General features: G+C 43.1%; 2 protein-coding genes across 4 annotated transcripts in view; both read right to left on the bottom strand.

Moving 5' to 3' along the window:
* Positions 1-821: 821 nt before the first annotated feature.
* Positions 822-54,592, bottom strand: MYOZ2 (myozenin 2). Of its 3 annotated transcripts, none has more exons than XM_036762461.1 (6): positions 54,400-54,592; positions 53,534-53,626; positions 32,798-32,967; positions 16,326-16,455; positions 8,851-9,034; positions 822-1,234 (listed from the first exon to the last, which is right to left on the bottom strand). In XM_036762461.1, exons 1-6 carry the CDS (start codon positions 54,575-54,577, stop codon positions 1,000-1,002), a joined length of 990 nt encoding a protein of 329 aa, XP_036618356.1. In that variant the 5' UTR covers positions 54,578-54,592; the 3' UTR covers positions 822-999. The 3 variants fall into 3 exon arrangements, with proteins under 3 accessions (XP_036618356.1, XP_036618357.1, XP_036618358.1); XM_036762462.1 differs by having other exon boundaries at positions 53,534-53,623; XM_036762463.1 differs by having other exon boundaries at positions 54,387-54,470.
* A 56,789-nt stretch (positions 54,593-111,381) lies between these two features.
* SYNPO2 (synaptopodin 2) overlaps positions 111,382-121,896 on the bottom strand; it is a 206,278-nt gene continuing 195,763 nt past the window's right edge. The window contains exon 5 of the mRNA XM_036763192.1: positions 111,382-116,829. Coding sequence (XP_036619087.1) covers positions 116,275-116,829 — 555 coding nt within the window. The 3' untranslated portion in view covers positions 111,382-116,274. The remainder of the gene's footprint in view (positions 116,830-121,896) is intronic.

Below are 121,896 nucleotides of genomic sequence, written 5' to 3'. Positions count from 1 at the left end.
GAAATCATTACATGGTTTCTTCTATTCACCATAATGACAGAGATTTTTAGCCTTTTTTAAAAAGTAAAAAACAAAACAAATCTATTTGAGGGAGTTTGCAGCTTGACCCTAAGCATTTAGCTAAAATTTTTACAGCCTACTATCACCTCTTAATAACTTGACAACTCTATTCAACCTCCCTTCCTTAGTCTCAAGGACAATTCCACATTCTCTCTCACTTCCCCTTCAGTCTGGCGCCAACCCCCCATCTATTTCACCAGTTTGTCCCACCCTCCAATTCATTCCAGAAATTTGCTTATTCCTTTAATTGCTCCTTTTATCTTGTCTTAATTTGCTTCATCTTGCCAACATCTTCTCCTGGACCTGCTTCAGTCTGCTCCTTAAGCATCTACTCCTCAATGCCTCCTCGATCCTCCTTAATCCTTTTATTAACTCCTTCAATAGCCTGGGATCCTACTCAGTCTCTTTCCACCCAGAAGTAGAATTTAGACAACTGTTTGGATTGTCTTCAAATGGTCTTCAATGTCTTCCAGATTTCTTCTCCCCCAGATCAATATCTGCCCTACTTCACTGGTCCAAACTCCTCCAAGTCACCTACATGAACTTCTCTTTATTTCTTTTCTCACTGCTTCCACAGAAGTGGGAAGCCAAAATGTATATGTGTATATATACATATATATGTGTGTGTGTGTGTGTGTATATATATATATATATATATATATATATATATATACGTAGTTATTGTTCTAATTAAATATTTAATTCTGTTTATATCCAGTCCAGATACAAGAAGTGTGAATGAAAACATACAAGATGAGCAATTTTGCTGATCAGGGTCTAATGATTTTATTAATATTCTATGTGTAAAGGAAACAAAATTTGGAGTATTGCAGTTTAAATGGTTATCAGATTCTAAGACAAACAAGGAGCATCTGTTGTTAAGCATCCTGGTAAGACAGTGAGTTGGGGGGGATGGTGCATTAGAGCTTTTGCTTCTTCTCACAGGTCATCTGTTTCTGGCACCATATTCTCCTCTGTTGGCACTGGAGTGATTGCTATGGGAACATTCTCTGATATCCATCCTTTCGGAGTTCTATTGAAGGACCGCCGGCTGGAGAGAGGATTGGCAAAAGCCATGAATCTGGGATCTGTTAACAGGAGCAGGTCAAAATCAGGAACTTTGAATTTGACCATTTTGGATGCTTTCTCAAACCCTCCAAATGGTGTGGCAACTCTGTGCAGAGAGTGAAAAGAAATACAGAAAAGTTTAATTACTTCCAATATCGAAAGGACCTGAACTGAAAAGAACCTCAGAGACTATGATCAACCTCTTCACTTTACAGATGAAGAAACTGAGGCCTGAGGTGATTTGGCCAAGGTCACAGAGAGCCATAATTCAAAGGAAACTTGAATGTGGTGCCATTTTCAAAGGCCAACAGACCCAGGATCTTTGCTGCTCTCAGAAGCCTCCAGGAAAAGTCCTAGTCTTAAATTGCATATGAGACAAATATTCTCATGTTATATGTGGGTGAAATACATGTATTTGTCCAGATTTTTTTTTTTGCTTCATTTAATGGTTATTAGCTTGTCTCAGATTCCCATTGAGCACTGGCTCCCCTGCCTCTGACACTTGCTCCCTGTGAAACTTTGGCCAAATTACTTTCCCTCCCTGGATCTCAGTTTCTCCATCTGAAAAGGAGACTGGTCTCATTGGCCTCTGGGATCTCTACCAGGTCCAGGTCAACCATGTTTATTCATGGGTTTGGTTTTGTTTCCAAATGCCATTGTGGATTGTGAGCCTTCATTCTTAAGCAAAGCTGATTATTTAAGCCCTGTCCCGGACTCACCAGAATCAGCCCAAGATAAAAAGTTGGGAAGAGCATGCTAGTTTGTTCAGTGGGGTGCAGAATCCCCAAGACCAGTTTGAAAGCTAAATAGCAAATGTCTGCCCATTTCCTTGTTTTATCGTAGCCCCTGACCCCACAATGGAAGTTCAAGCTTTGGAGCATCCCCTTTAAAGTAGTCTAGAGGTCTACAACCATAAAGGTATATAACCATAAAAATTCACCTCCTGATAATGTGCCTTAAGACTCTTATGGGATTCCATATCTCACAGGATTGTGGATCCAAACTTGGAAAGGATCACAGGGGCATCTTGTCTAGCCTTCTCATTTTACAGATTAAGAAACTGAGTCCCAAGGATGTTAAGTGACTTACCTAAAGTCACACAGATAGTAACCAGCAAAGGTGATATTTGAACCCAGGTCCTCTGACTTCCTTGTACCATATGCCACACACATATTTAGGTCAACAGATTTTAAGTTCCTACTCTGTGCAAAGTTCTGTGCTGGAGATCTAAAGATCCTGCTGCCCTCAGAGAGTTTCCATTTTAACTTGTTTTACTCCATGGCCCAAGTCAAGCCACCTTGCTCCAGATGAGGAACTCAGGTTATGGATTCAAGCTGACTGACTTCAGTCCTGAAGGAACCTCACCCCAAGTACTGATGCTTACTTGCTAGGTGACCTTGGGTAAGTCATTAGGGCTTTTGGAGAGTGTTCTGTACTCTGTAAAATTAGGATAATTGTTACAGTATCTGCTTCACAGGGCTTTTGAGAAGAAAGCACTTCGTAAACTTGAAAGCACTTCAGAAATGTGGGAGCTAATTGCCTGAGTGGGATTTAGGTAAGTGATGGGGAAGAGGGAGGGAATTCTAGGTAGATGAACCAGCAGGGGCAAAGGAAAGGAGGAAGGAATGATAGTGATGAGTTCATAACAAGACAGGAGGATTGCTAGCCTTCATATTAGACCATGTGTAAGCAGTGAAAAGGGTGCCCTTTCTTGGTCAAAAGGGGATCTTAAGATGCAGAATGCAGGCAGAAGCCCAACTCTCTCATCTCCCAGGTGGGAATTTCCACATTAGTCTTTCTGCAACCCTTTTTCAAGCCATCTTCTATGTAGAAGCCAAAGTGGATTTCTTAAAGCACAGGCCTGACCACAACACACTGTGCCACTCATAGACTACAGAAGCTACCACACCCAACTGCTTCCCTTAACAGAGGAAGAAGCTGAGGTCCAGAAGGGAAGTGACTCGCCCAAGGCCACACAGCTAGGATGTGGCACAGATGGGACCCCAGACGTTCCTGGTTCTGAGCTCAGAAATCTTTCCAGGTCCCACTTCCAGCCATCATGTTTATCACTCATTATTCTCGTGGTGGTAGAGGATAGGAGCAGAGAAGGAAATGGCAAACCCATCGTCTTTGCCAAGAAAATCCCAAAATGGCATCCAAAGAATTGGACATGAGGGGAACAACTCAACCACAACAACAGAGTATGGGAGAAGACAGTCACTGACTACAACCAGCTCCTTGTCTCCATTAAAAAAAAGTGTTCATGCATGACGTTCCTCTAGGCCAAAGCTGTTTCACCTGGATTCTCATGGGAACCCTAATCCTTAAGGGGTCTGAGACTAGACTTCAGGGAGTCTGTGGACTTGGATGGGAAGAAAATGACATTTTTCTTTTCACTAATTTAAGTGGGATTTAACATTTTCTGCAGTTATAAATATAGTCAAGAAACAAGATTCTGGAAAAGGTCTCACCAGACTGCCAAAGGGATCTGGGACATAAAAAAGGTTGAGAAATCTTGCTCTAGATAGATTGTTGTTGTGGTTGATGGACATGGAGCCTCAGATCTGGACTGGGACTGGATTTCTCAGTATAGGGGACACCAAGTGAGGAGGCTCCCTCCATCAATATGGCATCACCTTTTCTGTAATTTCTAGTCTTAGAGATTTGCCCAGAGCATGGAGAGGTTAAAGTGATTCAACCAGGATCAGGCAGCCAGTATATGTCAAAAGTAGGACCTTCAGGGCCTCCCAAGTATAGGTCAGACTTAAAATGTATTAAAGAAAGAACTTACATAAACACTCACATGTATGTATATGATTCTCTTGACCCATTAGTCCTCAGGTATACCAACACTAAAGAATTTTGATAGAAAGCATTTCTCTTAATCTGCAGAGCACTCAAATTGGCTCAAGTGCCATCTTCCCCATGGAGACTTCCCTGACCACTGAGCAATCCAGAAGTGAGTTCTGACATCAGCTCTGAGCTCTTAGGGCTGAAAATCTCTCAGGGCTTGCACACCCAGTCTCAGATCACAGTTACATCCAGGTCTTATCTCTGCACGACAGCAGAGACCATGCTGTCTTCTGCTCTATTTTGTTCACTTAAATACAGTATAACAATGAGAGAGAATGCGGCTCTTAGAGATGATGGTGGAGTACTTTAAAGTGATGATACTTGAAGCATAGTCTTTTGTCACCCAATGGGGCAAGCTAAGGCTGGGTGAGCACTTGCTTAGAAATGACCTAGGAGGGACTCCAGCTTAAGGTGAGAATTTAACTCAGTGACTTCTGCAACCTTTGTCCCCAAAGGCGTCTCTCCCAGAGCCCACAGATACTGTGACTGTGCCTTTAACCTTGCTAACGCCTCTGAAGCTGCAATCCTGAACGCCTGCTTCTGTGGTCCATGGGAAACATTCAATACAGAGAGTCCCCACCTCCAGAGGCCATGTTTTTATGATGTCAAGCAGCTGGTCAGTGCAGGGATTAAAACCAGCCCAACCAGTTCCATGCCACAGAAATAAAACACCTAGTAGAGCATTCATTTCTCACCTTTCATCCGGTAATGTTTAACGAGTAATATGGACCAGTCTCTTTACTACTGAAAATGCATTGTAGACTTTGACTGGGAGCTCTCTCTTTAGGAACTTGAGGTGGAAGGGACCAGAGAGATCATCTGGTACAACCTTGTCATTTTGAGGATGAAGAAATGGAGGGCTGGTGACATGTCCAAGGCCATACAGTGATGGAATAGCAGAGTTCAAATTCGAACTCTGATCTACTAAAATAGAATCCACATCTAGGGTTCTTTCTATTATATTTACTGGTGTCAAACTTTTGTCCCAGCACCCCTTGATACTCTTTTTTTTTTTGAGGCAGTGACTTGCCCAGGTTCACATAGCTAGTAAGTGTCTGAGGCTGGATTTGAACTCAGGTCCTTCAGAGTGGATAGAGCTATTGTTCTCCACTGTGCCACCTAGTTGCCCTGACCTCTTTATACTTTTAAAAATTATTGAAGCCCCTCCAATGAGCTTTTGCTTGTGTGGATTATGTCCATCCATATTTGCTATTTTAGAAATGAACACTGGTACATTTTAGAAGATATTTATTAATTTCCTTGAAGTAATAATAAACCCATTACATGTTAATATAAATGACATATTTTTATGAAAAATAGCTAATTTCCAAAACAAAAAACAGTGAGAAAAGTGGCATTGTTTTCCATATTTTTTTGGCCAATATCTCTTATGTCTGGCCTGATAGAAGACAGCTGGGCTCTCAGAGCTGCTTCTGCACTCAATTTGTTGTGATGTTGTTTTGGTTGAGACACAAGGTGGCCCAAAAGTCTTAGTGTGGTTTTGAGCTGCCAAATTAAGTGGAGGGTGGGGTGGGGATACCTATGACATACAAGAAAAGGTGTGTACCCTGCATATGAAGAAAATCTGGCCTCACACAGATACGTGGTTGGAAAGGGAGGAGACTTTTAAAAGGTAAATGACATCTTAGTAGTAGTATGAAAAATCATTCTGACCTCTTAGAACCCCCCCAAAGGGTTTTAGGGACCCCCAGGACTTCACAAACTATATTTTGAGAACAATCGCTCTATGCCATGACTATTCTTTAAGAAATTTGCCAAGTTTCTATTGTAATTGCCTTTTGTAATGGTGGGAATTGAGCATTTCTGTCTTTTAGCAGAATTCAATCCATTGATCTAATTGCTTTCTCTCCTCTCTCTCTCTTCCCCCCATATATATGTATTTATATACATACACATATATGTATACACATAAACAAATATACATACTACACATGCACACATCCACATTTTTTTCATCTTTGTCTTACTGGATTCACTCCCTTGAAATCAGACCTGTGGGTTTATTTTTTTCATTTAGCAATCCTTGCCTCATCATTCCCATCACCTTCCTAGGGCAGCTATTTTCCTGTCTCTCAAATGAGAGAATATTCCCTGCCCCAACTGAATCAATGAGATTGCTATGGGATGGCGGGGGTTGGGTTGGTGCCCACTGTCATGGTCTCCACTGCCAGACTTCTTTGCTTGCTATTTCATAACAAGGCATTTTGATGTGCTGGAACTGGCTGGCCCTTTGTTGGAAGTCTTCATTTTTTACTACCCAGAACTGGGCAGATGCTTAGCAGCAAACACATGTGTGATATACACTGTGACGGGGGGAGATTGGGACAGCTTGTGGGCTCAGTTAAGGTCTCACCAGAGTCCAGTTACATCTGAAGTTCATATGACTGAAATTTCCTCCAGAGGCCTTGGTTGCAAGCACTTTTTGCTCCTTCATTTAACAACTCTAGCCCTGACTTCTTGGAGTGAACATTCTTGGAATTGACTTCATTAGACTGAGTTTTAGACTCTGGTACATTTTGAGGTGGGTCGTGGATGGGATAGTGAGCGCATGCCCAGAGAGACCTTTATGAGGACTCGACAAGGGGAAAAAGGACTAGTCTGACATCAGCTCTATGGCAACCCTGGCTCTGTTGTTCACTCCCTGTGTGAACCTGGGACCGAGACATCCCCCCTCTTGGCTTCCATTTCCTGATCCATAAAATGCGAGCCTTGGATTTGATCAGGGTTTCTTAACCTTTTTTGTATCATGGACAGTTGGGAAGTCTATGAAGACCCCTTCTCAGAATCATGGTTTGAAAATGCATAAAATGAAATACGTAGGATTATGAAGAAAGCCAATTCTATTGGAATCTAGTTATCAAAACATATTTTTTTTTTAAATGGTCCAGGACCGCAAGTTAAGAATTCCTGAACTACGTGATGTCTAAGTTTCCTCTTCAAGCCCGAAGCCCTCTGAGATAAGAAACTTCAGTTTCACTCAGATAAGCACGTACAAGAAATCATTTCTTGTTAAATGTGTTTAATTGACATTTGAGCATTGTAATCTGTAAGGATTAGGAGAGCTGGAGATTCCATTTGGGTCCACATTGTACACTTTATATCAAGATAAGTGCCAAATGGGTGCATGACCTAGATATGAAAGGTCAGAACACCAACAAATTAAGAAAACATGGGAAAAAAAACCCTACCTCTCAGGTCTATGGAGAAGAGACAAGTTCATGACCAAGTAAGAGATCGTGGAAAGGCTAACAGAAGATAAAAGATATAATTTTGTGATATGAAATTAACAAGTTCTGACGCATACAAATCAAAGGAGATGATACACATGAAGGGCTTTGTAAACCTTGAAGCACTATTTCAGTATTAGCTATCATTATTATTATGTCTTATTTTTGCCAGCATTCTCTTATCTTTGTTAGTCTGTCCATTAATTGGATATCTGTCTCCTCTTTAAAAAAAAAAGATGGTCCATTTTTCCTATAATAGTTAGTAATGTCAGATCCTGAATTCAAATCTAGGTCTTCTGAATCCAAGTTAAGTGGGGATGCATGACCGTGACCTCAGAAGGCCTCTGGCTTTTCCACACACCCATTGGCTACTCCTTCTTATATATGCTGTCTCCCCCCAAGGCTTCTTGGGATCAGGGTCTGTCTTACTTTTCTATTTGCTTCCCCAGCTATTGGCACATAGTAAATGTTTAGTAAATGACCAGAGCATTCCCTTCAGAGCTGAAGCCAGACTAGGCACCCATAGGAGGGGCGGTTTGAGGACTCTTCAAGCGGCCCTTCAGAAATCTAGCCCATGCTGGGTGAGAACTTTATGAGGATTCAACAAAGGGAAATAGGACCTATAGAAACCAGGAGCTGTGAGCTGCCCATTTACCACCTGGGCCCTAAGCAGGGGTTCACTCTCCCTTGGATTCTGTAGCTACTTGTGGGAGAATATGTCCCAGATTCTTGGAGCAAATTTTCATGCCAACTGTTCTTATTATACCACCTTTGTAAAGACTAAAAGCTAATTGTCTGGTTGACTAATCGATAGCAACTCATAACCAGTGGTTAAGGCTCATCAGCTGTAGTATGCCTGCCACACACATACAACTGATACAACCTCTCAGAATTAGCCCTAGAACATTGAAGGGTCAAATAGCCATCTGCCTTCTGGGGACCCAGCCTGCCAACAAGAATTGGGGTTCAGAGAGAGAGAGAGAGAAAAAAAGCCCAAAGCCTGTGCTGCATTGCCATTTTATTCCACTTTATACAAAAGAAAATCCATCAGTCACCAAATGTCTGTTATCATTAACGTAAAATCAGGAGCTATTAAGGGAGAGGCTTGGCTCTCTGTAGAAGGATGGGAGACATATCTGAGATCCACTGAGGCATCAGAGAAGGAAGAACAGACACACATTCCACTTGGGAGTTGCAAATGCAATGAAAGCAAATTGAATTCCCTTCTCAGCTGCAAGTTTCCATAACTTGATACAGGAAGAATGAATGCACAACATACCTCTGGAGTCTGTGAGGCACAAGTAAGCCTTGCCTAGACTGGGAGAGGCTGTGCTACTTATGGGTCTCTGCCCACTAAGCTTCCTGCTATAAGGGAAATATTCCTTACCTACAGTACCATCCAGTCAAGCAGGGATTGAGTCAGGCTGCCAGAATCTGAACTCCCTCCTGCCTGTCACCTTTCTTGTCCAGATTACCAGTGGGGGTACCCCAAAAAGGCAAATGCTCCCCCATTCAATGCAATGTTCAAAAATATGTTCTAATTGAATGTTCTGTTCTCTGCGCTTTGATGTAAAAAATGCACATTCCACATAACTGCTCTTAACTGGGAGAGGTATATTACCTGTTAAAGCTTCGGAAGTCTGGAAGTTCTGCCTTTTCTTCAGGCTTAAAGAGTTTGGGGTAGAAGGCCTCCAATAGCTCTGGCTCATTGCTAATGGCCTGCTCCCAAGGAGACTGGTAGTACTTAGGGACAGCTGTGGTGTTGAATCTCTCAGGAGGAATTTCCTTCAGTGGTCCAGAGTATCCTTCGGAAAAATATGATGAGAATAAGTAAACACAGAATATCTGGGGGTTGCTAAGCAACAACTAACATTTTATTGTGTTATTTTTAAGGTGCTAGAATAAACTTGTGAGATACACATTCTGTTGGTGGTCCCCCATGAAAACTATAATCCAAAGTGTTATAATTTAAAAAAAATTAGACTCCTGGATTTTGTTTAAAAGAATGATTAATTTTCTTAACAGACAAGCTTGAAAAATTATCATTTGAAGCCAAAAAATTCCTTACACATTGGTTATAATAATGTACTATGCAAGAGGAGAAATTCTATTAATTTCAATTTTATTTTGATTAGGTACCAGAAATTGAGGGATTTTTCTAACTTGGATTATTTCTGATTTTTTAAATTGGAAAAGCTCCTTTAAAGATTGGCCTCTTTTATTGCCCCTTGACCGGAGAGATAGTACAGTATATTGGAATGAGGGCCAACCATGGGATCAGGACCATCTAGAGCAGGGGTGGGGAACCCTCAGCTTTGAGGACACATGTGGCCCTCTAGGTCCTCAAGGGTGGCCCTTTGACTGAAGCCCTCCCTCACTTAAGTCCAATTCACTTGCATGTCATAGCATCATCTCCCTGAGGTCATGATCCTCTTCAAGAACAAGACAAACAGCAAAATAAGGGACTTGGCCTTGGTAGATGGTCTTACTGATCCCTCCCAGCTCCAACATTCTATGGCTATAGACTAGGCCTTTGAAGATGGAATGGCATTCTGGGATTTGTTCTTCAAAGGGACAAGAATTCTCTGGTAGCCCTAAGAGTGTTTTGGAGCATCATAATCTTTAAGCCAGAAAGGGGGACCTGAGTCATGCCTGGAAGTTTAAAAAAAGAGACCCATGGCCTGACTGAGAACAGATGGAGAGGAAGGCGCAGTAGTAACAACAGCTGTGGGGAGCCACCCTGATGGAAAGAATGCATGACATAGAGACAAGCCAAAGGAGAAACTGAGCCTGAAAGAGGAGGGAAGGATCCAGGTGGGCCCTTGCAGACATCTCCAAACAGCACTTGGACCAAAGCTGCATGTACTTCTTCAAGGAGTGAGCGAAGATCCAAAAGGAAGAGTACTTTCCCCAATTTCCCCTCCCTTGTCTAGCAGCAGGCGCAGGACTATATACTCTGCTTGCTTTTTTTCCCCAAGAGTGTACCATATCCTGATTTCTTCCAAAATGTGTATAGAAGTCAGAGAGCTATTGCACTTGTGTTGATAACTTTGTATCTGATATAAATGTTGTGAGATAGAAAAGAAGTTCTATTGCCTGTCCCAGACTAAAAGCAAGCCAATTGTTGTAACTGGGTGTGTCCAGTTAAATCTCAGGCCCCTTCTCGTTCCATGATAAGGACAGGGAAGAGGGTAGATTTGGAGAAGCTTGGGTAAGATTCAGTTCTGCCCCTTCCAGAAGGGAAGGAGGAATAGAAAATACTTTCAAGAACTTTCCACAGCTCCACCCAGCAGTATTCCAGCAATATGATCCAAGGAGGTCTGACTAATCTATCTTTCACAAAATAACCTTTCCTTTTCCACAAAAGTCATTGGTCCCCTGCTCAGAAACTTTAAGATGTTCCCAGCTGCTTCTAACTTCAAGTCCCAACTCTTTGGCATGTGGCTGTACCAAATGGAATTGTCCCTTTAGGAGTTTGTGGCTGGCATTCAGGAATCAATTGTAAAGGAAGTTCAAATGTGTTCACTAGTAGAGTGAATTGTTAGTCTGTGAAATAGTTCTGGATTGTTGGTTGTGAGAGGGACAGTATGGCGGGAAAGTAGTGGTGCTGGCTTTGCAATTACAGGGCGCAAGTTCAAATCTTGCTTTGGATCCAGGTTCTCTGACTTGCACCTGTGAGATCTCTGGCAAAGCACTTCCCTTTGTTGGCCTTTGGTTCAGTGTGTGTTAAGTTCAACACATAATCATAAAGTCAGGGATTGGATTTGATGGCCATTCAAGGTCTAAAGCTATGACAACCTGATTCTAGGACTTCTGGCTTGTTTTTAGATTAGCACTTAATCAAAGCCACAAAAGAACATGGGAAGGAGGAAAGGGAAAGCGATATTAAGTACCTACTAAATGCTACTTTAAAAATATTATTTCTTGCAAAGTGAAGTGAGCAGAACCAGGAGAACATTGTACACAGTAACAGTGATATTCTGTGATGATCGACTGTGAATGACTTAGCTCGTCTCAGCAATATAATGATCCAAGACAATTCCAAAGGACTCATGATGAAAAATGTTGTCCATCTCCAAACAAAGAGCTGGTGGAGTCTGAATGAAGATTGAACCATATTTTTTTAACTTTCTTTTTCTTTTTTTTTAATTTATTTTTTATTTTTAGTTTACAACACTCATTTCCACAAGTTTTTGAGTTCCAAATTTTCTCTCCCTCCCCCCCTTCCCCTCCCCCCCAATACTGCATGGAATCTGATATAGGTTCTACATATACCTTCATGTTAAACTTATTTACACAATAGTCAAGTTGTAAAGAATTATAACCAATGGAATGAACCATGAGAAAGAAGAAACAAAACCAAAAAAGAAGAAAAAAAAGAGAACAAATAGTTTGCCTCAATCTGCATTCAGACTCTGTAATTCTTTCTCTGGATGTGCATAGCTTTTTCCATCATGGGTATTTTGGAGCTATCTTTTGAACCTTGCATTGCTGAGAAGAGCCAAGTCTACCAAAGTTAGTCCTCACAGATACCGTGTGTCTGGAATCATGTATAATGTTCTTCTGGTTCTGCTCCCCTCACTCAGCATCAGTTGATATAAATCTTTCCAGGTTATTATGAAGTCTGCTCCTCATTTCTTATAGTACAGTGGTATACTATTACATTCATATACCACAAATTGTTTAGCCATTCACAATTCATGGGCATCCCCTTGATTTCCAATTCTTTGCCATGACAAAAAGAGCTGCTATGCATATTTTGTACATACAGGTCCTTTCCCCACTTGTATGATCTTTTTGGGGTACAGCCCTAGAAATGGTATTGCTGGGTCAAAGGGTATGCACATTTTTATAGCCCTTTGGGCATAGTTCCAAATTGCTCTCCAGAATGGTTCGATCAGTTCACAACTCCACCAACAATGCAATAGTGTTCCAATTTTCCCACATCGTCTCCAGCATTTAGAATTTTCCTGTTTTGAGCTTTATTTTTCTTAGGGTCTTTTTTTGGTGTGTATGCATTTTCTTTTACAACATGACTAATATAGAAATCTGTTTTGCATAACTGCACATATATTTGTTATTGTTCAGTTGTTTTCAATCATGTCTGACCTCATGACTTTATTTGGGGTTTTCTTGGCAGAGATACTAGAGGGATTTGACATGTCCTTCTCCAGCTCATTTGACAGATGAAGAAACTGAGGCAAACAGGGTCAAGTGACTTGCCCAAGGTCACATAGCTAGTAGGTGTCTGAGGCCAGATTTTAATTCGGAAGATGAGTCTTCCTGACCCCAGGACCAGCACTTTATCCACTGTACCCCTTAGCTCCACATGTATAACCTATATCAAATTGCTTGCCTTTTCAGTGAGGGGGGAGGGGAGAGAGGAAGATTAGTTGGAACTTAAAATTTAAAAATAAATGGATAGTAAAAATTTTACAAGTAATTAAAAAAATAAAATATTTAAGATTTTTTTAAAAACTAGAATAAAAAAAACTCAAGCAAAATAATATCTCATTTGATTCTCACAACAAGCATGGAAAGTAGGTGTTGTTATTATCCCCATTTTATGGTTGAAGAAACTGAGGCAGACAATGATTGACTCACCCACAGCCACATAGCTGGTAAGAGTTGAGGCTGGATTTGAACTCAGGCCTTCCTGACTCCAGGCTCAGGACTCTTTAGACTGTATCACTTCACTTCCTTGGAGGGCCAGAGGACTGGGGTTCAAATCCTGCTTCTGAGGTTCACTTCTTGTGGACAAGCCACTTAATTCCCTGGGTCTGAGGTTCCTTAGTAAAAGGAGGGCATTGACCAGTCCCTTTCAGTTCTAGATCTTTGAGCCCATGATCTGAATCATTCCCCTCCCCCCACCTCAGTCTGCGTTTGAACTTGGACTCCACGAATTGTTGATCCCTTGATGAGGTTACTTCTTTCTCTCTCTGACTGCTGGCCTGGAAATTTTTATGTCATCCTAGTGGCAAGGATGTCCTGGAGTTGGCTCTGACCGGCTTGGGTGGATTGTTCAGTTTCTGGTGTAAGCATTTACACCTCAGAAATCAGCAAATTCTATAAACTGAGGCTTGACTTAAAGTGATGGAGCCAATATTAATAATCCACATTAAACTGAAGTGTGTCACACATACATCCCTTCTCCCCCCTCTCTTCCCCAAGCCTGTTGTTTAAACACTTACCACATACACCCTGGGTTACTAGTAACTGGGTGTTTGTTCCCTCGTCTTCCCAGGGCCTTGTACAGCCAATTCTGCCCATGTCATACCAGCTCCTGCACCTATTGGCCTGCATTCCATAGAATTGCTATCATTTCTTAGGGCTTTCATTGTTCTCTGTTCAGCTTTGTAAAGTTACTAACTATTCTTTATACATGATTTGTCTCAAAATTCAAATAAGTACAATACTTTCCTGCCTACACACCTTTGCTCACGTGTTTCCCTCTACCTGGAATGCCTTCCTAATGAATCTTTATGCCTGTCAAAAGACTGCTCATGCATAAAGGCCAACTCAATGCTCACCTCCTCCTTGAGGCCTTCTTTCACCCTCCCAATCAGAACTACCTTAACATTCTGTTTCTCCTTTTCTAGCTCATACCAATTGTCTTGAACCTCCTCCCTGATGATGACTTCCATGTTTTATGTTGTACTCATGTATGCATATTCCACCCAGTACCAAGTTGAGAACTTGACATATAGTGCTCTGGTTTGACTCTCAGGCATAGGCTCTGCCTCTAGGACAAGATCTGGAAAGAATAAATTCATATGGACCAACATGGAAAATCAATTACATAAAATTACGCATGATAAAGCTGTTTTTAATTCACAGAGTACTCTCCCCTAATCAAAGTCCAGCTCCTTTTTCAAAACTCCTGAATTACAAGGTCTCAGACTCCAGGCTGGAATGGATCTTAGAGGTCATAGGGCTCAGTGTTTCCTCTTTGGAGGTCTGTGAACTCCTTGGGGGTTGGTTATGATGGCCTTCACGCTAAAAATTCTTTAAGGATGCTTTAAGTAGTGAATAATTAATTATAAAGCATCTTATGGGGCAGGTAGGTGGTGTGATAGATAGAATGCTGGCCCTGGAGTCAGGAGGACCTGAGTTCAAATCTGGCCTCAGACATTGACTAGCTGTATGACCTTGGGTGAGACACTTAACCCCATCTGCCTCAGTTTCCTCATCTGTAAAATGAGCTGGAGAAGGAAATGGCAAAGCACTCCAGTATCTCTGCCAAGAAAACCTCAGACAGGGTTGCAAAGAGCCAGAAATGACTAAACAACAACCCCAATATCTTACCTGGAAAGGCCAAATCTGGTGGTCTTTTCCAGGCATCATCCTCTGCTGCGCTTGATGTGATTGATTACCCTCTGCTCCCAAACACTCATTTTTTATGTTGTTTTGCCTAATAATAAGGCTTGGGATCCCCCGCTGCCTGTCACTGGATTCCCCACTCCACCCTTGGTTCAGTGTGTAGGGGCATATATTGACACCTAATGTCTGTGTGACCCTGAGCATGTTACTTCACCTAGAAGCATCCTGGGCCATGCTAAGACCAAAAACTTGCAGAGGAGGTACAGAACTCCATTGGTAGAGGGAATTTCCCCAAGTGGGGATTCCCTGTACCTCCAAAATCCCAGGTCCAATCCCTGTCCCCATCCCTAGACATAGGTAGGCTATATATACGCAGTCTAGCTGTATAGACATTCTAGCTGATGTGTTTGCCTTTCTCTTATATCAGACTGTAAGCTCCTTGAGGGAAGGGTCAGTTGGCTTTTAGGCCTCTTGGAATAGCCCTGTGTCTGGGGCTACGTGCACATATAGTGACTTTTCTTTACTGGTTGCTTATAGCTGACGTTTCCAGGTTTGAAAACTGTTTTATGTACATTATCTCACTGTCAATTCACGATGACTCTTTGATGTAGGTGGCCTAGGTAGAATGAGCCTTACTTTAGACAGACAGGTGGGTATAAATAGACATAAAGCATTTATTATTGTTGTTTGTTGTTTGTCCTGTCTCAAAGGGGACCATGACATCAGGGAGGTGATGCCATGACTTGCAAATGAATTTGATTTAAGTGAGGAAGGGCTGTGCAAAGTCACCAGCCTCACTCTCTCCTCTGGAGCCATCTGGGTCCAGTGGCCAGATATAGATCAGGATGACTGGAGATTGCCCTGGATGCTGTGGAAGACCTTGGCCTTTAATAAAATGTCTTCTGAATAAGACTGGGATTTCAACATGGTGAAAGTCTTCATATTTCAGATTTCACTAACATTTCCAATTAATTTACATTCATAGAGCATAGGTTTGCTTTTCATTTTATTTCATATGCAAGCATGGATTCCCATGGGACAGTGCATTTGTATTTGTGAGTCTTCCACAGGTTGAGAATGTGTGAAACAAATTAGGTACACAGGTATTAGAGCAGATGAAGTACTGAACTTGGAGTCAGGAAGACCTGAGTTCAAATGCAGCTTCAGACACTTAGGAGTTGTGTGACCCAAGGCATGTTACTTAATTCTTACCCTCAGTTGTAAAACTGTTGTTGTTGTATCATGTCTGACTCTGTGGCTCCATTTGGGGTTATCTTGGCAAAGACAGTGGAGTGGTTTGCCATTTCCTTCTCCAGCTCATTTTACAGATGAGGAAACTAAGGCAAACAGGATGAAGTGACTTGCCCAGGGTCACACAGCGAGGAAGCGTCTGAGGCCAGATTTGAACTTAGGATGACAAATCCTCCTGACTCCAGGCCTGAGGCTCTACCCACTGCTCCACCTAGCCTCCCCAGATCAAATGAGATGATGCTTGAAAAGTGCTTTAGAACACAATGTAAAAGCTATCTCTTATTATGTAAAGGACGTATCAATGTGAACGTTGCTTGAATTTTTGTAAAAGTGTGATACCAACATCTAGAGAGAATTGGCCCCAATGGGCACCACCTATAGAGAACTGGCCCCAATAACCCGTGTCTGGATCTTGGCTTACTTTTTAAAATACTAATAAAAGGGCGAGCTGTGGTGAGAAAGGCTTCACAAGTTAGGGAGCGGAATGAAGCTCCCCACACCGTCCTTGCTGGTGACGGCTTTTACCTGGTGCGATGTTTTCTGGGTTGGGTGGACTCCGGGGATCCGGTGTGTTGGGAGGGGTCAGTGGGCCACGCTGGGAGCCTCCTTCCACGCTGCCACCGTCCAAGGTTCCATTCTGCATGGCGATCCTGTACTGCGTGGGAGCAAAAGGAAACTGCTCAACTCTTATCAACATCGAGCCCACCAGCAGCAGGCATCGTCACTGAAGCAGGGCGCGCACTCCGTCTGTCTCCACCTTCTGCGCTTTAGCTCTTCTTCTGAATTTCGTGTGATGCTGACAACTCACCGTAACAATCCTAGCCGCCATTGACATATCGCCTTCAAGTTTTGCAAAGCGCTTCACAAATATTATCGCATTCGGTCCTCACAATAACCCTAGGAGGTAGGATCATCCCCATTTTACAGGCAAGGAAGCTGAGGCAGACAGAGGTTAAGTGACTTGTCCAGGGTCACATGGGTGACCAGTGTCTGAGGCTCGATTTGAACTCAGTTCTTCCTTACTCTAGGCCCAGTGCTATAGCCACTGCCCCACCTGGCTGTGGTCAATGAGTATAATGGAAGGTTTTCATTATACATCCATGGCTTATCCCTCACTCCCACTTTGTAACTAGTCTATGTCCTTTTGTGCTCATATATGTTCTGGGTTAATGTTTTTTATGCCTTTTTTTGTGGGCAGGTTATCATCGGTTATATGTTTCAGTCTATTCATGCCCAGACAGCTAGGTGGATAAATCACTGGGCCTGGAATTGGGAAGTCTCATCTTCCTGAGATCAAATCTGGCCTCAGACACTTACTAGTTGTGTGACCCTGGGCAAGTCACTTCACCCTGTTTGCCTCAGTTTCCTCATCTGCCAAATGATCTGGAGAAGGAAATGGCAAATTGCTCCAGTGTCTTCACCAAGAAAACCCCAGATGGCATCAAGAGTAGTCAACAATTACCAATTAGGACTGCACAGCCCCAGGGCAGGAGCTCTAAAGCTGATCAGCTCAGCTCCTCCAGGACATGGTCTCTGGACTCCAGTTTGTAGAGGGCAGTTGCAGCAGCCCCAAGTATGCCATGAAGATGGGGGTGGGGTGGGAAGGTATATGGGGCAGGTTAAACATGAGGCTGACTAAATGCATTTTGAACGCTAGCATTCCATAGATCTTAATAACTGATTTGTTCACCTTCCAAAAAAGACCTTCTAAACCCATTTTCATTCCACATAAGGCAGACTATTTGCCCAATGCCGAGGGATTCATTTACTCTTCCTTCTGGCCAGGCAATGCTGAAACCAGCGTCACCTGAGGCTTCAATCAAGCTGCCAACCTTGATGCTTTAAAATAGTCACACCAACCTACTCAAGGGTGGGCCATTTCCTGGGGATTAATGACAGGCTGGAGAATCTACTCTTTCCAGTTAGTCATTAGTTGGCAGGAAACACCAAGTACCCCAGTGGTTATTGTTAAAATACCCAGTGACGCTTTCTGGTGGCCAAGCAGTGACTTATTTTAGTTATGAGATGCCACCTAAATTATAGCCTTCTTTCTATTCTTCAGTGACTCCCTATGAGGAAGGTAAGAAAGGCAAACAAAAACAAGGACCTTTGTGATTTCAGCTGAACTGGATCTAAACAAAGCATCTTTATGGATAGCTTAGGAGTATATATGTATACTTGTATTTTTTGTTGTTCAGTTGTTTTAGCCATGCCCAACTCTTCATGAACCCATCTGAGGTTTTCTTGGCAAAGATACTGGAGTGGTTTGCCATTCCCTTCTCCAGCTCCCGTTACCAATGAGGCAACTGAGGCAAGCAGGGTTAAGTGACTTGCCCCAAGGTCACCCAGCTAATAAGTGTCTAAGGTCAGATGTGAACTATATGTATACATGTACACTTAATAAAGTAATTGGGGGAATCCACCTAATCTTCTAGACTAGGGCCTGGGGGAAGGGTGACATCCCATGGGACACATGTGGGGATGAGCCCATGCTTTGGACCCCTTTGTAAAGGAAATGATAGGCCAGTAAATTATGTTTATTTCCTTGGGGGGGTGGGGGGGGTGTCAAAGAGGATTGACCATTGAGCCAGGAAGAATGGCCCACTCAACATGCAACTAAAAAAAACTAGAAAGAGAAATTAAAAATCCCCAATTAAACACCATATTAGAAATCCTGAAATTCAAAAGAGAGATTAATAAAATTGAAAGTAAGAAAACCATTTCACTAATAACTAAAGCTAGAAGCTGGTTGTAAATAAATAGATAAAATAAAATAGATAAACCATTGGTTAATTTGATTTTAAAAAAAGGAAAGAAAACCAAATTGCTAGTATCAAAAATGAAAGGGATGAATTCACCACCAATGAAGAGGAAATTGAGAAAACTGTTAGGAGCTATTTTGCCCAATTATATGCCAATAAATTTATGATCTAAATGAAATGGATGAATATTTACAAAAATGTAAATTACCCAGATTAACAGAAGAAATATAATACTCAAATAACCCAGTCTTAGAAAAAGAAATTGAACAAGCCATCAATGAACTTCCTAAGAAAAAATCCCCAGGCCCAGATAGATTCATACGTGAATTCTACCAAACATTTAAAGAACGATTAACCCCAATACTATATAAACTATTTGGAGAAATAGGCGGAGGAGTCCTACCAAATTCCTCTTATGACACAAATATGGTGCTGATACCTATACCAGGAAGAGCCAACACAGACAAAGAAAATTATACAACAATCAAACTATCAAAAAATCATTTTATAGAGCTAGAAAAAATAATATTTATCCGGAAGAACAAAAGCTCAGGGATATCAAGAGAAACAGTGGGAAAAATGCAAAAGATGGTGGTTTAGACAGTTCAGATCTCAAACTGTGTTACAAAGCATTAAGTAGCAAAACAGTCTGGTGCTGGCTAAGAAATAGCATGGTGGATCAGTGGAATAGATTAGGTACAAATTACATTATAGTAAATGACCATGGTAATCTAGTGTATGATAAACCCAAACATCCAAGCTTTTGGAACAAAAACTCATTATTTGACAAAAACTGCTGGGAAAACTGAAAAGCAGTATGGCAAAAACTAGGTATAGACCAACATATCACACCATATGCTAAGATAAGATCAAAATGGATGTATGATTTTCACATAAAGGGTGATACCATAAGCAAATTAAGAGAGTGTAGAATAGTTTATCTGTCAGATTTATGGATAAGGGGAAAAAAATTAGGACCAAAGATGATGTAAAGGGCATTATAAAATGTAAAATAGATAATTTTGATCATATAAAATTAAATAGTTTTAGCACAAACAAAACCAATGCAACCAAAATTATAGGGAAAGTAGAAAACTAGGAGGAAAATTTGTAACAAGTATCTTTGATAAAGGCCTCATTTCTTGAATATATAGAAAACTGAGTCAAATTTATAAAAATACAAGTCATTCCTCTATTGATAAATGGTCAAATGACATGAACAGGCGGTTTTCAGATAAATAAATCAAAGCAATCTATAAAAATGCAAATTAAATCAGAGCAATGCAAATGAAAACAACTCTGAGGTACCACCTCACACCTATCAAAGTGGTTAATGTGACAGAAAAGGAAAATGTTGGATGTTGGAAAACTGTGACACTAATGCATTGTTGATGGAATTGTAAACTGATCCTGCCATTCCAGAGAGCAATTTGGAACTATGTCCAAAGGGCTATAAAGCTGTACATACCCTTTGATCCAGTATTACCATTGCTACCTGTATCCCAAAGACATCCAAAAAAGGGAAAGGACCTATTTCAAAATGACCAATATGGAAATGTTTCATGTAATTGCAAAAACAGCAACAACAAAAGAATGTCCCACTAAACAGGCTTCTAGAAGAATTATTGTGCTCTGATTGTCACTTTCTGTCTTTCTCTTCCTCTTACATTACATAAGAATTCTCTTCTTTCTTTACTTTAATAATCTAAGGATTGCTTCCTTTATCAGTACAGGTGCTTCTTCCTGTCATGCCCATGTTAACTCTTTCTTGACTTAGTAGATGGTCTTGGAGAGTGGGGGGGTGGGGGGGGTTGGGTTGCAAGGGGGAGATGGGGGAATGTCTAAAAACATGCCACCTTGTGGCCAACCTGGGTATGAGCCTCTTTGACCTTGCAAGGCTGGACCTTAGCCCACCCTGGTATCAGGTTGGCAGGGTCTGCTAGAGCTTGAACTTCATTGGCGTCGCTCTGAGAGCCTAGCATCTCCTCTGTGCTTAAATGAGTCATGGATTGCATGCTAGTAGAGATTTGGGTTTTATTATCATTGGGAAATTCTGTCAGTTACATTTTTAATACCCCCCATAGGGTCAAGGGAGAAAATTCAATAAAGGGGGATGGGTTGGGAAGGAGCAAAATATAGTTAGTCTTTCACAACATGAGTATTGTGGAAGGGTTATACATAATGATACACATGTGGCCTATGTTGAATTGCTTGACTTCTTAGGGAGGGGGGGTGGGAAGGGAAGAGGGGAGAGAATTTGGAACTCAAAGTTTTAAAAACAGATGTTCAAAAACAAAAAAAAAGTTTTTGCATGCAACTAGAAAATAAGATACACAGGCAATGGGGCATAGAAATTTATCTTGCCCTACAAGAAAGGAAGGGAAAATGGGATGGGAGGGGAGTAGGGTGACAGAAGGGAGGGCTGACTGAGGAACACGGCAACCAGAATATACACCATCTTGGAGTGGGCGGGGGAGGGTAGAAATGGGGAGAAAATTTGTAATTCAAACTCTTGTGAAAATCAAAAATAAATAAATAAAAATAAAATAAAAAATAATAAATAAATAAGTATCCCCCATATAGAGAAGGCAAATTTTTTTGGCAGGAAAAATATATGTTCATATATCCTGGTATATTTATCCTGGAATTACGGCCAGATGATTTCTAAAGTCCTTTCTAATTCTATAATTGTTCATGATTTTGCATCAGTGTTTCTACCTTCTTTTCATCTACTTTTCCTTCCCCCATCAGGTGGTTGCTAAAACTGCCCATTATTTCATGACAATTGTAATACATTTCACATCGTGGAACATAGTTTGTAAAAAAACGGATTAACTCAAATACCTTGTTTCTTTTCCCCAAAGGCAGGTGGTTAAAATATAGGCTAGTTCTGACTCTCCAATTAACTCATCTGTGAACCTGTGAACTTCATTTAACATCTCTGAGTCAAGAAAGAACTGATAGAATCTGAATACAAATTAAAGCATACTCTTTTATTTTTCATTTTAATTTTCTTGGGTTTTTTGTCTGTTTTCCTTCATGACACAACTAATATGGAAATACATTTTGCATGACTGCACACATATAACCTTTATCAAATTTCTTGCCTTCTCAATTAGGGAGACAGGGAGGGAAGGTGAAAGAAAGTTTGGAACTCAAAATTGTAAGGAGAAAAAAAACCAAAGGTGAGAAATTGTGTTTATCTGTGATTGAAAAAATGAACTGTTAAAATTTTAAAAATAATATTTCATAGTCACAATTTCTTGATTTTTAAAATCAGGATAATAGTTCTAGTCACCTGGAAGTGTTATTATAGAAATGAATGGAATCATGCTTTTCAAACTCTTTTGGATTTCCACAGATTAGAGGATAATTTTCTTCCCTCCACTCCTAAAATGATGTCTGTAAAAAAATTCACTTGCATTTTCTGAGGAGTTAGAGGAAAAAATCACTATGCTAGGAATTTATTTTTAAAATCTAGGAAATTGAACCACGAATTTGAGACTAGAAAACCAACATTAATGGCCTTGCTAAATCCCCTAGCTCCTGGCCAGGCAAGGATAGTTCATTACTATAGGCTTTTCATTTGTCCCAGTTAATGTAAGACCTCAAGGGAAATATCTACCTTCTCTACTGAAATTAAACCAAATTATTATTACTATTACAGCATCTCAGAGTTAGAAGGGGCTTCTGAACCGTCAAGTCCAATTTGTACTTGACCAAGAATTTCTTTTAAAAGTAATCCCAACCATCTTTTCTTTAAAGAAGTCTAGTGAGGGGGAACCTTGTGAGATGGCTCATTATATTTTGGAATGTCTCTAATTCTTAGGACTTTTCTTTCCTTACTCTGAGCCATAATCAGCTCTTGTGAAATTTCCACCATCCAATCCTCATTTTTTTTTGTTTTTTGGCAGGGCAATTGGGGTTAAGTGACTTGCCCAAGGTCACACAGCTAGTACATGTGTCAAGTGTCTGAGGCCGGATTTGAACTCAGGTCCTCCCGACTCCAGGGCTGGTGCTCTACTCACTGAGCCACCTAGCTGCCCCCAATCCACTCCTCATTTTGCCCTCCAAGGAAACATGAAACAAATAGAATCTCTCTTCTGTGTCCCATACTTAGTGAGCAATCCTGTTTTTCCCAAAGACATCTCTTCTTAAGATTGAACATTTCCAGTTTCTTCAACCAATTCTTACATGGCAAATTCTCAAGGCATCTTAGCACTTTGGTTGCTCTTCTCCACGGCTCTTCTTAAAATGTGGCCCTATAACTAGATATTGTGCTGCAGAGATATGGGCTGGCCAGGAAGATTATTGTCTCCCTCACTCTGGACATGTCCCATTTAATTCAAGTCAAGCTTGCTGTTGACTTGCAGTTTGCTAAACTCCCCATACCTTTCCCAGATGATCTGGCTTCCAACCATGCCTCTCTCATCTTATGCTTGTGAAAATGATTTCTCGAACCCAAATGCAAGACTTCACATTGATTCCTATGAAATTATATTGTCTTACACTCAGCCTTTTGAGTTATTTTCAGTTCTTTATTCTGTAATCCAACATGTTCTATCTTTCCCACACACCCCACCCCATCCTGCTCCAGATTTGTGTCATCCCCAAATCTGGTAAGCATCCAAGCCCTTGATTAAAACATCGAGTAGCAATAGAACAAAGTACAAATCTATAGAGGGCTTCCCTTAAATTGACATTGACCTATTATTGACTATTCTTTGGGGCTAGTCCTTCAAGCACTTACTGTCCATTCATCTAACCCACTTGCCCCCATTTTTTCCACAAGATTAAAATGAAAAGCTGTTAAGTGCTTTGTTTTACCCTGGGTAAACAGTGTCTATATATCCAATAACCCTATTAAAAAAGAGAAATAGGATAATGTAGCATGACCTGTTTTTAATGAAGCCATCCTGGCTCTTTGTGATCACTACTTTCCTTTCCAAATCTTCACTAACCATCCCTTTCCTATTATGTGCTAGAATTTCGCCAGGATTGAAGTAAGCCCATTAACAGATTTCATTCTCTTCCATTTCTTGTATGTTGGGACATTAGCTCTTCTCCAATCTTGTGATACTCTTTCATATTCTTTGTAATTTTTTTGGTAGATCACTAAAAGTGATTAAAAACTCCCAGTTCTTGGAACTTCCAGTACCTTGGAAAGTAATTCCTCTGGCCTCGGTGACCTGACTTCATCACAGACATCTATCTAAGTTCTCTCTTAATATGCTCTTACTTATCTTGAGATTTATTTCCCTATAAGCAATTCTTCTATTTCCCACCCCCACCCCACCCCCAAGTTTGGCAGTTTGCTTAAAGTCATACGCAAACATTGAAGGTAGAATGGAGACAACTGGACTCAAGGGCAGAAATTCTGGACATGGACAGATAACAGATCACAGGCCTGTCTATCTGAAACTAGAAAGGAGCTCAGAAGTTATTTAATTTAACCCGGGTCCTCTGACTTCCAGCCCAGGATTCTCTCCCCCTCATCACACTGTCTAGTCTAGTGCTAAGTGCCAGGAATTCTAGGAATCAGTCAGCTGGGTTCCGTCCCAACTTTTGCTATTGTTGTGTAACTCAAACCTACAAGCAATCAGCACTGGGTAGTGTGGTCTCTTCTATGTAAGAGGGATGGAAAAAGAGCCCTCAGTAGGATCATATAATTTTAATTAGTGAGATGGATGCTTTTCTATCTCATACAAGAAGAACCTATTGACATCCGGTTTCCAGAGCAAGACGTTATTGACACCACTCATATTCTTTGAGTCTTTTACGGGAAATTCTTTCAGTTGTTATTCTGCCTCTTTTTTTTTCATTTGAAATCCAGTCCCAAAGGATGATTGAACAAGGAATGAATTAATATATTATGGGAGTATTGCCTTGCAGTTTGCTGAAATGTACAATGAGGAGCATTGGAGTTTTGGAAAGGGAGATCTGGTCTGGATTTTAAGGAAGATCTTCTGGGCAGTTAGAGCTTTTCAAAGAACAGTGGACAGAATCCAGAACCCCGAATTTGGGGTCAAGGTTAGGTGTCAGAGGAGCTGGGTTCAAATTTTGCCTTTGATGCTTGCTACCTGAGTGACCATAAACAGTCACTGGCCTCTCTGGACATTTGTTTCCTCATCTGAAAAATGAGGGAATTGGACTCAATGACCTCTGAGGTTTTTTCCAGCTCTGAATCTAGGGTCCTCTGATGTTCTGTCATTTGTACTTTACTTGGGAAGCATTAGGGAGCCATGGAAGGTTCTGGAAGAAAAATCTGGCATGGCCATATACATTATCCTTTGAAAAATAGAATGAATTGTCATAGGAGGTAATGAGATCCCCATCAGTAGAGGCCTTGAGTCTAGGACCAGATAACGAGGCATCAAAAGCATAGAATAGCAGACCCACAGAATGAGAAGAGGGCCTCAAAAGCTTACTAGCTCTTGGCCTTACTTTCCTCATATGTCAAATGAGGAATGTGCACTAGATGGCCCCTGAAATCTTTTCTAGCAAAACATCTATGGTTCCATAGCATAATAATAGGTAGAGCAGTGGCTAGAACATTTGGGCTCAGAATCAGAAATATTCCTGGCCCAAGACATGTAGTAGTTGTGTGACCCTGGGCAAGTCACTTAACCCTGTTTGCCTTAGTTGATTTATCTGTAAAATGAGCTGGAGAAGGAAGTGGCAAACCACTCTAGTATCTTTGCCAAGAAAACCCAAAATGGGGTCATGAGAGTTGGACATGACTGAAGGGACTGAACAACAACAAAGCATGATAAGAAGCCAATCTAATCTAGTCCAACTTGAAAATCCCTTCTTCAGCATCTCCCCCAAAGTGATCATCTGACCTCTGCTTGAAGGGAGAGATACATCACCACTAGCTGAGGCAGCCCATCCCCCTCTTGGACAATTTAAATTACTAGGAAGTTTCTCTTTATATTGACCAAAAATCTATGTCTTGGAACCCAAACTGAGACCCAGAGAGGTTAGGAACTTGCCCAGGGTCACACTACTTCTTGTTCTACCACTGGGGCCAAGCAGAAATCTAATGCCTCTTCTATGTGATGGCCCTTCAAAGACTTGAAGACAGCTAATTTTACCCCTGGCCCAGTCTTTTCTTTCAATGAAACATCTCTAGATTCTTCTTCCAGAACATTGTAGGAAGAATTCTTGTTAGGGTCTGGGCTGGACCAGCTGATGACTTCTGAGGTCTCTTTTCAACTCTGAGACTCTGGAATTCCATGTATGAAATTGATGGGGTGCTTGTGCTTGGACCCTAATTCTACCAGCCTCTGCTTGGGTGCCTGTGCCTGAACCCCAATTCCAAAACCACATCCAGTTCTAAAATCACATCTCTCCCTAGCTTCAAAATACTGTTTCTCTAGCTCAAGGGCAGCATGCCCCAGCAGAACACATCTCTACTCCTTTCATAGTAGACTGTGTTCTGATAATTGGCTATGTATTGGGTCATGACCATATTTACTACTTACTGACCTCATTGATACGAATCCCAGATATAGTCAAATGTATACTCTCTTACATTTATTTTGTCTTACACTTTATGAAAGCCACCTAGATCTTCCCCGTCAGCCCTGACCGATAGTTAACTTAGTGACATTTCATAGTCAAAACCACACCTCCTCCTATCCCCGCCTTGGGCTATTTCCCAGTGAACTCTGGGTAATACACCTGTGCACTAGATACAAAAAGTACATGTTCCTTTAAGAACTGACCACCCCTTAAACTTAACCACTCCTTAATCCCACCCCAAGACATCTACTTGACATGTTTCACCCCTAAATCTCTTATAAAAGCTTTCCCTGCACCCCTCTAAGGTTGCAGGTTCCCTAAGAACTCTTGCCCACTGTAAAGCATAATAAATCTTTGCCACCTTGACTTAAAGAATGCTTGAGATTGTGAATTCATTCCAGATGGCCCCAACTCTCTCTAGTACTCAGTTACTTGAGGGGTACTCCCCCTCAACCAGGAACTCCAGCCCTGGAAACTTTAGTTTTGGCATTCCCAAATCCCTGGGTTTTTTTTACCCTCAACAAAATTATGGAGCATCATTTGGGACACAGCTGCTCAGACTATAATAGCAGAAGTTCCCAAGAACACGCTGTCATAGTGATTTGTTGTATGTTTTTTCCAAACTATAATTACAATTCTGTCTATGGATTAGCAGAATAAACAGAAGAGATTAATAACTGGTGTCATTCCTGAGTTTACAAGATCTCTGTGCATATTCAACTATTTGAGGAACTTCTCTTGTCCCCTCCCTTTCTTTTATTCCAAGACAGACCTGTTGGATAACTTCCTTTCTCTTGGTGCTGAAAGAGGATGATTATCTAACCTGGGACAGTCATATGAGGTTGGAATGGTTTTAGGCAGCTTCTCCAGGGACCACAGATGTATTTTGCTAAAAGCACACTAGACATAATTATAGGGTCACATAATTTCACATTTATCCACACTGCAAAGTCTCAAGCCACCCTTTGCAATGTCAGGAGGTGACTGGGGCATGCTGTCTGACTGGCTTCATCATTGGGTCTGGACCTGACATTGAGGATGTTCATTAACGTGGAAAAAAGTTAACAATCAAACTATAATAATAGTTTGCATTTCTAGAGAGCTTTGGGTTTATTAATCGCTGTCCTCATGAGAGCTGTCTGTGATAAGTAGTCAAGGCTGATTACCTCAATACATAAATCAGAATACCTCAAAGACCTCTAACGTGATCTGCTAGAAAATACCAGCAGCAAGATTTGAATTTAGATTGCAGCACAATAAAGGGGAAGGACCTCAGAGATCATGGAGTCCAATTCCTTCATTTTATAGATAATGATAATAATGATTACTAATAGCTAACATTTATGTAGTGCTTACTATATGCCAGGCACTGTGCTGATACAATTATTATCTCATCTGATCCTCAGAAGAACCCTGAGAAATGGGTACTATTTCCCATTTTACAGATGAGGAAACTGAGGCAAACAGGGGTTAAGTGTCTTTTCCAGGGTTACACAGCAATAAGTATCTGAGGTGGGATTTGAACCCACATATTCCTGATTCTAAGTCCAGCACTCCACTTCATTTATGATTAGTATCAGGGCCATGTCTATGTGCATACAGGGAAGAAGATGCATGAGAAAATCAGGTAGGTAGAATGGACTTGCCTTGGCAACTAAAAGGCTAACTTGACATAGTTGTGATGATTTTTCCTTGTCTTAAAATGCTTTTAATAGCCGGTGAAAATGATGAAGCTACTTTCCTCACCAGAATGCTTTATGGCAGGCAGTACTAAGTTAGGATCCCCAGTTTGCTGGAACTCAGAGAGGTTAAGCGGCTTGCCCAGGGTCATACAGCTAATAAGTGAAAAAGCCAGTTCTGAATTCTGGCTTGAGGCTGGGACCAGTGGCCTCTTTCCACTAGATCACAGTGAAATGGGCATTTTTACTCCTGTCAAACCAACCAGTTCCCATTTACAATATAAAAAAAATATTATGGGGAATATTGATTGGTCTGTTTGTAAGCCTTTCCTGACTCTATCCTTCACAGAGCCTCCAGAGGGATGGGGTAGTTGTAGTTTCAGTCACATTCCCTCCAGCCCCCAATAAACTCCAGACTTTCCCTATTGGCTCTAGAATAAAATATAAAGACCTAGCCATTTTTCTAAAAATGACTTTGCTAAAAAAAATATTCAAGAAACATCAATTCATACTTCATTTCAAGCTTGGAAGAAAATATTTGATTTATTGACTTTTTATTGAAAAGTGTTTATTGGCCCATTTGTGTGTGTGTATGTGCATGTATGTGAATAAATGTGAGTATGTGCATGTACACATTTGTATACTTTGGAGTTGGCATGGGGGGGGGATCATTACATTTAAATAACACAGAGATATAGCTTTGTATTATAAGGAGAACATTGCTCTGGGAGTCATTGCCCTGGCTTCAGTCAGGTTGGCTACATGCTACCATTTTCCCTCTTGGCCCCAACTTCCTCAACTGCAAATGATATGGTTGAATGAGATGATCCTTGAGGTCTTTTTTATTCAGTGTGATAAACCCTATCCCTGGAATCAGAGGACCTGGGTTCAAATCCTACTTAACCTTTCTGAGCCTCAGTTTCCCCATCTGTAAAGTGAGGGAGTTGAACTAGACAGCCTCTCAGGTTCTTAGCATCTCTGAATTGAGGATCCTTCTGGTCCCTGCTTCCTAGAAGGTGATCTTCACCTGCATTCCAAAGTTTCTAAAGCATGAAATAGATGTCCTCTCATTTCTAGTTCTCTGTTGATACCAAAGGAGACAGAAAATCAGCTAGCTATCCATGCCCACAATAGGATGGACTGCAGTGGCTTTCTGGAGTTCTCCCAGAGCATTGATGGTGAGGTCAGAAATAGAACATGACATCCTGACTCCAGGCTCGATGCCATGCCCAGGAGGACATACTGTTCCCATTAAGATGGAAAGATATCGACATCGTACATCAGAAACCCTTTGATCATCTACCCTAGGGATTCACAGTTGCCAGAAACATCCTTGCAGAGACAAGTGATATAAAAGTGACAGACCCTGGACAACTGGTTTCAAAAAGAACTCAAGACAGTCACGGACATCTTAAGCTTCTCCGTGGTCATCAGGCAAACGGTGCCAGGTTCTGCTTTACTGCTGTCTGTTGAGAAGGGGTGAAACCAATAGGAATGGTGTTTGTAAATTGTAGTGTTGTACTTGATTTCATCACTGGTTTTGCTTTCTTTGGATCCCCGGTGCTTAGCAAAGTGTCTGGTACGTAATAAGGGCTTGAGAAATGTTTGTTTGTTGGCTGACTGATTGATTCCATGAGTTTATTTTCTTAGGGATGTGGAAAGGAGGAAAAAAAATCGATATAGAACTTGCTTAAGTACTATAGGGAAAAGATTCCAAATAACCCAAACCATTATTACTATTAAGCTCTGCTGGTGGAGGCTGGTCATACACACAATTGGGTTATTTCTAAAAGTTCCCCACATTGACCGACATGGAGGAAAACCCAATTCATAATCAATGAAGAGCTAGGCTTCTGAGCCACAGTTACGTTGTCCAATGCCTCCATCATGTAGGCGAGGAAACTGAGACCCTGAGAGTGTTTTATTTGCTTAGCAATCTGTGACTCCGACTCAGATCCACTGATGCCAAAAGTGAGTATTCTTCCTACAATACAAGACTGCTAATCCTCAAGACATTAGCCAAAGCACTTTATCAGGAGATGGATGGATGGATAAATGGGTGGGTAGGTGGGTGGGTAAGTTATGAAGTCATTAGTGAGGGACAGAGAATTTGGAACTCAAAAATATTTGTAAAATGAGTGTTAAAATTGCTTTTACATGTAATTGGAGAAAAACTAAATATCAAATTTTAAAAAGTTATTAGCATTGTTCTTAAATTACTTGGATGGGCCTGAAGTTAGGCTATCTAACCTTGTTAAACAAGGTACCTGGAAATTCATATTATCTGGGATAGAGGTTTCAGAGAGCAAAGATTACATACTAATTTCTTTTTTAGAATAATTTTTATTGGAATCATTTATTTCTATATAACTTAAATTTTCTCCTCCTCTTACCCCTATTTGAAAACTGGTTTTCAAAAAGTCACAATGCCTTCATCAGAAAGGAGGACATTTTGTTACTATGGTGGAGAAGGCAGTATGATATAGTGATGAGAGGACTGAACTCGGGGTCAAGAAGCCCTGAATTCAAGTCGTATCCCTGACACATGCTCACTGTGTAGCCCTGGGCAAGGACATAACCACGACCGTTTAAGAGTCTAAGCTCATAGAGGAATGGCCAGTTCCTATCCCAGGGAAACCGCAGATTTGGATCAAAAAAGAAGAGAAATATGGAAAAGAAGTCAGCAGATTCCATTCTCCTTTCAGTGCTGTTTAAGAAGGAAACATGACCAAGGTCAATTTCAGAAGGACGGAACCCAGAGAAGGAGAAGGAGCTTTCAGGTGCTCTCCAAATCACTTAGGTCCCCAGACTTGAGGTCATCTTTGATTTCATTTCCTTCATTCCCTAAATCAATCCTAACTCATTCTGTTTATTTTTTCCTTCTAAATATCTCTTGTTGCCATCCCTTCCACTCTTTAGTCCAAGCTCTTCCAACAGATACCTAGTGGATCTCTGACTCCAAATATCCCCACCTACAAAGTAAGGAGGGGACTCCTTACTTTGCGCAGAGGACTTACAGAGCACTCAATAAATGTTAGTTTTTACTGCAGTTCATTCTGTGTGTCATTCCCAAATGAGTCAGTGGTTAGAGCAGTGGACTTAGAGGGAAGAAGACTTCAGACTCTTACTAGCTGTGTGACCCTGGTCAAGTCACTGAACTGAGTCTGCCTCAGTTTCCTCACCTGTAACATGGAGATATAGTAGCACCTCCATCCCAAGGTTGCTATGAGGACCAAAGGAGATAACCAAAGTGAAGGAAGTGCTTTGCAAACCTCAGAGCACTCAATAAATGTTAGTTTTTACTGCAATTCATTCTGTGTGTCATTCCCAAATGAGTCATCCTTAAACACTGCTCCCTCCAGGGCCTCCTCTATTCAGAAATCTCTTACCTACCTCTGTGTACTCAGGATGTCCAGTCTATGCCACCCTGCCTGGCTTTCACACCCACCTTTGCTTGATGCAGCCTGGTCTTACTTCCCACTCCTCCCAACAGATGTCCTCCCTCTGAATCAAACTGGGCTCTTCCCAGTCCTGGGAAGCAGCTGCCATCTTTGTGCTGTCCTTCATTCACCAAAGGTCCCCTCCCTGGGGACACCATGGCCTCCACCCAGCTGACTGCTATCCACCCTCCAGGCTCTCAGCTCAAGGTCCACCTTCTCTATCTCTACTGGCCTCTCCTCACAGTTCCCTTCTCTGATGTCCTCCAGTACTCACTGGCCCTACTACACAACTGAGAACCCATGATCATGGCCAGAAATGTTTAGCCTTTGGTAATCAGACACAGGGTTAAAGATTTAGGACTTGAGGGGACCTTAGAGGTCAATGAGCACAGACCCCTCATTTTGCAGAGAAAGAAACAGAGATTATGGGACTTGCCCAAGGTCAACCAGATATTAAATGGCAGAGGTGAGATTTATGGGATGTAGATTTTAGAGTTAGAAGGGACCTTTAGAGACATTTGACTTCGGTCCCTTCCTTTAACAGATGAGGTTAAGAGACTGCACCAGGGTCACACATCTAGTAAATGTCCAACATAGGACAGTTCTAGTTCCCTGTCTAGACAGTTATGTGACACAATGCATAGAACACTGGACCTAGAGTCAGAAAGCCCTGAAATCAAATCAGTATTTAGACAATTACCAGTTGTGTTTTCCTAAGCAAGTCTCTCTGTCTCCCTTAATCTTCCTCTACTGCAGTTTCTTCTGTTATAAAATGGGGAGAATAAAGCACCTGCCTTCCAGGGTTGTAGTGAAGATGAGATGAGATTATCTGTAAAGCACTGAGCACATAGCAGGCACTTGATAAATGCTTGTTTCCTTCCTCCTTCCCTTTCTTCCTCCCTTCCTTTTTCCCTTCCTTCCCTCCTTCCTCCCTCCTTTCCTCCCTCCCTCTCTCTGTCCCTCCTTTCTTTCTTCCTTCCTCTCCTCCGTCCCTCTTTACCTCCTTCCTTCTCTCTCCTCTCCTTTCCTTTCCTCCTTCCATTCTTTTTTCCTTCCCATACGTGAGCTGCTGGGCTGTGCTTCAGGCAACAGACACACAATTAGGTCTCAACTCCCTAGTGATTCTGTAATTTCCACAAGAATGGAGAAAATGTTTCAAACTCCTTTATCTCCAGGGGTAGGTAGCACAGGGATGTTCCCAGAGGGAATGAAACTCAGGAAAATGTAGGTAATGTGAAAACGAGAGGTACCAAACAAAATTTACAGATCCTTGTTTCATGGCTGATTGGAGAAGTTGGAGAGATGGATTGGAAGTGAGGCAATGGTTATAACGAACAGGTGAAAGCTGAAGAAGGGCTGAGAAGCAGGTGACCAAATGTATGTTCAGTCATTCTTCATCCTCTAACTGGACACTTGCTATTTCACTAGAAATTGCTCAGACAACCAGCCTCCCATGATAGGTTTTGTGCTTTTTTTATCCAAAGAGCGGTTCTTGGTTTGAAAGATACTGTGGCTTTGCCCTGGTGCCATGTACCCCACTGGGAAACCCACATGTGTTGAGAAGCTGAGCATGCCCCACAGTAGATACTCACATTCATTTCTGCTTTGGATTCACAATGGAAGTTTTCAAATGTGTACTTCTCTGATCTCCTCTGGCGCCTCTTGAACAGTCTGGCCCCTCGGTTACTGAGAACTGACAGTTCTTCCAGCATGATGTCTCTGGGAATGCTGAGCTTTTTGCCCAGGTCCATACCATCTACTTCTGCAAGCAAGAGACAAGATCCTGGTCACCCTATGCTCGATGTTTCTGGATGTTGGCTTAATTTGGCACCTATAGTACTTTCTCTCTCAATCTCTCTCTCTCTCTCTCTCTCTCTCTCTCTCTCTCTCTCTCTCTCTCTCTTAGATTTTAAAAGCTGAGAGGATCTGTTTTTAAGCTGTTATGATGCCATCTAGCAGTGACCTATTCTTCTGGTTTCCTGTTCAACAGGACTCCTCTGCCCTCACTACAAAAGGGAGTAAAATCCCTCCATTTTCTCCAGTGGAAGAAGAGTCAGATTGGGTGTGATCCACCAATGGTTTCTACCATTCCAGCCTTCTGTGGGAAACAGAAACATAATTTAAGAACGGATTGGAAAGCCTGGCCTCAAAAAAGAGTTATATGAAAAGGCATTTGTCTTCTTTGCAGAGGACTATGGGTGTGAAACATTATGGACAATGTCAGAATTTTTCACTGCATTGGTTAGTTCTGTTGAACTTTTTTAAAAAGTCTTTTAAAAATTCCTTTTATTGCTCTCTGGGAAGGGAAGGGAAGGGATAGTAGTACCTTGGAAATTGTAGATGATGTAAAAACCTATCAAAATTTATTTTTAAAATGAAAAAGTGGTTAAGATAAGCATTCTCAGATTAAGGAGCAACTAAGCCATATGACGAATATTCATAAGGATTTAAATTTTCTGGTGTGTCCATCATCCCTATGTGTGGGGAGGAGGGAGGTGTAGAGCCAGGCAACATAAAAGCTCCCCCAGGACGCTGTTCATTGTACCACCCTGCTGCCCTCAGGCACTCAGACCCCAGTTCTCTTGCTCCTTCGCTTGGTGCTGGCCCAAAGGAGATGTCAGATGACTTGATTTCCAGCTTCTCCCTTTGACAATCCACCATTGGGCTAGATAGTAAGTTCTTATTCTTGTCTCAGTGAACTTGTTTTTGAGTGTGTTGGGAACTGCATTTCCATATAACTGATTTCCTTTGTAATCCTATGCACTGGATTTTTTACATTTAAAAATGATTCTGAAAAGGAATTCATAGACTTCCCTGGACAGTTAAGGGGCTTCCATGACACAGAAAAGGAACCCTTATGGAACCCCTGCTCTAGAGGAATTCCTGATGAAATTTCAGGGTCGCCAGCAGCACCCATAGGCTTTCAGCCATGTAGAAACTGCTGCGAGCCTGCTTGGCTTCGGGCAAGTCCCGACCACTCGGACCCTCAATGTCCTATTCTATAAAGTGGGGCAATTTGACTAAATCCAGAGTTCTTGCTCCTTGGGCAGCCTGGTGAAGCTCGTGGAGTCCTTCCCAGAATGATGTTTTTAAATGCAGAAAATGAAGCACACAGTAGTTCAAAGGAAACCAGAGGTCAGTGAAAATAAAGAGGTCATTTTTTCCCATCGGAGTTCACCAACCTCCCGAAATACATCCAGGGACCCTGCGGACACCAGGTAAAGAGCCCCCACTACCTGTGGGTAACAAGCTGAGAATGCCTGGACTCTCAGGTCCTTACGGCTCTAAAGTCTCTGATGCTACACTCTCTCTGGGGCTCAGTTCTCTTCTCTATAAAATAATTGTGGGGGGGGGGGGGAGGAGGTGCGTAGATAATCTCTAAGGCACCTTCCAGCTTTCAGGTGCTGTGGGAACATGGCTACGAATGGAAAGGAATCAGAGCCACAAGTGGCAATTGTACTTGGGGACAGTGGCCCTGACCGTGCCCCCAGTTCAACTAGCCAATGCTGGAGCAATGGGGGTGGGGTGGGGGGACCGGAAGGAGCTCATCTGGGGTGTGGTCACCAGGGGGAGAAAGTGGACCATCTGGTAGCCTCTTATTTTAACTAATTGTCCTTACACTTTTCAAGCTAAGAATGTCCTCTAAATAGGACCACCCTAGGCACAGCCCCATTTGCCATGTCCTAGTTACGACTTTGATAAGCCTCTGCACCTCATGAAAACTACCATGGCTTTCAGCTTCTGAGTGAACCCAGCTGATGCCTGGGCCCCACGGAGCTGAGTCCCCGCCAGTTGCCATGTAGGGCCTGAACAATGCACATCATAGTGTTGCCTGATAAATGATCTGCCTCTTCTATTATCTGTTTCCTCACACTCATTGCTGGGAAGGCTGTCTCTGTGAGATTAGATCATCCATTGAAAATAACCCCAGTCAGCCGTGTTCACGGAGTGACAGCACCATGCTGATTAGCTGCTGGGGGCATTCAGCCTCTTAAAGGTTCCGACGGGGGAAGAATGGCTCTAGAACCGAACCAATTCATGGCTGTGGGTTCAAGGTCTGGGGCTTTTTAAAAATCCTTTTAAAATCAGTGACTATGAAAAGGCCAAAAGCCATCTTTGTAGTAGCGGATGAGGGCCTTAGACTTCATCTGACTGATTCCCATGGAGAACCTGAGCTCTCCGGCCATCAGAAAGATGATGTCCCCATGCCTCATGTCTGTGAGCTGGTCTCATGTAACTCCTATTCTGGGCAGCTAGGGTTAGGGTTAGGGCAGTGAGGGGGCATAGTGCATAAAGTGACCAGCCTGGAATCAGGAAGAAGTCAGTTCAAATGTGCCCTCAGACACTTACTAGCTGTAAGACTCTGGGCAAGTCACTTAGTCCTGTTTGCCTCAGTTTCCACATCTGTCAAATGAGCTGGAGAAGGAAATGGTAAACCACTCCAGGATCTTTGCCAAGAACACCCCAAGTAGGGTCACAGACAGAGTTGGACATGACTGAACAATGAAAGGGTCAGAGCGGCTGAGCGATCAAACACAAGACATGAAGATTTTCAAGTTTACAAGACTTTTTTCCTCCTTTTGTATTTTATCCCATGATGCTATGAATTTCAGAAACCTGATGGAAGTTCATGGTTTGCCTTGAGAATGGCAGGAATTCTTGATGGTGTGAGAGAATGCTCCTGTCTAATGGGCACACACTGAAATGTTACACCCCACCCCACCCCACCCCCAGTCTTCTCCAGCCCCTGCCTTGTCATCTGGGCATGAAAGGTTTTTGTTTTTATTTTAAACTTTATGGCACCTCCCCCTCCCTACAAAAGAGGCAAATAGCCTGTTCATTAACTTTCATGGTTGTGTAGTTATCTGATCCCATTTCTGTTAGTAGATTTTCACTCTGAAATTGGAGTCTGTCTTCTGGAAATCCCAAAGAAGGGTCAAAACCTCCCTTTCCTGGTGCAGTGGGTGAAATGCTGGTTCTGGAGACAGGGGCCGTGGCCCACGATGATAACTTTGTCTTCGCCTCCCCAGCCTAGCAGGCACCTAGCACTTAGTGGCTGAGCATTTAACCGATGCTTATTGATTGACTAATCACCACCTATGTGATCTGGGGCAGGTCACTTAATTTCCCTGGGACTCAGTTTCCCCATTGGTAAAATGTGAGAGTTGGTTGAGAGGACCTGAGAGATGCCTTCCAGTTCTAGGTCTATAAGACCGTGGACAAGCTTCTTGGGCCTCAGTTTCCTCATCTGTAAAATGTGACGGTCAGGCCAGATGGCCTCTGAGATCTACATAAGAGGGTGGATTCATCCTTTCATGGGGACAAGAGTTCACAGGTAGCTCTGCAAGGGGACTGGCCAAAGCATGTGTCAGAGGTCTTGGCAACAGCACACAGGCCTTGTAGGGCTCCCTTGTGTTTCTTAGCCTGAAATTTCATTGGATCATGGGTCTAGAGCTGGAAGAGACCTTCAGGATTATTCAGACCTGTTGTTGGTGAGTTATTTTCAGTCATGTCTGACTCTTCAAGAGCCTTTTAAAATTTTTTTGGCAAAGATCCTGCAGTGGTTTGCCATTTCCTTCTGCAGCTCATTTTACAGATGAGGAAACTGAGGCAAACAGGCTTAAGTGACTTGCCCAAGGTCACACAGCTAGTAAGTATCAGAGGCTGAATTTGAACCCAGGTCTTCCTGACATTTTAGGTCTGGCACTCCAGCCATCATGCCACCATGTCAAATTATCATCTGGTTCCCAAAGTGCCTGTAAAAGTTGGTTCCCCAAGAGCTGGTTTGCTGGGTGGAGGACGCTGTAGTGAGAAAGTAAAAAGAAGCTTCTTTTTTCCTTCCTGTGCTAAAGATGGAAGGTGAAGGGGACTGTCTGTGTACTGGACTCCAGGACATCGTAAACTGTTCTCACAAATGTACTCTGAGAGGCTCAGGTGAACGCTACATGAAAATGACTGACCTTTCCCTTCTCCTTCCACCCCACCCATGAATCAATTTAGAAAAGCCATCATCTCCCACTGCATCCCAAGCCATTGCCAGTCATCTTAGCTTTTGTCCTGCCATTGGACTTGGATGACTCTGGAGGAGACAGTGAGGCTGATGACGTTGCACGGCTCTGCCTCACTTAAATCTAATTCACCCTCCTGATATCACTGGTCCTCTTTGGGAACGAAGGATGGACATCAACAACTGATGCTAGAATATCGCAATGGTCAGGAAGTCCTGGATTCCAAATGCCCCCCAAGCACTGCCTCGCTCTGTGGCTCAGGGTAAGTCATAGAGCTTAGAACATAGAACATAGGTCCAGAGGGGCCTCAGTTTTCTCACCCAGAAAATGGGCAGATTATATTTGCTCTAAATCTACGGTCCTACCATCCCACTTACAGAAATGTCCATTCACCTATATTCTCCAAGGGGTGACTGAAGACTTTCCTGCTCTTGAGTTGAGGAAGGAAGCATACCAGCTTCCCCTCCTCAGCCCACCAGGCCAATGGTGGTTCATGGTTCATTGGTTTTGTGAGATGATATGAGGCATTTTCAAGCAAACAAAGCTTTTCTCAAGCAAGAGTCAGACGGCTGGGAGGGTGAGGGGTTTGGCAGCTCAGAGTCCAATAGAAATGTCTATGGAATCTCTGTTCTTCTGAGGCTTACAATGCCACCAGACCATGAAGAACCATTATTCTCAGCAGCTTCCTGTACCTGCAGTAAGGTCCTCCTCTTTTCCTCTCCCACCTGCACCCACAGTAAGTGGATAGAGCATCATCATTGGGCCAGACTGGGTATACTACAGAAGCAGCATGGTGCCAGGTGGGCACCACTATAGCCAGAAGAGCTGGACTCTGGTGGAGTCAAGAGATCTAGCTTTGAATTCTAGGTGTGGCAATTAGGGTAGGCAATGTGGTAGACTGAGAAAGAAGCTGGATCTGGACTCAAAGGTCCTGAGTTCTAATTCACTTACTATCTCTGGGACCTTGGACAAGTTCTTGACCTTGTCTGGCTCTCTACTTCCTCATCTGTAAAATGGGGATGTTAGGTTAGCTCATTTCCAAGCTCTAAATCTGTGCTACTAATTATGAGCTTTGTGACTATAGGCAAATCTCTTCCCTGAACCTCTCCTGCCAAATAGGTCTAATTATTAATAGCCACCCTGCCTCCATGATGGGGATGCCATGGAGAAAGCACATTGTAAGTGCCAGATGGAATTGTGAACCACAATTATAAGCCTGACACCGAAATCTGGTGACTGTGAATTATAATGTGGCAGAAAGTCCGGAAGACCTGGATTCAGATCTCACCATGGACGCTTCCTGGCTAGCTGAGCCTGGGAAAATCACATGACTTCTTTATCTTTATGCCTCCATTGCCTTCTCTGAAAAATAATGAGGTTGAGATTGCTGCTTTCTAAAATCCGTTCTGGGGCAGTTAGGTGGAGCGGTGGATAGAGCACCAGGCTGGAGTCAGGAAGACCTGAGTTCAATCTGGCCTCAGACACTCACTAGCTGTGTGACCCTGGGCAAGTCACTTAACCCTGTTTGCTTCAGTTTCCTCATCTGTAAAATGAGCTGGAGAAGGAAGTGGCAAATCACTTCAGTATCTCAAGAAAACCTCAGATGGGGTCGCAAAGAGTCAGACATTGACTAGCTGTGTGACCCTGGGGAAGTCACTTAACCCCGTTTGCCTCAGTTTCCTCATCTGTAAAAGGAGCTGGAGAAGGAAGTGCCAAATCACTTCAGTATCTTTGCCAAGAAAACCTCAAATGGGGTCTCGAAGAGTCAGACAGGACTGAAATTTCTGAATAGCAGCAGCAACAAGAACAACAACCACAAATCCCTCCTGGCTCTGACTCTGTGATTCAGTCAGTGGTCCTAGCTATGAGCAGAGGAGAGCATGAGCCCACGATGGGCCCAAGCTGCCATTCACACCTCTGACTCTATGATCCAATCAGTGGTCCTAGCTATGAGCAGAGGAGAGCATGAGCCCATGATGGGAGCTTCCCTTCACACCTCTGACTCTATGCTTCAGTCAGTGGTCCTAGATATGAGCAGAGGAGAGCATGAGCCCATGATGGGAGCTTCCATTCACACCTCTAACTTACTGACTGGTGACATTGATTGGCGTGAAGAGGGGCTCCCTACAGTCACATTCATGACCTCAGGATTGGCAATGCTGTGGGCCCCCTTTTCAATGCTATCAGGTCTGTCCTCCTTGGGGCAAATTAAAGGAAAAAACGGGCAATCCCTTGGCTCATTGCCAATGAGAACCAATGTAGGCTCCTTAGATCCAATGAGAAGGCAATGTGGGACAGTGGAGAACCAGCATTCAGTGCCAAAGGACTTGAGTTCAAATCCTACCTAGTCACTTCCTAGCTGAGACCTAGGATGAATCACTTAATTTCTCTGGGTCTCAATATTCTCATCTGTAAAATAGAGGAGGTGAACTGAATAGTCTAAAAACTTCCTTCCAGCTCTGAATCTGTGATCCCATAATACATAAAGCTGCCCCAGTGCAGAGCTTTATGTTCTCCCAGGAGATTACCTCCTTCAGACCATACATTCAAGGCCGCACATGAGCATGCCTGATATAAGGATGCCCTTCATTAGCTACGAGGGGATGTGGAAAGGGAATTAGCATTCTCCCTATCCCTGGACTGGCAGATGAAAGTCCTTTCTATCAGCCCCTCCATTCACTTTACATCCGGCAGGCATAGTGAAGCCTCATCACCTGTGATGTTGAGATTCTAATGGTGGATCCAGGAAGAGGTAGCTGATTCTGTGGTGCATTGACTAAAGAGAACAGGAAATTATTTAAAAAGTTTAAATCTGTTTGACTGTCTTGGCCAAGGCCACTTTCCTCTTGGGGCTTCATTTTCCTCATCTGTCAAATGAGGAAGTTGGACTGGCCTTGACTGTTCTTCACTTGGGCTCCCTCCCCACCCCCAGGGGTGTGCTAGAGGCCACTTATACCTGCTCATGAGAGTGATTGGTAAATCTTCAGTCTGAGCTTTGGAAATGGGCCAGTGCTACGAATCAGAGCTTGATTTATTGTTTTGTTGCTTGTCTAGACTTAAAACAAGTGATGGAGAAAATTATAATGATTCAAATTAATCTGAAAAGTTCATCTTTTCAGAGTTCTGAACTCCCCCAGAGAATTGGTTGTTAAACATTTATCAACACATTCCTAGATCCACACACCCAAATTTCAGGGGGTTGGTGGATGTGGATGGGAAAAAATATACCTTTAATTTTCACTAACCCTTAACTGAAATTTAGCGTTCTGTCCAGTTGTGAATTAAACAAAACAAAACATTGTTCTCAGGAGGGGTGTATAGACTTTACTAGATTAACAAAGAGGTCCAGGATAGGTTAAAAGCTCCTGGATTAGATAATTTCCAAGGTGGCTCAGTGGATAGAGGGCTAGGCCTGGAGTCAGGAAGACCTGAGTTCAAATCTAGCCTCTCTTACTGGCTATGAGACCCTGGGTAAGTCACCACCTCTGTTTGCCATCATCCACTGGAGAAGGAAGTGGCAAAGCATTCCAATATCTTTGCCATGCAAACCCCATGGACAGCCCAGTCCATAGGGTCCTGAAGAGTTGGACATGACTGAAAAACAAAGATTCTTTCCATCCAGGACATTCCTAGGATGGCATGAGAAAAGGCACAGGGGGTACACATTCACCCCACTAGCTCAGGATCCTCAATTCCCACTTGCAGATAATTATACGTGTTGGCCCCTTTCGCCTTTGCTGCAGCTCCCAAGCCCCTCCCTGGTGTTCCACTGGGCATTTTGGCAGGATCCCCAGTGCATGCTGGTCCCACGCTGGGCCCTTGGAATGATTACTCTAGCATACCTACTGCACAGCCCGGGGCCTTGTTCCTTCCCGTGACTTCCTTCCTCCAGTTTCTCAGAGTTATGTGAGTGCTGATGTGAAAACAAACCAAAGAACACCCCTCACCCTTTGAGATCCTTCCCTTGATTCCAAGGTTCTGCCCTGTGGCCCAGGTCAAAAATGCAAGAGTTTCTGAGCAGTCATTCTGAGAGGCCCAGTGATGGGATGGAAGGAGACTTAGCTGTGGCCAGAGCAGACCTGGCTTTGTTCTTCCTTGGCTGGGAGCCACTCGGCAAGCCACTGCCCCCTCTCCGTGCCACTGTGCTAGCTCATCTCTTCAGTCCTTCCGGGCCCTCAATCTTGTCTCATCCTGCGACATTATAATCCTGATTGCATAATTGTCCAGAATTTATGACATGTTCATCATAGAATGTACAGCCACCTTCTGGGAGAAGCCTCAGGGCTCCCTAAATGGGAACTGTCTTTTCAAAAACTCTTCTGGGTAAATATTGTTTTTCTCTTCCTTTGATGAGTATTAAACTGAGGAACACAGGACTTTGCTTAATCTTATGGCAGGAAGAGACCTAGAATTCGTTTCCCATATTTGTGTGCTTCTGCCTGTATTTGGAGTCTGAGGATTCAGGCAGAGTCTTGGCCCTGCCGCTGAGAATCATTAAATCCTTGAATGAGACCTAGGAAGAGCCTTATGTTCCCATCTCATCATGATCTGCCTATCCCAATAGCTTTGAGCTCCCATCCATCATTGTACAAATCTCATTTTCCAATGCCTGCTCCCTTACTCCCATCCCCCTGAAGTGACTCACTCTACAGATAAGGAAACTGAGATAAATGGCTTTCCTCTCTTCCCTGTGCCAATTTACTACCTGTGTGACCTTCAGCAAATTACCTAACCTCTGTGGGCCTCAGTTGCTTTATCTATAAAATGGAGGGGTTTGAGTCAATGACTTCTAAAACATCATCCATCTGTCAGTCTCTGATAATAGGATCAGATGCCTAATTTTACATTGTACACTAGAGAAGACAAGTGGCCAGGCACAGAGGAGGAAGATCCCTCCCTCAGTAGAAGAATTCCAGTATAGACGGACGGAGAGTCTCGATGGCCCTGGGCTCTTCGTGCATGGACTCTCCATGATGCTGTCTCTCTTCTCATTTTTGTAAGCAACGTGGTTTAGCAGGAAGGAGGCTGAACATGGAGACAAGACGGTGGAAGTTCAATCCTATCTCTGACGTTATCAGTTTGTGCCATTGTGGACAGATCACTTAACCTCCTGGAGTATCATTTCCTCATGTGTAAAATGGGGATGATAATCGCAGTAGTGCTTACCTCACACAGTTGTTGTGTGGTTCACATGAGCATAAGAGGATAAAGTGCCTTTTGTTTCGGTTGTCCAGTCGTGTCTGACTCTTCGTGACCCCATTTGGGGTTTTCTTGGCAAAGATACTGGACTGTTGCCATTTCTTCTCCAGCTCATTTGACAGAGGAGAAAACTGAGTTCAGTGACTTGCCCAGGGTCACACAGCTAGTCAGTGTCTGAGGCTACATTTGAACTCAGGTCTTCCTGACTCTAAGCCTGGCACACTCACTATCCACTGCACCACCTTCCAAATCATCAAACACTATACATCCGGGTGTCTCCTTATGGCCCATGGTAACAGTGGCGTTCGAGGTGAAGGTCTGTGTTCTGGATCTTCCTGAGGTCCTTTTACTCCCACTCCCCCTTTTCTGCAGCTGGAGAGAGCTTCTTCCATTCTCCCTTCTTCTTCTTCTACCAAATGTTCCTGTCTCTTCCTGACTCTTTTCTTTGTTGCTCAGTCCCAGTGGTCAGTATATTTGTGGGCTTGAGGGGCTTGGGCATGATGTGGGCAGCATGGGCAGAGGTGTGTGAGCGCAGTGAACTGGCCTACACTCACTCCTCATTCATTCATTCATTCATTCATTCAACAAAAGCCAGCACTTATCAGCCATTACTCACATTAATAAATGTGCATCATGACGTCAATGTGCAGCTGGCATTTCTACAGTGTTTGAAGGTTCGCAAAGCACTTTGGGTCATTTAATTGGGAACAATCCTGTTCTATAAGGATGATTACCCCCATTTTGCAGATAAGGAAACTGAGGCTCAAATATGTCTACTAACTTCGCCAGAGTCACACAGAAAATCCCAGTCAGGCCAGGACAGAAATCGAGGTGTTTCTGACCAGTTCTGGCACTCATGAACTCATAGAATTTGAGAATCAGAAAGGCGTCTGCAGCCCAGATCTAGACTAATCCACACCTGAGGGAGATCCTTGCCTTGAGTAAACCTGACCAGTAGGTGTCCAGCTTGATGACCTCAGAAGATGGGGAAATCACCACCACCCAAGGCCACCTGTTCCACTCTGGGTGGGCTCTTATCAGTACAAAGCTCATGGAGCCTCGGTTGGACTCTTTGGGACATCCTCCTGGTTCTTTCTCCTGGGGACAGACAGATAAACCCAAGCCCTCTGCTACATGCCTCCCTTTAAAAGGGATCCTATTTCCCTTGAGTCTTCTCCAAACTAAACATGCCTAGTTCCTTCCATTGATTCTTATATGACAGAGAATCATTGTATCTAGTAGGTCACACTGAATCTGCAATCATGGAGTAATATGTGTGTGTGTATCCACATGTGCAAATATATACATATAGTTGTAGATATATAGCGGGCATGAATACAGATGTATATACACGTATATGGAATGGTTTCATTCCATTTATGTTTATAAAAACGTGTGTGTATATATACACATACATATACACACATGCATATATACATATATACACACATATATACAGATACATACAGTATATATGTATGTATGTATGTATGTGTATGTATCTACATACAGGGCCAGCCCCTTGTGAGCTGTGTGGCCTCAGGCCAGTGCCCTCTCCTCTCTGGGCCTCAGCTCCCCGCAAGTATAAAGGTAGTGGGCCAAACTTGAGCTCTACAGCAATTTCTAGCTCCAAGTCCTCCATGAAGCAGCCTGTCCATTTGAGCTGGCTTTCAAAGGATGGGTAGGAATTCAGAAGGCCAAAATGGCTTGACTGAAAGTCCAGGGTAGGAGAGAAAGCAAGAGCATCTTAATCCCCCAGCCCTATGTCCTCAGTTATATTTAACAATAACCAGCATTTATGTAACTCTTTAAGGCGTGCCACGTACTTTACAAAGATTATCTCAGCTTATCCTCATAATAGCCCTGGGTGACAGGTGCCATCGTTATTCCCATTTCACAGACAAAGAAGCTGAGAAAGGCAGAAGTTCAGTGACGTGCCCAGAGTCACACAGCCAGTCAGAGTCTGAGGGGGGATTTGAACTCAGGTTTTCCTGACTCCAGGCCTGGTGCTCTAGCCACTGCCCCACCTAGCTGCCTCATTTAGTTGCTTAACCAAGACTAATTATACTTTGAGAAACATTACTAATGATGGGCAGTAAGAGAGAAAAGCAGGTAACCAAATACAAAGTCAGTCTGGAGTCCATTCATGGGTACCCTGAGAGCCTTACCTGGGGGCACATGCAGGCATGCACGCGTGCACACATACACACACACACACACACACACACACACACACACCCCTGACCTCTCCACAAAGTGTGGTGGACAGAGAGCTGGAGGAGGAAGACCTGAGTTCAAGTCTTGCTTTTGACCTATGCTGGCTGTGTGACCCTGGGCCAATCCATGAACCGCTCAGTCCAAGACAACTGTCCCAGACTCCACCTTGCAGAAGAGGAGTCATTCTCCATGGCTGAGGATGTTTCCTCATCCTGGGAGTTCCCTCTGGCACTGAGATCCCAAGTCCACTCCATCTGCACTGTGACAACATGCTAATAGAACTTCACATTTGTGTAGCCTTTAACAGCATTCCAGGGAGTGAATCAAGCACCAGTATTAGTCAGAGACCAGGTTCCAGAGATGGAAGGGACCTCAGAGGCTCTTCCTCCAACTCCTTCATTTTACAGATGAGGAAAGCAAGAGTCACAGAGGGGTTGGGACTTAGCCCAAGTCTCCCTCCTCACTCAGTCATACCTGGGAGGTCAGATAGCACAGAGGACCTTCGTTGGAATCCCACCTCAGCTTCTCGATACTTTGTCTGATCTTGGAATTCCCCATTCCCCTTTGTGGGTTTCAATTTTTTATTCAGTCATATCCCACTCTCCATGACCCCATTTGAGGGTTTCTTGACAAAGATGCTGGAGTGGTTTGCCATTTCCCTCTCCAGCTCATTTTACAGATGAGGAAACTGAGGCAAACAGGGTTAAGTGATTTGCCCAGGGTCACACATCTAGTAAGTGTCTGAGGTGGGATTTGAACTGGGCCTTCCTGATTCCAGACTCATTGCTCTATCCACTGCGTCACCTAGCTGCTCTATGTACCACACCACCTAGTTGCCTGGGTTTCAATTTAATCAGCTGTGAAATAATTTTTTAACCTGAAAAATTATGAAATTTTATTGAAGTAATGCCTGAGTTCCCTAAAATTTCAGCTCCAATCCTGTAATTGGTAGATAGAAGAAATTCACTTCATAGGAGGTGTCTGTGAACAAAGCCTTGTGTTTCCCCCGTCCCTCCACAGCTTAGTCAGTCACTAAACACATTAAGCACCAGGCACTGCCCTAAGAGCTGAGGGTACAAAAAACAACCCCTGCCCTCAAGGTGCATCCAATCTAATCTAATAACTCTTGAAGACCAAGAGCCCTAGAGGTGAAATCAGTGAAGTGGGAGCCGTGATGAAGTTAGGGTCCACGCACCCAGGTTTGAACTGAAGCTCCACTATTTCCCATCTGTGAGCAAGACACTCCACTTTCTGGCCTCAGTCTAGTCATCTGAAAATGAGAGGTGGCATCAGATGCTCTCTGAGGTCCCCTCCAGCCCTAAATCTATGAGTTTATGAGACAAGCTTTACTGGCGAAGGGAGTTCCCATATTGAAAATGCCTCATGCCTATGAAATCACAGATCCTAATCAAAAAAATAAATAAGGCAGAAACCACAAGATAAATGGATGGATGGATGGGTGGATGGATAGACAGACAGACAGACAGATAGATAGATAGACAGGATAGATAGAGATAGATGGACAGATAGATAGGATAGATAGATAGATAGATAGATAGATAGATAGATAGATAGATATAGATAGGATAGAGACAGATAGATGGATGGATAGATAGACAGACAGACAGACAGATAGATAGATAGATAGATAGATAGATAGATAGATAGATAGATAGATAGACAGGATAGATAGAGATAGATGGACAGATAGATAGCATAGATAGATAGATAGATAGATAGATAGATAGATATAGATATAGATAGGATAGAAACGGATGGATGGATGGATGGATGGATGGATAGATAGACAGACAGACAGACAGACAGATAGATAGATAGATAGATAGACAGGATAGATAGACATAGATGGACAGATAGGATAGATAGATAGATATATAGATAGGATAGAGACAGATGGATGGATGGATGGATGGATAGACAGACAGACAGACAGATAGATAGATAGATAGATAGATAGATAGATAGATAGGATAGATAGGATAGATAGAGATAGATGGACAGATAGGATAGATAGATAGATAGATAGATAGATAGATAGATAGATAGATAGATATAAATAGGTTAGAGACAGATGGATGGGTGGATGGATGGATGGATAGACAGACAGACAGACAGACAGACAGATAGATAGATAGATAGATAGATAGATAGATAGATAGACAGGATAGATAGAGATAGATGGACAGATAGGATAGATAGATGGACAGATAGGATAGATAGATAGGTAGATATAGATAGGATAGAGACAGATGGATGGATGGATGGATGGCTAGATAGATAACTAGATAGATATGAGGTCATGGGACCTACAGTGGGGAGGGAGCCAAAGAATGAGTAAGTCATGGGTCATAGGTTTTAGTCATAGAGGTGGAGGTTAAGTGAGTTACCCAAGACTGTACTCCCCATAGGCTGTAACATCATAAAGACCATTTAGTCCAGTTTTCTTATTTTACAGCTGAGGCAACTAAGGTCTGGGGTAATTGACTTGCCCAAAGTCATGTTCCTCATAGGATGTTATAACATCATAGATTTAGGGCAGAAATGGACATCTGGGACTCTTAACTTTTTTACGTCATGTATCCCTTTGGAGGTCCGGTGAAGCCTGTAGATCCCTTTTCAGAATAAAGTCTTCAAATGAATAAAATAAAACACATGAGATTACAAAAGGAAGCCAATTATATTGAAATATAATTATCAATCTTTTTTTTTGCAGGGGGGAAGGCAGGGCAATTGGGGTTTAGTGACTTGCCCAAGGTCACACAGCTAGTAAGTGTGTCAAGCGTCTGAGGCTGGATTTGAACTCAGGTCCTCCCGACTCCAGGGCTGGTGCTCTACTCACTGCACCACCCAGCTGCCCCTATTATCAAACATTTAAAAAAAATTCATGGACTCCAGAGTAAGAACCACCGATATAATCTACAATTTTATATTTGAAGAAACTGAAACCTAGTGTAATGAAAATCACCTGCCCAAGATCACGCAGGTATTAAGGGTCAGAACCAGAATTTGAACCCAGGGAGTCCTGACTCTACCCCCATCACAGCCACTTGCTGCCTTGAGCTGACCTTTTCACTCATTGATTTTTCACTCACAGTGACATCCACAGCCCCAGGGTGACAGGAACCAGTGGACGAAGACTTGGAGAACACTTTGTAACTCTCAAAGCATCATGGGAAGGAGTGTTCTTGTTCTCATTCCTGGAAGGGTTGGGGGCCCCATGTTTGTGTAACAGAACATGGCTGCACCCTGGGGTGACTGGGAACATCCAGGAAGGAAAGAAGGGAGGTTTGGCCCCTTCTGCACCGGAAGGGGATTGACTCAACCTCCCCAGATTGGCGGTGGGGAGAGGGGATTGCGCCCCTTAGAAGGAATCAGAAATTAGTGCTGTGATGACACACATCACCCATGGAGTGTCTGAGAAAGGGATTTCAACTAAGAAGTCTGAGAACCTTTGACCCTCGAATCTTTCCCTTTTTAATAGCTAGAGCTGACCTGATTACACCTAGTACTGGTATCACGCTGTGAGGTCTGCAAAGCCCTTTGCAGACATAATTATGTCTGTAACTTGTGTGCCCCAGTTTCTAGGCTTCTTTTTTCTCTTCATAAAGAAAGGTTCAAGAATGGTCATCTTATCCGAGCCATATCTGGGCAGAAATCCCCCAGCATCGTGCTCAGTCAGTCTCTGCACTGACATCCTCCAGCGATGGGCAACTCACTACCTCCTGAGGCAGACCATTCATTTTTTGAATGGTTCAAACTGTTGGGAATTTTTCCTTGCATCGAGCTGAAAACTGCCTCTCTATAGCATCTTTACATTGCTTCTAGCTTTGCCAGTACAAAAAGTTTAATACTTCAGCACCCGAGAGTCCTCATGGTCCTCGAAGACAATGACCCCGAGTCTTCTTTTCTGAGGCTCAACATCCCCGGTTCCTGAAGCCTTTGTGTCCCTCCCTGAAGTGCTCCCGTTGGAACCCGAGGCTCTCAGGCTCGAGGGCTGAATCCAACCATCTCCTTTTACAGATGAGCTAAGTGAGACCCGGGGGGCTAAGGGCTTTGCTCAAGGTCACGGAGGTGTCGGAGGTATTGCCGGAGCTGGTCCCATTGCCAGAGTTCCTTCTCAGCCGACAGCATCCTGACCACACTGTAGCAATATTTCTTTTGTTGTTGTTGAGTTGTTTCAGTTGTGTCTAACTCTTCAGGACTCCATTTAGGATTTTCTTAAGAGAGATGCTGGAGGGGTTTGCTATTTCCTTCTCCGGCTCATTTTACAGATGAAGAAACTGAGGCAAACAGGGTTAAGTGACTTGTCCAGGGTCACACAGCCAGGAAGTGTCTGAGGCTGGATTTGAACTCAGGTCCTCCTGACTCTAGAGCCCAGGGCTCTATCTAGCCTATATAGTGTTTTTCAGGATCGTAGAACCACAGAAGTCAAACTAAAAGGCACCTCAGATGCCATCTGGTCCAACCCCCTCCTTTTACAGAAGTGAAGTCACTCACCCAAGGTCACACTGCCAGTCAATGTCTGAGGAGGATTTGAACCCATATCTAAGACCAGCCCCTTACCACAAAGGCCATTCTCAATAACACTGTAAGGTAAGTGTCCAATGCCAGCATGATTATCCCCATTTCATAGATGAGAGAACTGAGTCCCTTTGGGGATCCATCTATCTATCTATCTATCTATCTATCTATCTACCTATCTATCTGTCTGTCTGTCTATTCATTTGTTTGTTTATTGTCCAGAGCATGGGCTCTGAGCACAGGAAACCTGGGTTCAGATCCCACCTACAATGTTTACTACTTGTAGGACCTTCAGTGACTCATTTCTCTTCTCTGACCCCAGCTTCCTCATCTGTAAAATGGGAGGGTTGGACTCAGTGGCCTCTGAGGCTCCTTCTGGCTCTAGGGCTACAGTGCCATCATCCTCTGATCCCTAGGTCTCTTCCAGCCTCCAAATGTGACAACGGCCCCTCTATGCATTTCACTCGTCTGTATCGATCTCTTTTCCTAGCTGAGAAGGCTATCATTGTTGGAAATGCTTGGCAACGTGAATAAAAATGGCAGGAGGTAGAAGAACTCTGGGTTGCATTATTAAAAGTCCATAGGCTTGCTAAATGCATTTCTGACTGACGGAGGGAGGAAGGGAGCCCCACCTCTGGGTAGGGACCATGCTCCGAGGCCAGATGTTTGCCCAGGGAATTCAGATCAAAACACCGACTGATTGGTGCCAAATGATCCAATACTTGCTGCTCAGTGTTTCCAGAACTCCTCCAGAAAAACTGTGGAGGCACACTACCTCATCCTAGGATTTTTGATGAGCCCTGCCTCAGCTCTGAGGAGGAGGAGGCCCGGGGTCTAACAGAGACATCCATTTTTGGGGAAAAAATACACAGCCTCGTAGGCTCGCAAGTCAGACAGGGAACTTACAGGTTACTTAGTCTAGATACAAAACTCAAATAGAAAGAAAACAATATAGAAGGATCCCTTTGAGCGGGTGGGGGTGGGGTGGCATATTGACTTGGAAAACCACATAGAAATATCATCTATGTTCTATTGAATGTTATCTATTTTGTTAAATATTTCCCAATTACATTTCCTCCTGCAGTGTTTGACTCCTCTGATCCCCCCACTTGACAAATAAGGAAACTGAGGCAAGGAGAGGCAGGCCCCACAAGTACAGGCCCTCTGCTTCCAAACTCAGTAGTCCTCACAAGGCCTGGGTTAGCCCCAGGCCCCTCTGCCATGCCCTTTCCCCAAGCACAATTCACAGAGGTTAGAAGAGGAAATCCGAAAGGAAAGGGAGGAATCTGCAGCTATTTTATCTGCCAGGAGCGCAGAACGTGTTTCTGATTGTCCTTGGGTTATCAGGAATAGTTAGCACTCCAGCAAAGGCACGGCATGTGACTCTGTGAGGGACTGCTGGCAAGTGTCCCACCAGGCCCTCCTGAGCCGGCTTTAAATGGCTAGGGTCCACCTCAGGAGCCTTGCTCTGCATCAGGCCCTAGAGCCTTCCTCTTGGAGTTGTTTTCACTGGGGCTGGCTTCTCATGAACATAATTCATAAGTGGTTTAGACCTTGGCAATGCATGAAGCTTTCTTCCATTCCTAGATCTCTCTCTGGACCCAGAACAGCAGTGACCCTAGCCTGCGCTTTGCAAAGTCTTCTGTGTCAAAGTCTGAGAAGGACCTACAGTTGTTGATAGATTTGTTTAGACTAGGGGGGATTTGTGACTTTAACACCTGAGCCTCTGGCCATTTGGAAAGCAAATTGGAATGGTGAGATGCTTAGACAAGGAACTGACTTAGGACCAGACTTGGTCTGGACTCTGGACTCGGTGGATCAGTCTCCCGGACATGATTGATCCAGGGACCAAACCACCAGATGACTTCTATGTCCTAGGAAAGACATGAAGAAAAAGCAAGGACAATATCTGCTCCCTGAGGTCCTATAGATTCGACTCTGGGCTTGGATTCCAATTCAACCTCACTTTATCCAAAGCAGCTGGTCCTTTAGTAACCCTGGAGTCTGATTGGAGGATCCTGAGAAGGACAAGCTGTGAGCCTGTGATCCTTCTCCTGAACGGATTCATCAGATTCTCTTTCCACAAAGTAAAACCAAATTCTTCCAAATCGGAGTCTTCAGATAAAACTAAATCTATATCCTCAGAAATCTAACTGAAACTTCTCCAATGCTCTAAGGATTCCAAAGCACTTTACATACATTATGGCAGTCAAACTTCACAGACAACCTGGTGAGGTAGATACTGAAGGTACTGTTATTCCTGTTTCACATCTGAGTCCCAGTGAAGTGACTTGCTCAAGGTAACCCAGCTACTAAGTGCTGAAGGCAAGATTCAAACCCAGGTCATCTTGATTCTATCCACTACCCCACATTGCCACGCCTAAGAAACTTGCCTTATTCAGCTTGCTTTATGGAGAGCAAAGCATGAAGACAAGGATCCATTCAACAATGTGCCTCTGTGTTTTCCGAGAGATGTGTAAATGCTCACATGGGGAGAGTGAGGCTGCTTAGGTTTCCTGAAAATTTCCAGGAAGATATTGGAAATGCCCAGTCCCTTCCCTCTGATACCCGTGTGCCCGACACCAACCAGGAAAATCGGCTATTGCCACCTTTGATGAGCTCTGAGGCTGACTCTCAGCAGTAACAAGCTCATGAACCTAACTTTGTATTGACGAGAGGATAGAGGAGACAGTTTGAAGGAGGAAGGGATTAAAGAGGAAAAAAAGGTGAAACTGTAAAATCACAGGATTTTTCTAAAGGGGTTCATTGGTTTGAGTCACATATAACAGGGCTAGAATAGACCTTAAATGACGGCTAGTCCAACACCCCATTTACAGATGACAAACTGAGGCCCAAAGTAATTAAGTGATTTGCCCAAGGTGTTATGGGTATTTGAGGTGGGATTTGAACCCAAATCTTGCTAACTCCAAAGTCAAAGCCCTGTCCACCATTCCATAGTGATATGACAAATCTTTCCCTTTTTCACGAGGATAGCATACAGAGAATAAAACTTCCCAAAATGTCTCAATGCATCAGTTAGGAAGGCCAAGAATTGATGAGAGAATGAAGGGTGGGGCAGGTGAAATGTGAGAAATGGGAAACCAAAGAAACTCAAAGATGCCTCAAATGGCTAAAAGAGAAGAAAACAAACAAGCCAACCAACTCCCCAGAGATGAGCCTCTTTGGGTGGCCAATGGAGCTCACCCAACCCAATGCAATTAAGAGAACTTCAGATTAAACTCTGAGCGGCAGAGCAGGCAGAATGTCCCTCAGCTGTCCCGTGGCTCCATGCCTTGGAACAGTTGTTCATCTGGAAATAACTTTCCCATGAAAAAGGACAACTACAAAAGGCCAAGGGACTTGCCTGTGGGCTCTCACACCCCCTGTCTCCAGCACCAAGGTTATTTATGACGGCAAGACCACACAACGATAAGAGGGAAACAGAGGCAGGCGTGTTAGGAAGGATCGGAACAAGACCACACAACGATGAGAGGGAAACAGAGGCAGGCGTGTTAGGAAGGATCGGAACAAGGCCACACAACGATAAGAGGGAAACAGAGGCAGGCGTGTTAGGAAGGATCGGAACAAGACCACACAACGATGAGAGGGAAACAGAGGCAGGCATGTTAGGAAGGATCGGAACAAGACCACACAACGATAAGAGGGAAACAGAGGCAGGCGTGTTAGGAAGGATCGGAACAAGACCACACAACGATAAGAGGGAAACAGAGGCAGGCATGTTAGGAAGGATCGGAACAAGACCACACAACGATGAGAGGGAAACAGAGGCAGGCGTGTTAGGAAGGGTCGGAACAAGGCCACACAACGATAAGAGGGAAACAGAGGCAGGCATGTTAGGAAGGATCGGAACAAGACCACACAACGATAAGAGGGAAACAGAGGCAGGCGTGTTAGGAAGGATCGGAACAAGACCACACAACGATAAGAGGGAAACAGAGGCAGGCATGTTAGGAAGGATCGGAACAAGACCACACAACGATGAGAGGGAAACAGAGGCAGGCATGTTAGGAAGGATCGGAACAAGACCACACAACGATAAGAGGGAAACAGAGGCAGGCGTGTTAGGAAGGATCGGAACAAGACCACACAACGATAAGAGGGAAACAGAGGCAGGCATGTTAGGAAGGATCGGAACAAGACCACACAACGATGAGAGGGAAACAGAGGCAGGCGTGTTAGGAAGGGTCGGAACAAGGCCACACAACGATGAGAGGGAAACAGAGGCAGGCGTGTTAGGAAGGGTCGGAACAAGGCCACACAACGATGAGAGGGAAACAGAGGCAGGCGTGTTAGGAAGGGTCGGAACAAGGTTAGGTGCCCCCCTGAGGACCAGCTTTCTACCGTTTCCATGAATTCCCTTCATGCTTGCTGACACTCGGGGCTTCCTCTGCTTTCCAAGGTGCTGGGTGTTAATATTCCACGGCAGCTTCCCTGCTGAAAGAGAAGGAAATGCACACAAGGAAAGATTGAGCCAGGTGAGCCACCATCTCATCAGTCCATCAATAAGAATTTGTCCAGCCCTTACCAAGTGCCAGGCACTGTGCTAAGCACTGGGGGTATGAAGAAAGGCAGGCACAACCCAGCTGCCCAAACAAACGCTCATTCTATCGGAAGTGACAGCATGCAAACAATCGTACATGCTCCATGCAGGTGGTGGAGGGAGATGACAGGAGATCATCTCTGAGGGAAGGTGCTTGTGGGGGTGGGGGCCGGGCTGGAGGTTTCAGAGGCATTAGCAGCAGCCCTCGATCTGCATCCCTGTCTGATGACCGGCACGGACTGATGATGGCTCATGGAGCAATGGATCCTCCTGAGCACAGGTACAGCACCCACCAGACCACTGCAAAGCATTCACGAATCCTCCTCCTTCTCCCACCCTCCCATGGGTTCTTCCTTTGTTTGGACTTGGTGATTCATTGTATTCTGCCTGTCACTTGGTCGTTTCTCTCCTAGTATCGACAGCACTATGCATAGATTCTAGGACAGTGCCTGAAGGAGGAATGAGGTGCCAGTGAATCAGAGGCCACTTTGGTGCTTGCCTTTACACCTGGGTACCAGCCTCCTGCCATGAAAAGACAGGGGAATGCCCATTTCTGTGTCACCATGAAAAGACAGGAGAATGCCCATTTCTGAGTCATGAGGGGGTGACTCTCTGGAAGACCAGAATCAAGGGTTGGAGAGATGTTCTACTCACCAGGTTGCCCTACCTTGTTTTGCAGCAGAGAAGAAGCTGGGCCAGTGGGTGGAGGTTTGGGAGTCAGAGGGATGTGGATAGGGACCCGGGACCAGGCAGCTTCTATCCTTGTGCCTGGGTCTGCATGGTACCTCACACCAACATGAAGTGAGGACTGAGCCTCTCTGAAGAGACTGACATCCAGCTGACATCAAGTAGCTAAATATAGACCCGCTCTCTTGAGCCCCTCCTCTTAGCCTGTTGAAAGAGGAGACCAGAGGATTCCATCGCCCCCATTGTGTTTCTGGACTCATGGTTGATGATGTCCATCTGTCCGACATCCACCCTGAACTTAGAGAGTGCCTACTGTGTGCCAAGCATTCACTAAGGACAAAATGACAAAAGTCTAAGAGGTCTATCTACAGGAACTCGAACCAATTAGTAGCTAAGGGATCTACTCAAGGCACCTTGAACTGGGGGATCTATTCTGGGCTACTCTCCTGTGTGAGAGGGGTGGAGGTCAGTCCTACAATGGAAAGGAGAGCCATCATTGACTCATGATGCTGCTGACTGAAGGTGACGTGGCCTTTACCCTTGATTCTAGTTAGATGTGTATAAAGGGAGGGAGGTCTGCAGATCTCGGTTCATCTATGGAGCTGTCTTCTAAGCAAAGCTTCATTCTGATTTGATGGCTGAAGCCTTGAAGGGAACACTGCAAGCAGACCCTAAGCCCCTGGAAGGCAGGGGGCTACATCTTCTTTTGCCTCAGTATGTATCCAAGCAGGTGACCCAGGGATTTGGCCACAAGAGCTACACAGAATCAAGAATTTTTTAAACTAAACGGACCTAATCTAAGACCAAGACCATCTCATAGTCTTCCAAAAGCATCATATTGCAGTTAATTGCAGAAATACAGAGTGATAGAAAAAGATGTGGTATTTAATTCTCTGACTCTGGAAAAAGCATGAAGAGAAGAAAGTCTCCATTTTCTAGGGCCATCTTTAAATAATGACGCCTCCAAACAACCTATCACTTTAAAAGTTAGAATTGGGCCCTCAGTAGTTTTTTCCCCTTAGATGGGACCAACATTTAAATTTATTTTTAATTTTTTCAACATTTAAATCTAAGTAAATATGAAACAATACATCTGCTGCCATCCAATTTCTTATTTGTTGGTTGCTTTGACAGGAGTTATTTCTAGTTTTTTTAAGGTGTGTTGTAATTTATTTGTCTATTTTTAGTTCGCTGCATCCCATTCCGTGTCATTTCTCTGGTTTCAGATATATCGTTTATCCTGAAAAAGGAAAGGCTGAAATCCAATGTCTGATGGCCTGTCCAGTCGGAGACATTGTGTCCAGTCTTTGTTGGAAGGCACCTTCTCCCTTGAGTAGAGATTAGTTTGTTAGCTTGGAGAGTTGATACATTGACCCAGGAGAGGATAGAATGCCAGGCAGATGAGTTTGGCAGGTTAGGGAAGAGCCCGGCAGTGAGAGAAAGGGTGGTAACCAATACCTGGGAGGAGGAAGGGGAGGGCAACTTCTCTGGTGACATCCACACAAAGGCATTTGTGGGCCCACCTTACACTGATTTAGGGGCACAGATTGAGAGCAGGAAAGGAGCTTAGTGGGCTTCTAGTCCCATGCTCAGTGTACAGAGGACCAGAGAAGTTAAGGGCTTGTCGTAAATCACACAGGAAGTCAGTGCCAGGGCCTAGCTTGGAAGCCTGGTTTCCTGACTCCAAATCCATGGTTGGTATCCCTGAGACACACTGCTTTCAGATGATCCAATCAAGAAAACAACCGCTTTTTCCTCTGATAAATGGAATTAAAATGCCTAACACGACTTCATGGACACTCAGGGATGACCTTTGTGTTGTTGCTGTTTAGTTATTTTCAGTTGGCTCCAACTCCTTGTGATCCCATTTTGGGGTTTTCTTGGCTACACCACCTAGCTGCCCTAGGGAAGATGATGACATAGACTGAAGGATGTCTGTCTTCCTTGCCTCTTCTATTTAGTGTAGTCTGCTTCCTCTCAACACTCCCACTACTCCTTCAACAATCTTCACCACCTTTCCCGTCCTCTCCATCTGACCTATACCTACATTAATTCTATAAACTCATCTGTGCTAAAGGGGTTGGACTCCTTCCAAGTAAAAGGTGCCATCAGGCGGTGATGAGAGAGCTGGCCATCAACCCCTGGGTCGCCACTATGCCTTTGACACCTACTAGCTGTGTTATATAAGCATAGAACAGTCACATAATCTCCTAGGCTTCCACTTTTTTCATTTATAAAGTGGAAATTACCATAACAACTCTAGTGCTCACATAAGAAGTGTGCTGTGAGAATGGGTGAGGTTATACTTGTATTTACAGGTGTACATATATATAATGTATAATAATCCACTGTATCAATATTTTCCCACTATATTAATATATACTACATTTGTAATTAAATTAATGTCAGCATGCATTTATAATAAATGCATTTAGGGTATAATAATAATAATAATAAATGCATCTACTAAGAGCCAGACACTATGCCAGGTAGATATTTAAAAGCACTGTTAGCAAACGTAGAAGTCACTAATTAACAAGTATATTGTATTTCATTTTAAATTTGATTTTATGGATATATTTTATTTTATATGATGATTTCTGGACCTAACCTACTCCTTCCACACCCACTGTCCATGAGCCCTCTTTTCTAATGAAGAAAGACAGTTAAGAAAAGCCAACCCACACAAGGACCAGATCTGAGCAGTTATTCAATGTTCCACACATGTGGTCCCCCACTTCTCTTTTGAAAGGAGAGAAATATGTTTCATTTGGTCTCCAAGACCAAAGCTGATCATTATGGTTACTCATGCCCTGGCCTTTCTGCTGTCCCCCAAACTTGCCTCTCCACTACCTTTGAGATATCTCCCACTGGATGTCTAGTAGACATCTTAAACTCAACTTGTCCAAAACAGAAGTCATTATCTTTTCCCCTAAACTCTACCCCCCAACTTCCATATTATTGTTGGGAATAACACCATCCTCCCAGGCCCTCGGGCTCACAACCCAGGAGTCATCTTGGATTTCTCACTATCTCTCACCCCCATATACAAGCTATTGCTAAGGCCTGTCCACGTCACCTCTTCATGATCTCTCAAATTGCCCCCTTCTCTCCTCTGGCATTGACCATCCTCCTGTGGGCCTTTATCACCTGGACTATTGCAACGGCCTGAGGTGGGTGACTGACTGACTCAAGTCTCCTCCCACTCCAATCCATTCTCCATTCAGCCAACCAAAATGATTTTCCTAAAACGGTCTGACCATGTCTCTCTGTTACACATACACACACACACACACACACACACACACACACACACACACACACCCCTCAGTAAACTGCACTGGCTCCCTATTGCTTCCAGGAGCAAATACAAAATGCTCTGTTTGGCATTCAGAGCCTTTCATAACCTAGCTCTCTCCTAGTCTTTATCTACTTTACTCTCTGAAACGTCCTCTTCAGTCCAGTGACACAGCCCTCCTGGCTGTTTCACAAACAAGGGCCTCTATCTCTCAGCTCTGGGCATTTTCTCTAGCTGTCCCACTTGCCTGGCTTTCTCTCCTCAACTCTACCCACTCATTTCCCCGGCTTCCTTTAAGTCTCAACTAAAATGCCATCATCTACTGGAAGCCTTTCCCAACCCTTCTTAATTCTAGGGCTTCCCTCTGTTAATTCCTTCCTATTGATGCTGTAGATAGCTTGTGTGTACATATTTGTTTACTTGTTGTCTCCTCCATTAGATTGTAAGCATCTTGAGGGCAGGGACTGTCTTTTGCCTCTCTTTATATCCCCAGTGCTTGGCACACAGTAGGTGCTTAATAAATGATTATTGCCTGACTGACTCGTATTTTAGAGTAGATGTCACATACATTCTTTTAATGATTGTCCTGGTTCTGCTCACTTCACTTTGTATCAGTTCACAAGTTTTTCCAGGTTTCTCTAAATTCTTCATGCTTGTCTTATGGTATAAGAATATTCCGTTAATCCGTATATCATAGTTTGCTAATCATTCCTCCACTGATGAACACCAATTTATCGTGATTAACGGGATCTTTTCAATGGGACCTTTGCAAAGCTGTTTTCAAACCTATTAATGATCCTATTGGGAATATTAGCCCATGGCAGTTTGAAATGATCCACATAGCTCTAGCTGTTTGGGTCTAGGCTTGGGTGCCTATCCACCCAGCTCACCCTGTCCTTCAGAGTTAATTGATACTGAATCAGACAAAGCCCATTGGACCCTTAAAGGATCACCCTGACAGGAAGAGCCCACTAATGAGCCATGAAAAGGGAGCATTTTGGAGCTTATGGTGAGTTGGAAAGGTGAAGCCAGCTGGAAAAAAACAACCAAAAAACTTTGCAGTGTTTTCTGGTCTGTGTTTGCCTGGCTGTGTTTACTGTCTATCTTAGGGACTTGTGGGCAGCAGACAGATTAAGGACAGATCCGGAGAGACTCTGGAGGTGGGAGCGGGCTGTGGTGGGGACAGACACCATGCTGGTCTTTGTTCAGACTTGTGGGAGAGGGCAGGGCCCCGCTCCAGCAGGACTGTCCAGAGACACATACAAGAGGCCAGGCATTGCCCTGCCTCTCTTCAGGGCTTCAAATATGGAACTCAATCTGGCAGGAAGAAGTCTTGACTGAGGAGAAAAGTCTCCTGGTAAGCAGAAAAACTAAGGCAGTGAAAAATTCACAGATGGGGAAGCTGACTTTGGAAGAATAAGAACTGATTTTCAATCGTACTTCGTAGTGTACAAAACACGCACCTATATAATCTAACTGCAGTCTCGGAACAAGCCTGTGAAGCAGTTAAGAGAGATGTTATTTCTCTATTGCACAAAAGGGGAAACTGAGTTTGAGAGCAGCAAGATGGCTTGTCCATGGTCACGTAGATGCTGAGTCAGAAGCAAGATTTCAACCCACGTTCTTCGTGACTGCAAGTTTCGCACTCTGGTCCCTGATCTTAATTCTACCTTCTTCAGGTCAAATGAAGTCCAGTCACTTTTTCTACACAGCAACCCTTCAAAAACTTGGAAGCGCATATCACATTCCCCCCAGGGTTCTCTTCTGCACATGAAATGTGCCCCGGTGCTTAAGCTCTTCCTTGTTTGAGGGGAAGGAAACTACTATGTGCCAGGCACTGTACTAACCCCTTTAATAGCTCGTTTAATCTTTACAATAACTCTCGGAGGAAGATGCCCTTTTACAGTTTGGGAAACTGAGGCAGACAGAAGTTAAGCGACTTGCCCAGGATCACACAGTCAGTAAGTGTGTTGAACTCCAGTCTTCCTGACTCCAGGGCCATTGTGCTATCCTCTCCACCATCTAGCTGACATGGTTTGTATTGGAATCCTTATCTCCCTTGCTAATCACAGCGATTATTAACATATCACTTTATAATTTACAAAGGACTTTACACATTTTAACTCATTTGAGCCTCACGGTAACCTTGTGAGGTAGGTGCTATTGTTACCCCAGTTTTACAGATAGGGAAACTGAGGCAGAGAAGAGGTTAAGTGACTTGCTTATGGTTGCACAGTTAAGCTATCCTGAGATAGGATTTGAACCCAGATCTTCCCAGCTCCCAGTCTAGCGCTCTACGCACTGTGCCTCCTGGCTTTCCTCCTCATAAGTTTGTTAGTTGTTTCTCCCACAGCTTTTAGTCCCTCGGTGGAGTAGGAAGGGTCTAGGAGTGGAAAGATGAGCTTTCTTTCCTCCAGGGCTATTTATTTTGGGGTGGTGGGCAGGAACCAAATATATCCAGGCGCTCCCTGGCTGTCTCTTTTTTCACACATTTCTCCTTGGTGGCCAGCTTTGTGGGAGGTGCAACCACTCCTTTTGGCATTGGCCCTTCTTCCCCATAAACTTTTCCCATGTCATGTTTTCCTGGACTGGAGTGTTTTCTCAAGGGCCTCCCCTGGGTGCTCGGCTTCAGCTGTGCAAATACTCAAGTGATTGTGGTACTAAGCATCAATAAGGCGGGAAATGGGTGGCTTGGGTTCCAGAGGGCTCCTCCCTTTCCTTGTGCAAACACCACGCCACAGATGTGCGCCTGCTCCCACAAACTGGCCGCATCCTCCAGGACACTTGGAGACCTTGAGCTCCGGGCCCTAGACTTGCCCATCTCTCTCCAGTTTATAAGGAGAGCCTCCCATTGGCCCATCTTCATCAGCTGTGTTGTTTTGTCGACTTTTCTGGATCGCTGCTATTTTAACTGCTCTTGCGGGGATGGGCCAGAGTTTGCTAGACCTTGACCACATACTCTCGGTCCAGGTCAAGAAAGGAAGTGTGAGTGATGGAGAATGGAGCTTGGATAGAAACTGCAGTGTTCCAGAGCATGTGGCCAAAGCAAACTAGTAAATGCTTGCCCTGCTTTGCTTATAGCAAGCGGACTTTCATTCAGGAACTTGGCCGCATTTCCTCTGTGAGTTGCAGCCAATCTGTATTTTTCCCCTCATCTCCTGAAGCAGTCCCTTTCCCAGGTATCTCACCTAGAGGAAATTCTGCCCTCTTGCCTACTGTGCAGATTATGAAGTGATAAGAGACAATCCTAAGATTTGTGAAGGGCAAAGCATCAGGTGGTTTGGTGAGAGAACCTAGTGGTGATTTGCCGTGCTTCAGCAGGAAAGACTTCAAGGCATGAGAGATCACTCTCCAAGTATTTGAATGGCTTTCACGGGGAAGAAGAATTACATTTCTCCTTTTATTTTGGCCCCAGTGGGAAGAACCCGGAGTATTGGGTGTCTGAGAGTCAAGGGAATGGAAAATCTCTTGGCAATTTAGCAACAAGCATTTATTAAGCAACAGCTATGAACGAGTCAGTGGTGCAGGTCCTAGGACATCAAAGACAAAAAATGACGTAGTACCTAGTTAAATGTTCTTACACCAGCAATGGCACATCTATGCTGGTCACGGGTCAGGCAGGCACCAGCTTCATTCTAGCACCTTCCCTCTGTTAATTATTTCCTATTTATCCTACATATAGCTTGTTTGTACATATTTGTTTTCTTGTCTCTCTTGCTAAATTGTAACCTCTTTGAGGGCAGGGACTATCTTTGCCCTTTTTTGTAGCCCCAGCACCTTAGCACAGGGCCTGGCACTTAGTAGAGGCTTAATAAGTGTTTATTGAGGCACCAATTAGCTGCTCCTGTGGCTCATAGTGGGGGAGAGACACCCTGAGAAACCTCAGTCAAGGCTGAAGGGATGCTGAGGGCTCTGTCTTGGACGACAGGAAGAATTGTTGTAGATGGAGACCAGTTCTAAAGGTTTGCACAGTACCTGGAGGAATGGATCAGCAGATCTGAAGTGTGTTAGACCCTCAGGATCTTGGGAGATTGAATCCATGAGGTAGATAATTAAAAAACAACCTTTCTAAATATAAACAAACATTCATCATGGATGTACATTGACAGGTGCTGTTTTCCAGGTCCCTGCCAACAAGGATGCACTCAGGTTCATAAAGTCAATAGCCCAAATGAAAACAAACTGTCTGTTAGGTCCAAAGCACCATACTCCCTTCTTGATACTGGTTAAACAAAACAAGCCATGACTAAAGGCTTTGTTTGTGCTTTAATTGAAATATATATCTTCATATACCTATACGATAATATTTTTTCTTTCATTTTTGTTCCATGTATTATTTCTATAATAGCTAACAAATGTTCATTTTGCTTTTTTATTAAAATAAACATTTGTTGGCATCTGCTGTTTTTACACCTCTTACTTTTATGGATGTACCTCTGTCTCCCTACTCCCACCAACCCAGGCATCCCTTACAACAAAAAATAAAAAAGAAGAAAGCAGTGACAGTTTAGCAAAACTCCTCACAGGGTACCATCCTTTGCTTGTATTCCAATATTCTAGAACTCAAACCAAAAAATTCAAATAACCAGAATTTTTCTATTGGGCTATATGATGATGCTTTCTTCTCTTCTGTCTTAAACCCTGCTTGGGTCTCTCTACCTTTAAAAGCATGAACAAACAAAAACTTAATTTGACCGGCCCTTCAAGTGACGATCCCTTTCCTTTCTTTCTTGCCTTTACTACTTCGACAGCCTCCTAAGTGGTCTCTCTCTCCAAGCCTAATTTACACAGTTACCCAAGTGATTTTCCTAAACCATAGGTCTCTCTTGCTCCACAAACTCCGGTGACTTCTAGGAGCAAACACATGCTCCCTTGTTTAACATTTAAAGCTCTTCTTATGGTGCTCTAACCAACCTTCCCAGGTTTAGTTCAGTCCCTGGCCCTCTGTGACTATATTAGAAACCTTCTCCACTCCTGTGGCTTCAGCCAGCATGGAGCACTGCTTGATTCCCACCTCCACTTGTTTGCATTCTGGCATCACAGGTCCAAAAGCCTATCCCAGATTTCCACTTGAGTATCCTGATATCATCTCATGGATCAGGATGACATATGGGATGTGTCAAAATGATATCTCAGAATGAACTCTATTCATCATGTGTGCGTGTGTGTGTGTGTGTGTGTGTGTGTGTGTGTGTGTGTGGGTACTGGTACAGCCGAAGGGAGGTAAGCAGATTAACCAGTAGAGGGTTCATTCCTTGGAACATGTCTGCTGTCAACTGGAATGGGGAGTTTAGTGAGGCTGTCTGTAGAAGTACGTGATGATGTGGGATGCATGGGCCCTGCCCCTAGTTTAAAGCATACACACGTATTCATTCTATGACTTTCTTGTCTTTTTGTTTCATGGTGAATATCATTGGTTACTGAACTGGAAAGGCAAGTGAATGCAATAGGCTTTGATGGAGGAACTCCATCTTCTATGCCTGACTAAGCTAAGCTAGAGCTACTGTGAGGCTCTGTGTGAGTGGAGTTGGTTCCACAGGCTTCATCTCCCTACCCAGCCACAGTGACTTTGAACGCATGGTGCTACTGTTTCTCCTGTTATGGTTGTGTGTCTTTTTTCTTGTTGTTCAATTGTTTCAGTCACACCCAACTCTTTGTGACCGAATTTAGGGTTTTCTTGGAGTGGTTTATCATTTCCTTCTCCAGTTCATTTTACAGATGAGGAAACTGAGGCAAAGAGGATTGAGTAACTTGCTCAGGATCACACAGCTAGTAAGGGTCTGAGGCCAGCTTTGAACTTGGGCCCTCTTGACTCCGGGCCTGGCACTCTATCTATGCCCTCCCCCGCCCCCTGGTTTTTTTTCCTACTAGGTGTATAAGCATCAGAGATGGCACAGACTAGGCTGTAACCTTCAGAAGAACCATCCAAGGTCCGTCCAGCTGCTGAACCCAGGAAGGAGCTGATACTGAGGAGCAACCTGCTTGAACCCAGTCAGGATGCTACGTCCTGAAAGCAAGACAAAGATTCATCCACCGGCTATGCTGCACCTGGAAGTGAACTCAGGGAGAGAATGCTTAGAGCTGCCATTTTGTCAAGGGCACAATCTCCAGGGATCCAGCTGGTAGAAGAGAAGACATGTGCCTGGGGATGTGTTTGTCCTTCTGTCCTTGTGATATCTTCTCAGTAAACATCTCTTTGTGAAAGCAGATTAATGATTGTTTAGGCTGGATTGATGGCAATTGCTTATACTGCTATCAGTTGGCACAGGAGAGGTAGTAACTGGCATTGGCAAATAATATCAGAGCAGGAATCATTGATGATGTTACCCAGTGGGGGTGGGAGTGTGGGGAAGAAGCACCAGAATGGGAGCATGAGCCAATAGAGTTCAAAAATTGTCACAGATAGCACTTGAATCCTCAGGGGATGCGGAACAAGCAGCCTTGTTCTGGAGACTCAGCAGTCCAGAATGGCTGAAGCCATGTCTTGGCTTTGCATTTGGCTCTCTCTTTATTTGCATGGCTCAGGCTTCCTGGAGGGATGGAGTAGGCTGGGGGAGTATTCTCTCCTCTGTTCTGGTCAGAGTTTAAGCTTCCTTTGTTTTAGTCCAAGTAATTCATTCATAGAAAAGCATTAAATCAATCAGTCTTTTTCTATTGTGCAGATAATTCATTCAGTGGCCATCTGCTTTTTTTTATGGGCCCGAGACCTCATTGACACGGATGGCCATTCGTGTTCATATGGTAACCCATGCACACCTTCTCATCCACGTTCCTCTCCAACCTAAGTCTTCCATAAAGGATCCAAGCGGTATAGTTGTTAGGGCACTTGGCATGGGGTTACAAAGTCCTGAGTTCAAATCCAACCTCAGACATTTACTAGCTGTGTGACCCTGGGCAAGTCACTTAACTTCCATTTGCCTCAATTTCCTCATCTGTAAAATGAGGACGTTGGGTTGACAGCCTGTATGGTCACTGCCAATCTGATTCTACAACATGACGGCAGCGACAGGAACAGCCAGCGTTTATACAGCGCTCTAAGGTTTGCAAAACGCTTTACAGATGGCATCTCGTTTGATCCTTAAAACCGTGGGAGGTCAGGGCTATCTTTATCTCCATTTTATGAGGAAGCTGAAAGACAGAAGCTACATGACTTGCCCAGGGTCACGCAGCAGGACTAGAACTCGGGTCTTCCTGACTCAGGTCCAGTGTTGTATCAAAAGCATAGTGTCTGGCACATAGTAGGCATTGTCTAAATGCTCATTCCCTTCCTTCCCCTTTCTTTTCCCTTCTCTGTCTGCTGTGCTACCCAGAAGCCTCCCCGCAATGCGCTGAGCGGCCCCGTCTGGCCTTTCAACATTTCATGTGTCACCAACGCACTGGTCACTCTGTCCATACCTCCTTCCTCTTTACACCAGACAGGCTCACATTCCTGTCCAATCAGATGTCTCTCCAGTGGTGCCTTTGGGGATTTTTCTCCATTGTGAGCTGTTTTTAATAATATTGATTGGTCTATTTATGCCTTGTGTATCTCTCCGTTACCATTTGGGTCATGTACAATTGGGATTTTCATAAGATCGTGGAGGACCATGATTCTGAACCATATAAAATCACCAAAAAATGATGTTAAAAGTGTGCTTTTGTGGTACAGAGTAGCTTGGGACCCCAAAAAGTACAGCTTAATTCCCCAAATATTTCTCCCACCTCCAGTTAAATCCGAGACTCAATTATTTGTCGTCTGTATCACCAATCCCAAATATATGCGTTGATGGATTTCCTCAGTGGGCATAAATGACAGCAAATAAAGAAAAATGTAATAGAAAGGAACGATTAGTAGCTCAAATGGCATATATTGAGTGCTAGGTAAGATCTAGGCACTGTTCTAAGAGCTGGGGGCATCAAGAAAGGTGGAAGAAGTCCCTGCCCTCAAGGAACAAACATACACTCTAATGGGGAAGTCAACGTGTAAACAAATGGGTACATACAAAGCTCACGTTGTTTCAGTCTACACATTTTACCCATTTAGAATATTTCTATAAGGTTATAAATAAAATGTTTAAGAGATTTCAAAAGATTTATTGAATATCAGGAACATTATAAAGTGATATCCTAAACATTTGAAATCCAGAGAAGAAAGGCTAGAGAACAGGTGTTGTTCAATTGCGTTAAACTCGTTGTGACTCCATTTGGGGTTTTCTTGGCAAAGATGCAGGTGTGCTTTGCCATTTCCTTTTCTGGCTCATTCTACAGATGAACCGAGGCAGATAGGGTTAAGTGACTTGCCCAGGGTCATACAGCTAGTAAGTGTCTGAGGCAGGATTTGAATTCAGGAAGAGGAGTCTTCCTGACTCCAGGCCTGACACTCTATGCATTTTTCTTTTGCTGATGTCTTTGAAGTAAACATCTCTTTTGTTAAGCCCAACTTGATGTTAAGTGGTTACATGGTATTCAGGCATATGAGTCACTGCTCCGTAACACATGGGGCACAAATCCCAAATATGTGCATCGATGGATTAACCCAATGGACATCAACAAATCATAGAAAAGTACAATAAAAAGGAATAATTAATAAATCAAATAGCATTATTAAGTGCTAACTATGTTCTAGAAAAAACTACCCATAAGGTCTTCAGGTTACCCTGAAACTCTGAGGAAGAAGTACCCCAACTGTCTGTGAGCCAGAGAGCCAGAGCACCCTAGCCATACTATGAAAAGTGATGAACTCTAGAGCCATAAGGACATACAGCATTATAACTAACTCTATGCCAGTGAGTCACAGAATCTCACAACTAGAAAGGACCTCGGAGTCTGTTTGGTCCAACACATGTTAGAACAAGAGTCCCATCTACTACAAACCTAACAGGTGGCCAGCCAGTATTCACTTAAAGTTCTTCCAAGAAGGGAGGCTATTAGCTCCAGAGGCAGCACATCCCACTCTGGGGCAGCTTGAATTATCAGGAAACTTTTCTTTGTGTCTTTGTGAGTTTTTTTCTGTTCATTATTTGACCATTTTTCTGTCCTAAGTCATCTCCTTAAACCTCCCACTTATCATCGCCAACTGGGATCAGTCTTCTATTTAATAATTGTTCAAATACTTAAAGACAGCTATTGTTCCCTCCTGTCCTCCTGGTCTCCTCTTGTTTAAGCTTAACAGGCTCAGTTCACTGAACTGATATTCATATGGCATACACCTGACGTCCTTCAGTGTCTGAGTTGCCTTCCTCCGTATGTTCACCAACGTGTCAATCTCGCTCCTAAAATATATCACATACAACTGACCTCAATAATCCAGAGGTGGCCTGCCCAAGGCTATTAACACAAGCAAACTTCCAGATGTGATTCAGAGTTCAGTTGGAGGACTGACCTCACTGCTCCCCAGCTGTGACTTAGCCTGAACCCTTCTGCCCACGCCTGCGAGGGGTGGCAGATACTGACTCTGTCCATTCTTTTGAAGGAACAGGATGATGACTGGAGGAGAAGGAGATGGAAGGCTCAGGAAGGGTGGAAGATACAATTGAAAGCTATGTTGACTCAATGACGCATTCATTGATTGTAGTCCTGCTTTTCAATCTGTGTGGGGGCAGTGCCACCCACTCTGCAACTTTTGTATTATTTTCTATCAGGACATATTTCTACCTGTTAAGCATCATGTACAGGCAATCAGGCAGGAGCTGAGATGCAATGGCCCATCCCCATTTGCAGATGTGGACCTCTCCAAATTGACTGTCTCATTACAAAATTATCCATCAAAGCTAACTCCATCTTGAATCCCTTGCTGATCTCTAGCAATTAGCCTGGAAACATACTTGACATTTTTTAAATAAACTTCTTGAAATTCTCTTTTTCCTGAGTTTCTTGAGTTTTTGGAACAAAGAATTTCCCTTTTAACAATACACATACAGTACTAAGAACCACACGCAAGAGGGAAAAGAATGTCGTCTGTCTGAGAAAGTGGACTGAAAACCTTCCTGAGACTAGTCTAGTCTTTCCCCAAACATGTTATATGAGACAAAGATCAGGGCCACACTATTCCCATACCCATTAATGTGGTGACATTGAGGCTAGTCTTGAGGATCTGTGACACAGGGGAAGGGGGATGGGCCAAGGGGTGAGGAGGCTTCCCAAAGATAAGTGATAGAGAATTCTAAGGAAAAACCGATAGTCAAAGACAAAGAAAGAAAGCCTGAGAAAAAACCTTTTTCAAGATTCTAAAGACCAACAATGAACATAAAAAAGAAAGAATGAGTAAAACCTCAAAGAAATCAAACTACTTTGGACAAATATGGTAATATGAGGTAAATAAGTCAATATTACTCGGTGAAAGAGAGAATGATGTGGATTCCACAGAGATCATGGAAGAACCTTCAGAATGATTCAAGATAGAAGTAAAACTTTAAAAAGAAGAAATCGGGTCAAACACAGGAGCTCTTTAAGAAAGATTTAAAAAAAACACAAATAGCAAAGAAGGAAAAATGGAATAGTTGTTGGAGAATTTTTCCAAAGTATAAGTTGGAAGAGAGAAAAACAGATGAGGAACACAAAAACATTGAGGTGGAAGGAAATTTTACAAAAGAAGAAACAACAGGAACCATTGTTTTTACATACACACATATATATATATGTACACATACATATATACATATATATATATATATATAAATGAATTTTAAGGGACCCAAAGAAACTAACTACTTTGAAGATAAATTCACAGAGATAATTTAATGATCATAAGTCTCTCAGAAGAACATGGGGGGAAAAAACCTTATACCATAATGCAAGAAATAACACAAAAACAGAACAAAAACAAAACAACTGTCCAGAACTTCTGAATAGCAACAACAAAAAAGTGCCTTAGAACATCCACAAATCATTGCCACAAAAATCTTGCACTCCAGGTCACATCATGGTTTTATTTCTCAATCTCAATAGCATACACACAAAATTTGCAAGAGCGAAGGGTCTTAAAGGAAACGTAATTCAAATAACACAAATAATATTGAATTTACAAGAGATCACTGGAGATAAAGAAATAACTTTTTTTTTTTGTAAGAGCCAAGGAATTTGCATCTGGAGCTATTATATCCTGCAAAGCTGAGCCTAATTATCAATGCAAAGAACATGAATTGTCGACACGGGAGAGAAATGTGAGCCATTCCCGTGGGGTAAAAACCAGAGAGGAGCATATTTCAACATGCAAATGCCTTAAATAACAGGAACTCAAGAAAAGTAACTAAGCACAGTGAAAAGACCATGTAATGAAATGAGTTTGTGGATGTTTCCAGATTATTGTTAAAAGAAGAGAGGTATCGATATCTAGTGTAAGAGGAGAGAACAAAGAGGGATCATCGAGGAGGGGGAATGAACCTAACAGGCGAAAAATATAAGGGGAATGTAAAGAACCATGAGAATAGAAAGGGAAAGAACTGAAATAATACTGATATACATGAATTAATAAATTTTGTGGGAAGGAATAATACACAATGTTCTTAAAGTCTGGATACATAGGCAAAAATGCATATTTTCAAGAAATGAAATGAATGAAGTTTTCAACATTTTATTTAATTGGAATATTAACAAAAAACATCTTCAATATGATTTCCATCATTTGTGATGCAAAGGTTGTTGCGCTTTGCAAGATTCATGTGAACTCGATGCAATAACTTCACATTGCCATCAATTTTAGCACATTCACTCTTTATGCATTCAATCAAGTGTGTTGCATCTGCGATTTTCATTGAGTACACCTTCTCCTTTAGCATACCCCAGAAAAAGAAGTCAAGGGGGCTAAGATCTGTTAATATTCCAAATATTTCAAAATATGCATTTTTGCCTGTGTCCAGACTTTAGGGACAGAGTGGGAAATTGCTTGAATGGGGCCAGAGAACGTCTGTGGACTGAGTGGAGCAGGTGATGGTTCCCTATTAAGTCTATAGATGAATGACAAAGGGAGAGTAATTCCTTTAGCTTCCCAACAAGTTTAAGAAAAGAATGGGTGGTGAATGTGGCAAGACCCAATTAACACCATAGAAAGGAAATCGAAAGTATTTTAATAGACAGGAAAAGATGTGTCACTGATGTGGACATTGTCTTTGAATCATCTCTGTGCGTTCAGTCATAGCATCAACTAGTCCAAGGTGAGACCATAACTTGTTGTTTTTTTTTAAATGAGTGAGAAGAAATATATAATATACAATTAAAATGATTTAAATCTGAATTCATCTAAAAATTTAACCAGGGAAAGTTCTTTGCCACAAGGAGGTCCAAAGAACCCAGACCGTACCTTAGTCAGTAAATGTCTGGCTCACTGACAGTTGGAGAGAGAAAGGTGGCTATTAAAGATGGTAAAGAATGTAAATTCATCTGTAAAATCTTTGGAAGAAAAAGGATGAATGATTATGACCTTGGCCAAATGACAAAGCAAAGTCATGCCAAAAGCAATCAAAGAAAATGGCAGGATGATAAATGAAAAAAAAGAGACAGGAACTGGTGAGTGGAACCACCACACTTGGACCTCAATATTCCTCTACCCTTGAGGTGCTTACTGAGGAGGTAGAAATGCACTGAAGAGAACAAAAAGTGGGAAAAGGGACTGGGTCTGGAGATCTATGATGGAGGAGATACAATAGCAAGGCGCTGAGAGGCTGAATTACAGGGTGTGTGAAGGGCATCATAGCTGACGATGTGGGGAACATGAGAAGTATATTAGTATTTAAAAAAAGGTGTCCAAGAGAATGTTACTTAGAGCAGCTATTATGCTCACCCTACCATCTCTAGAAAATTTCTCTGAGAGCATTGACACATGAATGGAGGGCATCTTCATTGAGGGGATTATTAGTAAGCAACAAGGAGGCTTTCACAAGCAACATTCAACAATGGACCCAATCTCTACTATCTTGCCATTAACTGAAAGATAACGAGAATGTAAAAGCCCATTGTGCTTATTGTTCAAAGATTACAAAAAGGCATTTGACTTGATAGAATAAGGCATCACCTTCCAAGCTCTTTTACTGCCAGATTTCTCCTACTCATACATTTGGTGACACTTGGATAACATCCATTAAGAAAGGAACAAAACAGGGCAGTGTCCAATCACTCCGATGAGAGAAGATAAACAGGAGAGTCCAGTGAAGGGTGATTCCTAGTCAATGGTGAGGCTCTTCTGATGCTCCTGGTTTTGGAGGTCACTGTTTGTGGTGTGCTATGCCCCAGGCCACTGCAGCCCCTCTTTGGATAGATCAGCCTTTGGAGGCAAGGGGCTAAGCTGAAGAGTGTAAGTTAAAGGCTACCCTACCCCTTGAGAACAATCAAAAAAGCACCTTTCTTTCTGATTGTACTCCTGGACTCAACATATTTGATGAGTTGCAAATAGATATAATTTTTGTCCAAAATCCTTCTTGGGAGGGTGGAGGAAAAATTGGCCAGCCTAGGCAGTCTTGAACCCATGTGCCCTTCCCTCTAGCTAGCTACTGGTGGTGCTGGCCCAATCTTGCTCCTCTTCTCCACAGGGGTGAGCTAGACTTCAGATTACATCTACCTATGCCACCCCTAAATTATATCTATACATTAGAGCAGCCCCACACACAAATCTATGCAACATGGCTGTTCTGGCCCCACTCACTCAGAGCCAGGCCTGTTAAAACGACATCTCTCCCCATCCCTCCCCACCTCAGGGTTCTTAGGGATTTGCAGGCATCTCTTTTCTCCGTATTGGCTCAACCATATTCTCCCCATTTATGAGGAGGCCAATGGCTAGTACTCTTACCTCCATTTATTCACTCAACATTGGATTAACTTTTACAAACAACAATGTGAGTCCAATGATCTGAGTTCAAGGTTCTGCCACTTGTCTATGACCTCCTTCATTAGCAAAATAGCACTAATTATCTTGGTTCTACTTTGAGAGGCAGCTGCTTGCTGCAGTGGACAGAATGGACCTGAGATCAGGAAGACTTGAGCTCAGCTCTGGTCTCAGATGCTCAGCGTCACTTAGATAGCTAGACTAGATAGATACTTAGTGTGTGACTTAGCCTCAGTTTTGTCAAAAGTAAAAAGGTAATACTGATAGCACCTACCTCCTAGAATTGTTGTGATGATCAAATGAGTGAACCATGGTGCTTTAGAAATGCCAAGGTGCTATGTAAACAGTAGCTATTATAATGGTCACTTCAGTCATGGGGGTGCTGTAAAATACAATGCTCTATAAACTTGAGTGAATTCTCCTCCGCCCTGACAGTTTGATTAGCATGTGATGCCTCTGCCTTTGATAGCAGCTTTCTGGTTGGCCCATAGAGCTGGCCCAGGCTGAGGAGAACATTTAGGGTCATGTGGCTAGCAGTGGGGCCTTGTGCCTAGGCCCTGGGATCCTGGCAGGCAGGCCCCTGTCACTTGGCAGGAGAGAGCAGTGAAACGGAGGCAGCAGCCACTATGAGAGAGATAGTCTCTGATAAGGATGAGGTGTCGCTGCTGAAGTGTCTGACAGGGCCCTGGTCCTGGTGTCCTGGGATCGATTGTCCAGGGGTGCTGCTGGAGGATGTGGAGAATGAGGTTAGCAGAAGGCTTCCTCCTACAGATGTGACTCATTCGTGATATGCCCTGGGTTTGATCTGACTTGCCCTTCCTGCTCTGCTGCAGAGGCATGAGAATTAATTGGGGAATATTTAGCACCTGATGGAATTCTTAGTTTTTACCTTGCTCTGGTTTCATTTTTTTTTTTTGGCTTCAAAATATTGTGTTCAGATCTGGTAGAGATTCACCAGCTAGGGGTTTGGAGCAGTGGTTTTTGATTGATAAGACCCAAGCATGCACCATGAACTCCCTCAGAAGAGAGCTATAAATAAATCTCCTTGTAACAAAGTTTCATTTAGTTATTTGATAGATAGTCATTGAGCGTCTACATCCTGCTAGGCATTTGACAAACCAGCCATGTGAGCTATTCAGTGATCATCGTATGTGGATATTCAGAACGGACAATTGATGAACTGGAATATTAAAACATTTTTTATTCTCCTGTTTCCCACAGTGAGATTTTTTGTGGATAGAAAGCTGGCCTTGGAGGCAGGAAGACCCAAGTTTAAATCCTGCCTGTAAAGGATACTAGCTGTGTGACCCTTGTGTCACTCAGTCTCTGTCAGTGGTGTACTGGAACTAGCTCCTACTGGTTCATGAGAGCTGACTGTTATATTTTCAATGTGAACATCAACACCTTGGAATTCAGCAAATGCTACAAATCAGGGCTTGGTTTATTTTTTCTGTTGAATGTCCAGACTTAAGAAAGTGAGAGAGAAAATGTTAATGCAGATCAAACTTCAAAGTGTGTTTGTGGGTACCTTTTGTTTTCTGAGAGAACCCATTATTATTTTTTTAAATAGATTTTTTTATTTTTAGTTTACAACACTTAGTTTTACATGTTCTTGAGTTTCAAATTTTCTTCCCTTCCCTCCCCTCCCCCCCCCCCCAAGACGGCATGCAGTCCCATATAGATTCTCCACAAACCTTTGCATTAAACTTATTTACACAATAGTCAAGGTGCAAAGAAGATTTATGACCAATGGAATGAGTCATGAGAGAGAAGAAACCAAACCACAAAAGAAGGAAAAGAAGAGAGCAAATATTTATTAAGCATTTACCAGTCCACCATTGCACCTGCCGTCTGGGCAATACTGTGAGATTCCAAGGCGCAGAGAAGGTGCCAATCTGTATTGGGGAAATCCAAGTGGATTCAGTCAAAGGGCAGCACTTGAGAACCTCGAGGGCCACATGTGGCCTTGAGGCTTCAGATTTCCCATCCAGAGATGACCTCTGCAATATGTTCCTTCTCTAGAGGTCACAGGATTCCAGATTCTGAGCTGGAAGGAACCTCAGAAACCATTTAGTTCAACCCCCTAATTTTACTGATGAGAAAGCTAAAGAAGCCTGGAGGTGTGATGGCATCATGGATTCAGACCAAGAAGGGATGGATCTCCTAGGTTGCTGAGACTGTCTACTGCAACCCTTTCATTTTATTCCAGAAAAAGTCTTAGAAACCAGGAATTCCTCCGCCCAACTCATGAAGTCAGAAGGCTTCACCTCTCTCTGAGATATAAATGGACATCAGAAAATAGATTCGATGGAGAGTGGATAGAGAGCTGGGCTGGTAGTCGGGAGGCCCAGCTCCCACCCTGGCTTTCTCTCCCTCACTAATTGTGGACTGAGAGGCCAGGCTGCGTCCTGACTATTCACAAGTATAAGTTGTTCTTGGTAACCATTTCGCAGCCTTGGAGGGCTAGACCTGGAGTCAGGAAAGCCTGAGTTCAAATACAGCCTCAGGCACTTGCTAGTTATGGAACTCAACCTTTGTCTGCCTCAATTTTCTCAACTGTAAAATGGGGATAATTATAGCCCCTACCTTACAGGGCTGTTGTGAAGATCAAATGGGATGATGGGTACTTAATGCCTTGCACACAGTAGGTGCTTAATAAATGCTTGTTCTCTCTCCCCTTCCCCTCATAAACCATTACCTTGAGTGCTGCATGAATTACAGATCATCTGCAGCTTGGAAGCCATTCAATCCAGTCCTCTCATTTCACAGATGAGGAAACCGAGGGCATGCAGGGAGTAAGAGGTGTAGGATCATAGATACAGAGGGGGAAGGAGCCTTAGAGGTCTCATTTTTTAAAGTAAGGAAACTGAGTCCCAGAGAGGTCAGAGCATCATGAATTTGGAGCTGGAAGGGCACTGAGAGGCCATGAGTCTAATCCCCTCATTTTACAGATTCGGAAACTGAGCCCAGAGCAGTTAAGTGATTTGCCTGGAGCTGCACAGCTACAAAGGATGGGAAGTCCAAGTGTTACTGACTCCAAGTCCAGGTCTCTGTCTACGACATTCAGGGCTTCTCCTGCTCCTTTGGGCTGTCTTGATGTTGCTAGCTATGGACCCTCTTCCTCATTGCTTCTCCCTTTGCATTCTCTCCACTGTGCTTGCCCCAGTTTGTTCAGAGTAGATCTGCATGTTGCCCAGGAAGAATCAGAAACTAGAAATTGGTTCTTAGGGAAAGAAGGATTATTCTCAGGTCTCTGTACCTCACTCTCCGACTGTGGCTCCTGGTGGAAGTTGGGCCTCTAGGATGCCTCTCTGGCTGAATGACTTCCTAGGTGTGCCGAACTCCACCCCTGCCCATGTCCATGGGAGGTGGGGTGAGGCAGTTTATTTACAGGGTGATCTATCTCACACACTGCTAAACAGAGTCTCCTCTGAAAGCTTCTGGGATCAAGAGTGTGGGGCCACTCAGACTAACCAGGCTAGATATGTCCTGCCAGGTGGAAGTCATTGACTTCACCCTTGGGACACTGACACATGTTTCTTTGTCATGCTGGCTTGACATTTCTGGCAGGATCAGCTAAGCCTTCAAATGGGATCTTCAGACTGCACGGTGGTCATACTTAACTGAAGCATAGTGTTCATGCCTGATAGACTGCTCGAGGACACAAGCTTCGGTATTTAGTATATGGCAGAACTAGACTTGGATCCCAAATCACTCCTTTGCTGCTATCATTAAGGTTCTCTGCCCCACCCCCTTTTCTTTACATGAGGAATTGAGACCAAAGAAGTAGAAAAAGAAAGTTGTTTCATCTAGATTTCAGGAGGCCTATATAGGAGATAACTCCAGAAATCTGTCCCATTTATTAGGTTGAACTATATTTCATTCATTTAACAAACATTTTTAAGCACCTGCTATATGCCAGGTACTGTACTGGACACACACACACACACACACACACACACACACACACACATGCAAATGAAATAGTCCTTGACCTTGAGAAACTTACATTCAAATGGATGTAGGGGATAAGTAAGAAAAAGAAAATGGATAACTAAAAACAACATATAGACAAAGTAAACATGAAATAATTTCAGGAGGAAGGCACTAGCAACTTGAATGATCAAAACAGGACTGTGTAGGAGTTTATACTGGAGCTGTGAGGGTTGATGGAAGCTAGGGATTCCCATGAGACAGAGGTAAGTCGGGAGACCATTTCACTTTCCTGGGACAGCCGAAGCAAAGGCGTGGAGGCAGGAGATGTATACAAGGAGCAGCAGCAATCAGGCCAGTCTGGCTGAAAGATTATGTAAAGCAGAATAGAGGGAATTAAGTGTAGACTGGAAAGACAGCCAGATTGTAAAGGACTTTAAATGTCAAGCAAAGGAGATGGAATTTTCTTCTAGAAGTAATTGAGAACCATTGGAGCTTCTTGAGCTGAGGCAGGACATAGTCGGATCTGTGCTTTAGGACTATCTATGTGTCAGTGTTGTGTAGGATGGGCAATGGAAGGAAGAGGCTAGAAAAAGAAAAAAGAAAAACCAGGAGGCTTTTGCAACAAGAACGGACTGTGTGGACAGCATTGTTCTGGGTGTTGGAGAAGATACAAAGTTTGTGTAAGACATAGTGCTTGCCCTCATAGAGCTCTCTGTCTAGGAATGGAAAAGAAACATGTTTGGTAATGGATCACATTACTACAGAATTTCAGATCTGGAAAGAAGCTTGCTAGTTTTCTAATTGAGATGTTCTTAATCTGGGGTCAGTCCACAGATCCCTAAGGAGTCCATGGATAAATTTTTTTCTTCTTTTTCTTTTTTTGGAAGCAGTCAGGGTCAAGTGACTTCCCCAGGGCCATACAGCTAGTAAGTATCAAATGTTTGAGGCTGGATTTGAACTCAGGTCCCCCTGATTCCAGGGCTCTACTGCTGCAGCCCCTCCAGGGACAAATTTCAAGGAATCTGTGAACTTGGATGGGCAAAAAAATCAATTACATTATTATTTCCCTATATTTGGCTTCCTTTATAATCCTATAGATTTTATTCTATGCATTTAAGATATTATCCTGAGAACAGGGCCATAGGCTTTACTTGGTGGCCAGTGTGGTCCAGGACACAACAATGGGTAAGAACCTCTGGGTCATTCAGCCTTTGTTTGAAATAATTCCTAATAAATACCATTGGTACAGGACAAAGTGCAAGGGGAGTGAGGTGGGGAAGATCGTTACTGACTGAGAGCATCAGGAAAAGCTGTACAGAGTCAGGTTTGAAAGGAGGGGAAGAGAAGAGAGCATACAGTGCTTTAGTCAGAACACAGCATTGAGGGAGAGGAAAGAGTTATATGAAATAAGGCTGGAAAGAAAAGTTGGAACCAGATTATCAGAGGGCCTTGAATGCCAGATAGAGGAGTATGAACTTTATTCAGGAGGCAATAGTGAGCCCTAGCAGGTTTGTGAGCAGTGGAGTGACATGGCCAGCTGTGACATCTTCTGTTTTGGAACAAAGGAGCCCTGGGTTCTACATTAAAAGGAAGAAACATTCTTTCCTACAGACAGCTGGAGAGCCTGCAGAGTGCTCCTGGCTGCTGCAGGTGTCTATTTATATTTATTTTTCTTTGCCAAGTCACCTGACTTTCCAAGTGTTGTCAGCTCGTTTTTCTGGCTGCAAGCCATGCAGCTGGCTTAATGAGCAGGGCTCTGTGCCTGCCACCCCTGCCCTTTGTTTTATGTTGACTATATAAAGTGCCCTGGGCTGACTAATCGCTGCACTGGATTCTTTCTTCTCTGGGATTGGAGCAGGCCTGGCTCCGTGTGTCCTGCATTTCCTTGTCCCCCTTTGCCCCTCTGCCATTTCTTTCTAGAGGTGTAGTGAACCAGCCCTTGAGGGCACCAGATGTTGGCCGAACAGGGACCCGCGTCTTCGATGTGCAGTGTGGGCTTTGTTGTTGTGAAGAACAGAGAACTCCTGGAGGACTGAATGTTTGTGAAGCCTGTCCCCCTGGGCCATGGCAGGAAGAGGCCTGGACTCCTGGGTCATGCAAACTGGCTCAGCCTGGCTCTTGTGACCTTGGAGAAAGCACTCAGCCCCTTGGGGCCTCCGTGTCCCCATCACAACTGGCCCAGTTGCACCAGGGCACTCCCAGGTTTGAACATATTAGGATTCCACACCATATTTCTGAAAATATTAAGATTCCATACCATATTTCTGAGCATATGAGGACTCCATACCGTGTTTCTGAACATGTTAGGATTCCATACTGTGTTTCTGAACATATTAGGATTCTATACCATGTTTCTGAACATATTAGGATTCCGTGCCGTGTTTCTGAACATATTAGGATTCCATGCCGTGTTTCTGAACATAGTAGGATTCCATGCCGTGTTTCCGAACATATTAGGATTTCATGCTGTGTTTGATTCCATGTCGTGTTTCTGAACATTTTAGGATTCCGTGCCATGTTTCTGAACATATTAGGATTCTGTGCCATGTTTCTGAACATATTAGGATTCTATAACATATTTCTGAATACAAAATCACCCAAGCAAACAATATTTGACGTGGGAGTCACAATTCTTTCCCAGAAAGTAGAAATTCCAAATCAAGACATTTCTATAGTCTCTGGATACCAACCAACCAACTGATAAACATTTATTAAGAACCTACTATGTATAGAGCCTTGTGTTAAGTGCAAGGAATGGGAAACCAGGATTAAACAAGGCAAGGTTGCTCTGCACATATTTGTTCCACAGCTTTTGCTTTTCTTTTTTCTTTATTCCATGAGGGGGAGGGAGAGAGAAAAATAAATGTATGTTAATAAAAAAAAATTTAAATTAAATTTTTGAAGAGATGATCCATGCCCTTGGGGGGGGGGCAGCTAGGTGGGGCAGTAGATAGAGCATCAGGCCTGGAGTCAAGAAGACCAGAATTCAAATCTGGCCTCAGACATTTACTAGCTGTGTGACCCTGGGCAAGTCACTTTTCCTTCAGTTTCCTTCTCTGTAAAGTGAGCTGGAAAAGGAAATGGCAAATTGCTCCAGTGTCTTTGCCAAGAAAACCCCAAATGGGGTCCAAGCACAAGCACCCAAGCACCCCACCAGAGGAAGTCCAGAGTATTGCCTGGAGAGGAATGAGATATGGCTAGCTTGAGAACCCTCAGGCCATCCAATGATAGCGAGACAAAGAGACAGAAGCAGAGACAGAGAGAAACAGAGCCAGAGAGAGGGACAGACAGACAGAGACAGAGAGGCAGAGAGAGAGAGAGAGAGGGAGAGGCAGGGAGTACTTCCAATGTCTGAATTCGAGGACTGGAGAGAGGCCTCAATTAAATGATGGGGAACAGCAGAGGAAGTTTATAGTGCAATCAGGCAGGACTTTACTGGCCTAGGGCACACTACAAACAAAACCAGAGACACAGAGAGTACTGGGCATTTTTTGAATAAGTGACACAGTAGTTAGAGCACTGGGCCTGGAGTCAGGAAGACCTGAGTTCAAATCCTGACTTGACCACTTACTAGTTATGTGACCCTGAGCAAGTCACTTAACCATTGTTTGCCTCAGTTTCTGCAGCTGTAAAATGAGGATAATAATATAACCTACGTCCAGGATTGTTGTGAGAATAAGTGAAGCACTTTGCCAACCTTAAATCACCATATAAATGCCAGCTATCATCATCATCATCATCATCATCATCATTTTTATTACTATTACAAAGCATAAACTTCTCAATTCGTTCAGAGGACAGAACACATGAACAGGGATAACGTGGGACCAAGCCATAGCTGTGAAGGCCCGTGAGTAGCAGCTGAAATCATTGGAATTTTATTTGAACCCTGCTCAGACGTTTCCTATTTGACAAGTCACTTTGTCTCTCTGGGTCTCAGTTTTCTCATCTTAATCTATGATCCTCTGAGGCTCTGACATGTATGTGGGAAGCAGTCAGGTGCCGCTGAAGACTCTGGAAGAAAGGCAGCACGGCCAGATCTAGCGTGTGCTCCAAATGCTCCAAATTATCGTTCTGGCAGTAGTATGAAAGGTGGTTTGGGTGACTGGGGTGGGGGGGGGGGGAAGGAAGAGGAGGGAAAAATCGAAAGCCTGTTAGCAGGCTACTGGAATAGGCAGGTAATGAGGACCTCTTGTGGTCCAGATGGACCTCTTGTCTTTCTCCACACTCTCTGCTCTAGCCCCGACCCCTTTTCCTGCCTGGCATCCTTTTTAATGTCATCTGAGGGGATAAATGTGACATCAGAGTCAAGGAACCAATCAAATGTGTCTGAGAGAATCCTTGTAACACCCTGGCTCATTTCAGGATCCCCAAGTTGGCTGATGATTGGGGTGGCAAGGACCTGAGTTCAAGCCCTACTTCTGATGATTTCTATTTACATTTACATTTAGGCAAGTGACTTACTTGGGCCTCAGTTTCCTCACCTGCAAAATGACTAAATGGCCTCTGAAATCCCTTCAGAGATAGATTGCCTGGATCTATGATCCTAAGACCCAAGGAAACTTGGTATGGCATATCCTGAAGGCATGGCTGTGGCAGATTTCCCCCTCATGCTCTGACTGGTACACCAAGATCTTGGTGGTATCATCAATGATTGTACCAGGTCCTGTCTACCTTGCTCTTTCTGGACTGGACTTTGTGAACTTTACCCTCTCCAGGTTCTGGTTTCTTTTCCCTTGAGCCTTCTTCCTTATGCCTTTGGATGTCTCCAATTAACCCACATAGCTGTCTCTTGTGAGTTAAAAGCACCAAATATAAGGATCGGTAGCTCTTAGCCTTGACTAGCTGGTCGATTTCTTCTACAAAGCCTCCTTTGTCTCAGCACCTGACCAAATCCATACCTTCTATTAGGGCAGCCCCTTGGGAACTAGAGGGATGAATAGAAATGTGTGAAAGAATGAAAAAGCATTTATTAAACACTGCATGTAAATCACTGGGGATACAAAGGGAAAAGTCAGACGGGCCCTTTTCTCCAGCAGCCCACCTCTTAATGAGGGAAACAATACATAGGGAAGGGTTCAGCTACAAGTCAGATGGAAAGGGCCCAGCATCCTTAGAGGGCAGCGGCAAAGCAGCTGGTGATGCCTCTTCTTTGGAGTCATTTCCACTGATAAAATCACATCACTGCCTGATGTTGAACTAATTGACAGAGCCAAGGACTTTGGTGGCCAGAATGTTCTTTTCTGGATCTTCAGTAGCAGTGGCTGCTAAGGAGGTAGGGGTCACATCACCTGCATTGACTGCTGTCAGACTCCACTTAGTGGTTCTGTGGATGATGTCTTCAGGGGCTGGGCTCAAAACAGGGTACTGGTTGATGGCTGTTGTTGAGCTGTTTCAGTCTGTCTGATTCTTGGTGACCCCATCTGGAGTTTTCTTGGCAAAGATACTGGAGTGGTTTTCCATTTTCTCCTCTAGCTCATTTTACAGATGAAGAAACTGAGTCAAACATGGTTAAGTGACTTGTCCGGGGTCACACAGCTAGGCATCTTCCTGACTCTAAGCCCAGCACTCTATCCACTGCAGTGCCACCTAGCTGTTTACTGGTTGATGGGGACCACTACTATTCCCCGCGCTCTGTCAGTGGCAATTGTTCAATGCTTGGTGTTGTTGGTGGTCCAGATGGATGGGAAGATGGTTGACAAGACTTTGCCACCCACTGGCTCTGAGAAAGGGGTTCTTCTCTTTTCCTTAGAAGGTGAAACCTAAGCATCTCAGAAATCTTTCATTACAGAGGGACTGTGGAATAAAGACAATGAATAGCCTTCAAACAAAAGCAACACCAGGAAATCTCCCTAAGGGAGGCAAGCTTTGACTGATTCTCTCAGAATTATTCACAAATTACAGAAGATCTCCTACAAAAGGTGTCAGGTTTGGGAGTCTCTCCTGGAAAGTCTCACCTATGTGAACCTTTAAGGGGAACATAATCCTTGAAAATAATATTAGCTAGCATTTATATAGTGCTAGAAGATGTGCAAAGATGTTCATAGATTATCCATATTCCATATATTATTTCATATATTACATACAACACATTTATTATTCTTAATGTATTTATAGATTTCATGTATCATAATATTCTAATATATTCACATTTCATATATTACATATGATATATTAGGTATTTATTTAATATATAATATATTCATATATAATAATATTTTTACATATTCATATTTCATATATTTGTTATTTATTTAATATATTTATGTATTTCATATTATCAAAAGATTTTCCTATAGCATTTGTTTCATATATTGTATACTAATATGGTTATTGTTTATTTAACATATGTATATATTTCATTTGACATAAGATTTTCATATATTCATAGTTTTCATATCACACATGACATATTTGTTATGTATTTAATATATAATATATTTGTATATCATAAAATTTCACATATTATTGATATCTCCTATATTATGTATAATACATTTGTTATTTATTTAATATATTTATATATTTCCTACATTTCATACTATCACAAGATTTTCCTATGTCATTCATATTTCATATATTATGTATAATAAACTTGTTATTTATTTCATATATTTCTATATTTCATATTATCATGAGGTTTTCCTATATCATATGTGCTAATGTCATTATTTATTTAGCATGTATTTACATGTGTATTTCCTGTATTATCAGATTTTCATATATTATCCATTTTTTGATCCTCACAGCCATTTGAGGCAGCTGTTATTATAATCCCTATTTTATAAATGAGGAAACTGATTTCCACAACGTTTAAGTGACTTGCTCTGGGTTGCCCAGAGTTAAGCATCTAAGGCAGAATTCAAATCCAGGTCTGCCTGACTCCAAGTCCAATCAATGTTCCATCCACTCCACCATCTGGCTCTCCATGGTCTAGATTTGATAAGGCTTCTTCCTTTCTAGCATTGTTTAGGACTAAGATTCTTGAAAACCGCCCTCTGTTCCAAGTTTGAAATCAGAAAACAGAAAGGATTTTCCTCTTTTGCTTTTCCTTGGCTGCATCTCGCCTGACAGCTCACTTGGTTGCATTTTAGAGCCATGGAGGTATTCTAAGCTCAGACTCCCACATTTTACAACTGAAGCCCAGAGGTCAACTAGGAATTGAAGGAGCCTCGGGCTCAGTGCCAGTATATTTGGCCAAGATCCAATTCTTGTCCTGGGTATCCAAATCCAGAAAGTGAACCATATGCCACCGTAGGAAGCATGTCCATATAATGATACAACTGAACATGTCAGATTCATTAGAGAGATGATATGGGAGGGTCAGGCAAGGCAGCAGGGCAGGATCTAAGGTCACAGGCACTCAGTACGAGGAAAAATAATCAGAGGACACCCTAGGAACAAATGTGTGTCATGCAGCAAAAAAGCCTCTAGCCTCAGCTGCCATCCAAGGACCGAGGACTTGAGTCATATCACTGGAATTAGCTCTCCTTTCATCCTGACTGGAATAGCTCCCGGGCAGCCTCTGAGGAGGAGAGGACAGCCACTTCCCAGTACAGGTACCAGCAGGAATACTAGGTAGGCTGGGGCTGAATGAGCCTTTCCTTCTTCACTGGCACCTAGTGCCCAGTGCCAGCGGAACAAGATGCTGCAGATGGTGGTTGGTGATAGACTGAAACAGGAAGGGTTGCCCCTGCCACCTGATCTCCCAGAGAATTGCCCTAAACCTGTGAGTGGGATCAGTCCAGAGGAAAGGACAGGGTAGAAGCCACTTGAGAGGAACACACTCCTGCCAGCATGATCTCAAAGGCAGGTACACCAAATGGCAAGAGCGAGGGTGGCCTCTGGCCGGGAAAGTGGGGAGGTCCCCACTGCCGGCTGTGCCAGTGGCAGGGTCTTAGAGGGGGGCCCTGGGCCCCAGGGAGGGAGAGATGCAGCTAGGCCTCTCTGCAGAACAGGGACAGTGTGTGGGGCTGTGCCCGAGAGCCACAGAGTAGGTGCCTGGTCTGCTGACCCTACTGAACTGCTGAAGTTAAGGCTGGTGATTCAGCACCATCCCTCCCCTCCTCCCCTTTCTCTCTCTGCCTCTCCATTTCTGAAGTTTGGTTGTTGTTTTCCATTTTCTTTTGGTTTTGAAGTCTGTTTTCTAAGGTAAATTTGGCTGATCATTACTGATCTATACATTTCACTACTCAAATGCAGCAAAGGTAGTGTGCATGTGTGTGTGTGTGTGTGTGTGTATCTTGCCAAATCTAATTGCCTTTTCTCCCTCATTATCCTTCCTGACCCCTCTACTGGATGTCACACTACTGACGGCCCCTTCTCCTCCCTGGCCTCCAAGAGACGCTGCTCTTTCCTGGTTCTCCTCCAACCTATCCAGCTGCTCCTTCTCAGTCACAAATTGCCATTGTGGGCTCATCACTTTTGTTCCACCTCTGTTGCGAGGGCTTCATCAGGGCCCCATTTTCTTTCTTCTATATATGCCTACCTTTTCAGCGCTCTCATAAGCTCTCCTGGGTACTACTATCGCCTCTGCGTGTGTAACCTCCAGCTCTTCGTACCCAGCCCAGTCTCTGTCCTGGCCTCTGGGCCTTACTGGACACCCTTGACTGAATGTCCTTCAAGCATCTTAAACTGGACATTCTGAAACAGAGCTAGTTGTCTCCTCCCTATCCCTCCAAAACCTCTCCTCCCAACTCCCCTATTTCTGGAGGGCAAATCACCATCTTTCCATTCACCTTGATTCACATTCCTTTGCTTCTGCCCCACATTCTATCAGGTGCCAGTCTTGTCCATTCTTCCTCCACATCTCTCATATCCTGTGGATTTCTATGCTTACATTTGAATTTTCTTCTTTCTGAGCTCTTTGACCATTTCAGACTTTTCCTTCTTTTTTCTGCTATTGTTCACTTTTTGACTCTGTGTCCTCTTCTGGTAGTTTCCTTTGGGGCTGAAAAAGCTTCAGAACACTTAAGAGCTCTCATCAGTGTAATGTCCTATTACTGCTGCAGAAGACTGATGATGAATGTGCTTTCCACATCTGACAGAGAAGTGCAGAATGAAACTTATATTTTCAGACAAGGACAATGCAAAAAAATTGTTTGTGTGTGTGTGTTTTAATGACCCTTGTTTGTCACAATGGAAGGAGTATTGTGCAAGAAGAGATAACAATGCCAAAAGAAAGAAAGAAAGAGAAAGGAAAAAAGAAGAAACAGAAAATGAAGGAAAGAGAAAGGAAAGAAAGAGAAAAACAAAGAGAGAAAAAGAAAAAAGGATGAAGGAAAGAAAGAAACAAAAAAAGAAGGGAAGGAAGGGATGGAGGGAGGGAGGAAAGAAGAAAGAAAGAAAGAAAGAAAGAAAGAAAGAAAGAAAGAAAGAAAGAAAGATAGAAAGAAAGAAAGAAAGAAAGGGAGGAAGGAAGGAAGGAAAGAAAGAAGGAAAGAAGAAAAAGAAAGGAAGGAAGGGAGTAAAAAAAGAAAGAAAAGAGTCTAGGAATCACTTAAAATACAGAGAAAAGAGCTAAAAGTTCCGAAAGAAACACAGAGAAGCAGGGTGGTATAGGTACTGCCATGTTAAATTTAATATTTACTTTAAAAAGCAACCTGTAGTTCCTGGTTTGTAGTTTCAAATTAAATCATCTTTTTTCTTTCTGTTGTATCTAAAAATGGTCTATGTTCATTGATAATTATCAAGTTCATAATAAAAATATTTCAAAATAAAATTTTTTATCGAAAAAGCAGCCAGATCAGAGAGATCTTTCAAAACCATCTGTAATCTCATGTGTGAAACCAAAACTTCAGGAAGTCAGGTATATTTTCCTATGCTGGAAGCTAAAACAATCTCTTTAGAAATAGAATTCCAGGGATGAACCATGGAGCCAGGCATGTACTGACAATAAAGGGTTGGGACTGCCAGATTAAACTAAAGTTAGGAAACCCTAGGTTTGAGTCCCATGTCTCACATCATTAGCAGTGTGACTCTGGGCAAATCACTTAGTTCCATCCTCTGTAAGGTGGTACAGAGGATAGAACACTAGCCTTGTCTCCTGACGATGCTTAAAGAAATGTGCTATAGAAAATAGGAGTTATTATTAATTAGTGTGATTTTCAAATAGAAGATAAGTTATACTCTAGTAGAAAGAGCTCTGGATTTTGAGTCCAGGAATCTGGGTTAGAATCCTTTCTTTGTATCCTGCTACTTTTATTTGGGGCAAGTTCCCTTCCCTTCCCCCCTCCATATGTCATCTAGAAAATGAGGATTTTTGACTCATTTTCTTCTAAAGTCCTTTCTATCTCTAACCTCAGGATCCTGGGGTCCAAAGTCCAGAGAAACAAAATTTGGATGCTAATAGCTCCTGGCATCTTGCTCAGAACCATTGAGGATGGAGAGAAGCCAGAAGTGGTTTAGCTAGGACTGGCACCCTAATCTCAATTCTTCTTTCCAGTCACACCAACCAATTTTGTTGTCACACTATGATGAGAAATGACATAAGTTCTATCTGGTAGCCAGCATTTATACAGAGCTTTGAAGCTGGCAAAGCACTGTTTGTGTTACGTCATTTGATATATTATTATCCCATTTTACAAATAAGGAAACAGGCTGAGAGAAGTTAATTGACTCACTCAGGATCACATGGCTAGTAAGTATCTGCTACACGATTTCTGACTCCAAGTCCAAGTTCATTGTTCCACCTAGTTACCCAGTCCTCTTGTTCCAAGGGAGGACACTAAAAGACTTACACAAACGATGCTGAGGGAAGTGAGCAGAACCGGGAGTATGTGGTACACAGTAACAGTAACATTGCTCAACGATCAAATATGATAGACTCGGCTCTTCTCAACAGTGCAATGATCCAAGACAATTCCAAAAGACTCATGATGGAAAACACCATCCACATCCAGAAAAAGACCTAGGGAGTCTGAATGCAGATCAAAGCAAACAATTTTTGCGTTCTTTGTTTTTTCCATGGTTTTTCCCTTTTGGTCTGTTTCTTCTTTCACAGAATGACGAATGCGGAAACATGTTTTCCATAATTACTCGCCTATAACCTGTATCAAATTGCTTGCCATCTCGGGGCGGCGGGGGGAGAGGGGGTGGATGAGGCAAAGAGGGAGAAATTTTCAAACTCAAAATTTTAAAAAATCAATGTTAAAAATTGTCTTTACATGTAATTGGGGAAAAACCAAAATATTCTTTTCTTAAAGTGGACACTGACACTGAGAGAGGAGACATGGTGCATGAAGGGTCACTCTGGCAGTTGGCACAATCCTTAAAGCTCAGATTGTAAAGACAGTTTAGTGTGGTGGGACAAAGGGGAGGGGGAAAGAATAAGCGTTTCTATAGTGTACTATGTGCCTGGCGCTGTGCTAAGCACTTTTTACAAATTTTATTTTACTTGACTTTCAGAACGAGTGTGAGATGTAGGCTCTATCGTTCTTATTTTTACATTTGAGAAAACTGAGACAAACAGAGGTTAAGTGATTTGCCCAGAATTATATAGCTAGTAAATGTCTGAGGTTGGATTTGAACTCAGATCTTCCTGATTCCACCCTTCAGGAGGACCTGAGTTCAAATCCAACCTCAGACACTTGCTAGCTGTGTGACCCTGGGCAAGTCATTTAACCTTGTTTGCTTCAATAAAAAAAGAACTAGAACTTGAACCCAAGTGGTTTCTCCACTGCTCTCTTCTGATCACCATCTAATGCATGAAGGACAGTGGCTTCCATGTTTGTTTTCTGACTTTGGTCAAAAGTAATAAATATAATTGGCAATAATAAATCGGTGATAATAAGTGATGGTTGTATATAACATATCCACATGGTGAAGCAGAGAGAGAATTGCTGATGTGGGTTACAGTCCTGGCTATGCCGCCCATTGGTTGTATGCTGTTCAGTTACTCCATTCCCTTTATGGGTTTCAGTTTCCACACCCCTAGGATGAGGGCATTAGACTGGATGACTGGATTGTTCACAGTGTCTTCCTCTATGAATCCTTGGGGAGTGGCGGGGGCAGGCGGGGCTTGCAAACTGCCTCTACATAACAGTAAGTTATGGCATTTCTCCAGAGAGCAGATAAAATTGAAAACTAGGTATATGTTCTTAACTCTCTCTCATTGTTGACTCAATTGTTCCTTTTGCTATTTTCCTGAAAAGAGACAAATGATCTGTCTTCAAGAATTCTAAGAATCCACCTATTATTGAAGACAGGGTCAAACATTAGAGAGAAATCAACTCTACCAAAAAAAGCCACTGATGTGGAACTTAATATGTACTTAACAGGGGCAGTCAAAGGAGACCATAGTCTTGTCCTGTGCCCCACAGAGCAGGACTGTTAGGCTTCAGTGCAGTGAGGAATGGGAAATTCCAGAGTCTTTGGTAATCATCTGTCCTTCATCCCTCCCTTTTTCTCCTCTGTGGTAACATGTAACTGCTTAATGATGAGCAGAAAGGGAAAAGATGTTGCTCACACTTGGAAATTTCAATCTCAGAGTATGAATAAGAACTGTGTGTTCTGAGAGGAAGCCCAGAGTAAGAGACAGAAGACTGGGTCAGGAAGACCTTGGTTCTAGACCTACCTCTGACACATATTAGCTGTCCGACTCAGTTCAGACACATACAGTGGTCATTGTGTCACCAAGGGCAAGTCCCTTAACTTATCAGTCTCTAGGTTACATTCTAAGATGAGTTACCCAGCTGTTGTCTGGGCTGTCTTTGCACCAACAGTTCCCTAAATAAATGAAATTAGAAAACTAGATAAAAACCAAAACAGTGTCACACAAGGATGAGCTGAAAGAACTTGGAGAGTTTAGCCTATAGAAGACTCTCACAAATGATCCCCTTTCAATGGGGGCTAATTGATGAAAACACAGGTTCAGTAAAAACCAAAACAGTGTAACAAAAGGATCAGTTAAAAGAACTTGGAGAGTTTAGCCTGTGGAAGACTCACAAATGCCACTCTAGGGGCAAGGCACCCAGCGGATTTTTGCTAAGCCAATCAAGAGGGACATATTAGTTTAGAACAAAAGACATTTAATTAAATAGCATGGAAATGAAGTGACAAGAAACATCCCCCTCTGCACATATGGGATCTGCTTTCCCACAGATTACTGCACCACCAGTTGGGGGAGAGCACACAAGATGGAATGCAAGTGGATAGGGAAAATAAATAAAGGGGCACACCTTTGGAGGATGCACGACACACAAGGAGACAGATCTTGACTTGACATCAAGAAAACCTTCCTAAGTAGGGCTGTCCCAAGCTGCAGTGGGCTGCCTTGGAAGGTGGGGCATTCACTTCCTGTGCAAGCAGCCTAGATAACCAGTTGTCAGGAACTTCCTGCTCAGGCTCAGGTTGGACCATGCAGATCCCAAGGTCCCTTCCTGCTGGGAGATACTAGAATGTTCTAATTCTGCTCTTTGGCCAGAGCCAGGCCTATGTTAAAGGTGCAAATCCAGAGGAGGACTAGAGTGGGGGACTAGACCCTTTCCTGATATTCATCCTTTCCCACTTGAGAAGGTCACAAGTGTCCCAGGGAAGAGCTGGATTGCTAAGTCACATCCATTGCATTTGTCATCCACCCCTCCTTGTCTTCCTTCCATGACTCCCTGTCCCCTCCCTCCCTCCCCTGCCCCCTAGACATGCTTTAGCCTGAACTTGAAAGTCGTGTTTTGAATGACTATTACCCTGATTGGCCAATGCAGTGTTTTCTGCTAGGACATCACAAATGTACCAGGAGTCAGGCTAGCATTGAAACCTGAGGTTCCTATTTGTATTCTCTGTGAATCACTTGGCCTTCCCACACTCAGAAAGGTTGATGTCTAACGTTAGTCGCTGTGGGTGGTGAATAGAAAGCGAAGCCAGCTCCAAGGGTTTGCACAACATCCCCTTGGAGTCTGGTGGAGCTCGGCTCTTGGAGAGCGGGTGGAGGGGTGAGTGGAGGGGTGTGCTATTTTTCCACTCCCACTCTGTCTGGCTCAGTCTCCCTGAAGCCAGGGCCTCAGGTCTGTGCCAAACCACGTACCAACAGCAGATCATGGTATCTAGAGCTAGAAAAGGTGTTTGAGTCCTCTAGAGCAATGTCTATTTCACGGAATGGCATAAGGTCACACAGAGCATCAACAGTGGATCTGGGCTTCGAACCTAGGTTTTTTGAATTCCGATCCAGGGCTCCTTCACTACATCATTACATGCTGTCCCACCCCCCTCCCTGCCCCCAACTTTGTTCAGTCATAATTGACATTTTCTTTTAGCTTTTTGACAAAACAACTTTCCTTTGAGGCAGCTGGAGTTAAGGTGACTTGCCTAGGGTCATATAGCTAGTAAGTGTCTGAGGCTGGGTTTGAAAATAAAATGTCTGAGTCTCACAGCTCCACAGCAGGAATGGCAGGGGCTTTCATGTTTAGGGTGACATTTATGTCTCCTGGAAGCCCTTTGCAGATCCAGGGCTCCTTAGGGCTGCTTGCCTCATGCTGTTGTCCAGGCCCAAGAAGCCTCAGCCCAAACCTTTTAAGACAGGGAAGTAGGCTGGGTGTGAAGTCAGAGGGTGTGGTCTCAATCCAGGCTCTGTGGCTTTGGGAGATCCTGGTCACTTCCTCTTTGGGCCGATTTCCTCATCTATACAATGAAACAGACTAGACAAACACTAAGGCCTCTTTCAGCTCTAAATATGAATGAATCCAGGAAATCCTAGGTTCAGGTCCCGCATCTGACACATTCTCATTGCTTGACCCTGGGCAAATTATTTGACTCATCGGTGCTTGGGCAGCTTTTTATGCTTCAGAGGAGACACCAACCTGCAGTGGCAGAAGGAATTTCCTCATCCTGGAGTTCCCCATACCAGCGATTCTCAAAGTGTGGTCCACAGGCTCCTGGGAATCCCCAAGACCCAGCCAGGGAGGCCGCTAGGTCAAAAGTGTTTTCATAATAATGTGATGTTATTTGCCTTTTAAAATACTCCTTCCTTTGCCAACCACCTATCTATGTGAAAGTCAACTTTTCTTCATGTATTTCCAATAGAACGGTAAGTTGCAACAGATTGAATGCAGAAGCAGATGTGAGAGCTGTCCTCTACTAAGTCAAATAGTAAAGAGACTTGCAAAAGTATTTTTAAAATGCCACTCTTCCCACTACGGTTTTTATTTTGGAAAATCTAGTTATTTTCACAAAATATTATTTATATGAACATGGAATGAGTTTTATTTTCTTTCAATGAATAAATATTTTTAAATAATTAAAAATTTTAATATAGTAAATGTTGATAGACTCAAGCAGAGGTGTGCTGGTAAACATTTAAGAACTCAGTCTCTGAAAACATGTACAAATGATACACTTTTATGTTTAATCTGCATTAATAACATTTTATCCATCACTTTCTTAAGTCTAGACAATCAGCAAAACAAGAAACCAAGCCTTGATTTGTAGTATCTACCAATTTTCAAGGTGTAAATGTTCACAGGGAAAATTTAACAATCAGCTCTTGTGAACTGACTTTGACCTGGCTTTAGCACACTTCTGGTACAAGCCACATTAAAAAACAAACCTCTTTGTGGTCCTCAATAATTTTAAAGAATGTAAAGGGGTTGATCCTGAGGAGAAAAACATTTGAGAACAGCTGCCTTAAACCAACAACCTCCAAGTCTAGCCCTTCTCTACCATCTGAATTTTAACACTAACTCTCTCAATACCAGCATAACCTTAGAAAAGTGACTTAAACTTAACCTCAGTTTCCTCACCTATACGAGTACTAGTCTCGAGGATCCCTTCAAGGGTGCTATGTCCCCTGTGACTTCCTTCAAGTTTCCAGGCCTCAGACTGTGCAAATAGGCCCTGGAGGACTGACCTGGACAAAGCTCTCCTGATGGTCCTAAGGCAAAGGTGGGTATTGAGTGTGTTGGTAAGCAAAACGGCCTTTGTTTTCTTTGAGTAATCCTTACTAGGTGCTAAGCCCCAGGCCCAAACCCCTATTAGGTGGAAAACCTTAGTGGGTGTGGATTGGCAACTAAGGTGGGGCCCAAGGTGGAGCTAACTCCAGGGAGGGCCTAGTTTACATGTCTGGGACAGCAGAGGCTTTTAGACCACGGTTTAGGTCCGCCTCTTTGTGCCGATTCTAGGTCACGTGGGTGAGTAGCATGTGTGACTCACCCCTGACCCTGAAAAAGATATAAAAACCAGGGGTTGGCTGTCTGTTCCTTGGAGCTCTCTTACCCACAGCAGTGGTGGCACGTACGACTCTGGGCCAGCCCTTGTTCTGAGCTCCCGGGGCTGAACCTAGATGTTGGTAACTATGAATTGTATTGGGTCTGTCTGTTGATGTTTGTAATTTGTTTGTATTTTGCACCAAAGTTCAGGGCGCTGGTCTCTTCCCCTGAACTAAGGGAATGCTGTCTGTATGCTGAATTAAAGTAAGCTTGTCAACCCCTTCACCTTGCTTTCCTTAGTTAAGCAGATCAAAAGAACCTGTGCTGTTGGCAGCTTTCTGGGTGCTGGCTGTGGGTGGATCTTGCACCCCCACAGAAGCTGCTAGCGAGATTGTTGAAACATTGAGTCAGCAACTCAAAGCCAGGGAAGCATGGGCCTTTGGTACCTTTGTCATCTGTCACACGTAGAAGAATTCACGGGTGTTGGCGCTGCTCTAGGTCTTGTCTTCTCTTGCTGCTGTAGTCCTGGCCCCACCCTGAGAGTATACAAATGAGTAGGCCATGATGAAGCTGTGCAATCAGCTACTGGCTCACTCCCAGCCTGTGTGGTCCCAGGTGAGCTTATGTTCCCAATTTCCATCTGTAGCACAGGGTGCCATGTGGTAAGGGACAAGGGAGACACCCTTAGAAAGTGACTTGTGGTCCACCAGGATCACCAGCTTTTTTTTTAAACTGCCTCTATTTTTGACCCTCTCCAGGCCATAACTAATTTATAGGAAGAGGTGGCCAGTCATGTGTCCTTCATACCTTTGAGTTGCAACTTACAGTTCTCCACTTGGCTCCTATGGTTAGCCTGCTGGTCTCAGAATAGCCATATCTATCTATATATCTATCATCTATCTATCTATTATCTATCTATCATCTGTCTCTATATCTATTATCTATCTATCATGTCTGTCTATCTATCTATTTATCTCTCTGTCTGCCTGTCTGTCTGTCTATCTACCTATCTATCATCTGTCTATCTTTCTTTCTATCTATTATCTATCTATCATCTGTCTATCTTTTATCTATCATCTGTCTTTCTATCTATCTATTATCTATCATCTGTCTATCTTTCTATCTCTTATCTATCATCTGTCTTTCTTTCTATCTCTTATCTATCATTCTATCATCTATCTGTCTTTCTATCTCTATCTATCTATCTATCTATCTATCTATCTATCTATCTATCTAATCAATCTATCTCAATAGCTGATGGAGATATTTTCCTGTTAAGGAAGCTGTCTGCTTTGCCTCCAGTTGGTCATCCTGGCCAGATAGAGATGGGGGGGAGGTCTGCCTACCTCACCCACACATCTGGGTAGGAGCAAGTATTTATTTGCCTGGAGATAAGTTACAAAAGTCAAAAACATTAATTTATTCCCTGGGTCCTCTGGAAGCCCAGTAACTGAGAAGAGAAACTTTATGTGTCCCTCATCTCCCAGGGCCCCTGTGGTCTTATCTGAGCAGCAGGACTGAACTCATCCCCAGTGCGGCAGAAGACTTGGCTCTTCTCCCTCTCCTGTGTCCTGGGTCTCATCCCTCTGGTCTTCTCTAGCACACTGCCTCACTCTCCTCCCTCTGTTTCCCTGACCCTCAGTCTCTTCCCATGTATGGACACATTCTGATTACGGACAACCAGCGTTCTCTGACTCCTCACAGAGAGAACAAAGGAGGAAAAGCCCAGCTTTCTCCCGGAGGCTTTGTTTAGTGTCAAGTTGGCTGTGTGGTCCTTTGTCGCTCTGTCTGGCTGTTCTCTGCAGCAGGAGGCCCTCACTCTCTGCCCTCCTCCTCTGCTGTGGTTTCTGTTGCTGGGAGCAGAAGATACAAACTCCTCTGTTTGAAAGTCTGGCTCCAGCCTCTCTTTCCAGACTGGATTCTCCTGACTTGCCTCGCCCACTCTGGTGCCAGCCAAACCAGCCGTCCTGCTGCTCCCTACAGGACATTCCATCTCCCACCATGTCTCTGTGCATGGGCTAGGAATGCCTTCCCTCCTTGTTTCCAGGCTGCTGGGGCTCCAGGGTTCTTTCCAAGGCTCAGCTCAACCCAACTACTACAAAAGGCCTTTCCTGCTTCTGAGGAGGCAGTGCCATCCCCCAGCTCCATAAATTACTGTGGGTTTGCTTTGAATTCATTTTGTATTTGTTTTATCTGTATTTAGGCTGTCCATCCCCCAATTCGGTCAACGTGAATTCTGACCTTTCTTTGAAGTAATGTACTTTACTTTTTCCCCCCTCTCCTCTTCTCCCTTCTTCTTCCCTCCCTCCCTCCCTTCCTCCCTCCCTCTCTCCTTCCCTTCCTTTATTCTTCCCTCCCTCCTTCTTTCCCTCCTTCCTTTCTTGCTTCATCTCTCCTTCTTTTCTTTTCTCCCTTCTTTTCCTTTCCCCTCCCTCCCTTCCTCCTCCCTTCCCTCCTTTATTCCTTTTTTTCTTTCCATTCCTTCTTCCTTCATCTTTCCTTTCCTCCTTATCTCCTTCCCTTTCCCTTCTTTCTTTCTATCCCTCTCTTCTCCCCTCCCTCCATCCCTTCCTAACAAAACTATAAAAGACCAAACATGACTCAAATGAAGAAATATGAGAAGATACACCCAACCCACCCCTTCATGGAGATGGGGTATATCTATCCTAGGTGCTGAATTTTTTCTCTTTAAAAAATATTATTTGTTATATGGGATAGTTCTTTGGCAAGAGGAGGAGGAATAGGATGACGATGAGGATAAGGACAAGGAGGAGGAGGAGGGAGGATTCTGGGGATAGCTATAATGATGTAAGAAACTGAAGATGAAAAAAGAAGCATTTAAAAATATTACTATAGTGTTTGTTAGAGATCCACTTTCCCACACTTTCACTATGAGCTGCATCTAAAGCCTAGGCTCTAAAATGGATTAGGATCATAGGATCTGGAGTAAGAAGGGACCATAGCATAGGCATACTGGTAAATTTTAACAACCAGCTCTCTGAAGTATACACATACATACACATACACGTACACATAGGTACATGTGTGTTTATGACACACTTTAAAATTTAAACTGCATCATTAACATTTTCTCCATCACTTAAGTCTAGGTGATCAACAGAAAAATAAATCAAACTATAATTTGTAGCATTTGCTGATTTCCAAGGTGCAAATACACACCCTGAAAATTTAATAATTGGCTCTCCTGAGCCAACTTCAGCAGGCTCCTGTGCACCTTAGGATCATCAATCCAGCTGTCCCATTATACAGAGTAGAAAACTGAGTCCCAGAGACCCCATGCCATAGACATAAGCAGCAAGACTTGAAGTAGAAGTCAGGTCTTTTGTCCTCCAAACTCCTGTTCTCTGTTGTATGGTGGTGATTTGAGTCTTGTTCCTGATGTCATCTGCCCGTACAAGCCCTTTCAACTCTGGAGTTATGGGTCCTATCAATGTATTTCAAGCCTATTAATGTTCTATGCCCAGATGACTTTGGGAGACACCAGAAGGCGTTAGTGAGTCACTCCGGAACCGTAAGCTAATCGGTAGACTTCTCTGAGGCCCTATTTCCTCATTTGCCAAATGGAAACAGTAATAATAGTATTATACTTCCTATTGCCCTTGAAAAGGCCACTCTGAGGCCCATAAGGACATGTACACACCAGAAAGGAAGCAGGGCTGGGAGAAGGGGAAAGGCCACTCGGGAAAGACCGTGTGCTTCTGCCCAGTAAGATGGAACTGAAGGACTTAGGCTCAACAGACATGAGTCAGAATCCCATCCTGCCATCTACCAGCTGGATGAACACTGGGACTGGTGTAGGGTAGAGAGGGCACAGGTTCAGGGTCGGGGGACCTGGCTTTGATATCTGGCTGTCACTGGCTAAAACCAGTTGCATTGTGGACAAGTAACTGCTTTGGGCTTCAGTTTCAGAATGAGGGTGGACAAGGCGACCTCTCTGGTGCTTTCAGCTCTGAATCAATGTCCTGGGAGCCCTCAGCCAGGACTCTGTAAAATAAGCAATGCAATGGGATTAAGTTATCCATTCAGCTCAGATTCGCTGTGAGTTAGGAATTCATGCCAAACCCTTCCCGGGAAGATACTGTCTCTGGCTTAGTTCATCAGCCTGATACTTCAGTGTGTCTACCTACAGACTCGGAATGAGGAGGCCAGTGTGGAGTCGTGATGGCAGTGGCTACCAAAGGCAGGGACTCAGTTTCCTTCTCTGTACAAGGGGGAATTTAGATGAGGTGATTTCTTTTTTTTTCTATTTTACCTTCTATGATCTTTTTTCTAGTATTAATCTAGTTAAATAGTATTTTCCAGTATTAACAGTATTTAATTTTTTCCAATCACACATAAAGATAGTTTTCAACATTCTTTTTTGTAAGATTTTGAGTTCCAAATTTTTCTCCCTCCCTCCCTTCCCTCTCCCTCTCCAGGACAGCAGGCAGTCTGATACAGGCTGTACATGTACAATCATGTTAAACATTTTTCCACATTAGTCATGTTGTGGAAGAAGAATCAGGGCAAAAGGGGAAAACCAGGAGAAAGAAAAAATAAAAAACAAAAAAGTGAAAATCGTCTGCTTCCATCTGCATTCGGACTCCAGAGTTCCTTCTCTGTGTGTGGATAGCATTCTCCATCATGAGTCCTTTGGAATTGTCTTAGATCTTTGCATTGCTGAGAAGAGCCGAGTCTATCAAAGTTGATCATCGTACAATGTGCTGTTACTGTGCGAAACTTTCTCCTGGTTCTGCTCACTTCACTCAGCATCTGTGACGAAGTGATTTCTAGGATCCCTTCAGAGACTAAATCCGAGGAGACTCAAAGCTCCTTTGAAAGCAGGGACCATATTATATAAATGTTAGGTGATGATGATTATGGAACTTATCACAGTGCTTGGCACAGAGTAGGCATTTAATGAACACTATCTGACTGCTTTGGAGCTGGCAGAGTAATTCTCTGACAACATTCCTGCAAGACAGGTTAATGTAAATATTATTATCCCCATGTTATATAAGAAGAAACCAAGGGTCAGAAATTTGCATGACTTATACAGGCTATCCAGGTGTCTGGTGGGGATTTGCACACAGACCTCATGCTGCCTCAGTAAATAAAATAAAGATCTTGCTCAGCTGCCTAAAGTGATTCAGGTGCTGTCCTAAAAGCAGCATCCTGTCCCAGAGGCCAGCGGCTGGCACAGCTGACAGGAGACAATATTTGTGAGTCCCTAATAATCCTTTGTCCCTTACACCAGAGCCTCAAACCCAACCCCTGAAGTGGTCCAACCATTGGTAGATCTGGCACTGACTCCCAGTATCCCCTAAGTTCTCCCTCTCTCAATGTATCTATTATGCACATACACCGGGGCTGATTATCAGGGCATAGCTCTAGCAACACAGAAATGTTGGCCCACCAACACAAGAGCAAGAATTGGGCCTGTTGCCACTTTAAGTTGTAACTCCAGGTTTTCTGCCTTGTGACCAGAAAATAAATGGCAGACCATCTCTCTCTCTCATTTCTCCCTAGAAGTATGTTCATAGTTGTCATTCCTGGCTCTGAGGGACCAAATGGAAGCTTTGGGAATGAAGGGTGGTTTCTTCCCACCATGGGTGATTCAGTTCCTCCACAATGAAAGGCTTTTATTGTGAGATGATGAGAATCCTCTTCACTGATGACTTCTTGGAAGTACCAAAGGCAGCAACCCAACCTCTCACCTCTCTCTTGGCTTTGACTCTTCCTGGTAGCAAGTAGACATGCTCTAGACTCCTGCAAAGAGGTGGAAGGAAGAATGGATATTATTTGCTTCCCTCATTTTTCTGCCATTATGCACATTGGGCACAGTGCCAACTAGGCAAGCTTGTTCTACTTTTCCAAGGCTTTCCAGCCTTTTCCACTTTGTCTCCTTGCCTAAGCAGAGAACTAACGATGCTTCTCAAGAAGGACATGTCCAGGTTCAGCAGGATATCTAGAGGTCCTCAGTCCAAGGAGTGGCTAGTTGCCATGAATACAGGAGCAGTTGACTTCAGAAGGGACCGAGTACCAGGTTCAGAGCAGGAGCGGTGAAGAGTGATGGTACAAAGCCAAAGCTAAATGTAAAATATCGGGGGGTGGAGCCAAGATGGCGGCTGGTATGCACGGACTAGAGTGAGCTCCGTACCCGAGTCCCTCCAAAAACCTATAAAAATGGCTCTGAACCAATTCTAGAACGGCAGAACCCACAGAACAGCAGAGGGAAGCAGGGCTCCAGCCCAGGACAGCCTGGATGGTCTCTGGGTGAGGTCTATTCCACACGGAGCTGGGAGCTGGGAACGGAGTGGAGCAGAACCCAGCATGAGCGGCGTGGACGATCCAGACCAGAAGCCGGGCGGAGGGGGCCCTAGCGCCCTGAATATGTGAGCTGCGGCAGTTACCAGAACCCTCGACCCACAAACACCAAAGACTGCGGAGAAGGTTAGCGGGAAAAGCTGCGGGAGTGGAAGGAGTTCGCGGTTCGGCTTCCAGCCCCGGGGGCAGCGGAGGTGGGGCAGCTACAGCTGTTGTTACTTCCGGCTCCAGGCCCACCTGGTGGGAGGAATGATCAGAGCAGGAGTGCAACAGCCTGCTGAAGATCTAAGCCCAGTCTGGACTGGGGGTCCTTGGGGAAGGAGGAGTGCGGCTCTGACAGAACTGGCACCTCCCCCTCAAACGTAGAACATAGAACTCGTTAGTCTACAAGCAGTCATACCCCACTGAAAAACTCAAGGGTCAAGTTAGTTGGTTGGGAATATGGCCAGGCAGCGAAAAGGCGCCCAGATTCAGTCTCAGACTTTGGATTCTTTCTTTGTTGACAAAGAAGACCAAAACATACAGCCTAAAGAAGACAACAAAGTCATAGACCCTACAACCAAAGCCTCCAAGAAAAACATGAACTGGCCCCAGGCCATAGAAGAACTCAAAAAGGATTTGGAAAAGCAAGTTAGGGAAGTAGAGGAAAAATTGGGAAGAGAAATGAGAAGGATGCAAGAAAACCATGAAAAACAAGTCAATGACTTGCTAAAGGAGACCCAAAAAAATACTGAAAAATACACTGAAGAAAACAACACCTTAAAAAACAGACTAATTCATATGGCAAAAGAGCTCCAAAAAGCCAATGAGGAGAAGAATGCCTTGAAAGGCAGAATTAGCCAAATGGAAAAGGAGGTCCAAAAGACCACTGAAGAAAATACTACTTTAAAAATGAGATTGGAGCAAGTGGAAGCTAGTGACTTTATGAGAAATCAGGATATTATAAAACAGAACCAGAGGAATGAAAAAATGGAAGACAATGTGAAATATCTCCTTGGAAAAACCACTGACCTGGAAAATAGATCCAGGAGAGATAATTTAAAAATTATTGGACTACCTGAAAGCCATGATCAAAAAAAGAGTCTAGATACCATCTTTCAGGAAATTATCAAGGAGAACTGCCCTGATATTCTAGAGCCACAGGGCAAAATAGAAATTGAAAGAATCCATCGATCGCCTCCTCAAATAGATCCCAAAAAGAAATCTCCTAGGAATATTATTGCCAAATTCCAGAGCTCCCAGATCAAGGAGAAAATACTGCAAGCAGCCAGAAAGAAACAATTTGAGTATTGTGGAAGCCCAATCAGAATAACCCAAGATCTGGCAGCTTCTACAATAAGAGATCGAAGGGCTTGGAATGCGATATTCCGGAGGTCAATGGAGCTAGGATTAAAACCTAGAATCACCTACCCAGCAAAACTGAGTATCATGTTCCAAGGCAAAATATGGAGTTTCAATAAAATAGAGGACTTTCAAGCTTTCTCAATGAAAAAACCAGAACTGAATAGAAAATTTGACTTTCAAACACAAGAATCAAGAGAAGCATGAAAAGGTAATCAAGAAACGGAAATTGCAAAGGACTTACTAAAGTTGAACTGTTTTGTTTACATTCCTACATGGAAAGATGATGAGTATGATTCATGAGACCTCAGTATTAGGGTAGTTGAAGGGAATATGCATATATATATATATATATATATATATGTTTATGTATATATATATATGTTTATGTAGATATATAAGTGAATTTGTATGTATGTATGTATCTATGTGTATATGTATGTATGTGTATGTATGTGTATATATATATATGTGTGTTTATATATATATATATATGTAAAAGAGAGAGAGCAGACACAGGTTGAGTTGAAGATGAAGGGAAGATATCTAAAAGAAATAAAATGAAATTAAGGGATGAGAGAGTAACATACTGAGAGAGGGAGATAGGGAGAGATAGAATGGGGTGGATTATCTCGCATAAAGGTGGCAAGAGGAAGCAGTTCTGTGGGAGGAGGGGAGAGGGCAGGTGAGGGGGGAATGAGTGAACCTTGCTCTCATTGGATTTGGCCTGAGGGGGAATACCATACATACTCAGGTATCTTACCCCACAGGAAAGAAGAGGGAGGAAGATAAAAAAAAAATAAAAGGGGGGGGGGATGATGGAGGGGAGGGCAGATGGGGGTGGAGGTAATCAAAACAAACACTTTGGAAAGGGGACAGGGTCAAGGGAGAAAATTCAATAAAGCGGGATGGGTTGGGAAGGAGCAAAATGTAGTTAGCCTTTCACAACATGAGTATTGTGGAAGGGTTATACACAATAATACATGTGTGGCCTAGGTTGAATTGCTCAACTTCTTAGGGAGGGTGGGTGGGAAGGGAAGAGGGAAGAGAATTTGGAACTCAAAGTTTTAAAATCAGATGTTTAAAAACAAAAAAAGTTTTTGTATGCAACTTAAAAATAAGATACACAGGCAATGGGGCGTAGAAATTTATCTTGCCCTACAAGAAAGGAAGGGAAAAGGGGATGAGAGGGGAGGGGGGTGATAGAGGGGAGGGCTGACTGGGGAACAGGGCAACCAGAATATAAGCCATCTTGGAGTGGGGGGGAGGGTAGAAATGGGGAGAAAATTTGTAATTCAAAATGTTGTGAAAATCAATGCTGAAAACCAAATACGTTAAATAAATAAATTGCATTAAAAAAAATAAAAAAAATAAATGTAAAATATCGAATCAATGATCTCACAAACTGCTTAATGTTCTGATAAAGTTGAAGAATCATCCTCCCTACAGACCCCAGCAGGATTTACAGGTTGTTCCCAAATCCTATTCTGTTAGTGTATAATTATGAGTATTTGTTGTTTAGCGTTTCTGTGTAGATGTGTGTAAAAATAATTAACCTGTCCCATACCTGATTTATGCTGTACATGGAGTATTTTACTGCTTCCTCCCCCTTTGGGGTATGTGAACCAAAAAATAAAACTGTCCTAAGGGGATGGGATAATAATGGTGAGGACAAGGAGCCTAACTCTCACCGTTAGAGACAGGCACCCCCAGGACTGCATCTAATGCAAATTGCATAGAAAAGGGAATGGCAAAATAACCATAGTGGGCCCAGCAGCAGTTCCTCATCATTAGAAAAAGAACCCATTGCATCGATGCATCCCTGGACCTACGGATGCCTTCTGTTGAAGGTTTGCACACTCCTCTTGGAAAAACCCATTCAGGGCCAGTACCAGCTTTGATTAAACTTTCCCAGAAGCTTGGATTTTTTCCCGATTAGAAGCAAATTTTGTTGGTAACAGCTTTAAATGAGGGAGCCAGTCCAACTTGGCTGGGTTTCTGGTGGATAATGTGGGAAATTTCCAAGTTGGGTAATTCCCAGCACCTTGTGTGGTTGCTGAGATAGGAAGAGGCCTAGTTTGGGGAGATGACTGCAAGCACGTGGATTTCCTGGGGATTTTTTTCCTTTTCTTTTTTTTTAAACTACTTTTATCAGTGACACTGGATCAGCCCTAAGATACCTGGATTTTCTTCTTTGGGAGGAAAATCTCTTACCCACCTTAGAGCACGTCTGCTGATGGATGATGCCTTGTTTGCAGCTCTTGGCGTGGCCGACAGCCGGTGAATTGTACCCTGTGCTTCTGGTGACAGCATTTCTTACAAGAGGATCCTTTCAAAAACTGTATTTTGTATCTCTTCTATTATTTCATAGCTCATCAGGTGAATGGCTTTTAAATCCGCTTTCCCACCCTGTGAGCTGGCCTTTCAGAAAGCATTTATGCTTTGCAACAAAGAATTTTAAAAAGTGAAGAAAGCAATTCAGCACAACCAAATGAAGCATAACCAACACATAAAGATACACACATGTACACACACTACAGTCAGATATATAATGTATATATAATGCACATTATAGTCACATACATGTACTTGTGCGTGTACATACATAAATGTATATACATATATATGTGTGTGTGTGTATACACACATATCTCTGTAGCTTTTGTTGGGTCATTTCAGTCCTGTTTGACTCTTCATGACCCCATTTGGGGTTTTCTTGGCAGAGATACTGGAGCAGTTTGCCATTTCCTTCTCCATCTCATTTTATAGATGAGGAAACTGAAGCAAACAGAGTTGAGTGACTTGCCCAGGGTCACACAGGTAGTAAGTATCTGCAGCCAGATTTGAACTCAGGTCTCTCTGACTTCAACACACACACACACACACACACACACACACACAGAGAGACACACACCCCTACATCATTTTTGTTCAGTCATTTCAATTCTATCTGACTTTTTTGTCTGATTCTTCCCTAGATAAGCTGTCCTGCTGATCCACTTTTCTAGTTTTTAATCAGTACCAAATAGTTTTAATGATTACTACTTCAGAGTATAATTTGAAGTTCAGAAATGCTACAGTTCTCCATTCCTTATAAATATTTTTATTGCTATCATTTATTTTTACATCTCCTAGATTGCTCCTTGTGTGCTTCCTCCTTCTCCCACCCAGAGAGGCATCCCTTATAACAAATGCTTTTTTTAAAAAATAGCATCCACATAGGCCACATCTGACGTATTTATGTTTAAGCTGTATGTGATTACATCTTTATGCCTCATCCCTTTCTTTTGACTTTGAAAAATTTGATATGGATTATGAAAAAGGAATAGTTCTTGGACAGATGTTTGGAAGTAATTTCCTCATTTTACTTTTCCTGTCTGGTTAATCTTCTTGGAAACAGTGGTATTTTATGGATACTTATAGACAGTCTAACTAAGGGAGTAAGACGCATAGCAATGGGAAGAAGGCATTTTCAGGGGAATGAAATAGCAAATCATCCAAAAATGAAAACAAAAAGATTCTGGGGTCTTGGAATAAAATAAACAAATTAGCATAAAAGAGGGTAGTGTAATGGGAAATTCAGTCAATCCTCAATATTCCTGTGTTCAACTTTCCCAACTTCAAGCATTCATGTGATTTATTAGTAACCTCATTCACACTTTCATATTGACAACTGCACACTTTCCACTATGTACAGTAGAGAAAAACATGGGAGGCACGATGGGCTCAAGTCTGTGGAGCGGCTGCTCTTCTAGGAGGCATTTCACTGGTCTTGTTCACCCTGCCCCTGTGCTCCCAATGCTTCTCATTCCATCATCAACCGTAGCCTCAAGGTTAAATGTCAGCTTGCCTCTACTGTGCTCCCATATTCAGAGACCCTTACACACCACACAGACATCCTTGATGAATTATTTCAAGCTGGCATATCCTTCACGATCTCTAATATCCATTCACTAGCTGTGAAGAACAGTGTTGGAGGTGGTCTAGACCTCAGCAGTCCTGTCTAGTCTTCTGACAGCAGAGACTAAAGTCCCAGCAATCTCTTCCTTGGTTTTCAGAGGACAGCTATTGTATGGTGTACAGTACAGTGCCTTCAAGCTTCTATCTGACAGTGTGGAAGGTAAGATTCAGATTTTAAAAAGTTTTAGTTTTGAGAATTTTATTTGCTGTGCAATATTTATGGCACTGTAGATTTCATATGTAATGAAAAGTGAATATTGTCTGAAATCAATGTCTTGTTCTTGGTGTTGTTGAGATGTCAGCACAAAAGGTCACTGAATTCTAGGAAATCTCTAGTAAGAAAAAATGTTTTGTATGTCACTAATTTTATTTTGCGTACCTCATTTTATGGGTTATTTCATGATTACTGGGTTAGGACAAGTGCCAGTTATCCAAATTAATGTCAATTTTCAGCAATCTCTAATTAAAGATTGTAGTTTTTGGCAGTCACAGGAACCTAACCCCTTATTGCCCAAAGGTTCAGTGTATCAACATTTCCATTTTTTACTTTTTTTTTTTTTTGCTGTTTTCTAGGAACATCCCTCTTGAGAAAGTTGAGGACTGACTGTTCACTGACTTTAGAGTCAGGAGAAGAATGCTTGAAACATGGCTCCAGTTCTTGCTAGCTATGTGGGCTCTGGGAAAGGTGCCTGAATGTTCTATGCCTCAGTTTCCTTATTTGTAAGATGATCCTTGCATTATCTGTCAAGGTGGTTGAGAGATAAGCACTTTCTAAACCTTAAAATGAGTGAGCTATTATTTAAAAATTAATAATAATGCATTTTATATAATCTTAAAGCTTTGCATGTATTCTCATTTGAAACTCAGAATAGCCCTAGGATCTAGGAACTATTATTATCCCTGTTTTACAGATGGAAAAATTGAGGCTGAAAGAGTGACTTGGCTAGAGTCACACAGCCGATAACTACTTGAAGCAGGATTTGAACTGAGATCTTCTCAGCTCCAGGTGTAGCACTTTATACACAGCACCTTTTAGCTGCTTAGGTTTTTTCTGTTTTAAGAAAGAAAAAGAGAAAAGAAAGGAGAATCAGCAAAGCTGATCAGTCCCCCTTCATTTCTACTTTTTTTCCTCATTATTTCCCTGAACATCTTTTGTTCCATCAAATGATTTTTTAAAACCTAGTTCCATTGTGTATTCCATTGCTAGTGTGATTGGTATCCAATTCTGTCTCTAAATTAATTTGGATTGTACCTTTATGTTTATTGTATTGGTACAGCCCAGCCATGAGCACTGAACTACCCTCCAGTTATTTAAGTGACTCTTTAGTTCCTTAAGTGTCTTTTTGTACTTGTCACTATACAGGAATTGAGTGTGCCATCATAGAATAACTCCCAGATATTTTATGCCTCTTGTAGGTATATTTAATTCTCCCCCTTCCATTATTTTCTTCTGGATTTTGCTTGGGAGCCTCCAACAAGGGAGATCTCTCCTTTGATGCAATGGGAATCAGTCAGGAAGACCTGAGTCAGTTCTACCATCTGGGGGACATTGGCAAGTCACTGATCCTTGCTGCACCTCAGCTGCCTCATCTATACAAGTGGAGACAACAATAATTATTATTAAAACAGTATTCACCTCAATGGGCTGTTGTGAGAATCTGTTGTGATTGTGTATACAAAGTGCTTGTGGATCTCAAAGTGTTCTCCAAACTTCCTCTAGTCTCATCACTACCTCTCAGGCAGCCCATTCCAATTTTAGAAAGTTCACATGGATGGGGATTTTTTCCTGACATCAGGCCAAAGTCTGCCTCTTCCATTTCCACCCATTGCTTCTGCTTCTGCTCCCTGGGGCCACAGAGAAAAAGGTTCACCCCTCTTCTTTAGGACAGTTCTATAAATACATGTCATCCATGGATCTTCTCTCCTCCAGGCTGAAGTCAGATGAGTTTGATGCTCCAGCATCCCTTCAGAACCTGAGGAGATGACCAGTTAGTTTTGTGTATTTCAGGACTTTCATCCAACCATGTTGTCTTATTCTCTTTTTGAAGACTGCTCTATTCATGCAAATGAAGGAGTCTCAATCTGGTTGGACATAATATCTGGATTGCCAAAAACCAAGTGATAATGTATGTATATCTGGCCTGGAAATCAAGAAGCCCAGCTTCCAAGGCCATCACTGCTACTTTGAGGCCCTGGGCAAGTTGGGAAGTGGACTTCATTTTCCTCAATAATAAAGTGAAGGGGTTGGGTTGGATGATAATAACACACACTTACATAGATGTTTATATTTGCAGACTTCTGAGGGGCAGCATGGTATCATGGATAGGGTTCCAGCTTTAGAGGCAAGATGGATCTGAGTTCAATTCTCACCTCTTACATAGACTAGATGGGCAACCACAGACAAATCATTGAACCCCTCTGGGCTTCATCGTCCTCCTGTATGAAAAAAAGGGGCGATACACCATCACTACCACCACCACCACCACCAACGTGGCTGTTGTCCTCATCATCGTCATCGTCATCATCATCGTCATTGTATTAAAGAACCATGTTCATTTAGTAGTTAACAACTCACAAAGCTTACATTTCCAGCAGAGTGTAAACTCCTTAAAGGCAGGGACTTCGTTGTCCTATGAACTAAGTAAATGCCTGATAAATAATGGATCAGCTGCCTTCTTCAGACAAGTTCAATTCTTGGATGTCTCCCCTATCTCCCCACACAAAAGAATTATGCACCATACATAAAGTAACAACAGCAAAATCCATAGAAGGAGATTGAATCCCTGACTAGGTAAAAAGACTTGAATGAAACAAGTGAATGAACGGATTTAAATGAAGTGAATGAATGGATTTAAATGAATGAGTTAAACTGACAATGATGACAGTTATGGTGACAATGACATCGATGATGACGACGATGATGATGGTGGTGATGATGATGATATATTGCTGGCCTAGCTTTGCTCCATTTGCATGGATCACTTAAGTTTGATGAGCGGTAGACTTGGGACATTCTAATGCTATCATATCAGTCCTTGACTCCTCTTTTGTCTTTCGAGGTATTTGGCCAAATAAAGAACCCCAAAATCTGGAGGCTAGATTGAAGGTGGACTGGCTCGGGGTCACGTTATTACAAAATGAATTCTCTTTTTCCTGTTTGAGCCCTGCAGCCAGTGGTTTCTGCAATCATTTCCAGATATTCTGTATGTCCAGTACCAGCTCATCCTCAATAGGCTTCCTAGTGTTCCTGCTGCTCTAGAGAGAGGGAAGGGCTTGTTGGTCAAGATTTTTGGAACACAAACATGTTTTCATCCCTGTTTATGGTGAGGTCACCACCATCCCTCAATCACCCAGGCTTACAATCTCAGAGTCATGCTCAGCAATGGATGGAAACATGTTTTGATGCATAAAAATCCAGCTGAGTTAAATTTGAGGGATTAAGTTTATTTCTCTTCAAAACCCTAGTACAGCCTTGTGATAGAGCTCCAGACTCAGAGGTGGGAAGAAGTAGGTTTTAATGCCTTCTTAGACACTTACTAGCTCTGTGACCCCAGGCTAGTAATTTAACTTCTCCTGACCCTAGTTTCCTCACCTATAAAATGAAGGTATTGGACCACGTGACCTCCAAGGTACCTTCTAGCTTGAATCTCTCATCCTTTGACTTTTATTACCTGCCTGACAAGAAGCTCTGGCATTTCTGATATATGGGCCAACAGGAAAAGCTATAATCCCTGACTCTCAAAATGAAGCTAATGCTGACAGATAAGGGATGGCTGTAAGGTTCTACAATGCCTCGTAAGACTTAGGATACGTCATATTCTTCTAGATTGCAACAAAGGGCATTGCTCAGGTCAAGGGAAAAAATCCACTCAGCTGAGCCTGTTTCAACATACCTTAGAAGTGGCCTCAGCATATGGATTGTATTGATGCTCAATCCTCCAGAGGGTGCCAACAGCAATACAATTCAACAGACCTTTTAAAAGCCTGAGATGGGACTAAGGGCTGGAGATATAACATGTCACCCATGAACCAAGGGGGCACCCCTCCTCACAAAGAAATTCAGCTCTGGGCTGAGTTTAATCCTGGGGAAGTCTGACTTCTAAAAGAGTCTGACCTCTAAAAGAAGAGGTGAGATGTTTTTCTTGTGCCCTGTGTCCTGCTGAAGGAAAATGGAGATGAAGCTCCTGGGAGTTACACCCCAGGGACTTACCTCTCCCTTTCATAGTCAAATTCCTAGAAGGAGTCATCTACACTTGATGATTCTATTCTGCATCTCATCCTCTTTGCCCAGCCCATTGAAGTCTAGCTTCCAAACTCATGACTCATTTGAAACTGCTCTAGATAAGGTTATCAACAATCTATTAATTATCAATTCCCATGGCTTTACCTTAGTCCTTGTGATACTGTGAACTACTCCTTTCTCCTAAACACTTTCTCCCCTCTGGATTTCCATGCTGCCACTCTCTCCTCATTTGCTTTCCATGTGTCTAACCACTCATTCTTTCTCAGTCTCCTTTGTAGGATAACTATCCTTGTCCTATCTATATGTCACAAATATGGATGTGAGAGGTGGGAGAAAGGGAATTGCTCAGCATGACTCTGAGATTGTAAACCTGGGTGACTGAGGGATGGTGGTGACCTCACCATAAACAGGGAAATTAGGAAGAGAGAACGGTTTGGGGCAGGGAAATAATGAGTCTTGTTTTGGCTATGTTGACTCTTAATAATTCCTGAAGAACATTCAATTAGAGATGTCCGATGGACAGCTGTAGGATTATAGTTCAAGGTAGAGACTGGAGCTGGATATGTAGATATGGGAGTTGTCTGGACAGAGGGAAAATTGAATCCATGGGAGCTGGTGTGGTCACTGAGAGAGAAGTGTGGAGAGAAGTGGGTCTAGCCCAAGGCTTTGTCTTAGGTCCTCTTCTCTCCATCTACACCCTCACCATCTCTTGCCCAGACTATCGCAGCATCCTCCTAATTGGTCTCTCTGACTCCCATTTCTTTTCTATCCTCTACAAAATTGTCAGATTGATGTTTCTTAGCATGGTTCATGTTTTAGAAAAACATAGTGTTCCCCACTCTCTGACAAGTAGATTCAGTGTCTTCCTCTATGAACTCCTCCTTCACTTGGCATTTAAGGCCCTCCATTAGACCTTACTTCCCCTCACAAACACTAGTTCAGCCAAACTAGACTTCTTGGTTTCCTCAATACATAAAATTCTTTGTCACTTTTGCAAAGGCTGCTCTCCCTCCTTGTCTCTTCCTCATAAAATACCAGGCTTCCTTCAAAACCCAACTCCAGTACCGTAAACAAAAAAACCAGTCTTTGCTCTCAAGGATCTCATACTCTAGAGGCAGCTAGATGACACAGTAGATAGACTGCTAGTCATAGAATCAGGAAGACTCATCTTCCTGAGTTCAAATCTGGCCTCAGACACTTATTAGCCATGTGACCCTGGGCAACTCACTTCCCCCTGTTGGCTTCAGTTTCCTCATCTGTAAAATGACCTGGAGAAGGAAATGGCAAAACACTCCAGTATTTCTGCCAAGAAAATCCCAAATGGGGTCACAAAGAGTCACAAAAATGACTGAACGACAACCACAACATCTCACGGTCTGAGAGTAATGGGAGAAGGAAAGTCAAGAAGCCTTTCGTGACCCTTCCCCAGCAGCCAGTGACCCCCAGAAACTACTATGAATACAGTATGGGCCGTGCCCCTGTGGGCATGGCCATGCACACGAGCCTGCTGCTAAGAGACAAGCATTTCACTTTGCAGAGATGATTCCGAGTTTGTCCCTGTGTGTTCCTCTGTGCAAAAGCTGTGAGGATTTGGAACTGAGCCAAGAAGAGCTGCCCCAAAGTGGGCTATAAGAGCTGTGGACAATTTCCTCCTCACTCCCATTTGAAGGAGTCTCCTCTTAGATTTCTAGTGATGGGGTTAGAGCATGCGCTTGCCTAGGTGAGCCTGAGGCTGGACCATGAGTCCTTCTCTGCCTCTTTCTGTGTTGCACTTCTCTTTTGAGTCAAGTCACTGAACAATGACCCTGAGGAAAGGAGCCTTCTACCTTGGCAGTGATCTCATGAGTTCAAGAGGATGGGAGGGCCTGAATTGTTGTAGGGAGCCCAGAAAAGACACCTCTTGTTACTGCATGGCCAATCAGAGAAAGAGATGGATCATTGATAGATAGGATCAGACTTGATAGGTCAAAAGATTTGCACCTTGTAAATGGCTCAGGCAGTACAGATCCAAGGGGAATCTTCCTGATTGCCCACTACCCTTAGACTATGGGTTCCTTGAGAGCAAAGCCTAGTTTGTTTGTTTTTCATTTGATTGGTATTGTCCTTTCTTTGTATTCCCAGCTTAACCTAGTGCCTGGCACATAGTAGGTGCTTAGTAAACGCTCTTTAGCTGATACTCCTCAGACATCTCTTGCCTTATCTTCTACTCTCCCATCTGGCATGAAAGTGTGGCCCTTCTTCTGGCCAAGGAAAAGCCTTCTCCAACACCCTTGATCCCATCCCTGCCAGCCCAGCCTCCTTCAGCAAACCGTCCTCATTGTTGTTCCAATTTCCTCTCTTATGTTCAATCTCTTTTTCTATACTGACACCTTCCCTGCCACCTCCAAACATCTCCAAGTCACAGCCATCCTTTCAAAATCCTCCCTTGATCCTGCTATCCCCACTCACCTTTTATGGCCATATCTTGTCTCTCCCTTCATATTTCCCATATACAGGTCCTTCCTTCCCATACTTACTCCCCTCTGTGATCCAGATACACTGGCCTGTTCCATGTTCCTAAGGCAGGATGTTCCATCTCCATCTCAATGCCCTTGTTGGGGCCTTTCCCTGCTCCAAAATGTTCTGCGCCCTCTCACCTTTGCCTCTGAGACTTCTTAGGTTCTTTCAAGACTCAGATCAAATCTCAGCTTCTAGAGAAGGCCTTTTCTGGCTTTCCCAGCTGCTAAGGGTTCCCTGTTCAATTCACCTTCATCTACTCTCTCTCTCTCTCTGTGTCTGTCTGTCTAGATATATAGAATAAAGAAATATAGACATATAGAAACATATACATTCATATGTATGATATATGATATATTTAAAAGTTGTGTCCTCCCATTAGAATATACCCTCCTTGACTACAGGGACTTTTTTGGGAGGGGGGACTCTGTATTCCTTAGCACAATGCTTAGTCCACAGTAAGTGTTTAAGAAACATTTGTTACTGTGAAAAAAAAAAACATTGGTTGATTGACCCACAAGCGTCTGTTCAGCAGTGCCAGAGTGAGGACCACAGGGGCTTTTGAGTTTGACACAATGTCTTGTAATCTAAAGGGCATTTTTATTCTCTTTGGCTAAACTTGTGGGTAACCCTCCAGGTGATAGTGGAGTGAAGGTGGCAAAAATAGGTTGGATAGATGCTCCAGGCCCCAGCTCCCATTTCATCCAAGAACAAGGAGAAAAGAACCCTTTGAGGTGAGGTGCCTGGCTTCCTTTTCATATTCATTCTGTTGATATTATTCAGCAAAAACCTTGGCGTAAATATCACAGTATAAAAGGCTGCTGTTTGAAGTGAAGTTGGTTAAATGTTTCTGGAATTTGACATAATGGAAAGTAGTAAATGGAACGGGCTTTGGAAGGGCTAGAATCCTCACGTTGATGTTTTTTCTGGGAACAGATGAGAGGGCCAAAGATGGCAGCCGGGTGGTGGCTGCCAGAGCTCTGGCTCCAGATTCAGACAGAGGATCTGGGTTTGAACCAGAGGCTTGCTACTTCCTAGCTGGATGATTCTGGTCACATTGCTTCTCCCTTGGCTTCTCATCTGTCAAAGGTAGGGGCTAGGCTAGAGGGCCTCTTAAGTCCTTTGTTGCTGCATGTGACTCCTCGTGCCCTCATTTGGTGTTTTTTTGGCAGAAATATTGGAGGAATTTGCCATTTCCTTCTCTGGATCATTTTACACAGGAGGAAACTGAGGTAAACAGGGGGAAGTGACTTGCCCAGGGTCACACAGCTAGTAAGTGTCTGGGGCTGGATTTGAACTTAGGAAGATGAGCCTTCTTGACTCCAGGGCCCAGTACTCTGTGCACTGTGGCACCCCCTAACTCCCCTTCTAAAGTCCTATTTAATTCTAAACTCTGTGATCTTAGATAAGGAAAAACAAACATCTTTCACTTGATTTTGCTAAGATAATTTTTATTAATGCAACCTTCATCTTCAACATGCACCTTTCAAACCCATTCATTGGTGATGAATCAACATAAGTGGAAATCACAATTGTGTTTAGATAAGTTTCAGACATTTAGATGGCAGAGTCTCTTATAATAGAAACCAGCAATGAGCATTGTACAGAAGCTGAACCTGGACAGTGAGCTCTCCCAGAAAGCAAACCTTTGTACAATTCCCTCTACTCAAATTAGAACTGAATCTGCAGCCACCTGATTCCATTTCATGCAGTCTATCTGTGTGCAAGTCAATCTTTATGCAGGCTATGTATATCTGTGCCCATGTGTGCATATGTGTGTGTGTGCCTGTGTGTGTGTGTGTATGCATGTGTGTGTATGTGTGTGTGTGCACGTGCACCTGTGCTCTTCTGAAATCTAAAATGGCAGTCTTTGTGGCAGTAACTAAGAGGTGCTCCTAAGAAAGAGAGGTGAGTGGAGTAGAAAGAGCCCTGAATCTGACATCTGAGGAAGGGGATTCAAATCCCGGCTCTGCCCCTGACAACCAGAGGATGTTGACCAAGTCCCATCTCTTCTCTATGACTCCATTTCTTCTCCTACAAAATGAGGGGGTTGGATGAGATAGCCTCTAAGGCCCCTTCCAGTTCATAATCTGTGAACCTATGAATAGATTTGTACATTCATCAAACACACAAGGTGAGGAAAAGTTCAACAAGCAGTAATTAAAAAGGAACATCCCAGGTAGCCACTTGGGAATTGGTCTGATATTTGAAGTTGAGGATGGAGAACAGGCATTCTGGGAACTAGTCCACATTGCTGCTGAATGCATACCTGCTCTGCCTTGGTAAAGTTGCATTTTTCTCTAGCTCTGGAAGACCTGGAGGCAAGCTGGTCTTACCACTGAGGGGTAAAAAGAAAAAAAAAAAAGGTCCTTAGAAAGGGTCCTTAAAAAGAGTCCTTAGAAAGCCGTAGCTCCTAGGGAGAGTCTTGGTTCAGTATGTTAGTTTCCACTTCTTCATAAAGATCATTCTTCATTCTTCACGAAGATCATTCTTTAGCTTGCTGGAGTGGGAAGAGTATTAGGCTGTACTCTGAAGACAACAGTTCAAATCCCAGCTCTGCCATGTACTCTCTGTGTGACCTTGTTAAGTCGCTTCCTTTCTCTGGGCAGGCCTCAACTTGCTTCTCCATAAAAGCAGGGGTCTGCAGCTCAAAAGCTAGGTTCCCCTCCATAAAATCAGGGAGTTTCAGTATATATTCTCTAAGACCTCTTCCATTTCTCAATCTATGATTTAATGATTCTAATATTGAAACAATTAGGTAGAATGAATTTCCTGCTCAACATTCAGGGCTCTAGACCTCAATGGGGTCCAGTGTTGCTTACTTGAGGCATCTTCCATTTTGAGGTCACCTCTGTCAAGTATATATGACTTCCTGGAAGGGCTCCTTTCAACAGAAATCCAGTGGGTGTGTCCATCCAGTTTGGTGAAGACTGAATTCTTTGATTCTCAAGCATTCCTCTCTTCTTAAAGTTTGAAGACTGATAACTAGATAATTATTTTTAATGACCTTGAACTAATTTTGAAAAAGGGAACAGAGTTCTTTAATGATCCATTAAAAAGTAAAACACATTTTTGTCAGTAGAATGGTGGAGACTGTGGCTGAGCAATGCAATACACAATCAGACTCTGGTCAAATGTTTTTCTTCATAACAAAGAAGGCTTTGGGTGAGGGTGGCAATATTAAAGGGAAGTGAACAAGTGATAAGCTTTTCTGGAATCCATTCCCTTCTCACCTCTGCCTCTTGGAATTCTTAATATCCTTCAAAGTATGGTCCTTGTGACTTCTCATCTATGAGTCCTTCAGTTACCAGGGCTCTGTTATTTTTTACATAATGTTATTTTTCTTTGTCTTGATCTCATATTTACTGATCTGTGTACATGTTGTTCCCCCATAGAATGTAAGATCTTTGAGGGTAGTGATTATTTTATTTATGTCTTTGTATACCCAATGCCTGGCACCAAGACTTTTGCATGGTAGGCACTTTTTAAAAGGTTTGTTGAATTAAATTTTTAAAAGGCATTTATGAAGTTGTTTTTTTTTTTTTTTTTTTTTTTGGTAAGTGAGTCTATTTCATTCTGGAAACTGAGAAAAACAAAACTTGATATTGTAAATGGTTGTGTCTTCTTTTACACACCACATGGGAGGTCATGGCCCCAGTGACTAACACAATGGCCATCAGTGATTAAAGGACATGAGTGGTAGCATTGATTTAGGAGCTAAGAAGAACATGCAGGGTTGGGGGGCCAAACTCTCAATACCCCCACAACAGACTGAGTCAGTGGGCAGATAAATGACACTGCGAAGGTCCTGACAAGTCCAGAGCAGGGCTGCCAGTGAGAGAAGGGCAGACAAGTGGAGCCAGCATGCATCGTGCCTAGAATTTCTCAGGAATTCCCCATTATTATTATTATTCTGTGCTTTTGCACTTGGGAGAATTTGTGCTTTATCATCTTTCTTCTCAGCAATCAACCTCCCTTTACAAACAACACTCATCACTTCTTTTCAGTTTTGTCATTGCATCCTTTGGGTGATGACGGCAAAGATGTCGCCAATGTTGCAAGTCAAGCATTAGGGTTGGCTTTTCCCTTTCCTTTAAAAACTTACATTCAGTGAAAGAGACAAGTGAAAATGACATTTCCTAGAAGAAAAGATCACTACAGTGGCTTACCTAAGCACTTATGTATACCAGACAAAAATCCTCAATTCCTCATATGGAGAGTCATCTGAATGCTTTATAAATTCGCAGTTAATAGAACTCACACTGAGACACTGAGTCACGTTCGGACCTTGTTTTCTCCTAGTCAAGCTGACAAGGATCTCAAACAGAGACCCTGAGCTCTGGAAGTCTGCTTTAAGAATCTCCCCAAATGATGCTATTCCTCTCTCATATCTAATGATTGATTCCAGAGTTACACTGATTACTTTACAATTTATGAATTAGATCTTCAACTTCTTGGTGTGGTAGAAAAGACAATGCATTGGGAGTCAGGGATTCTGGAATGAATCATGACTTTGCCACCTACTGCCTGTTTGGCCTTGAGTAAGTAAATTCCTTCACTTCTCTGAACCTCAGTTTATTCCTGTGAAAAATAAGGGGTTGGACTAAATTACCTCTAAGATCCCTTCAGTCTCAAAATCTCTGAGCCTGTGCCCTGCTCCTTGCAAGCCCAGATTGTCTTATTTGCTTTTATTTGCATCCCTAGCACTTGTTATAGTGCCTGGCATATAATAGGTACTTAATAAATGCTCCCTCTATCCATGTAGCTGTCTGTCTTTCTATTTATCATCTATTTACTATGTGTCTATTAAATATCTGTCTGTCTGTCATCTATCTATCTATCTGTCTGTCTATCTATCTATCTATGTAACTAACTATTAGGAGCAGCAGTTCTAGATGGTTGATTTATTGGCCAACAACTTTCTCTACAACTCAGTGACTAGCTACCATGGACAGTGACAAGCAGTTATAACTGGCTATTTCCTTAATGCATTAAAATATATGACAAAGCCCCTAGGGTTCTTTCCTCTCCTTCACATCAATACTCACACCCTATAACACATAACAGAAAACCTGCTTTTCAACAGCTCTTTGAGGCAATGGCGTTCATGGCCTCAGTAACCTTGAGACTGAATCTGGTATCTAGATCATGAGTAAAAGACATGAGTAACCCATCATATTTGTTTTGCTTGAGTCATCTTCATTCCTTAGAGGCAGGTTGGAGCAATGGATAGAGTCAGCTTTGGTGATGGGAAAACTTGGGTTCCAGTCCCTTCTCTGGCAGATGGTGGCTGTGTGACCCTGGGCAAGTCACAACCTCTCATTGCCCCAGACAGCTCTTTAAAACTATAAATTGCAAAGGAGGTACCAACCTGCATTGCTAGAGGGAATTTCCTCATTAGGAAGTCCCTTATATCAATGAAATCAGTCCTATCCCTGTACCTATTTCATTCTTAGAAGGTCAAATACAAATTGATTAGAAATAATACAATATGCAAAATTTTCCCTCCTTCAGGTGTACAACTCTATCTGTGTCAAAATAATTCTGGCATTCCTGGTAACCTTATTCTAAAATATCTATTTTATTAGTCTCTTTCACAGACTGTCTATAACTACTATCAGTTGCTCAAAGAAAATTGAGTTTAATTAGATATGAAGCTATCAAGGGAAATACTTTAAAAAAACATTCTCCAGGAATTCCTTCCTGTAGAAACTATACTGGTGTATTGCCTTTGAAATCCTCCCCCAAATTAGGCTCCTTGTCCTGGAGCTCCAATGCCAGGTCCAGAAATACCAGGATATTGTGTTCTTTCTGTAACTCATGGTGGCAAAGAGGTCAGACAGGAGATCCCATCCCAAACAACTCTCACAGACGTGAATTGCTTAGCCCTTCTGGGAAATATGTTGGTGACATAAAAAGAAGTATGCCAAGAACTCCAGACACCAACTTAGACAATTGCATTTTCCTCCCACAAATATGACCTCTTTTTTCCTCATCCCCTGCTTGAGGAAAGAGTAGGGAAGAGTAAGTGCTGGTATTTTGAATTATGGTTTGAATATGCATGTGTGTACACTCTCACATGCTAAAATATACAGATGTGACTTGGGGAACTAAAGACAAAAACAAAAAAGCAAATCTCTCACATAGAAGAATCTCAGAGCCACGTGAGTCAAATCTATTTCTTTTGCAAGAACAGATGATTGTCATGTCCTACAGAATTGCTTGGATCAAGAAAAGATCACTTGGTTTGTTCCATGGCTTAGCTATTAGAACTGGCAGATGGTAAGCACAGAAAGAGAGGCCTTCTCTACCCTGGGGAAATCTCAGTTCTCACGCTTCCATCCTCTTGGGTGTGGGTTGTAGTTGCCATCACTGAAGGAGAAGCCATACTCAGACTTGGTCTCCATGCTCATCCCTTCAAATCCAGTCCTAGATGGCTTCCTGTAATAGGCAGAATATGGCAATGGGGCATCATACTGGCTGTTGGCATAAACGGTTGCCCTGACACTTTTTGGCAGGTTGGGGATGCCATTCTCCCTCCTGTGAAATGGAGCTAGGTTTGCCTTCTGAGCTTGGGGTGCATAGGAGACCCTTAGTTTCCAGTCCTCAAGTGGCTCTGGCAAGCTTTTCCTCTGGGCAGCAGAGACTACATTAGCCACAATGGATTCCTGGATATTTCTTGGGCCAAAGGCATCATCCACAAGGCCAAGGGGTGACTTAGCAGCTGCTTCCCAAGGTGTGAGTCTCTTATTGACTTTTGTAGGCTCACAGACTGGTTTGCTGGGGTAGCTGGGGGAAGGTTGGAACATCAGAGGAGAAGTGGAAGAGGCAGTGGCTGCAATGGGTCTTCCAAAACGTGGTAAGGACCGTCCACCATCCTAGAAATAAGAAAATTGTTAATAAACCACATTGGATGCTGTCCAAAATAATCAGTGAAAAGGGAACCCCATAGATGAGGGGTTAATATCTACTCCCATCCCCAACATACATAGGAACCCATCCTTCTCAGTACCCCAGCACTGGTACTCTGACTTTAGACTTCCCCATCTTCCAGTCCCATTTCAGTGTTTACACCAGCACATTGCCTGTGTTCGCTGTCTCATCAGGGACAGCACTGGAGAAGGGAAGGTAGTCTCAACACTTGCTTTCGAAACTAGTCCTGTCCACATCTGTGTGTTATTCTCCCTACCTGGGGACCCTATGTGGTATATCTCTTAGAAAGAACATTGACAGTCACATGGGGGGAAATGCTCTAATAACTACTGATTATAGAAATGCAAATTAAAGTAATTTTTAGGTATCACTTCACACCTATCAGATTGGAGGGAGAGAATTTGGAACTCAAAATGTTTAAAAAAAAAGAATGTTAATTTTTTTACTTGTAATTGGAAAATATTTAATTAAAAAATATTTTTTTTTAAAAAAGGAGGAGCAAGCTTTGAGTTCGAAGTCAGAGGACCTGGATTCAAATCCTAGCTCTGCCACTTGCTGCCTGTACAGTATTGGTCATATCCCAATAATGACACAATTTACTAAATTGTGCATACCCTTTGACCTAACTATATGACTACTAAGCCTATGCTCCAAAGAGATCAAAGAGAGAAGAAAAGGACCATTGCACAAAACTGTTTATAGCAGCTCTTTTTGGGGTGGCAAAGAAACTAAAGAAGTGACATGGACTGGATAAATTATAATATATGAATATAATGTGATACTGTGTCATAAAAAATGCAAAAGGAAAACTCAGAGAAACCTGGGAAGACTTATATGAGCTGATGCAGATTAAAGCGAGCAGAATTAGGAGAACAATTTATACAGTAAAACAATATTGTAAAAATGAAAAGCTTTGAAGCCTTAGGAATTCTGATGAAGGCAATGAGGAGTCATTATTCCAAAGGGCCATGATGACCTATGCTATCCACCTCCTGATCCGCAGATGATGGTCGAGGTACAGAATCAACGTGGCAACATGGCCGCTGGAGGAATTTCCTTTACTCTGCATACTTTAATAAGAGACTCTTTCTTTTTTCTTATAAATTGTCAGGATGGGGGCAATGAAGGTGAAAACAAAGGAAAACAAGTTCCCACTAATTGAAAAGATAAAATGAAATAAAAGATAAAAATAATTTAAAAGAGCTAGACAAAAAGTGGCAAAACAAAAACTAACCAAAATTTAGTTGGCCTCTGACAGCGTCCTTTCTGTCCGTGGCTCTGGGGATTGTGAATACTTGTTGATCGACTATTTGATTGGTTCTCTCTTGTACTCCCTAAAGCCCAAGTGAACTCTTCTCCTTTTCATTCATGTCCCTGCCTGTTTCTTTCTTCATTCTCTCAATTTCCTTATTGGCAAAGGTGAAAGTTTTCCCAAAGAGAGCATTAGAGCGTGCAACTCTGGATCAAGAACTATTGTGAAGGGTGGTCACACTAGAGTCAGATATTTAGAGAAAGCTGAATCTGTGCCTAAAAGATCAAAGACTAAACTTCACTCCCTAAGCACCAATTCATGAAAAGAACACAGATTTATTCACAACAAATTCAAACCAAGATCCGCAATCACTGTCACAACATCATCTCGCATTGTTAGAGCTTTGGAATATTCGCAAAGCACATTCACTGGACTACTGAAAAGAGAGGTGGGGTGGGAGTCAGAGGGTTTGGGTTTGAATCACATGTAAAATGAAAGCATCAGGCTCAGTGTCCTCCAAGACTCCTTCCAGCTCAGAGTGTGGGCTCTAGGAGCACCCCTAGCTTCCCTTGTGCTTTAAAAGAACCAGCTGAACTTGGGCTCCACACTTTTAATAATGAATGCATTGATTTCATCCAGTCATCTGACAGTCCTCAAGTGATTATGCACAGAGAGGCAGCTGGGAGGCACCATAGATCCAACCTCAGACACTCAGCAGCTGTGTGACCCTGGACATGTCACTTAACCCCTCTCTGCCTCAGTTTCTTCATCTGTGAAAGGGAAATAATAATAATAGCACCTACCTTTCAGGTTATTGTGAAGAGCAAATGAGATTATATTTGTTAAGAACTTTACACAGTACCTGACAGGGTGAATACTTAATAAAATGCTTGTTCCCTCCCTCCCTCCCTTCTTCCCTCCCTCCCTTCCTTCTTTCCTTCCTTCCTTCCTTCCTTCCTTCCTTCCTTCCTTCCTTCCTCCCTTCCTTCCTTCCTCCCTTCCTTCTTTCCTTCCTCCCTCCCTCCCTTCCTTCCTCCCTCCCTCCCTTCCTTCCTCCCTCCCTCCCTTCCTTATTTCCTCCCTCCCTCCCTTGCTTCCTTCCTTCCTTCCTTCCTTCCTTCCTTCCTTCCTTCTTTCCTTCCTTCCTTCCTTCCTTCTTTCCTTCCTGCTCACAGTGACTGCTCATGGTCCCTGTAGACAAAATGGGAGATCTTGAAAGAGGACCACCTTGCTACTATGAACCATAGAGCACTAAACCCATGATTCTATGGGGGGATATGCCTCCAATCCTTTCTTATTTGTATCCCTCTGACTCTAGGGAATTTCCCTAAGTTAACATCACATCTTGTATCTGCTTTTATTGCAGAAGCAGTGTGGTACCATGGAATACATGAAACATCTGAAGTCAGAAGATTTGGGTTCGAGTTCTAGCTCTGCCACTGACTGACTGCATGACTTTGGGCAAATCGCTTCACATCTCTGGGTTTCAGTTTTCTTGTCTGCAAAATGAGCAGGTTGGACGCCATGATCTCTAAGGTCCAGATCTAGGTCTGTGATCCTACAATCCCTCTGTCCTAAGGTTCAGGCTGCTCAGTCTCTGTATCCAGAGGTATGCAATGAAGCCAAGTGTTCTAAGCTCCCAAAGTCTCTGTATCCAACAAAAGTCATGTGTTCACTTAGCATCCAGATGTGGTCCAAAGGACTAGAGGCAAATGTGATGCTGTCTTTCAGCCAGGAGGCATCCAAGACCATCACCATTCCCACTCCACATGTTCTTTTCTTTTTATTCTAGACCATAGAGGTCTATTCAAACCTCCAAGATTTCTATGTTAATGTTAGTGTCTCAGTATCGTCAGAGGCATATAATGTTGCAGGAAACAGAGAAGCTTTCCTTATCTTCTGTTCCTTCCTTGCTGCCTACAAATCTGTTCCAGTCTCTCCCATATTTCATCCTTAAGAAATCTTCAGTTGATCCCCCCACCTCCTCAGACGATTATTGTATTCTTCTTCTCCCTTTCTTGGCCAAAGTCATACAGTTGCCTTTACTTCCTCACCTCCTACCTGGTTCTCGATCTCTTGTACTCCTAAAGCCATTCATTTACTGATTTCACCTCCATAACATTTTTTGCATCCATCCCCTTGTCTCCTCACCCAGGACCACCTGTCTAGCTCTAGCCCTCACCCCTTCCACCCAGGCTACTGTAGTAACCTCCTAACTGAACTCCCTACCCCCAGGCTCTCCTCTTTCCAATTCATCCCCATTTAGCTTCCCAAATAATCTGCCTTGGCCATCTAGGCCACAACTAGATAAGCTTGACCAGGTCACTACTCTGATCCAAAACCCTCAGGGGCTCCCTACTGCCTAAGGGATGAAATTCAAATCTCTCAGACTGGTGTGTAAAATCCTTCACAATCTAACAATCTGTTTGTGGGTTGGTTTGTTGTTTCAGAATTTCCCCCTCTCATTACTCCGCTTCAGGTGATCTCCATGGTGGCCAAACCAGCCTACTCACTACTCCCAAGGCTTGATTCTCCCTTCTCAGATCCACGCATGTAGGACCATCTCACATGTCTGGGACGTGTTCTTCCCTCACTTCTAGCCTCTCCATCTCTAGGAATCCGTCATGGCTCATCTCACGAGTCACTTCCTATGTGAAGCCTTCCCTAATTCTCCCTCCTACCCCGCTCCACTTCAATGACTGCTGCGCTCTCTCTTTCCCTTCAGCTTTCATCGTCTGATTCTTATTCGCATTCATGTCATGTCTCACCATTACAAGCTTCTTGAGGGAACGGGCCACCTCATTTCTGAGGCAGGTAGGTGTTACAGTGGAGAGATCAACTGACTTGGAATCAGGAAGCCTTGAGTTTGAATACTGACTCAGACATTTAATAGACGTGTGACTTTGGGGAAGTCAGTAAACCTCTCAGCCTCAGTTTCCTTGTCCACGAGTTGGGTATAGCAATAGCACCCACCTCACAGGGTCATTATAAGGATCAAATGAGATAATATATGTAAAGTGCCTTGGAAACGTTAAAGAACGCTGTATATTTTAGCTCTTAATATTTATATGTAAAGCACCTCCGAGACTCTAAAGATAAAAGTTAGCTGCTATTGCTATTATGTTTGTCTTTACTTGGAATATAGAAGGTGCTTAATAAGTCCCTGTCAGATTGAATCAAATGAAAGAAAAGGCATTTATTAAGTACTTACTATATGCCAGGAAGCAGCTAGGTGGCGCCATAGTACACAAAGTGCCAGGCCTGGAGTCAGGAAGACTCATCTTCCTGAGTCCAAATGTGGCCTCAGACACTTCCCAGCTGTGTGACCCTGGGCAAATCACTTCACCCTGTTTGCCTCGGTTTTGTCATCTGTAAAATGAGCTGGAGAAGGAGATGGTAAACCACCCCAGTACGTCTGCCAAGGAAACCCCAAATAGGGTCATGAAGAGTCAGACATGACCAAAAAAGTGACTGAAATTACTGAACAACCACAACAAAATGTGCCAGGAAAGGCGTTAAACACTGGAAATATAATGAGAGACGAGATAGTCCCTAACCTCACAGAACTCACACTCTGATGGGGGACACAACTTACTTGGATTGAATTATTATGTCATCTTTAAGTGCAATAATTATCAACAACAGGTCTAAATCTGTAATTAGCATAATGAAGATTTTCCAGTGGCCTCAAACCAGAGGAAAATAGCATTGCTGCCCTCCACTGATTTATTCTGTCCTCTCCGGAGTTACCTTGAGCTCC

The sequence above is a fragment of the Trichosurus vulpecula genome, chromosome 6, assembly GCF_011100635.1.
Source record: "Trichosurus vulpecula isolate mTriVul1 chromosome 6, mTriVul1.pri, whole genome shotgun sequence".
In the NCBI taxonomy this organism is placed as follows: domain Eukaryota; kingdom Metazoa; phylum Chordata; class Mammalia; order Diprotodontia; family Phalangeridae; genus Trichosurus; species Trichosurus vulpecula.
The sequence above is the reverse complement of the archived record's forward strand: the minus strand, read 5'-3'. Positions and strand labels throughout refer to the sequence as shown.

Coding starts and splice junctions, on each gene's coding strand:
- MYOZ2 (XM_036762461.1), bottom strand. CDS start 54,577: ATGTCAGCTGGATGTCAGTCTCTTCAGAGAGGCTCAGTCCTCACTTCA. Junction 32,968..53,533: donor GAAGGGAATTCATGGAAACG/GTAGAAAGCTGG, acceptor TCTTGCTTGCAG/AAGTAGATGGTATGGACCTG. Junction 16,456..32,797: donor AATCCAAAGCAGAAATGAAT/GTGAGTATCTAC, acceptor GCTCCCACGCAG/TACAGGATCGCCATGCAGAA.